Source organism: Anarhichas minor, unplaced genomic scaffold (assembly GCF_050575085.1).
Source record: "Anarhichas minor isolate MPS153535 unplaced genomic scaffold, ASM5057508v1 ptg000055l, whole genome shotgun sequence".
Lineage (NCBI taxonomy): Eukaryota > Metazoa > Chordata > Actinopteri > Perciformes > Anarhichadidae > Anarhichas > Anarhichas minor.
The window spans coordinates 4,623,432-4,767,610 of record NW_027466501.1 but is presented as its reverse complement, the minus strand read 5'-3'; the positions used below and the strand labels follow the sequence as shown (position 1 = coordinate 4,767,610).

Genomic DNA, 144,179 nt, shown 5'->3' with positions numbered 1-144,179 from the left:
CTGCGTATTGTTTGATATTTTAGGCAGTTTTGGCAAAGTAATGGGGAGTTTAAGGCACATTGCTTTTGTTGCATGTGTTTGTTCATGAAACTGTGTCTGCATGCAGCCACAGAGGGAGGCAGGTCGGTCATTGTGGATGCTAGCTGGTGGGCAAAAAAATGAAGCACAAACATATTATTCTGTATCAGTGTACACCCCCCCACCCCCACCATTTCCATACCTCCTCCTCACTCGTCTATGTATGCGCTAGGTCCCACCCTTAATTAAGTCTGCTGGGGTTTAAAGTGTTGAATCTTGTTTAAAGCCCATATCAGCACATTTAAAAGGACTGAGAGTGTGCATGGTAATCAGGACATCCATAGCTGTTTGGGTAGCAGCAATGGCCACTGAGAGCTTGATTTCAGACTTGATTCCTTCACAGTTTTCCTTTCTTTTTCTTTTTTTTCCTCTGCATATGTTCTTGGGAGGCAAGGAGAGGGTGTGATTATTCCCAACAGTCATCCAGTATTTTGTAGTGACTCAAGGCTCCTACTGCTCACAATTACCACAAGTTAATCTTATCACAGTAAAATTCAATTACTTTTATCAAGGTTATTTCATAGGCTACAGACGTAGCCTGGGTGGACCCTATTCTGCCGGCCATTGTGTGCTTTTACGTGTTTCTCTGCCAATAATTGAGCTCCGCTTTTACCCGCAGAATGCCGTGTCCCAAGCAGCAACAATGCAACATGTAACAGCTCTATGAGAAACCAATAATGGGGGCATTACTGCAGTTCACCTCGGGCCGAGCACCTGTTACTGCGCCTCCATTCTGTGCTCACACTGACATTTAAAATGGGCATTTTCACCATTGATAACAGGTTAGTGGCAGGGCTGCAAGCCAGGAGTCTGATGAAGGCTATTTAAATGCTTGCAAAGTGGCGAGATTAAAATCGAATAAGTGCAGCTTTTTCCCTCCCTTTTTCTGCTTGACTTATCTGGATTCGTTCCCCCAGACCCTCGCCGCGGTGGATTGTGGGTGACTCCCCCCCCCCACCCAACACACCAATTACCCCTGGATGGATTTTTTTTGAGTGAAGCGGGATAATTGTGTAATTATCTGGGTGAAATGGGAAGTCTAATGTGTTAAAGTGGGATTTTATTTTTAAGCTGCTGTGAAAAGTGAAGACGGCAGGGTGGAATTGTGACGCTAGTGACGTTGCAGCGCCTCCTGCTAACAAAACAGATAAATAAATTGATCTGGCCAGAAAGGTATCAAGTCAGATGGCTGACCTGGGAGACCTGTAGGCCGAGAGCGCCGGCTCCAGCAAATCCACTGAGCCTCTGGGTGCTCAGTGAGGGGCATCTGAGAGGACAGGTGGAGCTTTGATGCGTTGGTGAAAATACACATATTGAAATTGTCAAGATTGTTTATCACAATTTTATATCTACCATAAGGAACAACATTTTTGTTTTTGTACCTAACCAAAGTGAAATTACCCATTTCTAACTGTATGGAAAAGGATAAGTTTGATAAACAGCATGAAACATGGCAGACATGAACGAACCATTGAAATTTGCCCAATTGAATCAAATTCCTGAAGTCTATTTTTCTCTCGTAGATGGGTTAGATGGCCAAAGCACCTTGTTTTGTTTTCAGTTTGCAAACCTCTATTGCTTCTGTCAGGGCCAGCGAAGCCTTCTCTGCTGGCGTAAACAGAATCACAAAGTTATAGATATTTTATAATTTAATAATTTTTCATAAATACACATGTATTGTAATTATTTTTCCCATTATCTTATTTTCTCATTGCACAGCTACTGTCTTCCTCAGTTGCTCTGCTTCCAGTGCAGCTTGTTTTAAGTAGAGCTTTTATCCAATCAGATCTCACCTCTGTGTCTCTAGGTAAGAAGAGAGGCCCGAGGCCCTCTAGGTAGACTTTGCAGATTAAAGTAAATGGGGACGATATTGTTGATTGTCATAGTCTTCAACCAATCAGATCTTTAGTTTGACCTGTTAGGCGTATTCTTTGACGTGTCAGAGCTACCGAGGTAGTCTACAAGTACGTCAGCATTAACGTGCGGCTCAGCATTAACGTATGCCGTGATTGGTCAGTGGGCTAGCGTGACTGTTGTGAAGCTGAAGCTAGCTAGCAGATCTTAGTATTAGTGGTGAGAGTTCAATTTGAAAGATATGTAAGAAGTTATGACATTTTTAGCGTTTTGCTTGGTGTAGATTCTTTTTTTTTTTTACCTAGCTTTGTTTTTTTAACACTCAATGGCTGAAGGAGGAGAAACGGATTTCTCAAGGACATTTCTAGAAAAACTGGACATCGTAAGAAAGGGTCGGCCAACCCCACAGCAGCCCTGACCCAGCCAGGAAAAGGATTTGTACAAACGGTATTTCTGGCTGACAGTGTCGGGGAAGCGTTGCACATGTTATGGCTAAGAATGCGTTTTATTTGCAACTGAGTGTCTTGGTGTTTGGAGCTACGCTACGCTAACCTGAGGTGGCTAACGAAGGCAGCAAGACGACACCATAGCACGGCAGGACACTTACAAGCTACGGTGCTTTTGAAAACTTTTGGAGAGACCCGAGTGGATCTACAACTCAACGAACACGTTCGCAGGAGTACCTCTGGCTGGAACTGACCCGCACCGATGTTCTGTACAACTGCGTCATTGAACTCTTTGTAATCAAAGAAAGGAGGATGGACTTTGTCTTTAAGTGAACAGCAGCTTTGGTAAGTGAAGTGCTTTAGTTTTTTTTACATCTGCAGCAGCGTTACTACTGTGTTCATTTGTCTATGGTGTCGTTTTTATGATGTGGTTAATATTGTTCCCTCTGATGTGAATAATATTTGAATGGTGCTCTTCAGTGTGCAGATGAATACTGTTTTAGCGCTGCAGTGTTGCTGGATTGATTTGTTGCTTTGTTGTCATATAAATATATGTGACTGGTTCTTGTGAGTTTGTTCTTGTCATTGTGTTAATTACATTGATTTTGAGTATATGCATTGTCCGTTAATGATGAAGCATCCTGTCATTTGATTCTCTGTTTGGGGTTTTGTTTATTTTTACAAAGCAGGAATGATGGTCTGGAGAAATGGGGATTGTGTGGTGATTGCTTTAGCCCTGTTTGAATCAGTAGGAACAGCTAAACGCTGCGGGAGAGTTTGTAGCGTGTTGGTTTTCCTGCTAAGCTAGTTTAGCATAGCCTCCCAGAACACACGCACCTCACCAGGGTACGATGTTTTGTCTGTGACGTGGTGTGTTGCCATGTTGAGTGCTTAACATGCTTACAATTCACTTGACCAATTCAATGAAAGCACGGTTGCTAAAGCCATATGTCAAATTTTTTAGATAGTACATTTTCTTGCCACAGTGACTTTTTTTGGTATTACCAGAAGGAGGAGGCACAAAGTTTAGAAATATGTAAATTCTGCACAAAGATGCTTCAACAGGGACTACATGTTTCCAGAGGCCTTTATTCATGATCAACCATCAGCCTTATTTTGATGAACATAAATGTACTTTTCTCTCCTTCACAACCAATCTCCAGAAAACACTGTAAAAGCTACAGAACAGATGAAACATAAATTAGCTCTTACGAGTATAAACCTTCAATAAATAACATTGAACTAAACATGTGGGCATTAATCAAAACATTTTCTCGCATATATGCTTTTTAAGAAGCACATGTAAAGGCTGAAATCTAGCATCACCATAACATTACAGCATATCAATTTAGCCATTTCCTTTAACATTAGCATCTTGTTACAACAATAATACATCTGACCACCCTTTTACAGGTTAATTAAGATAAAATGTCACTAAACATCACCAGCTAGGTGCTTAACTGTCCATAAAGTAACCCTTATATTGCAGAGCAATATCTTTCTAACACTTTTTCCTTCAGTACACACCGTCAATTATCGTACTTTTTTTCACGCGGGATTTGCATCTACTTCCGGTATTGCCTGAAGGGCTTCAAAATAAGGACCCGAAACATAAAAAGGCCCTCATCAAATAAAACCTTGCAGGAAATTGTTGTCTTTGGTAACTAGCAAAATAAAGGTTTGTAGGAAATAGTCACCTTATTAACAGAACATTTTGAGAGCCATTTACAGGTAGAAGCTGTAAATGGTGTTCTGTCGAACACCACTGAAATTGTTGAGAGTTGTTTTGTGTCAACTTGTTTTACATTTTTTTTCAAATAGGATTTGTAAGAAATGCAGTTATCTGGATACATTCTCTGGCTTACAGACGACACCAGTCCAGGGAGTACTGCATTTCTGTACTGCACATATATTATTGGTCTTTGGAGATGGTCGGTTGGATGGTGGAAGTACAAGATACAGGACTTTTACACTGAAGACCTGGATTTGCTTTATGACTCTTACAAGATCAGGGTCAGTTCACTGCAATACTTTGATTGAGGTTCATGACGCTTTGGTTTGATATTGAAAAAGTCAACTTTTTTTTTTCATTTTTAACCATGTCCATATCATAACATTTAGTTGCCTTAACAGAATCATAAACAACTAAATACTTTTGTCACCTCAACCATATAGTGTAAGGAAACTAGTAAATCTGTTGACAATAAATATATGTTCAGTTTTGACATTTTCCAACTTTGCAGATTTTCAAAGCCTATCTATGTATTCCCTCCACACAGCTCTAAACATGGCAACGACTGAGCCAGCAGGTAGCAGCTGATGGTGCTAAAAGTGCAAACAATGGCAACAGTACTGATAGAGCTAACAGTGTGAACCTGATGAGGAACCACATGATGGGCGCTACGTTTCTGTGATGGCGCTGTTAGTCGGGACAGTGTTATCACCTGTAACCGCCGTATAAGAGCAGTGCAGAGCGGCGGCCATAAGGTAGCCAGTGCAATTAAGCAAAGGTGTTCTGTAAGATTGTGTCGTTTTATCGTTCAAAAGTTACATCCTTTAAACTGACAGAAGACTACATTCACTTCTACATTGCGCTTCATATGCATGTACAAAACATTAAATATACAAACCTCAAATTCAAAGTAAGACTTTCTTGATGTAAAACCAATATGTCATCTTAAATAATAATACAACAAAAGCATGCAACAAAAAGAATACAAAATGCTTTTATGCTGTATGTTCTTGCACATACTGTATATAAAAAGGCCAAATTGCAACATAGCATTATGTAGAAGCTTAACACTGTCAGCATTACAGGCCATTCCATTTTTGCAAAGACTACGTTCTAGCTCTGTAGTCCTAATTGATATTAAAAAAAGAGGGGGGGGGGGGGGAGGGGAATCAATGGAAAGCCATGAAGGTATTTTTCACCAAAATAACATTGCATTGACCCTAATCCAAATCCACTCAGAAACCAGGCAATTTCTCACTGCCAGTCTCCAGACCCCAGCTCTAGTCGTGGCTTCAAGCGGGCGGTAAACACTCACTTGTGGAGTGGGGAGGGGCATAAATGAAAATTCAAGGAAAGGGAACATAAGATATGTTGTCTGCTTTCAGCGGTTGTTAGAAAATAAATTGCTTTTGAAAGTAGAAATGTTTACCTCAATTGAGAACCGTTTTATGCCCTTGACAGGAAATTATTTCACAGCTTCTCAAGCAGCCGCTCTTTCCAATGGTTATGTTTCCTTAACCCCACCAAATAACATTGGCCTTCACATTCAGCTAAAGTATAAATAGCCTACTTTGCCCATGTTTGGAGGACTTTCTCAGTTGGTTCCTCAACTAATTTCTCTCCTCTATGGTGCAGCTGAAGGAACAGAATAGAAGGAAAATGGCACATTGGTGTTCCTGTAGCTCCAGTATCTGGAGTGACTTTGTAGGAAAACAATGAGAAGATTGGATATGAAATAACACAGCAAACACTGAGCAAACATTGGTGTAACAGCAAATGGAAAACCAACAAAGTTGCCAAATACATCGAAAAGGTTATTGTACGTTTACGTTTTCCCCTGAAAACAAACTTGCTGTGGTTGTGTGACTGTTTAGGCGTAAAAATTGTTTGACTTTCACAGTGGAGGACTTGCATCATGTCTCCTGCCAACAGTCAAAGTTGATCGTTTTCCACCATGATCACAATCTTCAACTTACCTTGCTTGACCACAGTTGCCTTGCAGACCGATCCTTAGTCACGCAGCCCCTTAGTTACTGTTGCTAGATCGGACAAGCTTGACAAATATAAAATTTGTTTTCAAATAGAAAGCATTTTGCCAGGTGCCCCAGTGTGTATTATGGGACTCTGGTGCTCAGAAACACGACTGTTTTGTTCAGAAGGACCACCAAAATCAACACAAAATGTTGAATGTTCATTCTGTCTGTAATAAAACGCACTTGTACTACCAGTAACCATGGATGTCACTAAATCAACCACGAGAGAATTGTTAAGGCTTATAACTTTAACCAAGCAGTTTTTGTTGCCTAAACCTAACCAAACTTAAATGTAATCAAACCTTAAACAGAGAACTGCTAGATCGTCCTTTTGTAATGATGTTGTTCCTGATGCGCTAGTCTCAGCAAATGGGAGTTAGTACTCAGAAGACGACCTGATCTGTCTTCAAAGATCAGTGGTTCAATCCCCAGATCCACTAGTCTAAGGCCATGTCCACACTACGTTTTCGTTTTAAAATGAAAACAATCTCCGTCCACACGGCGTTTCAGCATAGTTTTCGAAATGATCTCCGTCCAGACTAAAACGCCTGAAAACGAATATCAAGTGACTCTTCACATACACTGGGCATGCGCATGGGTGCCGATGTAAACAGGAAGTAGATTGGTTGCTTAGTTTAAAAAAATACTAGTAATAAAGTAGTCTTTAATAATGAAAGGTCGTGTTTGATACTTAAGATCTTCTCTAAAATCTTCCTCTATGAACTCAAACAGACACATTTCGTGGAAGGTTTTATAAATTTAATTTTTCAGACTTAGTTACAGCGCTGCAGGTCTTTCTCTATCTCTCTCTCATCAAATTTACTTTAAAATCAACACTTACACATAAATGTTTATTAGATTATGTGTCAATAAATGTGGTCAGCACACATCTCTCACTCGTTTGTTCGGTTTCGTTGTTGTCTGTTCTCACTCGTAGCTCTGCTGGTGGCTTAACTATCTGTCCTACTGGAGAGCAATTACTGTTTTGTTCCTTTACATTTTATCTGCAGACTTCACAATAGTTGTGCAGAACAAAATAAGCTTTAATAAGGACAGGAAAGTCCTCCGTTTTGTGTCCATCACCCTCCCTAAAGCCGCTAACCGCGACGTCAGACTCCATAGGTCTGATAACGCTGCTGGTCACGTCGCTCGCTGATCGCTCCAATAACAGCTGCTTCCTGCAGACTTTAACTGGACAACAACTGCTAGTAAAGACAACAACGTCAGCATTGCCTGTAATCAGTTGTCCATGTTGAATTAACCTGGTAGTCGATCGGTAATCAATGTTAGGGGAGTGACAAATCAGGGAAGGACACGTCATGACTGCTGAGAACCAATCAAGTAGCGAAAGCGGGTGTGGGCGTCATCGTTTCCAAATGTATTCGTTTTTGACCGTCCACACGAATACGCAACCTGGAGTTTTCAAACTTATCCGTCCTCTGGAGCGTCTTCAAACTCCTCCGTTTTCGGTGCTCAAAAACGCCGGCGTAGTGTGGATGCTCAGTGTAAATGTAGCAAAACATATGCGTTTTCAAATGGAAACGGAGTAGTGTGGACGTGGGCTAAGACAGGTGGCATCTTGCAAGGTAGCCCCTGCCATCAGTGTGTGAAATGGTGAATGACCTCTCATATGGAGATGGAGAGTAAAGTTGTGGCTCTTGCCCTTAGTTGCTGCTGAGCCTCCTATCAGCCTGTGCTCCTGCAAGGACAGTCTTGGAAGAAACTACTAGGGTGGATCAATTCCCTTAAAGTCAACTCTGCTAAATAACCCTAGGCAATCATATGGCTCATCTAACCCTGTCAGAGAATGTTGATACTGGGTGATTCTGCAAAACCCAGAAATACATTCAATGACAATGTTTTTTAAAATTCTTGTTGTTTTCAATATCTGCATATGGCAGCTATGTTATGACTGGTAAACCACAGGGAATAAACAAGAGTCAATTGCACGACCAGGACACAGGATAAGGTGTAGGTAAAACAGTCTTTACTCAACGGCAGAGGTTTGGTACATGGGTAGGAAGTCAGAACTGACAAACAAATCAGGCAGGGATCAGGCAACAACGTGGTAGATAAAAAACATTTAGATATCACAAAAACCTAGACCATGACACTAGGATATCACTGGACTAAGACTAACTGGCACAGAGACAGGGGAACACAGGGTTTAAATACACTGGGGAGGTGTAGGTGATTAGACACAGGTGGGATCAATCAGGGGCGGGGCAGAAAAACACAGTGGTGGGAAAACACACAAAGGCAGGAAGTGAAGTGATCTGAAACGAGAGGAGGTAAGAAAAACACAATATAAAACAGGAAAAGAATGATAGCTGATAAGATAAGGAAAACATAACTTAGGAGACAGGATGAGACATGACACACTATAACAAGATTTCTCCTTGTCTCCTACAAGGTCTCCTACAAGCAACACTGGCTCCCCCTGGTGGCTTGGAGGGTCTCCTACTACTCTCTCCCTAGTCTCCACCGTAACTTCCACTCCACGACCCATGAACATTCCCATCAGAATCACAGACTCGCACTCGTGCCCTGCACGAGTGATCCGTCCTATTGCACATACCCCCAAAGCTTCCTGTGCTGATGACGACACGGTGTCTTCCCCCATTACAATGTTATTAATTAATGCACTCTCTGTAGCAAACAAGGCTCACATTTTAAATGACTTGTTCACAAGTCATAATTTGGCTTTTTTATTTTTGACTTAAACCTGGCAACGGAATATGGAATGCATCCGTTTAAATGAACTACGCCCTGTGGATTGTTCTTACATTGGGACTCCGCGTTTGACAGGCCGCGGTGGAGGCCGCGGTGGAGGTCTCGCCGTGGTCTGGAAGAATCAGTTTTCCTGCCAACTGGGGAGCACAGAACATTATACTACTTTTGAACTACAGCTGACTAAAGTGGGTCGGCTAAAGCCATTTTACTGTGTTTTAATTTACCAACCTCCGGGTCCAGCAGGTCAGTTCTTATCAGAGTTCACAGACTTTCTGACCTCTATTATCAAGCTAGATAAAGTGCTTATGGTTGGTGATTTTAATCTGCATATTGCCACTGAGTTTCTCAATATTACTGGATCTTTAAATTTTCACGCAACATGTCTCTGAATACTCACAGGGGTGGTCACACCCTGGACCTTGTGTTCTCTCTGGGTCTTGATATTGATCATACCCGTTGTGAGGACCGACTGGTCAGTGATCATAAATGTATTTTCTATGATCTTTCTGTAAATGCTGACCCTGTGTCTGAAACGAACATTCCACTCCCGCAGTATTACTCAGAGTACAGCTGATCAACTCTCAATGCACTTTTGCTGTGATATTAATACAAATGACAATGATGTTGAATTTTTAGTACAGTCATTTAATGAGCACTACACCTCATTGCTGGACAAAGTGGCACCTCTTAAGGGAAGGGCTAGGGCTGCCTACAACACTTCTCCGTGAATGACAGACGCTGTCTGCAGCCTGAGACGGAAGTGTCATAGGACAGAGCGGCTATGGAAAGCCACTGAGCTAGAAGTGCATCGCACTTATCTCAAAGACCTCAGACTTTCTTTTAATGCTGTAGTAAAGGAAGCTAGAACTGCTTATTTTGCCAACTTAATTTCTTCTTCAAAGAGAAATCCCAAGATGTTGTTTGACACAATTAATACAATTGTTTCACCATCTGTCTCTACATTACCATGCTCTTCTGTTGACGATTGTAACAAGTTCCTTACCATTTTATTGATAAGGTAATAGCTATTAGGTCCGGTATTCAGCCTGGGATTTGTTCATCCACCTATAGCTCCTCCTATTCACCTACTGTTTCTGTATGGGTGTGGTAAGGACCCAGAAGCAGTACGACAGACACCGAATAGTTGGAATCGAAACTTTATTCTCAACTGAACACACAACAGGTAACAGTCTAGGATATGCACAGGTGTAGCATCCCACACGGTGGAACGCCAAGCCGTCAAGGGAGAAGGCAGCCAGAACTCCGAGGAAACAGAGACAGGATCTCGTGGTCGGGGACAGAAGGCTGCAGGGTCTGAGGGTCTTGTCCTTCTTCACCACGAAGAAAAATCCAGCCCCTGCGGGAGACTGGCAGCCAGGGAGTTGTTAATGTAATTTTGTCCATCGCCTCTCTTTCAGGAGCAGACATGGAATAGAGGCGCCCCTTAGGTGGGAACGTACCAGGATGGAGGTCGATGGCACAATCATAAGGACGGTGGGGAGGCAGAGACATGGCCTTGGACTTGTTGAACACCTCATTAAAGTCCAAGTATTCAGCGGGAGACCCCGTGGTGCGGCGGCTTGTTTCAGGCAGACTAGATGACAGGACTGGCTCCAACCCCGATAAGCCCCAGTAGTCTAGTCGATGTGAAGATTGTGTCGACACAGCCAGGGGCATCCCAGAATGAGGGGGATACGAGGGGTTTGCAGAATGTGGAAGCTGATGGTCTCGTGGTGGTTGCCGGACAACAGCATGTGGACCGGAACGGTTTGGTATGTCACCATCCCCAGAAGATGACTGTCAAGGGCGCTGGCTGGAACAGACTGGGGAAGAGGTATCCGGTCGATCCCCAACTGTGTAGCAAGTTCCTTGTCCATAATGGACTCGTCTGCTCCTGAATCCAGGAAGGTGGAAATAGTATGGGAGTCCCCGGGTAGCAGTAGCTTGGTGTGGAATAGTGGTCGTTGGCAGGCGGAGGGTCGGGAAACTGCTCGGCTCACCAGTACTTCCTTGTTTACTGGTGAGCCCGGGCTTTTAACGGGCAGATGGGTCGGCGTATACTCCGGGGCTGTTGAACGAGGAGGGCGAGAAGGTGGCCCCTGGCTTGGCTGTTCCCAGCGCTTCGCCAGCCGCCTGGCCTGGATGCAACGATCCAATCTGGTGGTTATCTCGATTAGCCCGTCCAGGGATGTGGGTAGCTCGAATGCGATTAGTTCGTCTTTGACGTAATCTGCTAGACCAAGCAAATATGCATCACACTGGTCGGCCATGTTCCATGAACTTAATCGTGCCTTGGTCCGGAAATCAATGGCATAGTCCGTGACAGGTTGGTGACCCTGCTGAAGCCACATTAGCCGAGACCGACGTTGAACATGCTGGTTCGACCCCAGAGTGGACCAAAGCAGGTGACGGCAACCGCGCCGCCTTGGTCTGAGTTGTGGCTGCCGCAAGTTGCTGTACCTAGTCAATCAAGGTGGTCAGAATCTGGTTCTGATTCGCCAGCACGTGGTGAACCTTGGCGTGTTGGTCTCGTGTCGCTGTATCACCTCTTCGATCAACACGAACCGGGCCTGTGATGCGGTGTCATATAATGGGTCCATGCTCTGGCCAGATTGTACTGTAACGGGTGTGGTAAGGACCCAGAAGCAGTACGATAGACGCACCGAATAGTTGGAATCAAAGCTTTATTCTCAACTGAACACACAACAGGTAACAGTCCAGGATATGCACAGGTGTAGAATCCCACACGGTGGAACATCAAGCCGTCAAGGGAGAAGGCAGACAGAACTCCGAGGAAACAGAGGCAAGGCGGAGAAGTCCAAACTAGACTATTGGTTTTTGAACTGCTGGCCGGCCTGTGGTCGTTACCAGACGGCGCGGCTTGTTTTTTGTTCTGTTTTTGACATCGGTGCTGGAAATGATTTCATACACCGCCCCGCAGCTTAAGGCGTTTGCGCAGCTTCATGGTTCCTGTCAGTTTGCAGCAGATTTCCTGAGTGTGCTTGAGTGTCTTGGCCTGCAGCAGCATGTTGAGGTTCCTACTCACACCAAGGGGCACATTCTGGATCTGGTTATCACTGACTCTGCTTCCATCAGTAACCTACAGGTTTATGATCTCGGTGTGTCCGACCACAAGGTGGTCTCAATGGCCTTGACTTTTGTGCTGCCTACTGTTAGACCTAAACGTCAAATGTCTTTCCGGAACTGGAAAAGCATTGACTCAGCCACAATGACCATGGATCTCCAGCTCATCACCTGCACAGGCTCTGCATCAATGGATGAATTAGTGGAACTCTATAATACATCCCTGAGCAGTGTTTTTGATCTCCATGCCCCTGTCAAGTCACGTGAGGTCAATTTCTCACGCTCCGCTCCCTGGTTCACATATGAGCTGCGGAAAATAAAAACAGCTGGGCGTGTTCTGGAATGACGCTGCAGACACTCTGGGCTCACTGTCCATAAACAGGCTTTCCGTGAGCACCAAAGGGCCTACTCCAACTCCCTTAAAGATGCTCGCTCACAGTACTATTCCAGCTTAATTAATAAAAACCCTGGCAACTCTAAACAGCTTTTTTCAACCATAAACCATCTCCTGAAGCCACAACCATCCTCTTCAACTGAGGCTACAGAGGAGCAATGCAACAGCTTCATTGACTTTTTCAGATCCAAGGTCAACAACATTCGCTCTCTGATGTCCAGCTCTCCATCTATGCTTCGCTCTGACACCAACACCTTATCTGTGAGTGTGCTGTCTCCTCTACATCTTGCTGAGGTTCAGGAGAGCCATGTTGAAGAAATCCTCAGGAAAATGAAATCCTGTACCCTGGACCCCATTCCTACTGCTCTGCTCAAATCATATATCCCCACTCTCAGTCCTTTGATCACCAAAGTTGTTAACCTTTCCCTTCAGTCTGGCTGTGTCCCACCTGCTCTCAAGGTTGCTGTCATCCGTCCCCTTCTCAAGAAGCCCACCCTGGACCCGGTGGTTCTAGCCAACTACAGGCCTATCTCCAACCTCGCCTTCCTGTCCAAAGTGTTAGAGAAGGTAGTTGCTTCTCAACTTCAGGACCACCTCAAACACAACTTGTTTGAAAAATTTCAGTCAGGATTTCGTTCAGCCCACAGCACTGAAACAGCTTTGCTCAGGGTGATGAATGACCTGCTGATGACAGCCGATGCAGGATCACCCTCACTCCTCATCCTCCTGGACCTGACTGCTGCATTTGACACAGTGGATCACACTATCCTCCTAGAGCGCCTCCACACCACCATTGGACTATCAGACTCTGCACTCAAGTGGTTTCAGTCCTACCTTTCAGGCAGAACTGAATATGTCTCACTGGGAAGATGCAAGTCCAGACTGCTCCCTGTCTCCCGTGGTGTTCCGCAAGGGTCGGTCCTCGGCCCCATCCTCTTCATTATTTACATGCTCCCCCTCGGTTGTGTCATCGGCAGACATAGGATGTCTTTCCACTGTTATGCCGATGATACACAGCTCTACATCAAAGCTGCCCCAAGCCCCTCTGCAGCCCTGTCATGTCTCACCGCCTGTCTTGGGGAGATAAAGGCGTGGATGAGCAACAACTTTCTCCAGTTAAACAGTAGCAAAACCGAAGCCCTCCTTGTTGGCACTCCACACCAGGTTCAGTCATCCTCCATAACTCATCTCACCTTCGACGGTCATCCCCCTCTCCTCCACAGTCACTAATCTGGGAGTTAGGTTTGACCCACACATGACCTTTAATGACCATATAAAACACCTGTGCAAAACCTCGTTTTATCATCTCAAAAACATCTCCAAACTCCGCCCCACTTTAACCCTGTCAGATGCAGAGAAGCTTGTCCACGCCTTTATCTCCTCCAGACTGGACTACTGTAACTCACTCTTCACTGGGATCACTGCCAAGAACATCCAGAAGCTGCAATACATTCAAAACAGCGCTGCCAGGATCCTGATGAGAGTCCGGAAGTATGAGCACATAACACCCATTCTACACTCACTACACTGGCTCCCTGTCTCATTCCGGATTGACTACAAAGTCCTACTACTCACACATAAATGCATAAATGGACATGCACCTCCCTACCTACAAGAACTCATTACTCCCCAAATCTCCACCCGCACCCTCAGATCTTCAAACAGCTCACTCCTCCGGGTCCCCAACACCAAGCTCCGCACCATGGGCGACCGGGCCTTTGGCTCGGCAGCGCCGCGCCTATGAAACAGTCTCCCTGACCACCTAAGGGCAACACAGACACTGGTCTCTTTAAGACCAGCCTAAAACCTTTTTATTCAGGAAGGCGTTTCTGACCTAAATCACTGTCAGTTATTTCTTTTGTGTTTCTGTTCATTCAGTGTTTTTTTTATTATGCTTATGCTTACTAGTTATTTTATTATAGTTTGTTTTAACTATGTTTTTACTATCTTTTTTACTATGTACTGGATCTGTGGCACTCTGAGATTTTTTTAATGAAAAGTGCATTACAAATAAAATGCATTATTAGTATTATTATTAGGATAGCAGTGGCAGAGCTGTGACAGTTTTGGACTCTTTCCAACCTATCAGCCTTCAAGACCTGATGGACTTAATCATGAAAACAAAGCCATCATCTTGCCCCCTGGATGTTATACCATCCTCTCTATTTCAGAAAGTTCTGCCAATTATTGGCCCTGCTGTAACATCTATCGTTAATTCCTCATTGTCGACTCTTCAGGAATTGTCCCCTCCTATTTTAAGCATGTCACTATCCAGCCTATATTAAAGAAACCAAACTTAGATCCGGCATTGCCCATGAACTGTAGGCCCATATCAAAACTGCCTTTCCTTTCAAAAATCTTAGACAAGGTGGTGGAAAACCAACTTACTGCTGCACTGAAGAGGCACAATATGTATGAAAAATTCCAGTCTGGGTTCCTTAAAAAATACTCTGAAAACCGCTCTCCTGAGGGTTTCAAATGATATTCTCATGTCTTCTGATACAGGTGACTGCTTTGTTTTGGTACTTCTCAACCTCAGTTATGCGTTCGACACTGTAGACCAGGGGTCCCTATTAGGCGGACCGCAGTCCGGATCCGGACCCAGGACCTAAAACCGATAGATAATTGAGAATTATTAAATTTTGACGGAGCGCTTCAATTTTAACCGGCGCAGCTTTTTTAGCCTTTACGGCACTTGTTCAGCGGTGCAAATCATCAAATATGGGTATTCTGACAAGTTTCCTGATTCAAGTGAGATGTAGTGTGGAAACGAAAGACAAAGAAAGACAAGATGCACCAGTTCTGAGGAATGAACATCACCATTAAGAACAGATTCCCCCTCCCACTCATTTTCTCTGCATTAAAGGCAATTTTGAGAGCAAGACAGTCATTAACATATGTCATGCCATTTGGCTGTCCTCCAGGATCTTGTCAGTGACATCGTTTGGGTCATGTTGGACCGCTTTGTCTTTGTCTAGCATTTTCTGATCTTCTCCAAGAATGAGCAGGAATATATGCAGAGCATGCATCAGGTGTTGCGACAGCTCCTGGAGATTCAACCAGTAGTTGGCTGAAAGGTGCACAAGTTCCATAACTTGACAATCACCTTCCTGGGCATCATTGATTCTGCTGGCAGCATCCGGTTGGACCACATTAAGGTCAGTGCTGTCACTGAATGGCCTACTCCACGAACCGCAGCTGTAGAGGTTCCTGGTGTTTGCCGATTTCGGTAGATGATTTATCTACAGTGCTGTTGCTGCCTCTTATCTCAAGCATCGCTTTACCTCAGCTCCCATTCTGATTCTACCAGATACATTCTTCTCCCTCAGCTGCTGGCGGCATTGAAATCCTGCCTGCACCTGCATTGCCGCCATTTCTTTGGAATTCAAGAAAAAGCTAAAGGAGGCCTTAAATTATACCCTGCCGCCAATGGCTGCCCACATAGACATTTTTTTGTCACAGTCTCAATCCATTACAAGGAAATATAGTAAGGTCACTTCTCCTTTCTCCCCTGTCATCCAGGCATCCGGCATATTCTGAGGTTTCTGAAGCAGCGATTGTGGCGGTCCACCATGAAGTTCAACATTGGGGAGTTCATCACTGGCAGTACACTGCATGCCCAGAACAAGGTCCCTCGACACGTATCAGTAGACCTCCTCCAACCTCTCCCAGTTGCTCATCACCCATCTGTCTGGATTGTAACAGGATGTAACTGTCCTGCTTTTGACTCCACATGCAGAACTGTTTCAATAGTATGGTTAGGCTTAGTGAAAGATCATTGATACAGTTTATCCATTAATTGCAGTTCAGTAACCCACACAATTTTTTTATGTAGATCAGGATGGAGGCAAGAACAAGTCATTTTACTTCTACATCTACCTGTGAGCTCATTCACAGATCAAAACACAAATGACAAAATAGCCTGGCATTAGATCACATTTAGCTGCCCCTTGTGCAAATCAGATGAACTGTGGCTGGATTAATTTACATGAATAGTCTTAGTAAATATGGTGCTGATTTGAAAAACTGTGGCACTTTGTGGTAGGCTCATCCCCTCTGGAGTTAAGAGTATTTTGTTAATCTACCTTAATACTAACATTTATAGATGAAGCAACATATCAAAGATCTGCTCTGGTATTAGTTAGCATTTGCTTGACATTTTGATGAACACCTACTGGTACACCAAGAAGAACAAAAACAAGAAAACCAATAAGGCATTTTTCCAGGAAGTATGTCATGAATTGAATCATGACATACTGAAGAGATCACAAGGTTTTACTTTAAAAAATATTTGGTACTGTTAAGAAGCAATAGATAACTAGATGAACGTCCTCCCTCTTTTCACAGTGGCTTTAACAGTGATGCTGGACTCTTTTGTCACTGCTTTTACTTAGTTGGAGTTTGACTGCTGAGAGTTTGGAGCACCTCTCCAGTCACACAGACAAAACAAACACACAATGGTAGCTTTCAAAGCAGAGAGCTTCCAGACTGCAAACCTCTTTCAGCCCTCACCAGTACTGCTGGTGGAGGAGAAATAACAAACACAAATATGATGGTGGAACAGAGATGTCAGGGCCAATTAAATCGAATGATTTTATTGCAGCACTTATCTCCAACAAGATGCCTGTAGCTAAATGCCATACACGTATACTAGGGTGCCTCACTCTGTGTGGATAAAGGCCTATGATCTTCAGTTGAACAAATTGTCAACAGGACACTGAAACAGAGCTGCAAGCAACAAATCATACTAAGTTCATACTAGATACGGAAGCGTGGCAAAGCACTGTGAATTCCAAACTGCCCGCATCCTTTGGGCTTGTTGACCAATTGGGCTGTTCACACACACCAGCCAGGCAGAGAGACAGACAGAGATTAGCTCTATAGAAAACAGCATAGGAGCAGAGAAATGTGCTTCCAGTGTGAACAGCCAGGCTACTGCTCCCGCAAAGAGAGAAGACAGATCTTAACTTAATATCTGGCAGCATTCAATCTACAAAGTCCCCTACAGCACAGGTAAAGCAGAGTGCTGAGCAGCCATTGACTTATTCTAATATTTTGATTATATTTAAGATTTAATCGAAGGGCGACAGTGGCATGAGAATATTCAAAGTGAGTTTACTCAGGGATTAAACCATTGTTACAAATGACATATCCCCAATTGTATACATCATAGTGTGTCAGCGTGGGTTGGAGCGGAAGACTACAAGCTTGAAAATGAAAAAAACAGGGATGTGAAGTTGAAAGGGCAGACATACATTAATCCTATTTATGTCTATTCAACCTCATCAGTTTATCTCAGAGGAACCACCTCAACACCATAATTGCATCACAGGAGATGTAAAAAAGACTTTTGATAAAGTCAACTGGACATCTCTAGTCATTGTCCTTGGGAAATTTGGTTTTGGCGAGACATTCATCGAGCTAACCAATAATAACACTCCTCAACACTTCACACTGCAGTGGGACACTAGACGAGGTAGTCCACTCTATCCATTAGATTGAGCGTCTTGCAGCGGCCATTCGAGAAAACATATGTATTATAGGGGTGGGGGGAAAAATCGATACGGCATAGTATCGCGATATTTTGCGTGCCGATATTGTATCGATACACGGACGCCAAGTATCGATCTTTTATTATATAAACTATTTAAAAAAATTATAATAAAAAAAAAAAGAATTACTAGAAAAATCCAATCAATTGCTTTTTCAGTCCACTAGATGGTGCTGAGTTGTTTTCTGGTGAGGTCAGCAGAGGTGCCGGGTCAGCGTGATTGGTAGGAAGTTGGTCAAAACAAAGATAGAGACATCGGAGAAAGAAATCAGAAATGCGCCGTCCGCGTTTAAATCAGACGTCTGGACTTATTTTGAATTTTTTAACAAGGAAGGGAAGAAGGACATGAATATGACACATGGATATGACACATGGATATGACTCCGTCGCGGCGTTTTTTCACCGACACAGCCGTGCCCAAGCCCTACAGAGAAGTGAAGCTTAAAGTTGAGGAGTCTTTGAGTACAGCAGAAAGAGTTGCATTAACTTGCGATGCGTGGACGTCAAGCGCAGTGGATTGCTCTGTGACTATAACAGCACAATATCTCAGGGGACTGGCGACTGCTGTCTCTCGTTCTCCAAACTAGAGCAGTACACGTAAGTCACACCGGGGCAAACATTACAGACCTCCTGCTAAATGCAGCACAAGATTGCTGACAAAAACCTGGTGGTTGTAACAACGCTTCTAACGTGGGCGTTGCCGTTTAGTTAGCGGGATTCCTGCATGTGAAGTGTTTCGCTCACACGCTCAATCTGGCCTCACAACGGGGTTAAATCTGCCAACAGTAGCCAGGCTCATGGGGAGAGTGCAGCGCATAACTGGCTCTCTGCCCTTGACGTCCACGCATCGCAAGTTATACTGAGTTATATAACTCTTATATCCTACTTATATATGTTATAGTTCATATACTGAGTCCACAAGTTTGCATTTAGTTACGTTGGACTATGTTGTAATACAAACAGTTCAGTTTGTCAGGTTCATGCAACATTTATGACATTGTTGGTCAGTCTGTCTGCTTGATAATCCTATTTTCCTGCAATAAAAATGATTGAAGTGAGATGAACAGACTGAAAACTTTATCTTATTAGATAAAACATGTTGACACAGTTTTCCTTTGGGGACATAATTTGAAGTTGAAAAAAGTAATAAATCGCAATATAGGCCTATGTTATCGCAATACTCAGAATATCGCAGTATCGTGATAATATCGCAGTATCGTGATAATATCGTATCGTGACCTAAGTATCGTGATAATATCGTATCGTGACCTAAGTATCGTGATAATATCGTATCGTGACCTAAGTATAGTGATAATATCTTTTCGTGACCTAAGTATCGTGATAATATCGTATCGCGGGACCTCTGGTGATTCCCACCCCTAATGTATTACAGGTTAAAACAATTTCACCAAAAGATTTGTCTATGCAAAAGACATCCTGCTATACCTAACGATACCTCAGTAGCTCGTCTTGAGTCTTATATTCATATTCTCAAAATACATCATATTACTCCATAAATTGGTCTAAATCTGGAATTTAGCTCAGCAGAGGATGGACTTCCTGAGGCAGCTGAAGAAATTCAACCTGCCAAAGACAATGATGGTGCACTTCTACACAGCCATCATTGAGTCCATCCTCTGCTCCTCCATCACGGTCTGGTACGCTGCAGCCACAGCCAAGGACAAGGGCAGACTGCAGCGCATCATTCGCTCTGCTGAGAGGGTGATTGGCTGCAATCTGCCGTCCCTCCAGGACTTATTCGCTTCCAGGACCTTGAAGCGAGCAAGAAAGATTGTAGCCGACCCCTCTCACCCTGGACACAAACTGTTTGAGCCCCTTCCATCTGGCAGGAGGCTGCGGTCCATCAGGACCTAGACCTCAAGCCACATCAACAGTTTCTTCCCGTCAGCAGTCAGGCTCATCAACAAAGCCCGGGACCCCCACTGACTCTGTCATCCCCAGGACAATTTCCTACCGGTCAAGTGAATTTAAATACACTTGACACCATTACATTACACTTGTTTAAAGTACTGTTATGTTTGTCTGAGCACTTTATTTTATATTATTTTATATTCTATTGTAAATTTTAATATGTTTCTATTTTTTTGCACTGTGTTGATTGTTGTTGATTGTTTAATGTTATGCACCACCCGCCATGACAAATTCCTTGTAAGTGAAACATACATTGGCAATGAACGGTTCTGATTCTGATTAATTTGATGTGGATATGACTGGAACGATTTCAACCACAGATGGTCTTCCTTAGGAAAAGTTAAAGAAGTTATCTCACAATGAAATAAATTAGATAATCTGCCACATACTGTATATACCAGACAATTTTCCCAGACTATATTTCTCAAGTGTGATCACAAAATATTACATTAATAGTATAGTATATTAGGAAAAAACAAGTAAATACAATTTAAAATTACAATATTTACATTTTCATTTGGCAAATACATCAGCAAAACGTGCATCTGCATAAAATGTGAATATAAAGAGTGCCAACCTACACGTTACAGCGTATTTAAACTTGGATCATTTGAGTATAGAAGTTCTTAGTTTTAGTTCACATCACAGACAGCCACGGATCACATCCAGGTCTCTCTAATCACATGAGGACTAAAATTAGAGAAGTGGCTAAATCAGTCTCTTATCTTTCAGCAGATATCTCATGCCTGAATCATTCAGGCTAATTAGGAGATAATGCTGTGGTGTTACCTATTAAAAACAGGTGTGTTTACTTTGACAGGTAAAAGACCATCTGTGGTTCAAGCATTAAATCAGTCGTGTCCACATGAAAGTCCCGTCTATCCTCAGCTCATTTTCCATAGTCAGTGTAGCATTACCATACTAGCACAAGCCTTTTCTCTTTTTCCTGTGGCCTTTTTTTGGTGAATCGGTGTTAATGACTGATTATCTGGCAATAGCTGTGACAAGAGTGTGTGGATGAAGCATTTAGTTGTCCAAATGTACTCATTTAGTCAGCTTGGTGGCTTGATAATTCCACCATGCTTTCATGCTACAGGTACAGAACATAAAACGCACTGGATGAACTCCTGGGCTTGGTCTACGTTACCTAAACATTTAGTTGAACTTTACTGTTTTAACTCACCACTGATGATGGCCGTTACCCTTTCAATTATCCTGATGCTAATTACCCATAACTTTAACCCTACCCACAGATGTCCACACTGTTATCCAATTTCCAAACAAAACCAAACTACATACTCATTCCACAAAAACTAAATATAAGAAAATAATTAAACTAAACTAATTGAAACACTATCCAAAAGCAACAATACATCCTATTAACAGTAAAACAACAATTAAATGCTAGCAACAAATAAAAAGCTCCTGCAATTTCTTTCTTTATTTCTTTCTTTCTGATGAAATGGATTCACGACATGGCACATGATATTTTAGCCATGCATGTTATAGCTCCATTAACACAAACATGACTTTGCAAACATGAATTAGTTCGGTAATATGTGTAATTTAGTAAATTGTTGTGACAGCAACAATTATATACAATATGCAGATTTTTCCTTGACACTGGTGACTCTTTACAGCCATCTGAAGACAGCAGGTACCTGTTCCATCTGCAGTCTCTAACTGGAGTGATGTCGCACTGATTGTCAAGCCACAAGTTTACATTTTGTGCAACCAGCATCAGACTGTTGTAAAATAACAACAGAGCCCTCTGTGCTTCTGTGCACATCAAACGTGTCATTTTGATGAATTATTCTACGCAGTTTCTTTCTCAACAGGCAAGTTGGGGACTGACACATTGAAAACAGTTTACACAGCTCTACGAAAAAATCAAACAAACATGAATCACTTAAAACTTCTCAGGGAGCCTGGATACGAAATTACCAAAAAATGCATTTGGCATGCTTCTGACGCACTGGAAAAGGGGCGGGACGCACCTGGCTGAGATCTGGCCGAGCCGCTGGGTGTATGACAGCAGAACCTGTCCTCTTGTTTGGGCAGAGCAGCAACTAACTATCGACTTGTGGAAGTAAAAAGATAAAACAAACGCTCTGTGCAGAGAAAGTAGGCGACTGACAGCAGCTGATTCTGACGACATCTGCAACATGTTGAATAAAACACCACAAAGTAGGAGGTGATCAGCCGGTGTACTACTTGTCTGTTTAGGATTTCAGGAGGAGATTTTATCTTTAAGTCTATGCATTTGTTTATTCTGTGCGAGAAAACAGACATGGCACGTGAGTGCTGTGAAAAGTGTCATTTACAGTCTCAACGACAATGCGTGAGAGTTGGCAGCCCTGTTAGAACATTAGTGAGTTTGAGTTGATGTAAGACCTGGAATCGGGAATGCTAACATCCTGATGTTGAATCAGAAATGGAGAGAAAAACATTGTAGCCTTCTGTGGGCACCCAGAGCTCTATAATACCTCATATGGTGCAAACAATAACATTGCTGCCTATTAATGCATATATGACGTCATTTTGAGCAGTGGCAGGCCGTCAGGGCCAGCAAGGCCTTCTCTGCTGGCCTGAACAGAATCACAAAGTTATAGCTATTTTATAATTTAATATTTTTTCTTAAATACACTACATGTATTATAATTTATAAAAATATTTTCCCATTATCTTATTTTATCATTGCACAGCTACTGTCTTCCTCAGTTGCTCTGCTTCCAGTGCAGCTTGTTTTAAGTAGAGCTTTTATCCAAAATGTTTGAGTGTAGATGGAGCAGCTACAATGTTAGCATAGCCTATCACCAGTCGATTCAAACTCCATCCAGAAAACCAACAATTTCAAAGTTGTTTGCTTGTTTACTTCCAGACAGACCTAACAAAGCTTGAACTTAGAGTTTTGACATATCTGCATAATTATTTTGTCATTTCAGCATCCTTTTAATTTGTTTATTTCAGTTAAATCTAATCAAAATCAATTTATTTTTGGTGTATGTGGGACTGCCACTACATGTACAAAGCAGCGATACCTCTCCGTCTACAGCGAGTTAAACAAATAAACACAAATAATCCCACGGTCAAACTTGAGCAAGTAAAAGTTTGGTGTGAAGGCAGGATACTAAAGCTGGCTCCATATATGTCACCTGGCTCCAGATCAGCTAATAGCAAAATTCAATTGCAATAGCCACGTTTCAACCAATAGGGGTCTGTCGCTATACATATTTATAACACAATATGCAGAATTCAAAAGCTTCGCACTAAAACATCAAGACTTGAACAACAACAACCTCCCATTCTTACCCCATCAATACAAAACACACAACTGTTCAAAGCAGTGACTGACAGCTTGGTGGAAATACAACCAAACCACTGAACACCACACATCCTCAAATAGATTTCGATCTCAGTTTGTAAATGTAAACGATGAAACCTCGATGCACACCAACGTTAGTCATGGAGTTCCACAAGGTTCTGTGTTTGGACCAATTTTATTCACCTTATATATGCTTCCTTTAGGCAATATTATCAGAAAACACTCCATAAACTTTCATTGTTATGCAGATGACACTCAACTATATCCAGTGGCGGGCCGTGCATTTTATACCTGGGCCTTCACTGCTGTCCTGCATCCACAGCTACCGTTATTTGTTTCGTGTAAAAATGAAGCTCAACACCTATAAATACACTAACTGCAAAACTGCAAATACATGAATACATGCACGGGATGCTGCATCATTAACGGACAATGCCTCTTGCACACGACGCCCCCAAATTTGGGGGCTCTCGGGCTTAGGGGGGGTTGCAAATATCGTCCAAAAAATGGTCATATTGATAGCGAATATTGTACATGTGTACATTTTATATACCGGATTAAACAGCAACGTATGGGCAACACTATCATATAAGTCACTTTTTACACACTCCAAACACAACTATACACTACTAATATAAGCAACTAGAAAATGTGGCATAAACCCACGTATTCCTGGCCACAAATCGGTGTTTTATTTACTGCGCTTCGATATTGGAACACCAAGCTAACGGCTATACGGCTAATCCATACATCGCCTAGCTTTAGCATTCGACGCAGAATCCATAAATGCCTTCGATTTTTCTCTCCGTTAAACCAGTACAAAGCTGTGAGCCAACAACGGCAACACAACAGTTCCCTTCACCTGAAAAAATCGTTGGTATCTGCTTACCTTTTATGAAGAATCATAAAAATAACGGCGAAAATTATCCGGTTCAAAGCTAGAATCATTGTTGGCAATTACATCCTGTCTGTTTCTCATCTGTTTCCTGTAGAAGGGGGGTCAATCTAACTTGCTGGACCTGTGGGTGGGTGGTCAGACTTTTGGCGAATGGAATTTTACACTCGGGGATGCGCGGCACTTCTTGCATCTTTACTCGCTGAAAGTTCTGTCAATCAACACCCGGCTTCGACGACAGCCTTCCTGAGACTCTGACACGTCGAAGGCGGGCTCATTGACTGAAATCGACCGATGATAGGCTGAGCTACACTCCCATACACACACAGCAACTGGAATTCAGACGAGAAAATCCCATGGATGAGAGTCAGAAACAGGCTCTGAGAGGACCCTGGCTCTCTAAATTATGCCAAACGGCTGTATTTGGATGTATTGAATAATATGAGTGATAGAAAAAGTGAAATATATAGTTATATAGTATATAAAAGTACAATGTAAGAGCTGCAACAGCTGGTTCCAAAATGACGACCTCGCGTGACCTCTCTGTACTAAAAGCTTCTTATTCTTCACTTTATCCCAGCCAAACTTTATTCTAGGACTACTGATCGGTTGTGCTATGATTTGGGAGAGTTTTTAGGCTCTCAGCTGCATTATTTCAAAAACATAATATCAATAAAAGTGCTTTTTTTTCAGGCGAACCTGAATATTTTCAATTTGAGCTGTGTAATATCTTCATGTACTATATTAACCAGCAACATATACACAATATTACCCATCTGAACAATCTCACAAGTGTTATCTGATTATAGCATCAACAATTATTAAAATAGACCTTGTAGTTACAGAATTGAAGTCTCTTTAGTATGGCTATGCCATTTTCGAGCAGAGGCCTAAAAATAGGGCTAGTGTTTAATAGGAACTGCGGAGCTAAAACACGTATTCTACCGCACACTGAAGAGCACGGGCCATTCAAATATTATTCACATCAGAGGGAACAATATACACAATAGACACATGAACACAGTAGTAACACTACAATCACTCCCTCCAGGAAATACACACATATACATATACTGAGCTCTTGTTAGTGACGGATTTATTCGTCAACACAAAGAGGGAAAATGAGTCCACTTGAAAACACATGAATCTTCAAAGTAGATCACTTAAACACTTTAACTCAAACATAACTTGAACACTTTGCGCGGAGTATATAGACTTCTGCCGCTTCACGTGTCTTCTTGTTGCTGTGCACCGACTAAATGTGTCCCCAGAGCAACATTGGACGTAACAATAGTTCCTATCATATATAAAACCAAACAAAAATCCATCTTCATAAAAACAAGTTGTACAAATAATAATATACAAACAAGCATATTAAAGATACTGCAGATGTAAAAACTAACGCATTTAACTTACCAGAGCTGCTGTTCACTATTTAAAGACAAAGTCCATCCTTCTTTCTTTGTTAATAAAGAGTTTAATCTCACGGTTGTTCAGTACATCCGTGCGTTTTAGTTCCAGTAAGAAGTCCTTCTCGATTCATGGACGCCAGTGAAGACAGTCGAGCCTCCCCAGTTGTATTTCTTGAATACGTTTTAATGTGTTTGAGGGCTGAAAATGTCCGCTCAGAGGCAGCAGATATTGGGATTGTCACCGCCCAACATGTCACGCTAGCTCACTGACCAATCACGTATGGCTAGGCCAGCTAGCAGGCTCTGACACGTCAAAGAATACGCCCAACATGTCAAACTAAAGATCTGATTGGTTGAGCACTATGACAATCAACAATATCGTCCCCATTCACTTAAAGTGCAAAGGGATTCACTTGTGAGTCTGCAGGCCTCGGGCCTCTGTTCTTACCTAGAGACACAGAGGTGAAATCTGATTGGATAAAAGCTCTACTTAAATCAAGCTGCACTGGAAGCAGAGCAACTGAGGAAGACAGTAATGAGAAAATAAGATAATGGGGGAAAAAAATGTTCTGTACTTAGCAGGAGAGCGACTGTTGCCATCTTCACCACATGGGAGCGCTTAAAAAACGCATATATTGTTGTCTGCTTTTCAGGTGGTTGACGCAACTTGTTTTCCGACGCACGCTCTCTGTCCGCTGGTGGGGGTGTTCTCACCTGTGTGTGTGTGCGCATCAGGACAGAACACCGCCGTGCAGAGAATAGAGGAGAATTGTAAACGTGCGACCATGTAGAGACAGAAATGACAACTAAACAAGGCTGTTTAATTTGTTTAATAAAAGAACAAGGTGTAGACCTGTTCTATAGGAAACGTAACCTTAAATGACTTCTGTTGTGATCTGGCGCTATATAGAAAATAAAATTAAACAAAATTAACTTGACCTTCAAGGGGGGGGCGGGGCGCCCCCCTAATATAATGGTAGGGGAAACACTGTTAAGGACATAAAAAGTTAAACTCAGACAAAACTGAAGTTATTCTATTAGGCCCAGAACACCTCCGAAGTCAATTATAATGATATAGTTTCTCTAGATGGCATTGCGCTGACACCCACTGCTACTATCATTATTAGTAGTAGTCACATTGCTATTGCCTATATCATTACTGCTTTTGTTATCATTGTTATTCTACTATATCCACTTTTGCTGTTATTACTAGTGGTCGTAATGTTTCCATCATTATTCTGCTTACTACTCAAATTATAGGAATCATTTCTGTCATATGCATTGAATGTGTAGTAACTGTTATGTTGTTCATTCTGTACACATGACATCTATCACACTTCTGTTCATCCTGATAGAGGATCCTCCTCTGTTGCTCTCTCTAAGGTCTCTTCCTCTTTTCTCCCCTTCCTGTTCTGATGTGAGGGTCCTGGGACAGAGGATGTCACATGAGTACAGATTGTAAAGCCCTCTGAGGCAAATTTGTGATTTTGGGCTATACAAAATAAATTGGATTGAATTGAATTGAATTAAAAGCTTCTTGCAATATTCCCAACTGAAACACTTTCTAAAAGGAAACATTTTTTCACATGACCATATGTTGTAGCATTCCACTCTCCAATCTGTGTGTGTGCTAGTCGACCTTTCTTCAGTTAACTCGCCATTGAAATGAACAAGTCATACTGGTTGCCTTGACAATCGTGCAATAAGACAATCTTACTGACTTGGAAAGAGAAATAAGCTCTCATTGCAAATGTGTCAGGTGTGGCTGGTTTTCTCTGAGTCATTCTTCTTTATGAGTGGCTATATAAATACACCTGACAAGACTTCATTTGATTAGGCTATACATTCTGATTTAAAATTTCACTGGGTAGTTTTGTCAGGCATATTACTACTTGGTGGTTTCAGCCGCCTCAGAAAAGCAGCAATAATCATGATTGAATAGTGATGACGACTGTCATAAAGCTATGGTTGTCTGATCAAGTTCGTTCACCAAGACTAACGACTGCAGCAACAGAGAAGAATTGACGATGATTAATTAGCAAATCCATAATGTTTCCCTCCTCTTAAGCATCTCCCTTGAGGCTGTTTTGAATCATTATGCAAATGGTGTTGTCAAATGTCAATTAACGTGAGCAGAAATCCTGTGATTTATTATTTTGAAGAGTTGTGTGCAGGTGGAAACTTTCTTCTCCAAGTCATTAAAACTGTGTGGGAGACAAGGGAGGGAACCGTGGGAAAAGCTAACTAGTACTTAGCTGCACAGAGAAAACAAACAGGCTGCAATACCGAGCCAGCTTCCATGTAATGATCATGGAAACACATGCAATTACCATTAGAAGTGGAGGAAAGTGTGTTACAAATCAACTAAGACAACTGTAGATGTAGAAGACACAACTACAATTAGTGGAGAAATTAAAGAAAGAAGTATGAAATTGAAAACGGGTGGTGGTAAAGCGTGGCGTTGGGAAGTTGTGAAGGGCCCCAGTGTACGCTAGTTAATAGTTGTGAAGCACACACACACCAATATTGAATTGATTATATTGCAATTTGATTATGTTGTTCATTTTTTACTCATGGGTGGGGCTTCAGGGCTCTGCGGACTGAGTTGAGTATATGTTCTTTACAGGATCGTTCACTGCAGTTTGCTTTTGCTGTTGGATGCTGGGTATACTGATGCTACATGGATGCTGGGTATACTGATGCTACATGGATGCTGGGTATACTGATGCTATATGGATGCTGGGTATAATGATGCTACATGGATGCTGGGTATAATGATGCTACATGGATGCTGGGTATACTGATGCTACATGGATGCTGGGTATACTGATGCTACATGGATGCTACATGGATGCTGGGTATACTGATGCTACATGGATGCTGGGTATAATGATGCTACATGGATGCTGGGTATACTGATGCTATATGGATGCTGGGTATAATGATGCTACATGGATGCTGGGTATAATGATGCTACATGGATGCTGGGTATACTGATGCTACATGGATGCTGGGTATAATGATGCTACATGGATGCTGGGTATACTGATGCTACATGGATGCTGGGTATACTGATGCTACATGGATGCTACATGGATGCTGGGTATACTGATGCTACATGGATGCTGGGTATAATGATGCTACATGGATGCTGGGTATAATGATGCTACATGGATGCTGGTTATTCAGAAATGTTCTTCCATTCCCTGGATTCAACAAGTACAAGCGGATAGCCTACAGCAACAGTTCTGCTATTACAAATCAAAATGTGGACGTTTTTCTCCATGCTAACTCCAAACTTTACTGCCGGCAAAATACCTCCACTAAATAAATCCATGCTCTACTTTATAAGCATGATTGTTATGTCAAACCAACAGGCTTATTTTGAGAATGTATACCTCCGCTAAGTGTATTTCAGCTGTGTTTCTGACCATGAGTAGCCAGACTTCGGTGTGTTTTTTTCCCATGAACCAGACGCTATTTAACTGTGTTTCTGAGTTGTCAGGATTATGGTGTGTGACTTAATGGCAGGTATTATTTCTGGACGTCTTCATTTGCTTTCACTGCCAACAATGCTGGCTTACCTGTATGCTTATTATGTGCAAACAATGTAATGTTGAAAGACACTTCCAGAACAAGCACACAGCATGTGCTGAAAAGTATCACGCTGGAGATGAGCGACAAAGAGCGATTTCTCAACTGCTGCAGCAAACTCTCCTCTTCATAAGAGTTTGATATTGTTCGAACAGTAAAAATAGCAATAAAATGTCAAGAATTGTCTTTATTCTTGTTCTATATTTTCATAAATACAACAAACTATAGTTTTTGTATAAATAATATAACTATATATACAACTTTATAAGCTGTGATATCAAATAGATTTTGCGGCTCCAGACAAATTTTATTTGGTGGAAAATAGGACAAAATGGCTCTTTGGATAGTAAAGGTTGGCGACCCCTGGACTAGTATAACCAAAAACATGTCTGGAAAATTGGCCAGCTACACACAGCCTACATAAATCCCCTTAAATGATTATAGTACTGCACAACAAACAGCCTTATTTCTGGCATATATCCTAAATATAAAAATGTTATATTGCATTAATGACATCTATTGATATAGCCTGCCAGTCTGTAGGAACTAGAATTTTGATGCAGGCTGTCTTTGGTCGCTAAAGCTTTAAATTCTAGGATCACTGCTGACATAGATTTCAACATTTTTCACATGATTGTCGATGTTGGACATCTCAAAATAACAATAAATAGCCAACTTAAGTAAGGTCAAAACCAATGAAAGACCAAATCCATTGAAGAAGCTCTCAAACCTAACCAGTTTGATCTGGTGTAGATGGGTGGTGCAGACCAACCAACCACTATGAAACCACTTGGAAAGTAAGGTCTCAGTTTACTTCCAGACAAACACGAAGTTGCTTTTCCCTCTGTGTGTGTGCTATTCAAGCTTCTCCTTGCTTTGTTGACCGGCGGCTTGTGCTTTTAGTGCATGTTAGTGCATTTGAGCGAGGGTCCAAGGACAGAGGATGTTGTATGCTGTATGCATGGTAAAAGACCTCTGAGGCAAATTTGTGATATTGGGCTATACAAAATAAATTGAATTGCAATTGAAATATCGTGGTTACAGCTGATGACCCTGTCCCGACCCACAGCATCATCGCGGGATCGTAGCACACACCCTCCGGTTCCCAATCAGGTAAGTTAGCTCTGTCGCCACTGTTAGCACCGTTAGCTTTGAGCCGGCGTACTCGCCATTGGCGTGTTGCAAACATTTGATAGGCAATCAGAATGCTTCCAATCTCGGATCTTGCACTTTTAATAAAGATAAAATATTCATTTGAATGCATTCATTCAGCATCCCACTATATAGGCTATGAAAACTTAATACTATGGTGTAGAAATGTCACTGACCAATACTGGAAACAGCAATCAATATTCAATCAGTTTCCACTGGCTGAACTGGTAAATACCGAACTCTGAAAAGAGTCGATTAAAAAGATTTGTTCAGAGTTTGAGCCCATGTGTTGCAGGGCCCTCGTGACTTTGTATTTTCAATGGTGCTTCATGGATTCAGGAATTACCAAACAATGACTGGAGAGCTGGGAGAGTAGACCAAAGCACTCATTGTTCATGTAAAAAACACTTACAGCAATCAACAGCTGCAATCAAAAATTTGATGAAACTTTTGTTCTCTCTTTTGTTGTGGACTCGTCAAGTACCCGGTGAACGAAACGAGAGCGGCCTTTCAATAGCAAGGGTGAAGTGGCTTTTTTAGAGGCAGCAAAATTACCCAATAAATCAACCTATAAAAGACAACACAGGGTGTCAATTAGCTTGTGTAATTGAATAATTACTGGCCAGAGAGCTCGGGCACAGTCACAGCAGAAGCTGTTCTCTAAATGTCAAAAAGCAATTGAAATAAATTACGCATCTCTCAGATCACCCCAGCGATTAGGACGGCCATAACAGTTCACTCCATTTACCTGCAGTAGTTCCCTCCCATCAGTATACACACGCACGCACACACACACACACACACAGTAAACTCTTCCAGCTGGTTTTCTCTGTGTTCTCAGGCCTCTGCTCTCTTTACAAGAATCTCGCTGTGATCATTTATTTTTGTTTATCTGACACCATGTGTACAAATGTGTGCATTTCTTCCTAATTCAAAATTGATAGTTACTTCTTGGCATGAACACATTCAGATAGAGCCTTGCCCTGCATGAATACTGAAATATACTTGGAATATATTGAGAAAAAAGTGAATTGATGGGGTAAAAAGGAATACAAATCTGTGGCCTGGTGGTGGCATAAAGAGAGATAAACTGTCCAGCTACAACATCCTTTGATTTCATCAGTACAATCTGTACCTTCTCATTATCTGAACAAAGACTGGATGTTTGTGAATTTGGGGAAGACAGGTTTGAATTTTCCCTCCTCCTATTGGAGCCACACTTTCCTGTACCTCTTCATCTCTTTACCCAGAGAAATATGATTTAAACCTTGGAAATGTACTTTCAACGAGCAAAACGGTATTGGTCACAGTCACCCAATCCCAATGACCGTTGTGATGGAATTTGATATTTATGGTGCTGTCTGCAGTTCAGAAGTAGAGCAGAGAAGATCGATAAACCGAACACGCAACTTAGTTTGGTTTCATAGCGTGCTTTCTTTTTGTGGCGATTATTTTATAGGAAAAACATTTTTAACAGCTCAATCAGAGATATTTCCAGTCCTCTCACTTTCACCTTAACCTCCAAATAAAGTGGATGAGATCATCTGGATAAACTATTAGTACGCTCCCAACCTGTCTGATCGTCTGTCTGCTCAGGTTTTAAAATTCAGTTTGTTTTGCTTCTTGTGATTTTTATGGTTTTCATTCCATGTATTTCTCAAATTCACAAAGACATGTGACTGTGAGATGCTTGTGTGAACGGTGCTGGAATTTCCCCCTCACATAACCTAATTAGAGATCACATCAGGGTTGTTAGGTGAATGGTTTATTCATCATCCAGAGGTACATTTAATGGGCCAAACTCATTTAGATGCTCATTATCAGACTTGGCAACAGATCATATTATCCAGGCGTTTTGATCTTTCTGAAGGACGGTAGCGTAAAGAAAGGCAGAGGGAAGCGAGTGCAGTGAAAACTAACAACGTGCCAGATCGGCACTTTGATTAAATATTGTCCACCATATCCCCCACCATTGTCCAGCAGACACTGCAGCCACGCCCCCTAGCAGGGGTTACCCTCACCTTATTGGCTGGACCAACCTTTGATGGTTTTCCTGGTACAAACAGTGAAGAGGTTTATGTGGAATTTTCACTCTTTCTTCAGTCGAATGCCTAATGAGCAAACATGGGTGGGGACTGGCTTTTGATTGGCAGGCTAAACTAAATATGGAGTATCAAGGTCGTCCTTAATAAGATGCTGTTGATTCATGTTTGTCAGGGATCCACTGGGTCTGCACAGATGATGTCCCAAGATAGTGTGCGCTCATATTTTGAAGAAAATGGGATAAAAAAAGGATATGAATAAAACAAGGAGTGGTAGGCACAAAGTGTTGCTTCATGGGTAATTTAGATATTTTTTTCCTTGTTCCATTTGTTTGATATGCATAATCATGTCACAATGATTGGCTAACCCTAGAGAAAGAAACGAGTGACAGACTTGAAAAGTGGGAAATGAAAAGAATGGAAGTTGGCTCGCAAATATTAGAGTGAATTTGTCAGAAAGATGTGAAGCGCAGTGTTTAAAATGAAGATCCAGGATGGATGGAAACGGCATGGGAACATTCCAATTCCATTCTTACTAGATGTAGGACTGACGTAACAATAAATCTGTCATTCTATATTTTCTATTTCATAAAACGACTAACACAATGTAGGTTTTACATTGTGTTAGTTCGTCTCTCAATATGACTCCCCTACCCCTCCCATTCCCAATCCCATTGGTTCCTCGTGAAGATGTAAATCCTAATTTACTAATTCATTATTTTTTCACCTCTCACCTCACCTGCAAAATATTAAGCAAAGTATTGGTGCTGAGTAGGTCGTGTTTATCTGAGCACAGTCGCTGAAAATATATGCCTGCTGCTTTAAACTAGAGTCTCAGATCCCATCGGCTAACGGTCTGACCACGATTTAGTCTCATGGAGCAACAACCAATACTCCGATGGTTCAGATGTATCCAGCAGATATCCAGACCAAGACTTACTTCTCTATGCTGGTCATTGTTTATGGTCGGAGAGAGTTGGAGCTCAGAGACTACGACTTGGTTGTTTATCTGCATTCACATGAAGATATCTGTTTATAGAGATTAATAGAATAGCAACATTTTTAACAGACGATTGGTTACGATACTGCATTTCAGTCAATGCGTTCCATCTCTTCTCTACATGGACTGTTCATATGCAGGCAGGTCGAATGTGATTGCTCTACACTACTCAGACGCAGTGGCGGGCCGTGTATGTTATACCTGGGCCTTGACTGCTGTCCTGCAGCTGAAACACAGCTACGGTTATTATTTGTTTCGTGTCAAAATGAAGCCAACACCTATAGATAGAGTTCGTCTCCTCTCTGGTCTGACTGCAGCTGGGACCGTGCGCCTGTGAGTGCTTTGGGGCGGCGGAGGTGCTCACGGCAGCTCCCGCTGCTCATTCACGACAGTGCAGAACGTACGTGCTTTCACGAGTCAAAACACCAGAAAAGTCTCCAACAACACCAGAACAAGTCGCTAGATTTGTGACTAGTAGCTTTTGACAAAAAAAGTCACCATGAGGGTTTGGAAAGTCTGGCACCGATTAAATATGTCCCCAGAGCAACATTGGACGCAACAATAGTTCCTATCACATATAAAACCAAACAAAAATCTTCATAAAAACAAGTTGTACAAATAATAATATATAAACAAGCATATTAAAGCTACTGCAGATCTAAAAACAAACACATTTAACTTACCAGAGCTGCTGTTCACTATTTAAAGACAAAGTCCTCCTTTCTTTGTTAATAAAGAGTTTAATCTCACGGTTGTTCAGTACATCCGTGCGTTTTAGTTCCAGTAAGAAGTCCTTCTGGATTCATGAAGACAGTCGAGCCTCCCCAGTTGTATTTCTTGAATACGTTTTAATGTGTTTGAGGGCTGAAAATGTCTGCTCCACAGAGGCAGCAGATATTGGGATTGTCACCGCCCAACATGTCACGCTAGCCCACTGACCAATCACGTATGGCTAGGCCAGCTAGAAGGCTCTGACATGTCAAAGAATACGCCCAACATGTCAAACTAAATGACTCTGATTGGTTGAACACTATGACAATCAACAATATCGTCCCCATTCACTTAAAGTGCAAAGGGATTCACTTGTGAGTCTGCAGGCCTCGGGCCTCTGTTCTTACCTAGAGACACAGAGGTGAAATCTGATTGGATAAAAGCTCTACTTAAAACAAGCTGCACTGGAAGCAGAGCAACTGAGGAAGACAGGAGCTGTGCAATGAGAACATAAGATAATGGGAACAATATTTGTATTAGTGCTGGGCAACGATTAAAATATTTAATCGCATGGATTTTTTGCGATTAATCGCGATTAATCGCATTGTTATGGCAAAGTTCAATAATGAATTCAAAAGTAGTGTATTGCGCACTTTTATTTTAAAAGTACTGCTATATGAACAAAAGGGCAATAACATTTGGTTCTCGAGATGCAGGTAGCATGTTTTATACTTAATGTGAATATAATTCATACTTTGTTGGCACCTTATTCTGAAAACCGGATGTTCGTCTGAAGGAACCGGATGTTGTCTCACGTTAACCTTTCCGCTAACTTTCAAAGTCCTTCGCTCGCTCCCGATCTGTGCCGTTTAAATGCGTTTACCGTGAATTTCAGCATATAGGTGCACTAACATGTAAGTGTCTGCTGAGTTGACCACGGAGATCTGAGTGTCTGTTGACTTTACCGCAGCGACGTCCAGTAGTCTCCAGGGAGAGCAACAGCTGGTGCAGCTTCTCTCTTTATTTCTGCCCTAGCTATAACTTTGTGATTCTGTTTAGGCCAGCAGAGAAGGCCTTGCTGGCCCTGACGGCCCACCACTGGTCAGACGCAAATAGAAACCAGAACGCCTCCGATACCAAAATCCTAAATCTTGCCTACAGATTCTACATTTGTATGCAGGTATCTGTTTATAGAGATTGAATACTGTGTATCCAAAAACGAATACATTATTCTACAAATAATTCACCTGAACCATTTTGACACAACAACCATTTTCCAGAAAAGTTCAGACGTGTAGGGTAAGATACAGTGATTGATTGTTTCTTCATGGGAATTGTTGACAGTATAAAAAATGTAGAATATGATCAGACTCAAACCTCTAAACACGTCTTGATGCAGTGATCTCTGCATTTTTTAAATAAAGTTTGTTTAGTGGGTCATCTGCCTGCATCAGGCCTTGAGGTATGTGGAATCAATCAGCATGTAGACGATAAAAAAACAGCTTTAGATCCTGGCTGAGTCCTATCGTCTTTAATTTCCCATCAAAACGTCGGGAAGATCACTCATTTCCCAAATTAAACATCTTTCACTGCTAACTTATTCAAGAGATTCCAATTAGCCAAAAAGTGGTGCTTCATGATTGTGTTCCCCCACCCCCTCCCCTTTCCCATTCAAATACTTTAAAGAAAGCCTTAAAGGAGAACGCCCCCCCCCCCCCCCATCCTTCTTGATCCGGTGCGTGTGTGCTGCTGCTACCGAGCTCTATCAGTTGGTATAAATCTTTAATTTTGGAGATCAGCATTAATGGCCGAAACAGCCTCAGATCTGGGCTCCGCTCCTTACTTTCATCTTTCATCCTCTCGGCTGGAGGAATTCTGGGGGGGGGGGGGGGGGGGGTATTCGAGATCGTTTGCTCCCATAAGTACACAAAATTAGCTGCTTATCAGTTGATCTCCGTACATGATCCCTCAGAAATCGTTTTCTGTGCGTCCAAGGCCGCTGCCTTCGCCGGAGCTGCATATCTCTGCTGGCTCCGAGTGATGGAGGAAGGAGGTGGAGGGGGCTCTAATTACATCACTTTTCAAAGACAATAAGGCCAGAGCTTCCTCCTCTTCCTGAACTTCCCCTGTCGCCGACAGACACTAAGCTTCAGCCTTTTACCTCGCGGCTCCGCGGCGTGAAGATTGAATTGCCATTAATCTGTTTTAGCCTCCTGTGTTGCAATGTTTATTTTATCAAAATTCAGCAAAGCAAAATAAACAGGGATGGAGAAAGAAAGAGATGTAGGGAGAAATTCTGGGTGTAGAGTGAGGCACCGCAAGGCTGCTTTTGTTTTGATGCATCCCCTCGTTTGTTAACTCGACTTTCTCCTAATCAATCAAGCACCAAATGCTTCATCCTGCTGTTGTATTTTGACTTATTTTGCCGGGTGCGAAGATCAGTTATTCCCCAGGCGGTTTCATAATGTTGCTGCTGCCCCGTATTTCTCCACATTAATGAGTGCAGGCTGTGGAATTAGGCCGGGCGCTGGCTGTTAATGGGGCCTGTGAAAGCTGAAGAGTGACTGCAGCTCTCGTTAGCCGAGCCGGCGGCTATTGATTGCGGCGGGCCACTGGGGGCTCCCTACCTGCAGTTGACTTTGTACTTCTGCAGGAGTTGTAAGGGTCGGCTGAACAACAGGGACCACGCACATCTCAAACAAGGTCTATGAAAAGCCTATCAATTAGGCTTTGAAGGTCAAGCAAACTCTCCCTCCCCGCGCTCTCCGTCTCTGTCTCCCCACTCTTGCTCGGTCTTGAGAAGGCGGCATCTCCTCTGCTCCCTCCAAAATACATCTGAAGACTCCATTCAATTAAATATCTCTCAGCTCCAGCTGCTCCCTAAGTGAAAGGTCAACTAAGTCCAGGAGGCTAAAAGAGAAAGGCTTGGCTTCTTCACCACCCCTCCCCACAACAAAGCCTCCCCCAAGCAGGCGCTCTTGCTCTTAATGATACCCACTGGTCAATCCCTAACTAGCAGTGACAGTTACCCCCAGAAGCACCACTGCAGACCAGAGCCAATCGATCAGGTGAAAAAAAAAATACATATAATGATAACCCGCAGACATAATGTCAAGCCCTTGCACTGTCCCAATTGGTTGACATTCAGGTAGATAGTGGGGAGAAAGAGCTGGCCAGACATCAAAAGCGAGGTGCAGCAGTGAGCTGTCTTGCTCTCTTGCGCCCACTGAGGTGGGTTAACCCTCTCACATGAACCCTAATTACCCACACTGTGGCCTCGGGGAGTCCCGGAGGAATGGCCAGCAAGACAAACGACACACACACACACACACACACTCAATAACCATCAACACGAACACTACCTAATTGAGTCAAATTGGGTCTCATTACTTAAGCTTTAGTGCAGCCATGTTGAAAGTGAAGCTAACTGGGTGTGTGGACCCAGGGATGCCGCGATAGTCCAGTTTCTAGGGCAGTGATAGAAAAAGTGAAAACGTTTTTTTGCATTACATTATGGACACACACATTCCAAATCCTACTATGACATTTATTAAATATGGCTTATCTACTGTACCTTCAAGACAACCATTGTTTTCCATTTATTTCAATTTCCACTGGTTTCTATTAATTTCACTGAGCATGAAAATTTGTCACGATACTAAAATAACAATGCAGACGACCGGTGCAGACTACTGCCAAGGGTGCGGGACACACGGCAAAAGCTGGGGCCACCGACCCTCAAAAACGTAGGACTCCCGTTATTTTCAGGAGGTTTTACCAACTCAGCCACTGAGGAGCTACTGTTAGACTTGTTACTGTTACTTGTTCGGAACAGGAAACAGTTTTTCCTGTTCTGATGTGAGGGTCCCGGGACAGAGGATGACGCATGTGTATAGATTGTAAAGCCCTCTGAGGCAAATTTGTGATTTGTGATTTTGGGCTATATAAAATAAATTGAATTGAATTGAATTAATAGAGCCCCAGATCACGAGGAATGCATTTCTATTGTGTTTAGCCACACTACCATTATAGCTCTAGGGATGGTAATGGTTGTCAGCCGGTCAGTCCACTTTGATCCAGACTGAAATATCTCAACAACTATTAAATGGATTGACAATACGCTTTTTGCAGACACTAATGGTCCCCAGAGGATGAATGAAACAGACTTCTGGTGATCTCCTGACAAAATTATGTTCACATGCAACTTAACCGCAATTCCAATTACATTTCGAGGGAAACAAAACAAAAGCACAACAAAACTATGTCAAGCCAACAAACCTACTTAGTTAGGTTTAGATAATGCTTTGGCTTAGAGAGGTATGTTTTTAATGTAAATTAAGTTACATATGTAACCTTTAAAGTAAAAAAATAAGTCAACGGTGACTTTTTGTTTCACACGAACAACAGTGTCCTGGGTGAAGGTCCTGTGTTTGTTCTACCCATCGATCTACACCAACCTCCTCCCTACGTGGACTTTGATCAGAAAGGTTTTTGTGATATGTCAAAAACAAACGTAATCAAGTAGAACATATGTTTTCCTCGAAACGTAATTGACAATGCAGTTTCCTTGTATGGGAACCTAATTTTTAGGAGACCACGCAAGCAGCAGATGCCAAACCTTTGCCCACACAAACACAACGTCATTCGTGAAGGTGGTGCATTGGCCAATCACATACATGCAAGCACACATTCATGGATTCATTTGTCACTTGAACTGCATATTTACCTTGTGACTGTTGTGAAAAATTATACAATTATTGCTGCTATGCTAACTTTGTTGTAAAATGTGAGGTGTAAAATCCAGGTCTGTATGTTTTATTGTTGTGCAGTGTTTTGGCATCTGATAAGCCTTTAAACATGAATCTTTTACTCTTACTGGACTTATATATTGTATTTCATTGTCGTAAATGGGATAATTGTGTTTGGTCAAATACCAATATGTTCCTTTAAGCTAGAGTTGGTAATCTTGAGAAAACAACAAGAGTACGCTGAAAATTCTCCAACCGAAAAATCCAGCACAGTGTTGCCAACTAAGGTAGCTAGCAGCACAAGATCAAAAAGTTGCTAAATTTAGCATGAAAGTCGCCACACTGACCTCCATGGCCACTCTCCCAAAATCCTTATGATGAATGTAAACAACCAACATGGCTATTGTTAGTACTCACATGTTTGTTAAGAAGATAACCAGCCCTAGCTTTAACAGCAAGCAGACAAGTGGAACCTTACATTAGTCCCAATACCACTGAGCCCATATGTGAGTGTCATTGATCTGTCTGGTTTAAAACCTGGTTCCACTTTCCAAGTCTTCACTTTATGTAATATAGTGTAATCAATTAGTTGATATGATACGCAAAGTAAGGCCTTTGCCCCGGTCCCCATCTCGGATTCAAGAGTTTCCCATTTTTGGATGTGAACCGGACAGACGGCCTGACTCCAGATGACAAAGTGCTGGTCTGGGCCGCCCTGAACTCCCATCAATAGGCTGTGGAGTGGCAGCCAAGCAGCAGTTAGACAGGATGGCTGTCGCTGCTTCACTGATTACAACAGCAGACTGCAGGAGGATACAGCAAGATGCTAAGAGACCGGCAGGATCCCTTACACCCCCACCCCCCCAGTCTTACCTCTGATTTCTCTATCTCCCTCGCCCTCTCTTCCCCAAATGAAAAAGTGCAGACTAAAGGCGATCACATTTCCCATATTATCAATACTATCTGCTCTGTCGACCATGGCCTTGTAACCTTGTTCAACAGTCTCTGTCCTTCTCCGTTGCTTCACTGCTCTTACTGGAAACACTGGTGACACTCTGCTACAGGGCAACTTCTGATGATCCAGCACAATGTCATCTCAGTGTTAGCAAAGACAATGTTTATTATACCATCGCCATAGAGGATATTTTACTTAAAAAGGTTTACATAAAATATGATGTAATATTACTAGACAACTGTATTTAGATAGATAAGCAGGATAGTATAGTAAGTTCAACAGGAAAGCACAATATTTAATCGATTATTACATTATATTGTGGTTCTCAAAAGCTGCCTTTCAACTGTAAATACTTGTGATTGACCTACCATTAAACATTTTGTGTTATTAGGCAATTAATTAAAAAAAGAAAATCTGCCGTTTTAGAGCAATAATGTGCTTTGAAAAAAGAGCCAAAGTCAAGAATAAACTTCCACAATTATTTGACTAGTTTGTGATCAAAACCAATGTAATTCATACATTAATCAATATACTATTAGTAGTTTATATTTGAATGCTGTAAAAACAGATTTAAATATTTTTTGGCCTGCATGGTCAAAGCTCACGAACAAAGACTCTTTTGGATTTGTATTGATTTGAAGATCATTCTGCTCTCCATTTCAAAGAAAACAAATGCTGTTGAACACTTTGATTTTTCATTATATTCAAGTCTCCACATTCCTCCAGCAGACCCTCCGGTCAATAAGCGTGTCACAATGTCTTTCCCCGTACAATGATTACCTTTGACCCCTCCCCTTATGGGAATGCTTTATATGACAGAGGGTATGGTCACATATTCAAATATCCTGTCAGCATCTCATTTCAATAAACACTAAATCCATAGCTGGATTTGGATTTCTTCTGCTCTGGGGAAACTGAGAACCCCAGAAGATGTCTCATATGACACTTTAATGCTGTAGTAGGCTTTTTCTGGACAGACTTGGTAAATGCTCTTATTGTGTGTCAGCAGTGCTGACCAATTTTCTGGAACTATGAACACTTTCTCATTGATTAAAACAGTTGTGCAACTTTTGGATTTGGACTCATTTGGATGCGTTCATAGATCACTTTAAGACCAGAAAGGATTTATAAAGAAGTGGTTCCACCAAAATCTAACATTTCAGCTGTCAAGTTTGGTTTCATTTTCTCGATGCAAAGTCTTCTATTGAACTTGAGCCAAACTGTTCCATGACTAGAGCCCTAAAGTGAGCCGGCCTGATTAAATTCCCTCTCCTCTGTGAGCATTTCACCCAGGTTCAAATGCCTCCCGAGTGCCTGAAATGGTTCATTTGTTGAAGCTGTCCCCTGCATCCGTTTCTACAGGTGCCGCACTCAAAGTCGTTCATTTCCTTTTGCTCCTTATTTCTCCCTTTATTCTCAAAGTACTACTTGCTTCATTTGATTGAACTCAATGGGATTACAACAGAGTTAATTGCTCTCGGGTTTGTCCACTTATTACCATGTGCACCCCCCCCCCTCACCAACTGGCTCCCATTGTTTCCAGGGCTTCCATAAAGATTACCTGCTCTTGCTGCAGAATTGCTCTATTGTCTCCTTTAGAGCATGGGCTCCAAATGGAAGGTGAATAGCATACAGTACAATAGGGAGCGCCGTTGTGGCAAAGGGTGGCTGTATATGCACTAATGAAAGTAAAGGTGCAGCCTTTTAAAAATAGGACTTCTGGCAGCTCCTGGATGGATGATTGGATGTTCTACTTTATTTACCAGCAGGTGAGAAGAAAACACATGAAAAGGCAGCATGGCTCTGGGGATGGCAATGGTGGCCCCTTTGGCTCAGACTAGAATATCTCAACAACTTTTGGATAGATTGCCATTACATTTGGAACACATACTCATATTGAGGATGAATCTCACGGACCTCTGTGATCCCCTGACATTTCCTTTAGCAGCAACAGCATGTCATGTTTTCTTACTTACAAGAGCGTGTTGCCGTTCGGAACCGGACGATTGCTTGGCTCCAAGTTTTGCGGCTTGCAGCGTTGTTAGTGGACGTGCCCGGAGGATGTGGCCGTTGGGTGCGGGTTGATTGCTTTCCTCCACAGACGTCCTGGGTTCTCCATAACTTGCCATACATTTAGATTTTGTAAAATATCTCACTTCAGTGATCCAATAACTTTTCGTCAGGCACCAGGATGAAGTCAAAATGTTGTGCACACAGGACACGCCTGAATCGCAATTTTTCAGCAACAGCTGAGGTGTCTGATCACTTGCCGTGAGCAAATCTAGCAAGAGAAAACACACTGAAAATCTATTAAACCTTCATGGTAGATTATCAGTATCATATAAATGGCATGTTATGTATAATATAAATGATCCCATTCTGATAAATGATAAAACATGCACCTCACGCTTTTGACTCTCCTCTCCTCTCTCCCTACCGCTCTCGAAGTTTCAAATCCTCCGACCCCCCCCCCCCCCCCATCTCAAAATCCATCCACTATAGTTATTAGTAAGAGCCTAGTGTGACTACTGTTTGTGATTGTAGCTTTCAAATTACGTACTTATTCCAGGTATTTCTTAATGGTGTCTAAACAGAGAGCGAATGCAGACACACACATACACACACACACACACACACACACACACACACACACACACACACCAGAGTCACGTACAAGCAGACAGAAGAAAACACAAGAGGAGCAGACCTGCTTGTTGACCGGTGTGGAGAAATGTGCTTCTGGTGTGAACAGAATTGACTTAGCACAGCGCTTTAGGTGCTGCTGTGTCCAATGTAAACCTAGTGTTGTGCTTAAATGTTCAGTTTTTACTACCTTGTGTGTCTGCATAGGCAGTACAGTCCACACAGTAATACATTATGGGCTGCAGGTGGAAGGTCCATGCAGTCATGAACATGGGCAGATGATAAGATGTATGTCACACGGATCACAGCATGGCTGTAGACTCTTAATCTCATTGTTTCTGTAAACCACTGTTGTCCTGCAGCTGAAATACCACCTTATAACCACATGATGGTGCCACAGATATTATCAGTTTCTAAGGCTGTAACTATGTACGTATTAAATGTACGTAACGTTCGGTACGAGACTTACAATACGTTTGAATAGTACTAGAGCATCTGGAAAATGCAGAAGCTTATATTCAGGAATACATAATGTTTTCTGCGCTCATGGAGGACAGTGGTTCTCAGCTGGTCTGGCTGTGGGACCCACCATCACTCCTTAATGACAAGTCGCGGCCCAAAGAGATCGTCTTATGATTTTACATACGCCCAACATGTCAAACTAAAGATCTGATTGGTTGAAGAATATGACAATCAACAATATCGTCCCCGTTCACTTAAACTGCACATGGATGCAGGCCTCCGTCTGCAGGCCTCTGTTCTTACCTAGAGACACAGAGGTGAGATCTGATTGGATAAAAGCTCTACTTAAAACAAGCTGCACTGGAAGCAGAGCAACTGAGGAAGACAGTAGCTGTGCAATGAGAAAATAAGATAATGGGGAAAATATTTTTATAAATTATAATACATGTAGTGTATTTAAGAAAGATTATTAAATTATAAAATAGATATAGCTTTGTGATTCTGTTTAGGCCAGCAGAGAAGGCCTTGCAGGCCCTGACGGCCCACCACTGATATAAACACTGATGTGACTGATGTGAAATCCCCATACACTGAGGAAGTACTGGTACCAAAAGAGGGTTGAGTTAAGTCGAGCCGAACCATACAGTGGAAATGAGGCACAACATACAGTATGTACCTCTGTTCTCAGTCTGAACGCCCACTACTGCAAGGGGGGGGGGCATTGTTCCCAGGTGGGCGGTATGAACATCTCAAACCCAGTTGCCTACTGGTTGCAGGTGATGAGACATGGATTTACCACCCACAGTCCTGCAGGGTGCTTTGCGAACATCTACAGCATTTCACACGTAGACTTTTGAGAAGGTCAGGCAGCTATTGTTGGTAATTAACCCCCAGTGTCGACGCAAGAAAACATTGCCAACAAAGCCCCACCTCAGAGGGCCATTCACTCTTAAACTTGTACTTATCACCCACAGCCAACAATCACCAACTCACACACACACACACACACATATCTGAGCAGATGAGAAAAGGTCAGACGTAGCACTTCCCCAAACCTTTTGTGGTGTTTTGCTTTGCCACTGGGAGAGTGGCGTGTTGAGGGACTGTCAGAACTATGAGGGCTCTGCCAACAGAGAGGTGTGCAACCTTTAGTGTCCTGGTCTTGAGGAGCACCGCCGCTCTCACCTTAACATTGTTTTAAAGGCCACGTGTACTATTTACACTTTACATTTACCCTTTAGTTTGCTGTCTCCTCAGCTGGAGGTGTGACCAGCATATTTATAAGCAGGCACACAGTCCATACATAACAGCTGAGGGAATCTTGAAGTCCAAATAACAAAGGACTCTAGATCAACACTTAATTTAATTTAAAAGTTGAATTCTAGTACACTACCATAGTGCACAAGGCAACATTTCGTCTCACTCACACAGCTTGATCAGTGCTTTTGGTTGACATCTCTCTGATCCTCTTATTTTCAGAGGTGGATTTGGTTGAAAGGCCTTCTGGGAAACAAGGGAAATCTTTAACAGTCCGGGATGAGACAAGGCATTTATATTGCCTCTCAACGGCTCTCAACATAGCGAAGGCTGTGTCAGTGACTTGCAGCTAACGGTGCTAACAGCGCTAACACTGCAAACAGTGGCAAAAGTGCTGGCGGAACTAACAGTGTTATCCTGAGGGGGAACCAGAGGGTGGGTGCTACTCTTCCGGTGCTACTCTTCCGCCGGTCTGGACCATGCGGCAACCTCTGGGTCGGAAAAGTGAAGCCAATGTGGAAATATCTTAAACCTGCATTCTTTCTAATAGTCAGCAGGGGGCGACAGAAAAAATAACCCTACTTCTCACTTGATTTATTATCTCAGTAAACATTGTAAATATGAGTTTATGGTCTCAATCTCTAGTTTCATGTCTTCTTCAATACAGCATGATGTTCATTTAATAAATTATGGTCCATTTAGAGTCAAATAGACCATAACCCCTAACATTTTTGGTCACCTTAAAATGTCTTATTCAGTGTTTGGTTGTGCTAAGCTCCACCCTCTTTTGTCACTTCTGGTTGCAAAAAACCAAGATGGCGTCCGCCAAAATGCCAAACTCGAGTCATTGAAACGGCAGTTTTGTTTAGGCAAGGGATGGAGCGTGCAGGAGGCGGGAAATGGCGTGGATGACGGCGTGATCATGTAGCCGTTTCATAATTTGGTAATAAATAACTGAGTCTCCTGCTGTTCCTTGAATTTGTCTGACGATCTCAGCATTGACCCTTACCCACAGACGTTCCCATATCCCGTCATACCTCCAATTAGACATTTTGTTGGCATCTTTGTGTCAATGACCCTTCTGCTTCACATGTTTGAATTCTTCCAGTTTTGCACAAGTTGCATGGAAGCGTCATCAACACGGCCTCTTGCCCGCTGTGAATTGTCCAGATAATTAGTTGCTCTATTTACACGTGGGATCAATCGCTCATTACATAGACTTTCGACTCAGGAACTGGCAGTGTAAAGTCCTTTTAATGTCAGGTCCAACTGATTTGGACATTTACGTTGTCACATACAGCTCCTCCGTGTAATGTCTAGATAAATTCAGTGTTGCAGTGTATGTGTGAAAGGAACGTTTATCTTCTGGTAACCCTGTCTCCTATAATTACCTCCATGTAAGTCTAATGGTTTTCCAAATACAGTTTCAGGAAGCACAATTGCTATACAGAGCAGATATGCAGATTTGTTCATTAAGAATGCTGCCTTATTATGCAGATAAAACATGTAATCTGGGTTGCGTTACGTTTCTTCTTCAAAGTGCACACATTTGTAGTATGTAGACATCATTTTTAGCAGACAGGGTTGCTTCTGGGTTTGTGTTGTTTGATCTTTAATGAATAGTGATGCATGTTTCATTACAGCTTTTACAGACTGACACCTCTGAGGCAGTTAGGTGAGGTCATGTCCTCGTGTCCACTATCATATCAGTTCCGGTGGGCCACACTGACTGGCCGCTACGTGAGTTTTATTGAAAGGCCAATATCAGCACAGTGATAAATGGCTCCAACACTGGTTTAGATGGCCTGGCTGGCGGCTCGTTTGGAAGAAGGGCTGCATACAAAGTTCAATCCCATCTGTCTCCAGCAGAGTTAAGAGTCAATGCTGGTGCCACAAACACTCTTCCATGACATTTGCAGTCGGCTCTGAGACACAAATCATCCTGTGGGGAGTCTTATAATTAGGAGTGTTTTGCATGATTTAATCGATCAACAGAGGGAAGAAAAAGAGAGAAATATCCGCACGGTATTAATTACTGGTCTCCACAATTTTCTGTTGCCATAACCACAATTCACTCAAGTGGGACACATTTACACTCATAGTCTCTCCCTCCACAATGAAACATGAATGAGCATCCAGGGTGGTCCCGACTTCTAACTATGCCCTGAGCCAGTGCCATAGGCAAGGCGTTCCTCTGGCTCCTCTCTATACAACATCCCTCCAGCCAAGAACCAATGCCTTTTCAAGTGTGTTACACAAAGTGGAAATGTTGAATATGAGGAGGAAGGAGGACTGCACAAACACAGATACATGAATCAAAGGCCTGTCGGCGCCAGGGGAGGGGAATACACACACCTTAATCAAGACAAGCTTGTATATTTTATTTATTGGCTATTTATTATTGAGCATATATCACTGTTAAATAATTCACCAACTTCTTCTTTCTTACCCGTAAGTTAGGTCTCGGTGCACAATACCTAGAGGGTACATTTTCACATTCATTTTTTTTCTTCCAAAGTATCACTGTTAACATTAGATCTCAACTTTCTTTTACTCCCCTCGGGGGATTTTTGATTCGTAATTCAATCATTAATTCCTCCAAGGTGACGGAAGACTTCCACCAGTCTGGGTTTTGCTTTGATAATGTAATTAGCCATTAAACAGACACTGAGACATTTTAAAGGTGAGATAATCCATCTGTGTCAAACTTCATCACATCCACCCTTAAGGCTCACAATCAAATGGAGGATGTGTCCAAATCAAATTGTTCAGATTACCAGTGTAATCACAGGCGGCGCGGTGGCGACGATGCTGTCAATCAGAGGCTTTAGCAAAGGGTGTCATCAGGTGGACGCGTCGGTCCTGAGTTGCTCTTGGAGCACGTGAGGAGTGAATAAACAGGATGGCTGGCCAAGCAGGCTGCCAGAGACGGTTTAATTAATACTGTGACATTGTATCATAAAAACCAGAAACCTAATCGTGATGGAATAAGTATAATGTAATTATCAGCCAGGTTATAAATAGCTTTAATTTCATGCTTTGCGGAAAATGAAATGGAAATGGCGTGGAGAGGAGGTGCATGAATGTGTGTGTGTGTGTGTGTCACGGGGTAGTTTACCAAGCTTGTAGCCACCCTCTCTGCCAGCGCCAGGAGACAGGAGCCAAATCCAATTTCTCCTCTCAGGTCACACGTCTGTCCACTCAGCCATCCTTCAAACTTCTCTTGATCTGTCACCCTCATCATCATCATTCCCACTGCAACATTATCCAATGTGACTTGGAGGGAATCCGGAATGGCCAGGAGGCCACCTGGCAGGCCAAAGAGTCCTGACAGTTTGTCCCCTTCCCTTCCAGATGCTTGATTAATCCCAAGCACATCGAGACCCTCACATTCTAACTCCCTGATTGACCAAAAGGAATGCAGGGAGATGAGGCTCTACTAAGTGGCCAGTACAGAGGCATCATAGTCTATTTCCTTCATGCTATAGTGGTTGAAGACGACTATTCAAATTTATATTTAAGAATGAGCCACAATATTTGTAATTCAATGGTGCCAACGATATATTGCATGACAGTATTCAACTGTGATTCAACTTACTGCACGCAAAATCTGCTTCATTAGCATGTTACCCTGAAATATATTTTAGCTTGAAGCACACTATTTTACACTACACGTAGTTCCATTCACCTTCATTATATTGTGGTGGATGCAGAAACCTCGGACAGATACAAAAAACAACAGAAAATCCTGATTGGAATGCACTTACTTTGATCAGTTTACATTGAATCTTTTGAAATTGTCCTTAGGCTCTCAGATGTCCAGCCAATTTTAAGAGACGGAGAGGGATTGACCTCCGGACCACCTAGGACGTGCCGTCTTCCAATTGTAAGATTGGAGGTTCGATCCCCGGCTCCTACAGTCTTCATGTCAAAGTGTCCTTGGGCAAGACACGGAACCCCAAATTGCTTCCAAATGCTGTGCCATTGGTATATGAATGTGGATTAGTTGAAGGTCCTGATGGGCAGGTGGCACCTTGCATGGTAGCCTCTGCCATCATTGTATGAATGGGTGTGAATGGGTGAATGATGACATGTAGCGAACAGTGCTGTGAGTGGTGGGAAGGCTAGAAAGGCGCTGTACAAAAGTCTATTTACCAAGTGCAAAATATGTTTGTGTGTGTACTGTTAGGTTCAGGAACCTCTCGGAACTGTGGGAGAGCCGCACGTCTTCCAGCCGTGCCAAAAACTCAGCCGGTTCAAATTATGATCAAAAGTATTTAATCTTACAGAAGCTAAAACAATTGCAAAGTGAATTACACTATTTACACTATCGATAGAAATATGATGCGCGGAAAAGAGCTCACACACATTCCAACCAGGAAGCCTGATACCTGCAGGATGAAATGTGATGAACTGCACGAGTTCTTCCTTTGAATCTCCTTTCATAGTCCACAAAATGTCTGTCTCGATTACAATTGGCTTAAATCCAGCTGCTCCTCCTGGCTTCAGTCAGCTGACCGCCCTCGCGTGACCTATTGGCTTTGGTCTGTCGCTCCTTCTGCGCGTCACTCTGCTTCCGTTAGGCCCAGCTTCTACTTCCTCCTCTTGTCATGGTGGTCTCTGAAATGCCTGTCTGTCCCTTGGCTATTCTTCACAGTTTAATACATTCAATGATTGTCTTTTATGGCTCAACACTTCTATGGTAAACATACTGTAAACATATTATACCTTTGATAAGTATTCTTGTGACGTTCCAAATACTTTGACATTTTTTACAAGTATAAGGTGGCATACCACATACTTCCTAACATTTTACTATCCACCTCTAGGGGTGCTATAAATCCTACTAACAATGCTTTTAAACCTAAATTCTTCACAGTATACAGTGGAAGGCGATTGATAGCCTCCTAGCCAATGCTAGCTCCATTGGATTGTGATTTTCCATACTTGCCTATTAACTGATCCTGACTGCCCGACTTGTCCCGACTGGTCAAAGTGCACCATTGTAGAAGAGCAGATAATAAAAGCACTATAGAGAGAAACTCTAAATTAACATTACGTTGATACAGATTCTTTGCCATAGCACATGACCCACGTGACGTCTTACTGTTGTAAATTGTTGGGTACGCTTTTTTGATGGATGGAGAGAAAAAAATAAAGAAGCTAAGGAGGATGTTTTTCATTTTCTGGATTGAATCAGTTTAAGGAAAAATACCACAAAGCAAACTTTATGGAGAGCTGAATGCACCCCATGCAAACTACAAAAAAGTGCAAATCTTTGAAAATATTTATTTGATTAAATTTGCTTATACTTCAAAGTAGGTTGACTTAGTTATGCAATACAAGTACTTGGTTAGGTTTAGATTGTGGTTTGAGTTAAAATAAGTAAATGTGTTACATTCAATTATTACGCTTGTTACGTAACTTATGTACGCGGCATAGTTAAGTATATGTAAGTTACCTATCAAGAGTAAGCTAACATGAGTCAACGTTGACTTGGTTTCACACGGAACACAAACAGCGGTCTCCTGGGTTAAAGTCTGTTTGTTTGACCCATCCATCCACCCTGACCACCACCAAGAAGACTTTCTCGCTCTTTATTTTCCATCAGTTGTTCTGAGCGAAGCCATGGTGCGTCGGTATCAGATGCCGAAGGGCCACTGAAGAAGCGCCGGTGTTTTGACGAGCTGGGAGTTAGAGCGGGTCAGTTCAGTCGTCAGACAAATGAGCAGCAACCAACAGCTAGAGGAAAGGCTGAGATGAAAGAAGCACAAACAGCATTGCTGATTTTCTTGTGGGAAGGTGGAATTTATGAAGATGGTTCACAGGTGTGAGAGGTGAAAACCCAACCGCCTGAGAGCCTAATGATCTGAGGGGGCCTTGAAGTAGTCCTTAGGGAACCAAAATAAAGGCGAGCGGGAGAGGACCACACCAAAATAAGACACGGTGGTCACACTGAGCCAAGAAGAGTTTTCCTTTCAATAATGCAAGAGCTGATGAGGTTTGATCATTGGAAAGGAAGCCGAGAATGCTCCGAGTCTGCAGACACGCTCAGTATTATAAGTTTCATAGTTTCTTACCTCACTTTACTCTGGTTGCCATGACTCACTGCCTATAGTTTGATTAGCAGAATGATTGCAGTGATTAAACTTGGACAAATGCTCCAAGTGTAAGTGCTTGGCTAAATGTCTAATTTGCCTCATTGCATCGAAGTTCTGTTTATGAAAATGTGGGGAACTATTCAGAACGTGTCAAAGTGTAATTAAAAACCAAAACCCAGGTCAGAGCTACTCATTTTGTGACTGCTTTTAAGAGAGGCATTTGAAAGACCGCTCAGTTAAAGTGAAGGTCTAAGCATCAGTATCAGCGTTTAATAGAAATGCTTCCAAAGAAAAGCAGAGAGCAGAGAAGGCTGTGCTTAGGGAGTGATAAACAGTGCTGGGGAATACTACTGGGCTTTTTCATCCTTCCACTATTAAGACCCAATGAAAGCTGAGTCTTAATTATACCTACAGTAATGTCCTACATATGAGCTTGGACCACACCTCATTTTGAAGGACTAAGACTTTTTTATTTTTTTGCGCGGTGTAATCATTAAATTCCCAATGTCTATCAAAATGAAGCAGCCTATTATGTCCCAATTGGAAAAAGCTTGCTGATGATGAGAATGTCTCTAAAATGACTATTCCCTGTTTATGTTTATTTCAGCACAAACCCTTAAGTCTCGCTTTACTTTTATTTCCTCTTCTTTGCCAGCCTGCATTTTGCATTTTATTGTGTCGTAGTGATTTCCCCCGAAGTGACATTCTGATAAGAGCAGAACAGATGGGAATCTAGGATTGTCGTGGCAAAATTCATCATGAAAAATGCATCAGACACCTGTGTAATTTGCTTAATCATCTTTTCCTAATAAGTTCCCTCCATTAATTATGCACGACTTCAACAATGCAATCAAGATAAAAGTAAATCTGATAACTTAATACCCTTCAAAATAATTACCCCCCACCTCCATCCCACCCCCATCTCTGGGACAGCTTTCCTTTTGATATGTTCCTCCCCTCCTCCTGGATTTTAATTGGGATTAGAGAACAGGAAATGCCAAACATGGCCTCTCTCTGTACGGCTGACTTGGAGCCCCGGCTTCCTTTAGTAACCACAAACATGTCCTTGCATTTTCGTATTATGCTCTTTGTTCATTTAAAATGTGTCATTATCTTATTGCGTGGTAAGTATCCAATGTAATGACATTCTAATGGTGGGGGTATTTTTAGTGACTTTGTTCATTTAAAAGTTGCTTCTTTTACATTTACTTTTTTATTCCGATTTTCAAGTAACAATGATTCCATTTCTGAGTGGGTTTATTAATGTGTTTCAAATGAATTATACATGTAGCCTAGTTGCATGATGGTGTCATTTTTAACTTTTTTCAGCATCAGTCGTTTAAAGGATCAACATATCTTCATACAACGATTTGTAATATTTAAATGGTTATGATATCTGACAAAAAGTTATTTCTCTTTTTTTGTGCATTTTGACACCCCAGTGCTACCACTACGATCCTCTCTCCTTCTGTCTGTCAGTCTAAGAATACGTAGATCTACACAGAACAGAATGAGGCACAAACAAACATTTATAGAATAGAATATTTTCTACAAAGTTTTAAGATGAGTGAACAGTGGCGGCTGGCCAATAGAGGGCCATGTGGCGTGGCCCCACCTTGAGCGCCCCTCCTTGAGCCACAAAAAAAAAAAAAGATAATAATAATAATAAATTATACAAATTGTCAATATTTGTGTTTTTTAATGGAATGTACCCAGTAATCTTTGTAAAATATGATATCTGCGCAAAATACTGTATATGCTTTTCCTGCTCGTCCTCTCTGCCTGTCTGCATGTCTCAGCAGCGCTGGGGCCATGGAGAAATGGCCCACAAGAGGCGGGTCTATGAAGCAGTTTAGCCAATTGCTGATTAAAGATATAAATGAGTGACATACAATTTAGCCAATCAGCGCCCTCAAATAGATTCAGCTCGGGGCCAAAGTCGGTTGGCCCCGAGCTTGCGGGTCCTCGTCAGGAGAAGTACAGGCGAGCGCGAGCACTACTCCTCCAAGACCCATTTGAGAGGAGAACTTTGGCGGAGATTCTGCAGGCCAAAGAGCTGATCCCAGATCAGCCTGACCTCACAATCAGACAGCAGACCGGCGGGAAAGGGAAGCAGTACATGCGAAGCTTCTCTACTAGCTGAACACCAGACAGGTTTGGCTAGCTGGATGACATCATGCTAATAACTTATTTAGCTTTTTAAAACAACGGGGACAGATGCAGCACGGACAGTTAGGGAGTGAGGGATGAGGAGGTAAGGAAACATGAGAACACCAGGGTAGGGAGTGAGGGATGAGGAGGTAAGGAAACATGAGAACACCAGGACACACATGGAGAACTCTGTCAAGCTACATATTAGGCAAAGTGAACATCTTTTCTTCTACATAGTTGTCCTCAGTCTCGTCTGCTTAACTTGGTCATGGAGACATCAACATGTAACTGAGATGTTAAATTACCAGTGAAAACTTATCACAGCTTAATTTAACATCAGTATTCATAATTACACTCCATGGCAGAGAAGATTTGGCAAATATTTCATGGGCGTAACCCACATACTCAGCTGTGCTGCTCATCCCACAAATGTATGATCCTTACAATTGGGGCACCGTTTGAAAGGTGAATGAACAGGCTTTCCAACGGTATAAGATTTATTGCCAAGAAGCATTGTTACAACAGAGAAATAATCTACCAAACACTAATTTCTGAACTTTTTGTTCGATGTTTATATACGGTATATATGTATGTGTGTGTTTTATATTATACAGAATATTATTATATGATATATATATATACTGTATATATATATATATTATACTGAATTCCCTGTGAGGGTGACAAATAAGATGTCCTGACGTGTTTATCAAAGTGTTATTTACTGCTTTTTTTCGTGTTGGAATAAATGTTAAATATTTAACTGCAAAGTAGTAATGCGTGTTTGATACTTTAATTCTTTTGCATTAAATCATACTGGGATGTTTGCTGAAATTGATTGGATGACCCTACCTAGAACATTCCACCAGCCGCCACTGTGAGTGAATATTAGCATTAACAATAAATATTAATTAATTAATATAAATTATAATATGTAACACTGTGCCTTGTCTCTGCTGGATGTGGATGAGCTCAGATCTTGGGGGCCCTCTGGTTGACATGTGGCCCAAAGCAGCCACTAGTTCACTTATGCCTTGAGTCAGCTCTGGTTTGGGTTAAAATGTGTTGTTATGTAAATAAGTATGTTTGTTAATTAACTTATGTACAAGAAAAAGCATTGTAAAATAAGTCAAAGTTGACTATTGGTGTCATACGGGAACAGTGGTCTTGTGTCCTGTGTTTGGTATTCTGTTTGTGGATGTGTTTTCTGTAATGTATGAGCTCTCAGGGTCGATCACGTCCAACTCAGATCATCTTTTCAAATGACAAAAACAACAGGTGTGTTTCACAGTGGTGGGCTGTCAGGGCCAGCAAGGCCTTCTCTGCTGGCCTAAACAGAATCACAAAGTTATAGCTATTTTATAATTCTATAATTTTTCATAAATACACTACATGTATTATAATATTTTTCCCCATTAGCTTATTTTCTCATTGCACAGCTCCTGTCTTCCTCAGTTGCTCTGCTTCCAGTGCAGCTTGTTTTAAGTAGAGCTTTTATCCAATCAGATTTCACCTCTGTGTCTCTAGGTAAGAAGAGAGGCCCGAGGCCTGCAGACTCACAAGTGAATCCATGTGCAGTTTAAGTGAATGGGGACGATATTGTTGATTGTCATAGTCTTCAACCAATCAGATCTTTAGTTTGACTTGTTGGGTGTATTCTTTGACGTGCCAGAGCCTGCTAGCTGGCCTAGCCATACGTGATTGGTCAGTGGGCTAGCGTGACATGTTGGGCGGTGACAATCACTGGCGTCCATGAATCGAGAAGGACTTCTTACTGGAACTAAAACGCACGGATGTACTGAACAACGGTGAGATTAAACTCTTCATTAACAAAGAAAGGAGGATGGACTTTGTCTTTAAACAGTGAACAGCAGCTCTGGTAAGTTAAATGCGTTTGTTTTTACATCTGCAGTAGCTTTAATATGCTTGTTTATATATTATTATTTGTACAACTTGTTTTTATGAAGATGGATTTTTGTTTGGTTTTATATGTGATAGGAACTATTGTTACGTCCAATGTTGCTCTGGGGACACATTTAGTTGGTGCCAGTGTTGCCAACTTGGCGACTTGCTCGCTAAATCTGGCGACTTTCCAAACCCTCATGGCGACTTTTTTTGTCAAAAGCTACTAGTGACAAATCTAGCGACTTTTTCTGGTGTTGTTGGAGACTTTTCTGGTGTTTAGACTGACGTGAAAGCACGTACCGTTCTGCACTGTGGTGTCGCCCCAAAAGCACTCACAGGCGGCTACTCTCACAGCAGCCTCGCGCAGCAGTCCCAGCTGCAGTCAGAGCAGAGAGGAGACACACTCTCGGCGTATTCATGTATCTGCACTCTGCAGTTAGTGTATTTATAGGTGTTGAGCTTCATTTTCACATGAAACAAATAATAACCGTAGCTGTGTTTCAGCTGTAGGACAGCAGTGAAGGCCCAGGTATAAAATGCACGGCCGCCACTGGTGTTTCGTTACAAGGACCTCTTGTGGCCATTTGAATTATGCCTCCTGTCTGGTAGAACTAAAGGAGAAAGAAGCGTGAAGTTGATATAGAGCAGGGGTCATTAATAGGCTGTATCTGGACCCTGGACCTACAACCGATAGATAATTGAGAATTATTCAATTTTGACAGAGCACTTCTATTTTAAACGGAGCAGCTTTTCCAGCCTTTACGGTACTCGTTCAGCAGTCCAAGAAACACACCGACCAATTAGATGCGTTGTAAAACACATCACATGATGCTGCTCAGCCAATCAAATATGTGTATTCTGATAAACTTCCCGACTCGAGTGAGATTCAGGCCCAATCCCAGTGTCCCCGCAAAAGCCTCAAACCCTGAACCCTCAAGGACTTACTGATGTCACCTGGTGAGCGGTTGAGTGTGAGAGACTGTGAGGGCTAGAAATGGTGTAAATAGGAATGGGACAGCACTTTGCTGCAACATATCACGTTACTATGACAACATCAAAAAATATGATGTACAATTGTGTGTATTCATTTTACATTTTGTACTCCCTGATTTGAAAGTCTTCCAGGCTCTTTCCTCACAAGATGAGAGGCAACTTCAGATAATATATTTACTCATTTTTGTTAAAACTGCTTCAATGACAAAGTAAAATGTTAATGAATAAATAAATAAATATCCTCTGATTTCATGTGTTTTTATGTTCCATCTTTAACCCTTAATGTTTCTGAGTAAATTTAATAAGACAGGCTGAACACACGTGAGCCGTCCTCTTTGTTTACCTTTTTTCTACGTCTCCAAAAACTGGTTACCCCGTTTTGAACGTCGCATTGCAATGAATTGTGGGTAATTCCCTTGGGCAAAGCCTGCATCTAATGCTGACTTACGGAAAGTGTTCATAAAGGGCTCAAAATGTCTGCCAGAGAGCCTCAAACACTCATTTTGACAGTGGGACAGAACTAAACCCTCACGGACTTTATGCGAGCACATCTCAAAGTCTGTGAGTCCGTAAGGGTGGAGATTGGGATTGGGCCTCACACAAACAGGAGAGAGACCGAACAGGAGACGTATGTGAGTCAGAGAAGTTATTACACATGGCGTTCTCCAAAAAGAGGTGCTCTTGAAAACGTTTGGAGGGACCCGAGTGGATCTCCAGATCAACAAACAAGTTCGCAGGGAAACGGAGCTCCACAATGAAAAAGTTAAGAAGAATAGAGAACTACTGAAAAGGACCTCTTGCTGGAACTGAAACGCACGGATGCACTGCACAGCCGCGTTATTGGACTCTTTGTAAACAAAGACAGGAGGATGGACTTTGTATTTAAATAGAACAGCATTTGGTAAGTGAAACTGCTTTTGTTTTCTTTACATCTGCAGTGTGTTAATTTTGCCTATCGTGTCGTTTATGGATATTGTTCCCTGATGTAAATAATATTTGAATGGCCCTTGCTCTTTAGTGTGAGCGTTGCTGGATTGTTTTGTCATGCTTTGTTGTGAATATATGTGACGGTTCTTGTGAGTTCACTCTTGTCATTGTGTTAATTACATCGATTTTGACCATATGCATTGTCCGTTAATTACGAAGCATACCGTCCTGCGTGGGTTTAGGGTCCGGATAATTGAATCTGTTTGGGCTGTTTTCTTTTACAAACAAGAACGATGGTCTGGAGAAATGGGGATTGTGTGGCGATTGCTTAGCCCTGTTTGAATCAGTAGGGAACAGCTGCCTAAACGCTGCGGGGAGAATGTAGCGCGAAACTAAACAGACAGACAGACCGGTGTCTCCAACGAAAACTTTACATTTACCACAATTTAAGCTTCTGCATTTTCCAAATGCACTAGTATTATTGTTCGGTTCGTAAGCCTCGTACCGAACGGTTTAATACGAATGCGTGATGTTACACACCTAGAAACAAATAACCGTAGCTGTGGCGCCATCATGAGGTTATTAGGTGGTAAGACGTCAGTGAAGGCCCAGGTATATGAAATGATAAACTTCCTGAAAATGTTCTGTGACATTCATTCACATGCGTGGCATTCGTTTGTCTTCAGACTGTTATCAATAAAGTTGAGAGAGAGAAAATATTCCCGCGTTATGTATGGTCTTCTTTTGACGTGCTGTTAACAGTAGTGTTGTCAGCTTGTGTGAGTGTGAGCATGCGAGTCATGGCGCTGGTCAACGTGAATGGATTGCAGCCGTCATTTATTTTACTAATTGCAGCTGTGCATTTCCTGCTCTCACCAGTCAAAATGTCTGCCGTGAAATGGGTCCATTTGAAGGTGGAAAAACGCGAGGCTCGCCGCACTGCCTTCTTGTTTCCCGATCAGACAGAGAGGGCTTTTTTCATTGTTACTTGGCAACCACCAAATGAGTGATAACTTTAGCACAAACCATGAACCACACACTACCTAATAATTAATAGATAAAATCAATGAAAACAACATACCCGAAGTACAGCACAAATCTTCCTCCAGACCTTTAAGGCGGGAGCATCTATGGAAATATTGACTGACAGAGAGACAGAAGTGTATCTGTTTGACATGGAGAACCATGCTGCCATGTGAAGGGAGCAGCAAATCTGCACAACACAAGTGTTGCACTGCTGTTAATGGGGACTTTTACTTTGTTAATTTGGTGACAGCTGAAGTGTTAATCAATGCTGTTGCTGTGGCGACCGAGCAAACAGCAAAGCAGAGTCCCTGTTCATTGCGCTTCAGTGTTTCTCACACATGCAAAGAGAGAGACAGAGAGAGACAGAGAGAGAGACAGACAGAGAGACAGACAGAGAGAGAGACAGAGAGAGACAGACAGGGAGAGGTTTAAAGGTATCTTTATTTCTTGTTAAATTCCGTTTACAGCTACAACAAAACTAATTCATGCAAAAAAAAAAAAAAAATATATATATATATATATATATATAAATACTAAAGAAAACACATTAGTTCAGAACCAGAGCATTGTCTCTGACTGAAACCAGAATGTCTTTCAGACTCCACATGTTCACAGAGTTCAGTGTTCTTTGTCAGTCTGTGTCCGTTACTCCACAGGGGGATATACAGGGACCACCAACAGCCCCTTGGGGAGGATCCCCTGCCAAACAACTCGGTCCACCTCGACACCCGCACTCCTTCATCGCCCCATTGGTCAGATTGTGTACGGTCTCTTCCCTCTGGCAGGGAGGCACAGACCTCCTCCACCAGCCTGAGCAGCAGCCTGCTGGACCGGATGTTGATCAGTGGTGTCGTCACAGCTCTCTGAGGGAATGTAAAGACCTGCCACGCCTGTAAGACGGACTGGTGGAACGGTGTCAGACCAGTTAGAACCACTGACTGGGGCTGAAGTAGGAACAGGTGTTTGTCACAACCTAAGCATCCAGCCCTCCTCAGCAGCACACAGGCAGTATCAGTCCATGGCAGGCCGAAGCTGTACAGCAGTCTCTGAGCTGTCTGCAGTCTGAAGGCTGTGATGCGTGATGCGATGTCCACCAGGCCCCGTCCTCCCTCCTGGACCGGCAGGTACAGCACCGCAGATCTCAGCCAGTGAGGCGCTGACCAGAAGAAGTCCACAACTGCCCTCTGGATTTCTTTAATCAGGCCCTGTGGTGGAGGTAGGACTACCAGTCTGTGCCAAAGGGTCGAGGCAACCAAGTTATTGACAGTTAGGACCCTCCCCCTGTAGGAGAGCTGAGGTAGCAGCCATTCCCATCCAATAGACATTCCTGTCACCTCATCAATATTAAAAAAACAACCCTCACCTTGTCCACTGAGAAAAGAAACAGAGCGGTGATGTAGACAGCTAGAAGAACCAGTAACAGAAAGATTAAGTGAAACACATCCATCATAGAGTCACTTGGAGGTTCTTAACCATTTGGAACCTTTCCCTTCATTCCTCTTCATTAGCTTCCTGAGACTCGTCATGTGCTTCTTTAGACGTTTATTTTCATCTAATGTTTCCATACCGACCACTCTCTGTAATGCCGAAACACTTTTAATTAACTTGTCTGCGTCTGGAAAATACTCTAAAACGTCTACAGATTTTCCAAACGTTTCATCCAGGAAGTTATTAATTCCTTTCCTCTACTACTTTCCTTCCCTCTGCTACTTCCCTTTCCTCCTGTAATCCACTTGTCCCCTCTTCCCTCACCTCCTGGGCCCCACTTGTCTCCTCTTCCCTCACCTCCTGGGCCCCACTTATCTCCTCTTCCCTCACCTCCTGGACCCCACATGTCTCCTCCTCCCTCCCTTTTTGGACCCCACCTGTCCCCTCCTGTCCGTCCTGCTTGTCCCCTCTGCCCTCCTCAGTACCTCTCTGGTTCTGGTCTTTATGAGAACCGTTTTTCTCAGGACAAGCTCTACTCTGATGTTTTTCTTTTCCACAACTGAAACATTTAAAATCATCAGTCTTTGCAAAAATGACATAGTCAAAGTCCTCTACTGTGATTTTAAACAGGAGGTTGACCTCCCTGCTCCTGTCGTTTGGGATCATGAGGACATGTCTCCTGTGAGACACCACCTGCTTTAACAGAGGAGATTTAAACCCAGAATACACTCTCTTAACCGGAGACACTACCTTCCCGTGTTTAGACAGCTCTCTGATTATTGCATCATTTCTAATAAACGGTGGCACGTTGGACACAGTGACTTTCACTGCGGTGAGCTGAGAGGACAAACAAGTAGGAAGTTATCGCCCACCTCGATCCCGCCCTCCAACATCACTTCCGCAGTTTCTATGCTATCTAAAAAAACGACCACAGCATTATTCATCCACGCTGCGGACTTCACGCGACTGTGGCCGATAAGCTCCCCCACTGCCAGGCTGCATTCTTCCACTGAACACCCGAAAAGCGGCGGGATCTTCACGCCGTGCTTCCTGGTTAATTCGGTCAGGCCCATGGTGTCGTTTAGCACGGCGACCAGCACGCGCTGATCGACTGCAAACACCCACAACCAAAGACCCTAAAACCTAAATGTACACACAAACCCCATGAACCCTACACACTACACTACACTATCATATACACCATTACCCAGTGAAGAGAAAGATCGAAAAATCGCTATTTATCGGTCTCAAACATGCTCCGTCAACTCCGCACTCCTTCCACTCAGAGAGAGAGAGAGAGAGAGAGAGACAGAGACACAGACAGAGAGACAGAGAGACACAGAGAGAGAGAGAGTTTAGGACTGGATGTCTCTGCTCACCTCACTTTCACATTAATGTGTTATAAATGTGTCAGTCATGCAGATTCACACAGTTTCATTAATTGTTGGTTGGTGACAATAACTGCTCATTGCTCTGATATTTTGTAGGCACTGTTTTACTGCCAGAGACCAGGCTAGCCCTAACCCTAACCCTAGCCCTGCAGCCCGACACCTCCTGTTGACCTGAAAGCACCTGCTTCACTGTTTAGTTGGGTTGTGGTTATCTGGAGCTGGAGTGCTTATCCTAGCTTAGCATAAAGACTGGAAGCAGGCGGAAACAGCTAGCGTGGCCCTTAATAGAGATCGCCGAAGAGAGCCCCCTGACAGGCGGCTAGGGAGCAGCACGGAGAGGGATTACCCGGCCCTGCAGAGGGTGGTGAGGTCAGCTGGACGCACCATCCGATGGGAACTTTCAGCCCCACAAGACATTCACACCAGGAGGTGCAGGACGAGAGCTGAGAGGATCATCAAAGACCCCCGTCACCCCGCCAACAGACTCTTCTCTCTGCTGCAGTCAGGGAGGTGCTATCACTGCCTCAAGGCCAAAACTGAGAGGAGGAGGAGTTTGTGAACCAGTGACTTTGACCATCCATAGCTCATAATCCATCAATATAATTCATCCAACTGCCATAAATTGCGTATACTGTAACGTAATGTATGGGTGTATTCTTTATATTTTCTGAAACTCATCATTGCTCATTTCTCTAAAGTTTTACTGTATCCTTTTAAAAATATGTTATACTTTTTTTTTTACTATTCTATAGTATTATATACATATATATAATGTCACTGCTCGTCGTACTATGGTTGATTGTGTATGTGACAAAAGTACTTTTTTGGATTTTCATTTTCATTCGATTTGAAAACCAACCTCCTACCAACGAGTGACGCTGATCTTGTTTGTCTAATCAATACACAAACACAGAAATAAAAATATCTCCAACTATTTCTTGACAGACAACAGTTTACCTTGTTAAGATGTGGGAGGTCCAGAACCAGGCTCGGCAGCACCTTTTCCAACCAGCGTCTAAATGTACACCAGTGTCATTCTTCACAAACCTCAGCTCAGAATCTTAAACCTATTCATTACGTTTTATTTATGTATTATTTAGTCATCAAAATGTTAAAGTCCCGTAACTAATTTAATGTACTTTGATTTGCTAAAGCCTCTCACTCCGACGATGTGTGTGTAATACGAAGAATGCCACAAAGCTATACAGAAAATGTAGAGGTTGTATGTAAAAGAAATCAATAGAAAGATTTAATGGGTTTTACGTGGGTAATGATAGAGGAGGTTAAGAGGCTAGGGCGCAGGTTAATGGCACTATCAGGACATAGACCAAGTTAAGTGCAAAGGAAAGGTCTACCACCAGAGGTTAATTAACCTTTCTAAACCCAAGGTGTCTGAACGCACATACATTTTGAATGGAAGCTGCCACAAAAAGCCTGTAGGTCACGGCTAATACATTCCGCAAGTTACAATTAAAACATCATCAGACTAACACCTGATCTCCATTTAACAGCCATTTATGGAGCTGCAATTCAGGAGGCAATTTATTACTGTCAAAAGCCGTCTGAATGGAGGGCAGTTAGGTTAGCAGATATGTAATTTCAGTCAACGCAAAAGCAGTGATTGGGAAGGAAAGGCCACTAAAGCAAGCGGTGAAGCATTTACTGCATTTACTGCATCTAGAGCGGTGAGAGAACATGGAGATAAGTTAGATGACACAAACACAAAAGCTGTTTAGCGCTGCACTGTCAATGCACGTTTTGCTTGTGTTATAACGGGGCAAGCATTATGTAGAGATATGCTTGTTCTACCTGTAAATAATCAGTATGTCCACAGTTAGCTTTCCACTGAAAAAATCCAATCAGGGTGATTGGAGCGAGACGCCTCCTGGAGAAATATATATATATTAATATATTAATATATATATTAATGTGCAGGACAAATACTTATACAAATACAAATACTAAAATATTGCTGTGACAGCAGAACAGACAGATTAAAGGAAGGAAATGCATTCTGGTATTCAATAGTGTAATCCAATTGCCCCTTCAGCCCCGTCAAGATGTCAGAACTATCATGGAGCCCACACTGTCTCTAACTGCACTCCCTGAAAAGATATTATTATATTCATTTTTGGAAAAACTAAAAAGTGATTCCAGAGAGAAGCAGACAGAAGGTTCAACAATAGTTTGAAGTATGAATCCAGGATGTCAAACTGATTCAGCAACTAAAACAGGTTAAAATGATGAAAACAGAAGGTAAAGCTTACAGATGACAGTGTGGACCACCTCATCACCTGGCTATCAAGAAAGAAGTTGAAATTAACATAAGAACTGCAGGGGGCTGTATACCTAAAACTGCCAATGGGTAAAATGTATTACAATGCAAGATTAATTCATTCAACGTATCCTCACACAACGCTTCTTCTTATGATATCTTACAAAAAATTATTCATTTTTGTGCATGAGTTAATGATGTCCTAACGTACTCTGCTAATGTTAGCTCCAGGTTTATATTTAGAAACATAACGCTTTAAACTTATATCTCCTTCCAACCTCTCTGGGTAACAAGTATCCTTAATACACCACGTTTAACCAAATCCATGAATGAGTCTATGGAGCAGAGCTTTGGAGTGTTGAACACTGGTCTGAGCTGGCCAATGCTAAGCTATGATTGGACAGTCTGCGTTCCGGGGGCGGGACTTCTTCTGGAGATTTCAATTATCTCACCTGATCTTCATCCAACACGTTCTCACTCCCAACTCATCAAATACCGCCGCTTGGTCAGTGCCCCTTGGCATCGGAGATCGACGCACTAGGTACCTCTAGCGTTAGTTTTCAACGTGTTCTGTTAGTGGGTAGTACACATTAGAGAGTGGCCCTATATTAAGTGTTCAGATATATCCAAACCTATCATGTAATGTTGTAATGAGGCTTACTACGGTATACAGAACCTCAAATATCATAACATAGACTCAGAGTTTTGAAATTATTGAGTTTTAAAATGGGAGCTACAAAATCGAGAATGTTTCATCAGTCCACTGGTAGTCAACACAATTAATAGGTTGCAGCCATAGAGGCCTCCGGTGTTTCGGTTTAACGTGTGACTGTGTTAACTGGTGACTCAACGCGTCGTGGCTTAGTGAACACAGACAGAACATGTAGGTGTCCTCCTAAGAGCTTTCAATCAATTTCTAAATACAAACTCATCTGAATTTTGTATCTACGCCAACCATTCACGCAAGTTGCTAACTCTTCTGGATCACTGGGGCAAACCGGCACTTCCATTGCCAACATGCTCACACATAGTTTGATGACGTCGGCTGTAAAAAGGTCTATGCAGATGACAATACATCAATATTTAACGCCCTGGAAATGAGAGCGGGCTGGCTTTTTCCAGAGCTGATTGATATAATTACATGTAGCAGTAGGTCTACCTGCAGTTAGTCACAGCCAGGCTCCATGCTGCTGTATTCAGTGGCCCTCAAGCTATGGAGGAAGTCAAAATGAGATGCACAGACACACACACACACACACACACACACAAAGTAACATTATCAAACACAGCTTTTTCTTTCAACCAGCCAGTACAGCGAGTTCTGCCATTCCCTCAGCGACTGGTATCCCTGTCAACGCCTCCATGTTGGGGAGTTCCCCACGGGCAAACACCTCCAAAGGGGAAGACACGTCGGAAAGCAGTTTTTGTGCTGTTCCTGTCTCTTGGAAGCTTCCTTGAAAAGGTGTGATGACGAATTGAGGATAGGTGGGATGGGGGTTCGGGTCTGTAATACAGAAAACTTCCCAGTGAGCACTTCCTCTGACTTACACACACATACACACACACACACACACACAGCCACAAACACCCAATCAAACCCCCCCTCTCCCTCCCATGAGTCTGTCGATCTACACCCTAAACAAAGACAACAAAGCAATCCCCACTGGAGAGCGGCCATCTCTGACTGCCTGCAGACTTTCTCCTGCTTCCTTCTCACACACACACACACACACACACACACACACACACACACACAACTTCCATTCTCCATGATGTAATGAACCTGCAAGGCTTTCCCTTTTTTCTCTCCTCACACCAGGACCGTTTTTTTTCAGCAGTTCTTTTGATTTACTTTCAGAGAGGAAGTTTTTAGAGTGCGCCCCACCCCTCTCCTTAAAACATGTCTCCCCACCCACTCCCCACCCTCCACCCTGCTTGTATTTAAAGAAGTTTGAGTACACGCTGCACCTCCTCCCTGGATGAGGCCTATTCCCCCGGCTCACTCTTTCCAAGTAATTGCTCTGTTTTTTCTTCAGCGAGTGCAGATCCCTGCGCCACACCAGTGCGGTGCTTTAATTTGTGGGTAAATAGGTTTTCTGCTGAGTTTAAAGGCACTGTGCCCGATGGGGGATTCAGCTTTGGGGAGATACTCTGAGGCTAGGAGAAATCATTAGGCAGACAGGGGTGCACCTCGTGATGCAAACAAGCAGTCAGCGGTGACCGGACAGGATTCCCCGACAAAGACTCGCACTTAGGATTTATTTTCCTCTGATGTGGCATGCTGCCTGTTCAGTGACTGTGCAAAGTGTGGTCGAATTTACTGCATATGAATAAAAGAACCTTTTGCTGAAACTCTACAAAATGATAGTCACTTTGACTTTGGGCTGGCAAACCCGACACAAATACCAAACATTAGCCTCAGCTTATAACAGAGAGAAGCCCAATGTGGTATCTGGTGTGGGGAAAGGGAGAAAGGTATATTTTAAAGACTGGAAGGGAAAAAAGGAGCCCTTCGTCATAATATATGAGAATAAACAAGAATACAATATTGTTTTGCTTATGATCCATGTCCAGTTCTACAGATGAATTTAAATGATTTGCTGTTACAAGCTTCAGTATTTAATTTTGATCACATAGCTTGCTATTTATCTTTCGCACAAAAAAGTTGAATTGTTATACTGTGTTTACAAAGATCTCTTTAATGTCATTTCATTCCTGATTTTCACTTGTGTTTCCTGTGACCCCCAGGTCAGACAAGATGACCACACCTTGAGATTCTGCCTTGTTATCCACATGTGTTTACCAGCTCCCCTCATGTCTACCAAGGGTCGTCCTCTGAAACCAGCACATGCAGCAGGAGATAACACGGCTGTAATTGCCTTTTAAATTGACAACCTCTGCGTGAAGTGAATTCTTCAATTTAAAGGGGCGACTCTATTACTGTCATCTGTGGCCCCCTTAGTACTACCAAATAATGTGCCTGATGTGTAATTATAAACATGTGGAGACAAACACGTAATCGGTCATGACATTGTTTCAACATGGGACTTCAGTTGTCAGCTCAGAAACAAGCACAAATGAGACAATTTCACAATCAATTGCTGATCACTAATGACAATGTTCTGTGATTATGTCCTTAATCATTTCAGCTGAGGTTGACATGCCAAAACTAAAGAATCTTGCTCAGTCCAAACTCAGAGAAAATGTATCAACCCTAGAATGAAGTCACTCTGCTGTTTTTGTTCATACCGTTAGCCTCAAAAATATTCATTTCTGATTTGTTTTTGAATCGTATATCAGGACACACCCACCATTGTTTCTGTGAGCAGCTTCTAGCCCCTTTCCCATTGGACAAAAAGCCCACTGACACCCATTAACAGAGGACTTTGCCTTCAGTGGGATAGGTTACAAACCGCATTCATTCCCAAGACAAAAGACTCTGCAGTGGTCACAGGTATTTATCGGCTCTAGCTTCCTGTGCTAACTTCCAGCCAGTTTTTGACTCATTCAGGAACATTTCCTGAATGAGTCAAGTTCTCCACCTCAAGACCTCGTAACATTTCAGGAACAATGCCGTTAAGTCTGTGTTGTGATTGAAAGCAGTCACATCGCAGGAACAAGAACGTTAAAGGTTACGTCCATCTGAAGGACTCTTTCTCGTGGAGCGAGTTGACCAATCACAAAACTCCGCTGATGACGTATTTGAATCAGCGACTTGTTTAGCATTTACACCAATGATTTCACAGCTGATTTGATAACTCTGATTTGAAGCAGCTCTTCGCCCACCATGTTCCTGAAAATAATACAAGATGTCTTCCGCCGATTACATCAAGCATTACCCCCCCCCCCCCCCCCCCCACCACCATCTCATTCTTCTTCTGTTGAGTTTCATGGTGGTTGGCATCCATAAGCATTACTGCCATCTGCTGGACTGACCCTTGCGGTGCTTGGAAAGGTCATCCTAGTGTTAAAGAGGATCTAGAAAATACCTAGTTCGTAAAACATATGGTCTGACCATGTCCTGCAGAAGGGTTGTGTGCACAATGAATCCTCTGCACAGCAAGCCAATCAGGCTGTGGGTGCAACAGTTTTTTATAAAGCAAAAAAAAAAAGCTGTTGTATACTGTATGTCAGTATAAAATGTGAGATAATGTTCATGTCCATTGTTGGATTAATTTGAAGACAGCTGAATCATGGAAACCACGATACATCTGGAATAATACTACTAATGTGTGGAGGAAATAAGCAATAACAGAAAACTCAGGCTCCCTTTGTAAAGAATGAAATAAAAAAAGGATTGGATTTGAAAATAAAGCAAAGTGTACCTCAGGAGAGTAATGAGATCAAAGAGTACTAAAACTAAGGTTTGTTCACTCTCAGTATTGATGGACTATGTGGAGTACGGTAGATCATTCAAGGTCCATGTAACAAGAGTGAACCTCCACAATCCAATGTTCCCTCTGTCATCTCATTTCGTCTTTTGACACAAATGTATATTAGTTTTGCCACATTTGAGTCATTTGATTATTTTTAGTCCACTTTCACTCAGTGTGAGGTTTTTAATTTGCATGACTTTTAAGCATTCTGAGGGTAAAGCTGTCACAGCTTTGATGTGTATGATTACATGGTTTGAGCAGGTATGGTTCCTCTAACCGCAGGTTCACTGTGTGGTGATTAGTGTGTGCTAAGTTGATAAACTGATTAATATAAAGTGAAATAGACAGGGCCTTAGGGCGACTGCTGCTTCTCTTTATACCGAGGGAAGGGGTGGGGGCTTAATTGAGGCTTTCTTTTCTTCTGCTACACACAATGTTGATTCATATTTCAGAATTATTTCTAAACTTTGATATTTTCGTTTTTCCTCTTTGGGTCTCAAACGGTTATTGACATGAAACCATGTGAGACTTATTGGTGCAAGTGCTTGTACACATGTGAAACATGGAATGTTTGGAAACGAAATAGGGTCAAACGTTTTGGAGCTGAAAATTCTTTCAAATGGCAAACTGTACTGCATGAACCGTCTGTCCATCAAACTCTCGGCGAAGCGAGTCGGGAGAAAAGCAAAAACATCTTCTCCATGGAGAGAAGCCTGCAGTGTTGTTCTTTGCTCTTCTTCAATGAAGAATACTCCTCATTTCTGACAGAAGTGATGCTAGTGCAGCATGCTAACCTCTTCAGGAGCCGCCCTTGTTGTTTAGAACCATTAGTCGCCTCTCTTAACTTTATGTTTAAAGGTTTGGTAGCAGGGGCAGACTTTACAGCAAGGTGTGCAGCCTGGACCTGGGCGCCCCAACTAAAAGGACCCCAAACAACTGTAGATGTATTATGATGTCTAGATATGAAATCATTGTGAAATAACTTACAACTTACAAAAGGCCCCCAAAGCATTTCAATAATATGCAACTGATGTTATTATTAGTTTTATAACTAATAGTTTTAGTTCATAACTATATTGTGAGTTTATTAATATTGAACTTGTTTTATGTATTGAGTCTCTTTTACTTATTTCAATACAATGCGTTTATAGCTGGCCTCATCCTCTGGTTGTGAAAAGTGGAGCAATGTGGAAGTTCCTTTAACTTGTTTTTCTAATAAGGGGCGATTAGAAAATGACCCTCTACTTCTCACTTGATTTATTACCTCAGTAAAGATCGTCTTCAATACAGTATGAAGTTTATGTTGTAAATGATGGTCCCATTTACAGTCAAATAGACCATAAAGCAGGGTATGCTTTAGGGCGGGGCTACCTTGTGATTGACAGGTTGCTACCAAGATGTTGTCAAGTCTGGGGGTTTTCATTTGTGCCCTTTAACCCTTTCAGTGTTTTCCATTCATGAAAGTAAATTGTAAAAATGTTCAGCTCCAACCTCTCGTGTCACTTCTGGTTGCAAAAAAACAAGCTAGTAAAAGCCAAGAAGTCAAGGCTTCAAAACTGTAGACCACAAACCAATGGCTGAGTCAACAGGTCCCCTGCATACAGTCAATGATATGACAGTCGGGAGTTGTAGCTATGTAACATTATCAGTATCTTTTGACGATGTTAGGATGGAAATGCCCCTTTTTTGAGCTCACCCTCTACCACATCTCTCAGCTTGGTGTGGCTATGTGATGCTCATTTATAGGAGCAGAGCACAAACAGGGCCTTGGACCTCATCTGTCCAACAATTCAATACACTCTCATTTTGCAGTTTGATGCTTGAGCAACAGCTTTTGAGCAAGTTTAGTGTCCCTGACCATCAATTAGCAGCAGACCTCATTGACACTCTTCAGAAAGCCCTGGCATCCAGTGCTTTCAGTAATTGGCATGACAGTTTATCATTATCCATGAAAACCGCTGGGTTTTGCGAACACGCAGCTGTTTTGATGTTCCTCCACCACTCCAGTGTCACTTAGTTTTGTACAGCTGTTTGTTTCCAAGTGATCATTTTTTTCTTTCCCAAGGCCAAACGGTCATTTCACTTTAATGAGCTCACCGTTCTACTAAACACAAAGCAGCAGGTGTGGAGTGCAAGGTTCCAAAGGCTGACTGAGAGTTTCAACCAAGGCTACCAAAGATAATAGACATTGCTGCTATTTGCTTTTTAACGACTCTAAAAAAACATTATTATTATGATAAAATAAAAACATGTATTTTATGTTCGTATGTTTTTACATTTTGGGAATTTTTTCATTTATTGTCAATGCTAATGCCTTTATCTAAATATTTACATTTACTATACTATTTTACTACTTTGTCTATTTGCGTCTGTAGATTTAGCATTACATTATGCCTCAATTGCACAATTACAATTTTAGAAAACTTGTAATACAAAAAATGTATTGTCTTAATAAAAGTAATCGACAGGGGAAGTTTCATGGTGATATCTAGTGACATCTCTCACCCTTTCTCCTGGGGCGTCTCCCCTTAAGTTTAACTGATACAATTATGTACTTGACAGCCGCCCAGAAGCATGACTCAAGTGTCAACACTTGAGTCATGATTACCATTTGACAAAAACATTGTTAATCACAACTCAGAAGTTAGTGAAGAGCCAGTGCTGAAGCATTACAACATAAATGAAGCCTTTGCCCCCTTCAGCAGAGGTAGATAATAGATTCCACATCAATAAACACTTAAGAGATTTTTTCACATTAAGTGCCAGCATCCTGTGTAAAAAAGTGCAATTTGACAGTAATATTTGCAGGATTTCTGTCCAACAGTGCTCCTATTTATTTTAATGTGACTTTTATTTGTTGTTGTGGATTTTATTTTGTATTTTCTTTATTTCTTTTAGAGCCAAATCATTTGATATCTGGTCTTGCAACCTTGTTTCATATAACATCTTCCAGCAGCTAGCCTTGCCTCCTATTTGTTGAATAATTCACGAGTTGCAATTCAATACAATTGGATTTGGGAGAGGGGGATTCAAAAGTTGAATTACAAAACATCACATTCTTTCATCTCATGAAGTTTTTTTTACAAAGTGCAGAGGTCAATTATGAGTCCTCTGGCAATAGCTGGTATGAATAAAACACCGAAGGGCTGCGGAACCTTGGGAGAGCTCCTCCACTTGTGTAGATTATTGACGCTTTTACTTTTTTATTTTCCTATCCTCAGGTAAAAGAAAAAGAAGGACCCTTTGTCTCTGGTCTCCTGTACCGTTCATGTCTCCATAGCCTCGAGGCAAAAGAGGACTAATTTGCACCGGTCTGTTTTGGGGCCAATTATTATAATACCAAATGTACTGGAAACACAATACAATTGAAAACAATAAAGAGAGGGCCCACCAATATCATGCATTTTAATAATCCTCTCATTAAAAATTCATTTTATATGTTCAGCAATTTGCAGAGTTTTGCCTCACTCTCCTTCGACTCTGTCACGTTACCTGCAGAACATGGACGTCGTGCAGAGAGCTGCTGGGAGGAGGCCATCACTACTTCTGCTTCACTTTAAGTCAGATACAGAAAATGCACATGTGGAAAATCACCTGAGAAAAACAGCAAATGGGGAGGGATTGATTTTCACGAAAGCCATATGTAATTAATTGACAAATGAAATGAAATCACATACAATTTTAATTACCCAGTGACTTAAAATAGTCACCGCAGTCCTCCTGAAGGATGACGAAAGGCAGATCATATTGCATTTTTACATTAGAGATTTTACTCATATGTGATGACATCCTGAATCTTCAAAAGTAGGGAAATATGAGCATTAAAATATACTTGAAGTGCCTCTTATTATGAGAAATGTGCCCCATGAGAATTATATATATTATGTAATTTCATTACAATTATAATGCATTCATGTGTTCATCACTTTAATGTTGCAGTAAATGAAGGTGGAGCTCAATTTAACTACTTTTATACTGTTGGATTGCTTAATCTATAGTGAAACATCATAATTCATTTGTTCATTTTATATTGTTTTCATAATCAGAATTTGTAAAGTTGTGAAATAAACGTTGTGAAATAAGTGGTACAATATTTCCCACTGAATGGTAGTGGTTTAGTACAGTAAAGAGAGGTGTAGCGCTGCAGAACAGAGAAACTCTCAAGGACAGTACATATACCTCAGAATTGTATTCATGTATTTGCATAGTACCTCTCATACTTTTTTAAAGGACAATCACTGTCATAGACCTTTAAAAATATGCACTTGACATGATATTTGCAGCTAACGGTGCTAACAGTCCTAACAGTGCCAACAACGGGCAACACATGCAGACAGAGGTAACAGTGTTTACCTTGGGGGGGGGGGGGGGGGGGGGACATTGGTATACTGCCTGTATATTATGAAATAATATTACTGATAAAAATGGTAATCAAATAAGTATTTTGTGAAAGACAGGAATACTTACTGCATCTATGTCTGCATCTATGTTCATTTAACTGTAATGTTTATCACTGCTGCATGTCATGCGTACAACTGGTTTGACACGAAACAACTTGGCACCACTGAGATACCGAGATATCCAGTACTACAGCCGAGATGCTGACTCTCCAACCCCCCCAACCCAACTTGGCCTCTATCAGCACTAGATGTCAGTGTTCTCGCTGCTCTGTGGAGCTGCAGGCAATAGTGAACTACAGCCTGATGTCCTCGAGGAAGATGCATCCTATTTATATATAAATCCTATTTTCATCTTTCTTTCACTTGAAAGTTCTCAGTCCTTATGGATTTCATGCTATAGCCTCCTGCGTCATGGCCTGATTACTGAGGGCATCACTTTTATCTCATAATGAGAACCAAACTGCTGAGCTGTGCTTTCTTCATATCAGCCAGTGCACTCTCTCTCACCACTTGTTGCCAGTTCAGTTGTATCTTTAAGTACAAAGATACAACTTCACAGTAACATCGACTGAAGCTTTGAAAATGAGTTAAAGGAGGTTTCGAGAAGGAAAAAGAAAGAAAACAAGACTACCAAAAGTTCACTCAACCGTTTTAAGCTACAAATAGCATTGACATTACGTGGTGTTCCTGTCAGCAGCATATTCGAGCCTCAGTAAAAAGATAAGCTGGATTACCAGATCTCCGTGGCCCCTAGAGACGGCAGCTCGCTAACGGGTTTACTCTTTCTAATTGTATAGTTTGTTAGGTATATCCACCACTAAAGCGCAACATCAACTCACATGATAAGGCATTTTGATGGTAAAATAACATTTAGATCGGTCGCTATACCCAGAATGATCAGCAACTGAATTGTGGGACTGAATACTTTGACCCCAACATCACATCAAATATATTACAACAGTAGTTGTACTTGTAGTGTACTTTTGACTGAAGCTCTGCATATCAACCCGAAATAAACATGTTTCACTGTTTGGAACATAGTTGCTAACAGGGTAAATATGATGTAACATATTTTATAATTATTCTAAATGTTATAATGAAGATGAATTTGTGTACTGTTACACACATTACATACTTCTACACACTCCAATATTTCTGTCAGTTCATACTGGGGGAAAAAGGAAATGTAACATGGTTTATTTCAAATATCAGTTTTTCCATTGAGTGGAAGCATGTCACGTGAGGTTCAGGGTGGAGGTGGTACAGCGCCAGTCCAGCTGTGCGCACAGAGCGGGAGGTACTTCCTGTTGTCTCGGTGCGGACCAGCCAATCGGCGTGCGCGTCAACATCACATACCGGAAGTAGGAAGCTCAAACCGAAAAGAGCGCCTTGAATCAAAAGTGGAAACGTTACCTGAAGGTAAGCCTCTTCGTACTTCTGCATACGGTGTATAAGCCACGTAAGTTAGACATGTTATGTTGATATGGCGGGTTGTTTCGCACACGAAGCAGCGTTAGATTACTGCAACAAATAATGTTAGCTTGTTGTTGAAAATGTTACATATCGCATCCTCTTAGTAAGCGATATTCTCCTTTCGACAACAAGTGGTGTCGACGTTAGATAAAATCACGTTTGATCCTTTTATGTCTCAGCTGTAGTATGAAAGGGCTGAGTTTGACAAATAACATAAATATTTCAGCAAACTGTAGTAACTTGAAACTTTGGCTCAGTTACGTAGCCCTGCGTTTTATGCGACTATTTTATATCTCGGGACATACCATAACTCATGTCAGGAACATGTGTTAACACGTCACCACACACCCGGATGTACTCGTTATAAACTTGATGAGCCCTTGATCGATCTTCTCACCTGGATTTCAACTGTTGCTTTTCCATCTTATTAAGAAGTTCAGCCTCTGACTGAGACATTTAAAGCTGTTTTTATGAATATATGTGGACCTGACCATTCATTTGAGAGTGGAAAACAAGTTGTAATTTTGGTGGTAGGGACATTGCAACTGGGTCATAATTAGCGCTGTTAAATCACATATTACTTCATCAATTTAAAATAAATATCAATCAAAATAGGATCTGAAGTTGCTAATTCATGCTTAGCTTTATAGCTACAGTGGTTAACACCGTCGCACCGTCGCAGCGTTTGCAGCGTTTGCAGCGTCGTCGTGAAATTGTAAATGTGGACATTTCTATTTTTCTGAGCTCTTTTAGTTTCAGTTTCAACAGCTATTAACAGACGATCGGTCCAGTTACTACACATCTGACTGCGTCGATTCTTAGTAGATGTTTCTTGTAGTGGAGCCAAGTTTGCAAAATGTATTTTAGCTGTGTCAGCTTAAAACACACTGCGTGTTGACACCAGATGGCCCTACATCAGCCTCCCATGAACTGTGTCACTTTAAACTCTGTCTTATCTAACCACGCTATAACATTGAAACAAGTTGAACAAAAGCTGGCTAGTTGCATTGAGGTGCACACAGAGGTGTTGGAGCAGGCTTCATGATAAACTGCAGAGGTGCATTGTTGGATGGTGCTGTAGTTGAGCTCATCATCCAGTCACAGTGAGGCTCACCATGTGAGGCTCCCTGTGTGGGAGAGCTGTACCCTGGTTAGCATTGATCAGGCCCTCTTGTTTACAGCGCTGGGCTCCTTGGGGACAGTACTCGGGTTAATTGCTGCTGAAGCGCTGCTCTCTGCCCACTGCTCGCTCTGCTAATACAAAGCAGATGACACTAATGAGGGAGTGCAGGGGGGACACTGCTTTCCATGGCTGGAGGTCAGCTGGTTAAGGGACAGACCAGTGTTTGAGAGAGATTGACATTTATTTTGCAGCAATAGGGACCAGCCAGTAACATTGTTTGTGACTATAATGTTATGTACGTGAATGTTACCAGATCTTTAAATTGCTATCCAATAGTCCAAACATTTGGATGTATTCAATCATTTAGTAAATTCTCACATTTGAGGAGCTGCAGCCTGCCAGTAGTTAATATTAGATTAATAACTCATGTGATTAATTATTTCAATTTGACCAGTTTTCAGACCAATTCTTTCACTTCTAATCAAGTCATCAGTTTTCCTTTACTTTGTTAGTTCACCTTAAAGTAAAAAGAGGGTAACAGGCAGGTAATAATTGTCTCTGATTGGCTCGGTCAGCTAGTGTTCAGTGCCCTGCAGGGGCAACATTAGCAACAAAATGACTTTATAAGTGATATGTTCATATCTCCGAGTTACTGGCTAATTAGGAGGCGGTTCTCATTTAGTTATTAACAACGGATAAACAGATTGTATATCTGACACGTAGTGGATTGTAGTGGTTTCACAGAATAGTCAACTTGGCAGCTATCAAAATCCCTCGTTGTAATTGAAACTGAACCTCTGTGGTTTGGAGTTTTAGATATCACACCTCCGGTTTACTGATTGCTTTCCTGCTCTAGTTGAGCTGTGTTAAGGTGCTGTTGATGCACACTCAACATTTCCTTCTGCTGCTTCAAATGAGAAGCTTTCTAATATCTAACCTTTTATTGTGAAGCAGTATGATAGCTACTTCACACAAACTACTGAGATAGTATAGGATACTGTACATTTCATACAGTAACCTCTTATCAAATAGCAATAAAGACAAAGATATAGGCTACTCATTTGCATGAAAACTTTATAACAGTAAATATCACACGACTGTTTGTGTTGCTTTGTTTGTAAGCTTCGGGCTTGGAGAGTGCATCCATTGGTATATGGCATAGTGTTCTGTTTATCTGTCTGTGAACCTGGCCAGCTCTGATTTGTTGCTTGTGTCTCTGCAGTGTAGTCCTGCTCACCAGGACCATGAGTTTCTCCCCTGGTCCGTCCGGGCCCCTCGGGGGCACCAGTATCCAGGAGCAGAGGGACCGCTGGGAGAGGAAACGTAGCCGAACAGCCAGAGAGTTGGTGCTGACAGAACAACGCTACTGCCAACAGCTGGAGCTGGTCACCACTGTATGTACCAGACACGTACCACTCTCCATAACTATGAAGGGATATAGTTGAGAACTCCAAATATACCATTTGAAGTATAGTACAACCAATGCTTGAACCCTGGTATTTCATACCAGGTTGGGTCCCATCCAGACTTCCTGTATTTGGAAGTTGTATTTGTTATTTTCTCCCGTCTTTCTCTCCTCACCTGTACACTTCCCTCTCCTGGCCTCCTCCCTCCTCTCTCCTCATCTGTGCCTCCCTGAGCTCTCCTGTCCTCTTCAATCCCAATGTTCCATTCATGGCCCCTCTCTGTCTATCAAGGTAAACAATCACGTTGATTTAGGATTCATTATTGTATCTGTCTACGTATTATTCAAATAGGCACAGGGGCATGATGTCATAATAATGCTGCCTATCATTCATCAATTTAGCATTTGTGTGAATGGCTAGGATCATTTATAGGACAGCAATTAACAACGTTTGAGACTGATTTTAGAACATTTGAGCATACTTAGTAGTAGCAGCAAGCCGATTGGCTGTAGCAGAGCGTAGTGGGCGGGCTCGTGTGTACGGTTGGACCATTACTATATGTTGTGGAGAATGAATCTGCAGAAGCAGCTATTGCAGAGATGTTGGCAGCGAAGGACAGCTGTCTAGTTCAGAAATATTTAAAGTAAATGAATAGCAGTGAGTCTCTGGGTTATTAAGTTAACAGGGACACTGTTTCAGAAAGAGAGTGGAAACAGCTGGAAGTGATCACAGTTACAGTCATCAACTGCATATATGGACATTTCTGTAGAACTACGGTGATTCTGTTATCTGACTTTACTCCCATGATACTTTGCCTCGCCACAAGCCGACTACTAAAGCCGCGATTGAAACAGCTGTACTGTAATTAGAAACTCTCAATAAAATCCAGTAAATAGCAACGCTGTTTCTTTCATTACTTTATATTAATACATGTACAAATGTCAATTAGATGGTAATCTGCATAATAAATTAAGACAGAAAAAATGTTCATAATAATTGTTTGCTTATCGTGATCTATTCGACACGACAGACATGATAAGACAGATTTTCACTGTGAAAAATAAATTGCATTGTGTTGGGGGGGAGGCATACATCTCAGATGGATCTCAAAACCAGAACACAAAACCAAAACTATCTGCCTTGCTACATACCAACACAGGGAAGAAAATATAAATGTCCTCATAGATTTGGTGTATAATACTGTACATAAAATATGCAGTGAAAAAAGACAGTCTCCATGTCAAACATTCTCAGAAGCAACATTTCTAACATGGAGACAACACTGTAGAGTATGTTCCACTGCTCCTCTAAAGCATGGTACTGTGGCGTACATATGAACAGACTCAAGGTAGCATTCATGGTGCTCCTCCTCCCCGCGGAGAGAACACACTTCTTCACCCACCACTGCAGCCTCATTTCTACGCAATTACTTACCCTCCACCCGTTCACTCCAATTAGGAGTCATTTTAGGCCTAATGCACATTCAATTTGCTAATCCCATTTTGACTTCAAATGACTTGAGACCGGCACAGCTGTCGCTTTATTGTGAGTGCCTCTATACTTGTCCTTGGTGTGAGCCATGCAGATATACAGCACCATGTTATGTTAACAGTCCGTCTGGACTGTAGGGAAAGAGACTGCTAACCTCTAAGTTTCTGTATATTGGTGTGACATTTGCTCTCTCTCATCAGTGAAAGCATGTCCTTATCATAAAGTATTTCATCATAAGCATATCCAATCAGAGACAAGCTCACTTCTAGCTTATTAATACACATGCTGAGAAATACCATGGTTGTGTCTCCCTCTGCTCTCTTGTTTGTCACAGTACTTTGTGGAGATCTTAAAGGCCAAAGGAACGCTGAAGCAGGACATTAGAGAAGGCATCTTCAGTTCAATTAAAGCCATTCATTCAGTAAACCAGTAAGTATCCTCTGAATAATTTACAGAATATCTACGGGGTATTGGGATGAGGATTGGTGGTCTGTCTCTTGCTTAACAATACGGTCTAGATAAACTCTACCAAAGCATAGCCCTTATCTTCACCATTAACAGGAGTCAATGATGTTGTGTTGGTGGATACAATAATGCATATTGGCTTTAATTACTCCCAGCGATATCACAAGTGAAGGGCATTATTGTGACCATAAAAAGTCCTGACTGCTTGTTGCCTAGCTGAGCTGCTGCTGAAGGTCTCAGAGGGCAGCGTGGCCAGATGGAGGTCAGAGATGGTGGGAGCTGATCTCACCACCGTGGCTGGCCCCACATTGATCTTACTGTCACGGCACTGTGAAACTAAAATCTCCAAGCTCTACTTGAAAGACTTCAAAAAGTTTGCCGATATACATAATTGCTAGCTGTTTGAAGTTGGTACATGTGTAAACGCTAAGGCACTGGACTCCGCTACGGTAACCTGTAGAAAAACAAGGCTCATGATGGATTTTTGAAAGTTGATATCAAAACTGATATTTTTTGTTTCATGGTGGTAAGATTGAAGCATTGATCCTTTCTCAGATAAGATTCAGTATCTTCACTGGATTTGAGTGTTGCTCATTCAGAAACAGCCTCTGAAGTGTTTCTACCAACGCTTAAGGGGCTGTTGCATTTATTCACCTACAAATGAACTGTGCACACTGCACTGCTATGTTTACAGCTACAGTATAAAGCTACTTCAAACTCACTGTCACACACAAACACTAAATACCACAAAACATTAGTAGTTATATAATTAATGTCAAATGTATGACATGTGTATATACAGCAACGTATCCTCACACAACGGTTTGTATGATATCCTCCGAAAAGTTACTCCATTTTTCTCATAAGAAAGACAGCAACACGTGTTGATATCCGCTCGTTACATGAATACAATCTTTATCAAAATAAATTTCCATCTTCACAGGAAACTCAGTTAGGGTTAGACAACAAAACTACTCAATTAGGTTCAGGACAAGGTCGTCGTTTGGGTTCAAATAACCACAGAAGTGCCCTCACTGAAGTACGCAAGTTATGTGACAAAAGCATCAACGTTCAAACAAACCTCGCTGTTTGGTGAACCCGTCCACCGCTACTCCCGCCTGCCCTGTGTGTTATTAAGCGGTCTTTATAGGTCCTCATTCTAGATTACATACTAAACATTTTGTAGGATATCTACAAACTACGGTACATCATTTTTCGTAGATATAGCTACGAGAATTGGTCGAGACCAGCCTGACATGTGTTACCCGCATCTTTGCTTGTCTCCTTCAAAATGTCCCAACCCCCTGATGGTGTGTGATTCTTTAAATTAGGACTCACAGCGAACATCTTATCTATTTGGTGCTTTTGACTGGAAACACCCTGTACATTGGCATTTGAAATTATTATTTTAAAAGCACTAATTACAGAACATAAAACAAATATATGAAGTTAATAGGCCAAAATCGATTGACAAAGTCAAGAAAAATTCAATTGACGGAATAAATCTCCTTTGAGATATGACAAAAAGTATAGCTCCCTCACTAACAAAAGAAAACAATAGTATACCTCTGGGTCTGCAGGGACCGCACCTGGTAGGATGAGAAGAGTTTGCTGCACTTGCAGGGCCCATAACTTAAATCTAAACTATACCACATTTTAGTTCTAAAAACATCATCCCAGATACTTTGTCCCGACGGGTGGTCAACTTAAACCCTGTTACATCATCTCCGTATCTGTATGATAGAAAGAGGAACGTCTGTTCTGACAGTATTGACCATCATACCTTCGGTATTTCTAAATACCGTTGTATACCATAATGCCACGATGCCGCCCAAGCCTCCTGCACAGCTTGACAGAGTGCGTAGTTTGATCGGGAGTTCCATTTCCTCACTAAATAATGAGTGGTGTGGCTTCTCCTCAGGCTCTCATCCTCCGCACACTGTTGAGAGTGCTACAATGAAGATTGAAGTATGAATTACACAGTCTGATGTATTGAATAAATGGTTCCGCAGTTCCCATACATCTTCATTATGAGCCCCTTATTGAATCAATGGTTGAAACATAATGGAAAGCCCTCCGTTTAAGAAATGTTCCTTGGAGAGACGGTGTGTTAGTGCTAGACTGATCCACCACTGCTCCGTGATTGATTATAGATTTCCCCATATTCTTTTTGCTTTTTTTCACTCTGACATTTGGTATACAGTGAATGTGTGTGTGATAGTGCCAAGGCTAACTGATAATAACAGTGAGGATGATTCGCTGTCATTGATGGATGTGTGGGTGACTTTCTCCATCTGACACACATGAAACATCAAGTACTACATACTGTAAGTCTGAAAGCATTAAACAGGCAAGCTATAACCAAGGGGCATGTTGTAAAGGCCTTGCTGCTGCGTCTATCAGCAAGTGCACTGTCTCGGTCAAAATGAGGTCTGGGTACCAAACCTACCAAAAGACATTCTTCTAGTAGTGGCCCAGATGTGTCCATAACAGTATCAAATATCTGGTCAGATTCACAGATGTCACACATGTTTTGATTAAATAGTTGCCAATTTTAGCCTTTTTTATTCAGGCCAAGTTCGTGTAAGCCTGCTTGTGCTTAGACAACATTTAACATTTGAGAACTTTGGCATCTTTTCTTGAATATGAATCATACTGTCACTGGTACCCAGCCCTGAACCCACGAAACAAGATATATCACACGGGAGTGTTTTTGATAGAGCTAGGTTTGCAGCTTCCCACATTACTTAAAGCTATGGACGGTAGTCTTCTTGGTGGAAACTTATTTTTTATATTTGATGAGATTCTCATTACATCCCATCAGCAATCAATTAATCAAACGCTCTTAAAAAAAACATGTTAGGACTATTATAAGATTGAAATGATTGGATGGGCTAACTGCCTGTTGACCTACCTGTTATGCCGTGTTCACACCAAACGCGGCGCGAATTGATCACGCCGGTCTCGCCGGGGACCATTTGTGTTCATTCGCGTGAATCGCGCTGGACGCGCGGCTTATCGCCCTGAAAGCCGTTCAACTGTCCACCATCAACTATGGAAAAAATAACCTCTATATCTGCTTAGTACGTGTTGTGGAAGTCACAGATATCACGGGAAACTAAACGCCGTCATGTCTGGTTCATAATATTGTTCAGAGGAGCTCCGTGGTTTTCATCGAGCTGTATTCACTGTGTCTAGTGAGCCACACGTCGCTGTTTACTACAGCTGTATGAGCACAAAATAAACTGATCTGGCTGTGATTTAACGGCAATAAACCGACAAAAAGGGACTCGGAAATAACTACGTAATGATGCAGATTCGTCTGAATTCATATTTTGTTTGTTCTCTCCGCAAGACGACAAGCAAATAACTTTTAAAATACTTGTTTTCTCAATGGAGCTCGGATCGATCGGTGCTAGGCTATGCTAACATTGTAGCAGCTCCATCAACACTAAAAATAACATCATCTAGACATAAATACAGCAGCGTCTTTTTCATTGTTTGTACCATATGGTTTACACACACATTTATACACATAGTTTGGTCCGGTCTTTATTGATATGAGGTATCGTAGAGCTCTGGGTGAACACAGACGGCTACAGGATTTATTTCCTGATTCAACAACGGCAGGAAGTCAGTGATGACAGGGGAAGCATCTCAACGCTGATAGGCTATCACTCCGCAGCGTCACGCCATTTTTTCGCAGAAGTTGAACAATTTCAACTCACACGTTTTGCCGTTTGGTGCAACTTCGCCTGACTTTGCCTGAATTTGCGCCGCGCCAAACGCGCCGTGCCATCGCAAATTCGCGTCACTCCAGTCTCATCGCGTCTGTGCATACGCTTTGTATGTAATCTACTCGCGCGAATAATTCGCGCCGCATTTGGTGTGAACGCACCATTAGCCTGCCTAGTTGTGCGCACTCTGCCCGTGCACTCATTGCACATCACCGGGGTCTTCCACAAGCTGCTAGCTCGGCAAGTATGAGTACTAACAGTAGCCATGTTTGTCATTTACGTCTAGATTTAGCGTCTTTTGGAGCTAGCGCTGCTAGCTACTTTCATTGGAAAAGAGTTGGCAACACTGGGCTGGGATTTTCAGTTGGGTCATTTTTAAAATCTAACATTCACACACAGGAGCAATTTGGGTTTAAGTTTCGTGCCCAAGGACACATCAACATGTTACTAGCGGAGCCGGGGATCGAACCGCCGATCTTTTGATTGAAGGAAGACCCGTTCTACACGAGCCACATGCGCCCCTTGTAGTAGTAATTGACTCGAGTAGCGTTAGAGATCACAATTTAAGATTCATTAGCTACATTACCCAGTTACTAATCCCACTAATGCTCAGTTACTTTATACTACTTTGGCCTCCATGTTCACTTTCTTGAAGGTCAAGTTAATTTTGTGTAATTTTATTTTCTATATAGCGCCAGATCACAACAGAAGTCATTGTCGTGTTCTTTTATTAAACAAACTAAACAGTCTTATGTTATTTATCTTATTTACACGATGGCATGTCATTTCTGTCTCTACATGGTCGCGCGTTTACAATTCTCCTCTGCTCTCTGTATCGCGCACGGCGGAGTTCCGCCCCAATGTGCACACAGACACGTTTAGTTCAATGTACAGTTCAAATAATTGTTCAGTTGTTATATTGACTGCTGTCATCAAAAGAAACGCATGAACACCATCATTCCTTTAAGTGTTTGTGTCCATTGAAGTGAACGGAGACGGCGCAACACTCATTATATGACTCATGTTAGCCATATAATGGAAAGGGAGGAGCATAGACTATAAAAGAAGTGGACGTAGTCATCGTGACGTCACCCATTAGTTCGTGGACTGCAGTTATGAGTTCGCCGTCGCCATGTTGTTTTTCTTGCATCCAATGAACAGAAGTTATCATATTTGGAATGAGAAGGAGTGACGTAGAGACGCCGTATACGGCTCCGGTATCTACCTGTCAATCACTGTGTAGCCCCGCCCTAAAGCATCCCCTGCTTTATGGTCTGTTTGACTCTAAATGGACCATAATGTACTAAATGAACATCATGCTGTATTGAAGAAGACTTGAAACTAGAGACTGAGACCATAAACTCATGTTTACAATGTTTACTGAGGTAATAAATCAAGAGAGAAGTAGAGTCATTTTCTCATAGACTTCTATACAACCAGAGGAGTCACCCCCTGGTGGACACTAGAGAGAATGCAGCTTTAAGACACTTCCTCATTGGCATCACTCAGCAGAACTTGAGGTTGCCGCCTGGAGCGAGGGCTATTCAGTTGATTGCAATCTGCAACCTCACCGCTAGATGTCACTAAATCCTACACCATGTCAACATTCCTGGACTTGGACATAGAATGACATCCTCAGTTGAACTACATTTAAGGGAAAAAATCTTCTATGATCTATTACATCATAGAAATGTGTTTATAAAGTCACATATACTGTTCTGCTAATTGTCAGCTAATCAGCTGCTCGCTGTTGTAAAGCAAATCAAAACACTAAGATATAGAAAGGAGTCGATATGAAACAGCACACGTATAGAAAGCAAAAGCTCACATTTGATTCCAGTTGGATGCTGGATGTTGTGTAGATCTGAAGAATCCCAGCCTTGCTAGTGAATCTGCATCCTCATCAGAGGAACACTAAGAGAAATATATTCATAAGAAGATTTTTTTTACAGCTGGGCACTGATTCCTTAGATGAGTTGTTGATCCTCACAATGCAGCAAGAAAGCACTTGAATGGCAGAAAGCTTCGGCGTCAGATCTGTGTGGCCTAATGGCTCTCTGATAATAAATACAAGTGTCAGTGTGTGCAGAGCGGAGGTATATCCATCGTTATTTACTTAACTCCAGAGTACAGCGGGAATAGAGCTGTAGCAACCAGTTCTGCCTTCATTAAGCTTTGTCGAGTTACATAAGGAAAAGGAGATGTGAATATATTGATGCGCCATGCCAGTCATTCTGCTTCTGACTGTTTATGGAGAACAGGGAGCAGGCAGCAGGAGGAGCAACCCAATTATCCCTCAGCTGCTAACATGACAAACAGGAACCGGTGGATCCAGTGTGGAGCAAACAGTCGCTGGATTTGAAAGTGTGTGTGTGTGTGGGGGGGGGGTCACGATGAGAGTAGATGTAGTGTGAGAGGTACACCAGACATGGAGTGTCGCGAGTCATCACAGTGTGAGTCGCGTCTCACAGTTCACGTAGAGCGACAAAATGATACGTTATAGCTTTGTTGTCTCATCAGGGATTCGCGGTTATGTTTATTTATTTCATTAAGCAGTCATTTATGTTTTGCGGATGCTCACACTGTCCAAACAATTAGTATTCCTCTGTTGAAGACCCCCCCACCCCTCCCTCAAATGAAGGCGCCTTGGCCCGAATTGTTTGGTCGAGGTTGTATCCGCCCCAGATGTCGCCACTGCTCGGAATTAATGTGGATTAACGTGAAACGCACAGAATGCTAATGTTATCTCCGTCTTGCTGCTGATGGCCAGACAATTTAATTGCTGTGGAGAAAAAAAAGAAAGTATAAAAATGTAATTTCATATTTATCATAATAGCCTGTGGCAGTGAGAAGGGGGGAGAGAAAAAAAACGGAAACACAATTTTTCCCGCCCTTTGCCCTCGTTAGAACTCTCTCGGCTGCTCCTGCATCTCCTGATTATGAACAGAGGCTACCTTGGTGCACAACTTCATTAAAATCTATTTAAATCAACTTCAACCGCGAACTGCTCCTTCTTGCAGCATGTACGAACAGAAGTCTCTGGGAACATCATTAGAGCGTAGGATTGTGTGTGTGTGTGTGTGTGTGTGTGTGTGTGTGTAGTACTTCCTCTAAGTTTGGATAACAAGCTCCTTCACAAGTGTCAACACCCCCAACCAATTGCATCCGTGTTACTGTAATGTGCCTGACAGGCTGAACGACTGCTTTGCCTCTGCCTTGATCCAGTTGTTTTCCTCCCCGAGTTGGGCTGGTGTGTTCGCACTACAAAGTGGCCCTGGTTGCCCTGAAGGTAGACCCACCGTCTTGGTCCCGGTAAATATGTCACCCACGGGGAGAGGCCTTCAGATGACGCCACAGAACCTCACCCCGCTAAAACCCCCCCCCCCCCCCCCATTAACGGGGAAGCGATCCTCTGAACTTTGCTCAGCCGCCGCACTTCCCTCTAAACGTGTGTCTTTGCCGAGAAATGATGCCTCAGATGTGATGCCGCCTTATTTGAGCTCCTTCTCTCCACTGATGCAGAGCAGCGGTGCAGTGTCAGGCAGTAATGCGCTCTAACTCAAAGTCCAATGTGGTTTGACTGGAGGCTAAAAGCTCACTGGGGGGGCACTTTGAAATGAATGTGTCAGAGATCTGTCATGCACAACAAATATGCCACACATATTGAAGTAGTTCCTTCTGCAATGTCCTGTGTGGGAGTTAAGGATGTTGTTGTGAATTGGTAATGAGTGCCTGCTTGTTTGCATGCTCTAAAAATGGTCGACAGCGACTTATAGTGGCGAGGTCAGTGTGTCATACACACGTGTGGTGTATTTGATAATAACTGACTAATCTATTTGACAATTTATAGTTGAAGCTATTTTTCATTTAAAATTGGCAGCCTCTCAAATATTGAGATTTCCTTCTTTTCTCTGTTGTTTATCATATTAAACCGAATATCTTTGGGACTTGTACTGACAAAACAAGACATTTGTCCCTTGCGCCTCACTAGAGACATTTTGGCTGTTTTAATTTTCCAATCATTTTGGCTGTGTTGATGCAAATGGCGTAGATTTCATTGATGTTGGATCGCAGGGCCATTACAGTACAACATCCTGCATTCTATTGCTCAAAACGATACTTTTTACTTTTATTTTCCACCACATTGAGCTATTCTCCTGGTTTCCTGAACAAAAAAACATAAAAAATCAATGTTGTTGCTAATCACAAACATATCTCAGACTGTGGAAAAAATGAAATAAAATCCTTAGCATTAAATATACAGGAAATATTTTTTTAATCTTCCTCATAAAAAAAAAGTATGTAAACTAACCGTCATTTAAAGGGTTAAAATTCTGAAAATGAATATTTGGTAGCGATGATCCAAACTTGATTGGTAAAAGATTTAACCTCCTGAAAGTGGAAAAGTATATTGATAATTTAATGGCAGTTTTTTTGATGCAGACATTTTTATCCTAGGACATCAGAGCAACTTTTAAAAGGAAGCATTTTATGGACCAAACTATTAATGATTTATCTAGAAAATAATTGGCAGATTAATCAATAATATAAATTATAGTTGCAGCCCTAATTACAATTGAGTTATTTTTGGTAAATTAAACTTCAGGACTATGGCTTCCTTGATGAACTACATGCTGAGTTCAGCCGGCTAAAACCTTTCATCTCCGACAGCTTGTTAAAATAAGTCCATTTGCATGGCCATCTCCAGATTTGCACTCTTTCAAATAGCAATTTTTGATTAAAAATGTTAAGTCTTTTTGTAATTGATTATATCTAACGTGGTGCTGTTTTTGCAGATCTCTGCTGGTCCATCTGGAGAATGGCTACTTCGGCCGAGGCTTTGACCAGATGTGTCCACATCTGCACCACTACAACACGTATATGGACAACATCTACAATGGCAGCAGAGTGCTCGGGGTAGGAACACAGTATTTCCACGTGGTTATCACACCTCTGCATCAAACTCTCGTGTAGCACTGATGAGCCCTTCACAAGATGTGATTAAGCCATACTTAATACACAGACATGAGATTGACCTCAATATCAGAAGAAATCAAATTAGCCTGTCCCCCAAATTGTTGGACTATACATTTTCTTTAAATATTGTAAAATGACACCCTCGCATGAATCCCATCCTGATACTGTCGACTTATCTGATCAGTGACAATGATGCCGGTGGAGCGGTACAGAGTACAGAATACTGTTTATTGGAGCGACCAGCAGCAATGTCCTGTTGCTAGCTTTGCACCACAGCGGCAAAAATAACAATGTCTTAATTAAGAAGAAGGAGGTTTCTGCAAAACATTGACTAATTGCATTGATTACGGACCAAGCCCTGCGAGTTTGCATTGATCCTCCTGCAGATTGACATCCATTATAATTGAGTGAACAGGGAAGCGTGTTGTGGTGACAGGTGTGCTGGTTTACTCAGGTAACTGGTGATCAGTCTTCTAATGAGAGTAACCTTTGACCCACATTAGCCTGATTATGTTTCCCAATCAGATTACATATCAAACATTATGTCTGCAAGATGTACTGAAGACATATTCTGAAAATATTAGTGACCATCATGCAATGTCATATGCAAATATAGGGCTGTGTAATAATTCAGTTTTATTATGAATGGACTTTCACTGGAGTCGCACTGCGATGATATGATCTTATCATGCAATTATAAACTAACAATACTTCTGTTTTTTGTTTTACATCCATGAAGAGTTTGGTCTCACGTAGTGTAACAGCGGAGCACAGTTTATTGCATTGCAATGTGTGTCTCTTACATCCGATTGTACACAGCACAACTTAGTGAAATGCAGCCTCTGCATTGAGGAGCAGTGGGCTGGGAAGTGCCTGGAGAGCAACCTGGGATTCAGTGTCTCGCTCAGGGACATACAGACAGGAGGAGCCGAGGATCAAATTGCCGACCTTGTCATTAAAGTAGTGGTGTTAATAAACGTTAACTGACAATAAGAATTTTGACTGATTAATTCTATCAGTTAAAGAAATATTAATAACAAAGCTGAGCTGAAGTCGGAGGAGCAGTTTGTCACTAAAATGAGAATAGGTCCATCTTAAAGGGAAGACCCAACCCCTTTTATGTGGATGTCCAATCAGTGCTCATGGGAAATGTAGTCCAAAGAAGAAATTAATTCTCAATGTGTGATCTATTGGCCGAGAAAGACGATCTCTCCTGCTATGGAGCCGTGCCGGCTGTGGCTACTTATACCAGGATGCATTGCGGTCAAGCTGCTATTTCGCTACGGCTGATGACTAAACAAAATCAACTCACGAAACAAAAATATTTGTACACCTAAACCGAACCTTTTCAACTTAAGTTTCTCTTTTCCACAGAACTTAGACGGGGTTAATGGCCTTGTTCCTCATCGTAAGACGCACTTTATTCAAACTAGACAGAAACAAAATAAAACTAAACCAAACCCATCTTGGTTAGTCTGCACATGTACGAACTAGTCCAGGGGTCGGCAACCTCTACTATCCAAAGAGCCATTTTGCCCTATTTTTCACCAAATAAAATTTGCCTGGAGCCGCAAAAGCTATTTGATACCACAGCTTATAAAGTTTTATATATAGTCATATTATATATACAAATACTATAGTTTGTTGTATTTATGATATTATAGAACGAGAATAAAGACAATTCTGCAGGTTTCACGATCTTTAATTAAACACACTTTACTAACACAAAACAACAGAAAATCTAGCTCAGTCCAGAGCTCCATCACAAAACTACACAAACTAAAGTATTTCAGCTGGGCCGCTAGACAACGTACCGGTCTTAACTCTCTCCCCCTGGAGATGTTAGGGAGGAGCCAGCATGCTCTCCACATGTTCTCCTTGATCAGCTGTCCTGCTTCATCTTTATTCATCTCCCTGATGAGCAGATCAGCTTCAGGCATGTCTCCTCCCACACCTGATCCCAATGCTCTCCTGAAGGAGTGGGTGGAGCCCTCTGGCTGCAATGTACACGCCTCCAATTAACCTATCATTTAGTGTGTGCTGCTTACACATTATTTAATTTAGTTTTGGCGCAACTTGAATAAATCCACTTGTTTGTAGGAGATTTGTTCACAGCAATATAAAATGGATATTAAGAGGGAATTATGAGCTGGTAAACTTTTCTTGTTTTCAACTCACCGGTATCTAATATTGCATGTTCAAGTGCAGCAATACCTTTGTAAGAGCAAGAGTCTACATGTCCAGTAGCTGTGCGGTTCAATACTAATCAGAGATATCATGGCGACTGTATCACGTGCTGTCTTTCGGGGTTACCAATGTACAAAATGCAGCGCCGTAACATTTGAGTTTCTACTCACAGTTAGCAACCTTCAACTCTAAATCTAAACCGTCAGCTCTCTCAAGTGTCTGATTTACACCCCACTCTGTCACTACTACACCGCTTCAACCTGATAAGTGATTCCTCTCACATTGTCCCCATCATTCTACTTACTGCCACCTGTCTGCTAACCATGTCCAACTCTAGCTGCCACAGGCATAATGACCAGCTAAACAACTGTATGTGAGCAACACACACACACACACACACACACACACACACACACACACACGCACACAGCTGGCATGTAAAGTCAGGTGGCATCCACTGATGTTTTTAAAGCCATGAAAACGGGTAGAGCTCTCCTCGGGTCTGTTTAAACACAGCAGCAGATGTTTATTTTGATGATTTATGGGAATGATGAGATAAGTCTTTTTGACATCCGAATGTTGACATATACTCACGCCGACATGATGTGCAAATGCATATTTAATAACATCTACATCTCTCCCCTTCCCCCCTCCTTAATATGCTGGCAAATCCAGCATATTGAATGATTTGGGGGTCTTGTCAGGTACAGTGTGCATCGAGAAAGTGACAGGAGATTCAGGGGTCGTAGCTTGGGACATGTGCACCACTGGTTGACAAGCTGCATGCAGAAAGCACATAATAGATAGCTCACAGTGAATGAGCTCCTGAGCACGAGACACATGTACTCAGTTCATTAGCATGTTATGTTCTTGTTGATTAGTCAGAGTGTCATAAAACAAGGTGTAGTAGGTGATGTGTAGTCTGGACTGAGTAGTGTGGACAGGACATTTGTATTGCCCAGCATTGGGCTGTACACAATATATTGAATTGAAAAGGGGAAAATGCTATCTAAAGCTGTGTTTGGATGTCAGAAAATGTCACTTTGCCAAGCACAAAGCTGCGTCTTGTAAATGTGGTTTTATGGACCTGAGAATAACTTCACAACCATTTGTGTGTTGTCTTAGATCCAGCTAAAGAAAAACAAGCCCTTCAGACGCTTTAAGAAGCTACAGGAAGCCCGACCAGAGTTCCACAACCAGAAGCTGGAGGATTTACTCCAACTTCCCGTTCAGCGGATCGATCAGTAAGATTCCTGTTTAAATGAAAAGGCCAGATGTTACATCAGAATCAGAACCATTTATTGCCACGGTATGTTGCACATACAAGGAATTTGACATGACGGGTGGTGCATAACATTAAACAATCAACAGTCAACACAGTGCAAAAGGTACAAACATATTAAAATGTACAGTAAAATATAAAATAAAGTGAAATATACAATATTATGAAACGAAACTTAAAGTAGCCATCAGAGGCTTAGTTGGAGTAGTGAGAGTTCAAATTGAAAGATATGGAAGAAATTATGACATTTTTAGCATTTTGCTTGGTGTAGATTCTTTTTTTTTTTTAACTAGCTTTGTTTTTTTAACACTCAATGGCTGAAGGAGGAGAAATGGATTTGTGAGTTGGGATTTAACCGTGTGATTAAACTCTTAGTCAACAAAGAAAGGAGGATGGAGTTTGTCTTTAAGTCAACTGCGTTTCTTTTACATCTAATATCTGAATGGCCCTCGAGTGTGTAGCTGAATGTGTGTTGCTGCAGTGTTGCTGGATTGATTTGTTGCTCTGTTGTCATATGAATATATGTGACTGGTTCTTGTGAGTTTGTTGTTGTCATTGTGCTAATTATATAGATTTGGACTAAATGCATTGTCCGTTAATTACGAAGCATACCGTCATGTGCGGAGTTATTGTTTGTTAAGCTAGTTTAGCCGAGCTTCTCAGAAGTGCGCGGCATCAGCTGTTTTTTTTTTGTTTTTTTCCTGGGTTCAGAGGTCACAGCCTGTTGTCAACTACGTGAGCACAGTCCACCGAAAACATTATATTTCCCACAATTTAAGCTTCTGCATTTTCCAAATGTACTAGTATTATTCAAACGTAGTGTTCGGTTCGTAAGCCTCGTACTGAACGGTTTAATACGAATACGTGTATTATTAAACTCCTAGAAACAAATAACCGTAGCTGTGGCGCCATCATGAGGTTATTAGGTGGTATTTCAGCTGCAAGACAGCACTGAAGGCCCGGGTATAAAATGCACGGCCCGTCACTGCATTGGAGAAACCAGCAAGTAAATCCGTAACAGTGCTGTTAATGCAAACAGGAAGAGATCAGGAAACTATAAACCCTTTCTAGTTGCAGCATTATGAAAAATGTGGGAAGGAAGCCAGTAGGGACGAATGATATCGTGCCTCAGAGGATATGATACATCAATAAAACTCTATACCATCACTGTTATTTCTATAAAGCTCATAAAACCTCAGAGGAACAACTGGGCTCACACATGTTTCCAGCATTTGTCACAAAGCGAGTGTTTGTGGAGGTTCTACGGTGGTGCTGTTCCACCATCAAGAGGACTGCTGGAGATGGGTCACAGATTTCACACTTGACTCCTGTTTTTGCTGTTTCGTTGTTTTCTTCTCACAAGTCACCAGCTGCACAATGTATAGTCTCTGTGACAGATGTAATTATTATTATTTGATGTAGCTCCCATTTAAGTACTCGGACTGTCCAGAAACTGTCAGTCTCTTTTGTTAAGCACGAGTTTTTGTTGGCTGTAATTTCATGCGGTCTTGATCTCGCTTGTTAATTAGCGGAATGAAGAGAAATGGGCTGAAACGTGCTTTCCAATGCGGCAGATATCTGACAGTGGTTTATCAAGCGGCTTGGTTTCTATCTTAATTAGGCCCCTCTCATGTTCTCATCCCTCCAGATGTACAGCTGAGCACCCTAAATGTTCCGTCCATCCATCGGGGTAGAAAGAAGTTGTCTCTGAGATGAACTGACCCGTCACCTTAACATCTGAGACACTTTGCTGTATATCTCATGTATGTTTACTTTCTCCTCTATAACAAAGGACCGCCTCCCTTTAGTGTCTCACTGTACCTTCGCTTCACAGATAACGGGGAACTCCGAAATGCAGTATTCCAAGCTTTGTAAAATGATTGGGACGCACCAATTCAACCTTTTCTAGCCCGACACAATTCATCATGTAAGGTAGTGATGTCACAAGAACCGATACTTTAAGACCAAGTTAATGTTAAATTTCTGAAAACGTGATAGTACTTGTTTTTCTACAGCACCTCTGATACCATAAGTACAGGGGCAGGACTCCAGACTAACAGTGTCTAGAATCCGTAAGAACACAGTAAACTCACCATCAACGCTTCCAGTTGTCGCACCCAATTTTCCCTCTAAAAATGCTAAATTCTGAACAATCGCAAGAGGAAACCTAGGTAACATTAGCTGTCAGCAGCTGGTGGGCAACACAGTCTTCCTGTCAGTATAGCTTATGAATAATATCACGATATTTTTAAGCTTTGCCCGAACAAACGTTTGTATATACAGTATATGTATTTATATATACATATACTGTATATGTTTAGTGAAAATAATATTGCACATGAAATTGAAATGTACTATTGCACGATGCTGACAAAAGTAATATATTGTCTCTAAAGTAACATCACTGTTTGATTTAACCCATTGATGTTCATGAGCAGTGAGTACATTTGATATGTTACTCACCCTCTCTGGGTCATTGAAAATGTCTTGGAAATATTTTGGACAAGAGTGGGAGGCCTGTTTACTTTTGATGCAACCAATAGGGGAAATGAGAGTACCCTCGTTGTCTCACATGAGCATGCTGACCACCGCCGTATCCGTGTCTGACACATAGTCAGTGGGCCTCATTCTCTCAGCTCAGCCCTCTCTGGCTCCGTCTCTCTCTTCACACTTCCCATCATCATCATTGATTCGTCTGTCGTTTTCGGTAAAACTCGGGAGACTCGAGGGATGTGTCTTAATTGTATGATGATTTTAAGTGGCACGGCCAGATAATCATCCGCGGCTGGTGCCTTACCTTGCTCCGGCTCTGTGGCTGGGAATAGCGGGGGAAACTGTTGTCACTTATCGCCATTCAAGGATGATGGATGGCGAGCAGGGCCCTGAGTGTGTATACTTATGTTGCTGCTGGGGGAGGAATAAAATCATTGCCTTTATTAAGTGGCATTCACTGGAGCAGGCTGGAGCGCTCGTCGGCGTCCTCCCCACTGAGATCACCATTATGACAGTGATGGGGTCTCCAGTTGATTGTGGCAGTGAATAGCAGCCCTTTCTGCCTGTATTGGCCGTGTTTGTGTCGATAATAGAGATGACGCTCTCATAGAGATGGCGGCGCTCGGAGGCCTTGGGATATATTCGCTCTAAGCTGAGCACCATTAAGTATAACAAGGGAATAGCCCAGTGGTCGGCCCACTGTAGAGACTGAGCATGCTCCATGTAAAGGCCGTACAGCTCCAAAGGTCTTGGGGGTCATTGTCATACTTGCTAAGCATTGAGAAGTGTGTAGCTGCACTGGCCATGTTTGATTTAGTCTTTCAATTGTCAAGGTGGGATTTCAAATTGACTGCTTTATGTGCTCAGGTAGTTCCATCATCTCCAGCAGCTGAACACAGGGAGGTTCTCCAACACAAGGTCACAGCATTGATTCATTTCTTTTGAAATAATTCAGAAAATCCGAGCCTTACATCGCGCTCTTCTCTGCGGTCTGAGTGCCGAGCGCGCTCACTCTTTGTATTTCCGTTCATAATTTGCGTCGCATTGTCTGCGTGTCAATTGACCCTGTGGTTCACTGCCGAGTTTGAAGTGAGGCTCGCAATGAAACAAAGTGCCTCGATTATGGTGTGAGACGGGGTTTGTTGTGAATCATTAGTTGATTCTTTTGATCCTGAACACTTCATAGCTGAGAAGTTCAAGATTTGGATGACTGAATATGAGCTCCTCATAACCAACTAACCCAGACAAACTTTGACGATTCCTATTTGTAACTAAATCGGTGTAAATAAGTCGGTTTTAATTATGAGCTAAAGCTTTTTACAGATTTTTTAAATCGTCACACGTCATGTGTCTCATGTTGTACCTTGTAAGTGTGTGCGCCTTTGATTATCACCTGTAATGTGAAAGCGTCAGATTTGAACAAAAAAATAGGAGAACTCAACAGCGCGCTCACTCTTTGTTTTATTGACCGAGACATGAGAACTTCTAGTTCTAGAACTACCAGTGTCAGAAGGATGACACTGACCCAGGAACTGAGGTTAATCCTCCTTTAGGGACTGGTTCAAAAGTTACTCAAGACTCACTACTGTTATTTGTTTGGCAGAAGACATCATTTGAAAAAAGCCAGAGTTTTATCATGGAAAAGGTAACTTCGGCTAAGTCAAACAAATTGTAGCTTTACAAACGCATGTGTGTGGTTTCCGTGTGATCATTCTTGATGAAGACGTGTGAGAGGAAGCGTTCCACACCCCAACAGTTCCAGTGTCTTCAATAGCAGGGAGATGTTGGCGGCTGTGACTCAGAGGGTGGAGCAGGGGTTCGATCTCTAGCCGCTCCTTCCACATGTCAAAGTGTCTTTAGGCAAGACACCTTGAACGGTAGCTCACTGCCATCGGTGTGTTGGGGAATGTGTGAATGAGAAGTAAATTGTAAAGCGATTTCTCCGACTGAGGTTGGTTTTTAAAAGGTTTATCACCTGGCATCCTGTATTCCTGGGCTGTTCTGTGAACCACAAGTCAGAGGCCTGTCGACTGATGATTGCAGTCATTAAGGTGTGTGAGGCAGACCAAATAACTAAAAACTCTGACTCTCACACGGATTTAAGTCGACTCTTTGCAGCAGCACACAGTAAAAAAGCAGCTGCAGTCACTCTGGCAGTTTGACTGAAAAGTGTTTCCTAATGTCTACATTTACACAGAGTTCCTTTCTCTTTGAGTAAATCCTCGTTAGTCACCCTTTCAGAGAAAGATAAGACGCTCTTCACAATCACTGAATATTACATTTAATTGCTCAAGTTTGGACAGCGAACTATCTCTAGTCCTCTGTTTTTACCACGGATGTGCATTCCTTTCCCTTTTAAGCTATTAAAGTTGAGTAATTACCCACAAGCCCATGCCATGTTCACTAACCCGTGCAGAAGCCTGCCAGTACATCTTGTCTCTTAATTACAAATTAGAATTCTTAATGCATGTATGGGAAGCAAAATAATTAGACGGATTTCCTCCGTCTCTCTTCTTTACTGACGTCTGTGCAAATGCTCAAATGACCTGACATGTCTGCCAGGAGAGAGTGAGGGAAAAGCCTGCATATCATCTGCATATTGTAAAGGAATTAGCAGCTCCTGCTGCAGCGGCAGGCGGGCCACCCCTCCACCAGCGCATGCTTTCCAAAGCTGCGTTCTTCATTAGAATATCTGAGCTGTCGTAAATATGGTTGAGATTACGTGATTCTCTCATTATCTTTTCTTTGCCTTGCTGCTAATGAGCGGGACAGGGCAGCTAAACGAGAGAGTTCCGTTTACATTATTTCACGTGTGCCGCAATGATACTCATTAGAGCGTTGCTTTTTGTTACACAGTTGCTTTAATTAGATTTTCGTCTCCACGCCTTAATAAGAATGAGGGCATCCATTGCTAATAATGCCTGTAATGTGTTTGTTATTACAAGACAAGAAGCAAAAGAAGTGGAATTATTTCTCTTTTTAAGCGTCTCTTAATTGAAGGAGGCTTAATTGGGTCTTGTTAGGCTTCCGTTTCATTTCCAATGAGTAATGGACTACAAGAACAAGGCCCTCCTCCTCCTCCACCCACAGACCACCGCACACCAACCTGCTGCTGTGAACTCCAGCTCCTGTAATTCATGGTAATGTAGCTCACCCACACGCACACAGCTTAGTTTCAGGCCAAGCTTTCAAAGTAACCTCATGGCCTTCTTCAGCGGATGGAGTGGCTCAGTTACCATGGTGATAGGTTGTGAACGTCCTCCCCGATCTCTCTTCGGCCGCCCCCTGATTTCTGCTTGGTGACCTTTGACCTCTTCCCAGAGTGCTTTCGGTCTGGTGTTCACAGACAGCTGATGTTGTCAACAGCTGTCGCATGTGATGTCACGACGATGTCACACATCACTCCAGTCAGGTGGGGGAGTCCGGCAGAGATCTTAAGGTGTTGAATGGTTTGTGGTCAGTGCAGACTCTGAAAGCTGTGGCTCGATGTTTTTTTGAGTCGTGGTGGGACCAGCCACTTCTTGTGGCACATATCACTTGGCAAAAAGACTGCAACAACCGAACTTCCTGTTTCTTCACAATAAGAGTTCTAGACAGTTATTTGCAGAACTGAATTCACGGATCATTCATTGTCATTATGCGACACAGTGATGCAACACAAAATGCATTTTTTGCCATTTACAACACAAGAAAAACGTCTTAAAATATAAAACTCGGCAGTCCACCTCCCCTCGTCCAACCTCTGCTTGGTTCGCCTGTCAAGTGCAGTTTTATCCGGGATGCCACAACGCGACGTCACTGACCTCCCGTCTCTGGGTTTGACTGAAGAATTATTCATCCATCTTATTTCTCTGCAGCAGAACATCAGACAGCTAGTAGCAGGCTGTGCAGTGGAGAAGCCTCAGGTCCTAGCTGGGTTAGCTTAGCTTCCATTTGGGCTCTCCTCCTGGGGCAGTTTGGTGGCGTCTGGTCTGGCAGGTCTGGCTGGTACGGCGGCCGTGGACGGTGATCATCTCAAAGTCTGCTGCACTTAATCCCCACGCTTCCTTTTCAGATTTTCAAATTAGTGATAAACACGAAAAAGAAAAAAAAATCAACGCAAAAGAATGTAGCGAAATTCATAGACGCTATGGACCGCAGCCTGTATATGCTCCGCCGTTGCCATAGATATATACACTCACCAGCCACTTTATTAGGCACACCTGTTCAATTGCTTGTTAACACAAATAGCTAATCAGCCAATCACATGGCATTATCTCAATGCATTTAGGCATCTAGACATGGTGAAGAGGACTTCTGAAGTTCAAAGCGAGCATCAGAATGAGGAATGGGACTTAAGTGACTTTGAACGTGGCATGGTTGTTGGTGCCAGACTTTTTCAAAAACTGCTGATTTCACGCACAAGCATCTCTCGAGAATGGTCCGAAAAAGAGAAGATATCCAGTGAGCAGCAGTTGTTTGCACCAAGATGCCTTGTTGATGTCAGAGGAGAATGGGCAGAGTGGATGGAGATGATAGAGAGGCCACAGTAACTCAAATAACCACTCGTTACTACCAAGGTATGCAGAACACATCTCTGAACGCACAACACGTGGAACAAGAAACTGAGGCTATAATTCACACAGGCTCACCAACATGTGACAATAGAAGATTGAAAAACGTTGCCTGGTCTGATGAGTCTCCATTTCAGCTGCGACATTCAGCTGGTAGGGTCACAATGTGTCGTAAACATGAAAGCATGGATCCATCCTGCCTTGTATCAACGGTTCAGGCTGCTGGTGGTGGTGTAATGGTGGGGGGGATATTTTCTTGGCACACTTTGGGCCCCTTAGTACCAACTGAGCATGGTTTAAACGCCACGGCCTACCTGAGTATTGTTGCTGACCATGTCCATCTCTTTATGACCACAGTGGACCCATCTTCCGATGCTACGTCCAGCAGGATAGTGCACCATGTCACAAAGCTCAAATCATCTCAAACTGGTTTATTGAACATGACAATGAGTTCACTGTACTCCAATGGCCTCCACAGTCACCACATCTCAATCCAACAGAGCACCTTTGGGATGTGGTGGAACGGGAGATTAGCATCACGGATGTGCAGCCGACAAATCTGCAGCAACTGCGTGATGCTATCATGTCAATGTGGAGCAAAATCTGTGAGGAATGTTTCCAACACCTTGTTGAATCTCTGCTACGAACAATTAAAGCAGTTCTGAAGGCAAAAGGGGTCCAACCTGGTACTAGCAAGGTGTACCTAATAAAGTGGCCAGTGTGTGTATATACAGTTGTGTGAAAAAGTGTTTGCCCCCTTCCTGATTTCTTATTTTTTTGCATGTTTGTCACACTTAAATGTTTCAGATCATCAAACAAATTTAAATATTAGACAAAGATAACACAAGTAAACACAAAATGCAGTTTTTAAATGAAGGTTTTTATTATTAAGGGGGGAAAAAAATCCAAACCTACATGGCCCTGTGTGAAAAAGTGATTGCCCCCTAAACCTAATAACTGGTTGGGCCACCCTTAGCAGCAACAACTGCAATCAAGCGTTTGCGATAACTGGCAATGAGTCTTTTACAGCGCTGTAGAGGAATTTTGGCCCACTCATCTTTGCAGAATTGTTGTAATTCAGCCACATTGGAGGGTTTTCGAGCATGAACCGCCTTTTTAAGGTCATGCCACAGCATCTCAATCGGATTCAGGTCGGGACTTTGACTAGGCCACTCCAAAGTCTTCATTTTGTTTTTCTTAAGCCATTCAGAGGTGGACTTGCTGGTGTGTTTTGGATCATTGTCCTGCTGCAGAACCCAAGTGCGCTTCAGCTTGAGGTCACGAACAGATGGCCGGACATTCTCCTTCAGGATTTTTTGGTAGACAGCAGAATTCATGGTTCCATTTACCACAGCAAGTCTTCCAGGTCCTGAAGCAGCAAAACAGCCCCAGACCATCACACTACCACCACCATATTTTACTGTTGGTATGATGTTCCTTTTCTGAAATGCCGTGTTACTTTTACGCCAGATGTAATGGGACATACACCTTCCAAAAAGTTCAACTTTTGTCTCGTCAGTCCACAGAGTATTTTCCCAAAAGTCTTGGGGATCATCAAGATGTTTTCTGGCAAAACTGAGACGAGCCTTTATGTTCTTTTTGCTCAGCAGTGGTTTTCGTCTTGGAACTCTGCCATGCAGGCCATTTTTGCCCAGTCTCTTTCTTATGGTGGAGTCATGAACACTGACCTTAATTGAGGCAAGTGAGGCCTGCAGTTCTTTTGATGTTGTTCTGGGGTCTTTTGTGACCTCTTGGATGAGTCGTCGCTGCGCTCTTGGGGTAATTTTGGTCGGCCGGCCACTCCTGGGAAGGTTCACCACTGTTCCATGTTTTCGCCATTTGTGGATAATGGCTCTCACTGTGGTTCGCTGGAGTCCCAAAGCTTTAGAAATGGCTTTGTAACCTTTTCCAGACTGATAGATCTCAATTACTTTGTTTCTCATTTGTTCCTGAATTTCTTTGGATTGCAGCATGATGTCTAGCTTTTGAGGATCTTTTGGTCTACCTCACTTTGTCAGGCAGGTCCTATTTAAGTGATTTCTTGATTGAGAACAGGTGTGGCAGTAATCAGGCCTGGGTGTGGCTAGAGAAATTGAACTCAGCTTTCCAAAGATGTGATAAACTACAGTTAATTTATGTTTTAACAGGGGGGGGGCAATCACTTTTTCACACAGGGCCATGTAGGTTTGGATTTTTTTTTTCTTAATAATAAAAAGCTTCATTTAAAAACTGCATTTTGTGTGTACTTGTGTTATCTTTGTCTAATATTTAAATTTGTTTGATGATCTGAAACATTTAAGTGTGACAAACATGCAAAAAAATAAGAAATCAGGAAGGGGGCAAACACTTTTTCACACAACTGTATATGTATTAGTGCTGGGCAAGTTAACGAGTTATTATCACGTTAACACATTAATTAATTAATGCCGACAATTATTTTATCACACGTTAACGCCGTTTTCTTTTTTATTATTAAGCGGACATTTTTAACACAAGAACCGGCCGGCAGCGATCGGTGAACAGCTGTTTGTGTGGCGTCTCTTCCTGTTTCCTTCACCTACATTCCCCTGGGTCCTAAGTCCCTCCAAGTACAGCTTCTTATCACCCTCCATGTACATTTATAACAAATACCACACATATTATGGTAATCAGCGTTGCATATGTGTCTGACCACAATACCAAAAAAAGCAAAAAAGAAATGATTCATTTAAATTATTTTTTTACAGTTTTTAAAGTGTTTTTGTTTGGAATATGTAAAATAAGCATCATTTAGTTATCACTACTGAGAATTTAACAAAACAAAAAAAACACCGGCTGAATATCTATCAGAATCATTATAACTGTGTTATAACTACTGTGTAAAGGGAATACTGCTGTTAAAAATAACCTGATTTGTTTAAAGTGTTTGCAAACCAAATGTTATTGCACTTTTGTTCATATAGCAGTACTTTTAAAATAAAAGTGCGCAATACACTACTTTTGAATTCATTATTGAACTTTGCGAATAAAAATGAGATTAATTGCAAAAAAATCATGCGATTAATCGCAATCGTTGCCCAGCACTAATATATATATGTGTATATATATATACATATATACATATATATGTGTATATATATATATACATATATATGTGTATATATATATACATATATATACATACATATATATACATATATATGTTATTCATAATGCAACCTGTATGAAAATATTCATAATATCGTGTAATGATACTGGAACTTAACAGACTTAAACCATAGATCTACCCAAACATTTCAAGACCAAAAGAGTTCTGACCGCAAGTAAATAGATCACATTACAGAATTACTTGTTGATGAAGTCTTCACAATTTAGTCGAGCAAGCAAGTTTTCAGGTGCAGCTTGAAAGACCCACCATTGTGTTCTGTTCTCTACACGCAGCCTATACACACACACACACAGTCGCACTACACTGTTGTCACTCAAACACATGTCCCATCCCACTCATGCCACCACATGGCCCAGCAGCAGGTCTTCTAGTGTCACTAATAGCCCCTCTCACTGGCACCACTATGTCTCTACAACCAGCCCAGACTGCACAGAGAGGGCAAAGGCAGACAGTGGAAATCAATTGTCAATGCACTTCGCTTCAATGCAAGGTCACTTCATCCTAGTAAGAAGGATAAAGATTTCTGAGGAAGCTGACACGCTTCACAACTGTTACTTTAGATGGAAACTGAAATTGGGACGACAAGTTACCTAATTTCATCATAAACAGTTTACTAAATAGATAGATTTTTTTTGTTTTTTGTAGGCCTATTATTATTATTATTAAGGGAATAGATAATTGTCTATTGTCATATTGCAAGCAAAATGTGACCTTGCCAATTTGAATATTTTGGTTTTAACCAAACTCTCAAACCACCAACCTACGCGTACATCTCTGTGGCCGCTGCCCTGCTGGGGCCAATCAGCTAGAACCAAGAGGTGCTGGGCTTAGCAAGGATCAATGTCGGTTATCTATCGGCAGAGCATTGGCAAGAAGCACCAAGTACAACCGAAGCAGTGAAAGACGGGCTCAGTGCACACCAGCTGTCTCCAAGTATATTGCGAATGAGATTTTTCAGAACAAGTACTAACATTTGAGTACTTGCCGAGGAGAATAGCGCTGGTCCACCTTAAAGGTCAGCCTACCTTAAGTGCCCCGGAGCAGGCTAATCCCCGAACACGCAAAGACTATTGTGAAGTTTTTGCTTCAGAAGAGGCTAATTGTGGAATAAACATAATTTTTTTGGATTTCTGATACAATATATTGAAGCTAAACGCTGTCACACGATGACTCTGCAGTGACGCTGACAGAGCAGATGTGGAAGAACCGAAATACTGACCATTCAGGGCAGACTGGGCTTTTACAAACTAGAACAGAGTTTTCACACAGAGGGTCAATATGGCTGTATGCAGGCTGACAGAATGAAAACATTGAAGTATGTAAAAATGTTCTTATAGTACCGTATTTTCCGCACTATAAAGCGCACCGGATTATAAGGCGCACCTTCAATGAATGGCCTATTTTAGAACTGTTTTTATATATAGGGCGCACCGGATTATAAGGCGCATAGAATAGAATAGCGTCGTAAGCGTGTCTCTTGAAAGGTGCCATTTTGGGGTCTTTATACACACAAGTGGTGTTGGACTAGGAGTAAGCACAGTACCGGTGTTTACCGCGGTGCGGCTTTGTAGTTTACCAGTCGTACTGAAACATTTTGACAGAGCGCCGTGTACAACCAGTATGGATCAACCAATTAACCAATTGATCCATATATAAGGCGCTCCGGATTACAAGGCGCACTGTCGTTTTTTGAGAAAATTAAAGGCTTTTAAGTGCGCCTTATAGTGCGGAAAATACGGTAACCAAAAACTGTCCCATTTAAATTTGACACAATAGCTCTTCAATGCGCTCAGCATTTATAAATGCTGGATGGAGTAATACTCAGTGTTTCAATTGTTTTCTGCCAAGCAATGTGTCTGAAGAGGGCTCAAGTAAAACCAGTTCACATCTCGTCATGTTGCAGCTGTATCTGTCAGAGGTCGTCTCATCAACATTACTTCAAAGCACGACCTGCTCTCTCCATCGGCATCAATCAGGAGCTTAAGTCACTGTACATTTTCTGGTTTGATAACCTGACTCACCAGGTGGTTCGTTACGGCCATCTGAGAGGCAGTCATTGGAAAGCGTTTTAAATAAGGGCAGGAACTGTCCAAAATATACTTGGCAGGTGATTGGATGAAACGTATGTCAATCAAACTGTTGCTGATGCCAGTCAGGAGAAAAGTGCTGTTCTCTGCTCTTCTTTCAAAGACGTCAAATTCCGATATCACTGATGCTGTTGCAGCATCTACGTTCACCTCTTCAGGAGCCGCCATTGTTGTGAGAACGAACAGTTGCCTGAAGCCTGACGAGATGGATTTTTGTGCGATGCGTGATCCCACGATTCTCGCATGATCACATGACATCGTGAGAGTCCAGTTAATTTAAGTATGGCACCACTCACTGTTGTCCTGCATGCAGTCTGCGATGACAGGACAGAGAATGAACCGTTCAACAGTGGCTGTGATTCTGATGGTGGTTGTTGGGCGACACGTGTAACGTCGGGTGGACATGAAAAGTGTTTGTTGTTCCAGTTAATACTTTTTCCATTGATATTTGTAGATGGTGAGCGCACCGTGACCTTGTTTATTTTCTGTTTTCTCACAGGTATAAACATTTCCTACAGGACCTGACTGCCAACACGAGTCCAGACAACCCGGAGTTTCATCAGCTTTCAAGTACGTGTCTTTTCTCATTGTGCCGCTGTCTCAATAATCATTTTCCTGCATTTCAATCTGTAGGTTAACCCCTGAGTGCTTTTAAAGTGGAGCAATGCGTCTGGAGCCGCACGCTCAAATTTGCACACGTGTGAAGCTGGGGTTTGTTGTTGTTGTCGTCACCTCCTCTTCCAATCTGTCAGGAAATGTTGGGGTTTGTCAGCGAAGGCAACCTAACAGCAAGTGATGAGCGCATGGCGATGTGCTCCGCATCACTAGTCACAAAGACTTTTGGCTCACTCGCCGTGGAACTCGTCCTATCTGCGACAAGCAGTTTGGACCACAGGATAGTTAAGTAAAGCTGTACAATTATAGAATGTAAGGCCAGTCCTCCGACAGCAGGGAAACAAACAAACACAACCTGTGAAGACTTTCATCTCAGCAGTCAGACTCCGTCGTAGTGAAAGACAGCCCTCATTATCTTCATTTGAGGAACAAAGGGAAGTGCTCGCTTTCCCTTTCATTCCTCATTTGTTGTTTTTGTCACCACAGCGCTTGGCTAGCGGAGAAAACCAACGCGAGGCAAAGCTCAATATGCGTGTAAGTTCTAGTTTGATGTGGATTTTGACATAATTAATTGGGAGCGGATCAGAGGATATTAAGCGGGAGCTATATTAATAAATAATATCTTCCAGCATCAACACGAATCACGATAATGACTCATTTCAATCGTCAAATAAACAGCGGATCTGACTCGAGTGCGAATGTACACAAGGAATTATTTATGTGTATCAATTAAAATCTTATTGCTGGTGTGCTGCCTTTGCTTACAAATTAAAACAGCCCCTGACTCTAAGATGAAGGTACATATCTAAATGTGCTCCACCAGCCCCTCTTCCTCTTCTCATTAGGAGATCCTTTTTTAAACTCTGTGTGTGTGTGTGTGTGTGTGTGTGTGTGTGTGTGTGTGTGTGTGTGTGTGTGTGTGTGTGTGTGTGTGTGTGTGTGTGTGTGTGTGTGTGTGTGTGTGTGTGTGTGTGTGTGTGTGTGTGTGTGTGTGTGTGTGTGTGTGTGTGTGTGTGTGTGTGAGAGAAAACGGCCTGGTTGTATTGTAAAGGGAATTATTTAAAAAAGAAATTCTATACAAATCACATTGTATATGATTAAGCAAACTAGCAGATAGAATCACAAGAGGCTTTGTTGTTGTTTTCTCTTGTTGTGCTGCTCTGTGTCAGTTAGCTCCCCCCCCCCCCCCCCCCCCCCCCTTTTTTGCCTGGCAGTGCATTCAGGCCAGACTTACTTAATTGTTGTAATTGCAGTGCTTCAGGAGTTTTCATCAGCCCTGCGTTAACACAACCCTCTACCGCCTGACTCCGCTGTAGGAGCCCTAACCAAGTCTGACCTGATGCAACTCTCCGACTCTGTCAGAGGTTGAACAATGAAAGTTAACAGTTATCCCGCCATCAAGTCAAGCACTGTCTAAATAGTGAATAAATGGAATAAAGAGCTGCGGAAGACTTATTCAGAATGTCGAATGGGCCGGATGTATTATTAATGCCTCGGCCAGAACTCAGCCCAACAATACTGTAATTAGGAGTTGTTGTTTTTCTAAAGCAGGCAATGGAAAGTATTCCAAACACGTACAACAAAGGGAAAAAAGTCTACACGGATGCCTTGTTTGGTTTACATTGTAATTGTTGTGAAGTTAAGCGAGCCAATTAGACCCTGATTATTTTAGTGTAGACAAGTCGCCCTGAGGATCAAGTTCATTCCAGTGCTCGGAACAAAAGCGGGGAAAGCTGAGCTTGAAATTAGAATTCGTCTGTTTGTTGTTATTTTGGACAAACGATTAATGATGTAGTTCTAAATGTTTACAGCAATTATTATGGCTGGAACACAGTAATTGGATGCGACTGTCTATTTTGATGATTTGCCTATTTGTTGTGATTGTAAAGCTTTGTATAAAAAAGTTTGTGAAAGACTTCTTGACATGCAGATACTGTACGTGTGGCAGAATACGGTTAGTGTATTAACAGAGTGGTTTACATTGAAAAGTGTTTGGTTGTGATATTGTGTAGAGTAGAGCAGGGTGTTATTCTTCAGGATGGAATACTGGCTTAACTGTGTCCATAGGGACAGAAAACTGTCACGTCCTGAAAGTTGGTACCGACGTGGTCAGATTTGTCTTCTGTGTATTGTTGGATCAGATATTTCTGAATCAACACTGTCGTTTTGTTCATTGTGTTAGGGTAACATTGAAACCAGGTGCATTGTTTGAAGGCTATTTCAATGTTTCAGATACACACGTAATCAACATTTAACATCATTAATAAAAATAATGTAAATTAAATAAATATAAAGTACAAATTTCTGATTATTTCCAAATTTCCGTGAATATATATATATATATATATATATATATATATGTATATATACTACTGCTCAAAAGTCTGGGGTCACCAGTTATGTTACACTGATGTTTCCTTCAATAACGATTTAAACTGAGACAGAAAGAGCACCAAAGGGTGATTCAAACGTCCCCACAGTGTTGCATGCCAGGGGAGAATTCAGTGTTTGTCCAGATAAAAATCTTTTATTATGAAATTATAAAAGACAGTTCAAAAAAATAGAGAGCCGTCCTCTCAGACGTCTGAATCCAGCTTTTGTGGCAAGCGACACCAAACCTTTTCACCTCTGCTCCTAACTGGGTTTATTTAACTAAATGAGCTGCGCTTATTGGGGGCATGCTGCTGTTTGCATCTAATTACAGACTGACTGCACGGCCAGTGGATTATGGGCTACAAGGGCCGCTATGTGGTGGAGACCAGCATCCCTTTCATTAATAAATAAGACGGTGTTAAGGCGTCCTAACACACACATTGAAACACAGCCGACCCATTAAGCAGACCATCGGGTCCAATTAGGACTGTTTGGATATTTTAATTTGCACAAGTTAGTTCTTAGAGCTTAGAGCTCGCTAATGAAATCAAGCAAAATAAGGCTGCAAACTACTACACAGGTCTGTGTACCTGTGTAGCATTTAGTAGGATGCAATACCACATTTGGTTGCAGTTTCTTAGAATGTAAAAATGTGAATATAGGCCGACATGTCATAATTAGATCTTATTGAACTTTCAAATATTGATTAGCACCCAGTATAGATCATCTGTAGTCCACACAGTTTATTTAGAGAGGTATTGTCACCAAAGAGCATCAAGGGGGGGGGGGGGGGGGGGGGGGGCTCAGAAAAGGGTGTATGTAGAAGGGGTGAAATTCAGCCAATCCCTGGTGTCTGCCAGTAGAAGGCACATGACAGTTTGTGCCCCTTTAGAATCAGAGTTACCATAGATTCTCACATAACAGCCAGTATTCAAATAATGGCTCAAATATTAGCTGGGGGCATGGCCATCAACATGGTAATATCAATAAATATTGTAATATAGGAAGACATCTTTAGAAGTAATGTAATCAGACATGAATATCTGTTTTAAATACCAAGTGACATGATCCATTATTCACAATTAAATACCCGACAGATCTGGGTACTTCATTGATGCAGGATTGTCAGTTATTAGATGTCTAATATACCCAGAGACATTATAGTACAACTCAGAAAGGAAGCATGTCCTCATATGCAGGGTCAAACAAATGTGTGTGTGTGTGTTTCCTTCAGGGGCGGTGGCCGCGGTGAACGAGGTGTCCAAGCGTATCCAGAACAATACCCGGCGCCATGAGAACCACCTACAGCTATGCCGGGTGCAGAAACTGCTGAAAGGGCGAAAGACGAAGGTGTCGGCTGCAGGTTAGAGCCTCTGATCCAATATTCCTTTCATCCCCCCCGTTCCATCTCTTCTCTACCTCTCTGTGCATCTATTGCTGCGTGTCCTTTGGGACACATGGGGAGAGGAGAAGAGATAAACTGAAGGGAAATGAAGTTAAGTATTGAGACATTCTGACTGGATTGCTTTTAATCAATGGAATTCATTGGACTTTCTGCAGGAAACTTAAGTATTTCGCACACTGAGCCCACTTCATTAATGGAGCATTACTGCTAACTGTTAGTGAGCGAGTGTGCTTCTCCCCTTCATCCTGCCCTCCCCTCCTTTATTTCCCTTTTCCATTGTGGTTCCCTCTCTACTTGTGGAGCGGCGGCTCTTTTTTTTTTTTTTTTTTGCCACTACCCCTCCTGTTGTTTGTCTGGCCTCCTCTTTGCTCCGCTCACCCTGCCAATCTCCCCCAGGACCAATTAGAGCCCAGCCTCATCTTGTGGACCAGCTAATAAAAAGTGTGTGTGTGTGTGTGTGTGTGTGTGTGTGTGTGTGTGTGTGTGTGTGTGTGTGTGTGTGTGTGTGTGTGTGTGTGTGTGTGTGTGTGTGTGTGTGTGTGTGTGTGTGTGTGTGTGTGTGTGTGTGTGTGTGTGTGTGTGTGTGTGTGTGTGTATTTTCCGTTTTTTTACATTTATTTTTATGTGTGTGTTTGCGGATGTGTTGGTGCAGGCTGGGAGCGAGCACTGAATAGCAGCTCATCTCTCTAATGCCGATGTGGGAAGTTTCAAAAGCTTCCTCTCATCCGAGTTCTCAGGCCCTCGCAGCTCCGCTGGCTTCCTATCCAGCTAATAGAGCTCCGGTCCCACCAGGCAGACTTCAGAGCGCCAGCGCGCCCGCAACCCCGCGCCGACCCATTCTCCTTCCTCCCCACCAACACCGCCTCTAATGTGGGTAAAAGAAAAGTGCTCTGCCTTGTACAGATGAGAAGCGCCGGAGCCCCTCAAACATATTAAGTAGCTCTGTAGGAGATGAGGGGTGGGGGTGGGGGTGCGATTGTGAGACACAAAGCCTGAATCAATGGGACATCGATACAGCAGACAGTCGGCCCGTTTCCCTGGGAGGCTGCAGATTTGTGTCTGCCTGCCTGTTCCTTCAATTTGAAACAAAGATGTCTCACATTTTCTATCCTGTTTCACATTGATTCTTTCCAGTTGATGTCCTTTATGTTCCTGACTGTGGCACCTGATTGTGTTCGGACTTTTTGTTGGGGTTTTTCTCAGGTGTCTTGAGGTCAATCAGACAACGTCATTAGATAAAGCTTTAATGTACATTAAAAAAACTTAGCGAGAAACAGAAATGATGAAATGTTTCATAAGTAAGTGCTCTTCCTACACAGACCCATCGGGTCTTTTTTCTCCTTTTTAGCGCTGAAACATTTAGAAGATTTATTAGTTTCACAGAAAAATAACTAATTTTGCCCAGTTAATCATTTAAATGTTGCAGAAATGAATGTTGACATGTTTTATATGTCAGGTAATGACTTGGAATAAAGTTGACTAAGGAGTTGAAACACAGAGGTGGGTGATGCTTTATAAACAGTCAAACCAGGTGGGGTCATTTTTGACCCCAGAGGACAACAGGTGTATGGCAGTCGGGAGGACAACACAAGGGCTAAGTCATTCATCAAGCAAACTCAGCAGCTGTTCTCTGGTGTCAGCTCGACTGTTTGCATCATCTTGGCCTTTAGGTTATGCAATGAGTCTGATCATATCTAAGGGTGTTTATCTCTCTCTTTCACGTCTGATCTTCGATTCACACTCCGCAATTTGATACAAAAACCATAAAGATACTTTTTATCAATATGACATAGTGTTGTTTGATTCAGCAGTGATTTGATATTGATTCAGCACAGGTTTTATTTTTAATTTAAAAAAAATAGTGTGGATGTAGCCTTAGAGAACTTCTTAAAGTAGGTACCATGTTAAAAAATAGCTATGTGATTTGGGAATGTAGCTAGCTAGCTGGAGAGGGACAGGTCTCTCTCTCACACACACACACACACACACACACACACAGTGTGTATACAGAGAGTTACAGAGAAGGGTTTCTGACAGATAATTCAATTTTTTTTCAAATGTATCTCTGACTGCTTAGGTTTTTCTCCGATATGCATCGGTTCATCTTCACACCCTACAATAGACTAATAGATTTATAGATAGTGAAAATATTCAGTTGCAGTCTGATTTGTTCCTCTACAGCCCTACTCCTGAGTTCACCTGGTTTCATCATCCATATCTTAAAGCTCCTACAGCGAGTTCTGAACTGGTTATTAAACAGTCTCACTTTAAACTGTCACCTCTATTTGACCTACATAAGTAAACAAGACCATCATTGAGAATATTGGCTATTTCTATTTAGTCATTCTTAATGCTTGTCATTGAATCCAATTCGCCGCTCTATCAGACGAAACAATGTACCGGAGGGACCGGAATAGCCTACGCTTACATTTTCACAGGTAACGTTTGGTAGTGAGTACGTTAGCCTGTTAAAAGAAAGCAGGTGGGGATTTTGCTTTTAGAGAATTTTATTTTTGTGTTTATGGCTGAAGAGAAAGAAAAGAACTGTCCCAATGAACCAAAGTAAAAAGCTCAAAAAGAAAGTGTGGCGAAAACAAGAGTCAGCCATTCAACAGATGGAAAGAATTGCAATACTTGACTGGATTGACAAACCTGTTCTGAATTGACCCTCTTCTTCCGAGACTGCTGTGTAATATGTCTGTTTTATTTTTTTAAATGCATTGCAAGATGTGGTTTTACATCAATATATGAATTTATGATGGTGGCTAGAACTAGCTGGCTAACGCTTTGAACAAAGCTTACGTTAGCTTCATTTGTCGAGCAAAGCTTTCTATGATGATTACCAACATGCACCAGGCAATCAACAGTAGTTTGTATACAGTTGAGAGTGACCAAACCTATTTATGATGTCCATGAGGTGCTAGCACTCATGGGAAATGCAGTCTTCATTCCGGGAAAACTACTACTGCTTTTGACCACAGGGGCCGCCTAAATAATGATTCTAATCTCCACTGGACTTCATCCCTGACCGACAATAAAATACCTCCAGTATTGTTCGGTCATAAACAAAGTAAAAGAAGTCTGTTGACTCAGCGATGCCAAACTCGGCCTTCATTCTGCCACAGCAGCTGCCCTCTGCCTCCGTTATTCAGACACATCAGGGAGAACGGGTCCCTTTGTAGATCAATCTTTATTTCCCCCCACCCCCCAGCTGGTCCGGCCCAAAAGACTTTGTAGTAGAGCAGAGGTGCTCTTTGACAAGGGAAGCTGAAAGGCCCGGACACGGAGAGGAGTGCTTGGCACTTCCTGCTCTTTGAACCTGCTGCTGCCTCAAAGCACCGTGGCTGGTCAGATGTGAGCAGGGGGTCTGAAGAGCACGGGGCCCACAAAGAGACTGCTCCTCACACAGAGCGCATCCAACCTCTGGCTCTGTCAACTTTGTCCATCAGGGGGTCTGATAGGGGGTATCTGATACAACTTTAATGGTTAGGGAAACTATAGTTTTCTTTCCATAGTGGCACTGGATTTAGTTTGAATTCTTTCTTAAAAACAAAAGTACCTGAAGTCATTGTTTTTATTTAGTTTCAAGAGACAGGAGTCAAACATTGAGAGACTTGGTTATTGTCCATCTTATTTGCCCCAGAGTACAAACCTCACCCCCAAAACTGAAAACCACAGGACGGCCGTGTAGGTGAAGACCTTTAGCGCACACTTCCTGGTCAGACGCTGAAAAGTGGAGAAAGCAGAGGGAGATCCCAGCATGTCTGTCTAATCACCACACTGAAACACATCAGTTTCAGCACACTGGACACTGGCCGCATTCTGATACTTGAGCAAACATGCAACACATTACTGCCCACGCATTCATCTAATGTGATAACATAGTCTGTTGTCATGATTTGTTTAGGTCAGACTTTAACCACATTTGCTTTCCTGCTACTTATCTAACTTACACTCTTACAGATTGCACCGCTAATGTCAGTTTGCATGCTAGATAGCTAACTGCTCAGCTGCAGCATTCAAACGCACCTGAATACATCACTTGTCACTCAGAACAACGCAGTCATCCAATCAAAGTCCTTTCCTGGCCCTCGTACCTCTTCTAAAGATCTTAAAGCATCACATTCAATTTAATGAAACGTGTGTTTATTGCATGTTTTGAGGCAAGAAAACGCATTTGTACCAGAGAATAGCCCTGTCCAGTGAAATATGTCAGTTACCACAAGGATAAAAGCCCGGGGTCTGTCAGTTAATCGGGAAAGAGCTGAGGGTGCAAGGGGTCTGTTTCAGGGGGGCATTTCCCACTACAGTTCTCTTTTATTCAGAATGTCCTGAACTGAGTGGTGATTGTAACAACACATTCAAAATGACTACTTGCTCCATGTCTTTAAAGGGTTGTATAAGGCTCAAGCAGGGTTTTATTTAAATAATATTCATTAGAAGGATCACAACCAACGTTCCAATCTCCACACAACACCTGAGAGAGTCACGGCGTGTTTCCTGACTGTTCGGTTTGAGACCCATGGCATTTTAAAAGCAATTTGACCCCCGCCTGGCCCCAGCCACTTAATCTCAGTGGGCTTGTCTGTACCTGGAAATGTTCTCTCTGAGCCCCAGAGGCACAGCTCCGGCCACTCAGGCCTAGCTGCAATCACAGGCTACTGGCTGGGGCAATTACAAAAACACCCCGGACCCAGGCAGAATTTTTCATCTTATCTATCCAAATGTCAGCCTCTTGCTTATTAGCTATCATCACGCTGCTGCCAATCATGGGGAAAGAGATGAGAGCTTTCCTCACAGTCTGCTTACCTCCTACTGAGTCTGTCTTAGATTCTTTCGTCCTCATTTATCTGTTCAATTCAGCATGGCTCAGTTACTCTCATTATTATCTGGATTCTCTGCAGTTCTGCAATTTGATGCTGAGGACACTATGAGTAAAACCATTTTCACTCTGACATAGTGATGCTGGTTGAACCTGCATCGGTGGTCCAAATGAATGCGAGTCATCTTTGTTTGCGGTTCAGTGGCATTTGATTAATCCGAATTCAGTATTGAATCCAAATCCTTTTCAATCCTTTAACAAAATGTGCAAGTACCTTAAGTCAAAATGAACTAAAACTCAAAGATCTCTAATGTTGACAAACTGGCTTAAAACCTAAATTGAGTGAGCAGCATCAAGGCATAAAATGTAGATTGCAATATAAGTGTGCAAAATTCAGGACCTCCATTTTTTCTAGATATGCTAGATTAAAAAAAAATCCAACTGCCAACCCTTCTCCAATGAAAGATGCTCGCAGCACTCGCTCTAAAAGTTGCTAAATCTAGCAAGAAAGTCAACAAGTCAGCAACATTTACAGCACGTGAATTCAGGCTTCCCTCCAAAGCCCCTCCCCCAAAATGATCCTCATGAACAATGAACATGGCTATTGTTAGTACTCATAGTTGTAAAGCTAGCTGCTTAGGAGAGACTCCATGAGTACACAGGCAGAGTGCAGGCAGGCTGTCCGATCATGTCATTCAGCCCTCAGAGCATTTTAGTTATTGATTGCTGGTGGGATGTAAAGAGAATTTCACCAAATATAACAAAAAGGTTTTGTTCTAGCTTTATTATATTAACTAATCCAAGCAAGATCAAGTCTAAAAGGGGGCCGTCTCTGAAACTAACCTGAGCTGTATCCAACCCAACGTTCTGACCCTGATCTGGATCGGGCATGGATCAGCAGAACAGGAGTTGGTATTTGGGATGGTCTGGAATTTAAATACGATTTCACTAACAAACTACACAAGAGACACCATGTAAGAGAACTGCAACTGAAACGTCTTCATTTGGAACTCAAGGTAATGCAGTTCAGTACAGTTCTGTTATTCAGTGGGTTAAACAGTGTTGTGTAAGGAACTCCAGCTGTAGCCTCCAGTATGTGAGAGGTGATGAGCAGGGATTAACTTGTGACAACTATGAATGGGTCGAATGAGGCTGTTCAGTGTGTTCAATGGAGCTTGTCACACACGGGTTTCCAGTGTGACAGTGGTATTATAGGATGACTATTGTATCACAATGCCCTTTGCACTCAACTAAAGGCAGAGGGGCTTTCAGCTTTGAGGCCATGATTGTGTTGAACCAGTGATTCTACATCCAACACTTATTGTTTAAAGGAACTATTAGTTCATTTCACACCAATGACATGCACCAATGTCTGTCTTTACTAGGAATGCTAGTGATATGTAAATATGTCACCATGAAACATCTGTAGCAACGTCCAATCATAGACTGTATAGTGTAAGTAGTGTAAGCCACCACAACGTAAGACAATTCAGTTCATTGTATTTAAAAACTGCTAATATCCCCCTTCGTCTGCCTTTGTCCGTTCCAAACACATCTACCGGCTTCTAAACAGGAAGTAGTGGTAAAGTAGTAAAGCCCGCCTCTTGCTCGATTTGATTGGCTGCCTGGGCCAAGTGTGACTTTGACAAGCGATGAGACTCCGCGCCTGGCGCTGAAAAGTTTAGTGTATTTCAACTTTTATGCATGTCTAAAAAATCCACTAGAAAAACACAACGCGTGGTGCAGGGGAGGAGCACACGCCATGTTTTTTGCAGGTGTTGTCGGGACCTCAGTTTGTGGGGTGGCACCCTGTATTGCAGCCTCTGCCATCAGTGTATGAATGTTGACATGAATTGTACGTGTAGGGATTTGAGTGGTTAGAAAACACGATAAATACAATTCCATTTACCAATAACCTCCTCTTTCCTAAGTAGTGGCTGGGTTCATCAGTCAGTCATGGACATCCTGATCGACTGGATTGGCCAGCAGTACACTGAAACTAGCTAGCTTGCCAGCAAGCACATATGCAAATGACTAGAGCTAGTGATCTAGCGTGCTATGAATCAACGAAGCGGGCTAACACCAGCTAACTCAATGATTCAATGGATCAAACTTGTGGGATAAGTGGTGCCAAAACCACGACTCATCTGATACCACAGTCCCTGCTGGCGTTTCATCAGATATTACACCACACACCGGTTTTGTGAAGCGCATTCCTAGCTGGGCAACTGGAGCGGAGACTGGGGTCATATTGGTTTCAGTGGCATTTAAAATATGATTTGACTCGTGAAGAATGGGATTAGTGATTTCTCATTTAATACACGCAGTGTTTTTCCTGACGGTCACGTATAGATTAAATTGTGCTTCATTTTGACTGACTTACTTTTAGTTTAGTCGACTAGTCAGAGATTAAACCTGTGTTTAAATGTCAGGGAAATTAGTCGTTAGGAACATCTGTGGTTCCCATTCTACACATGGTAAGGTTTAAGGCTTCAGAAACACTTTGGTTAAGGTTCGGGAAAGATAGTGGTTTTGGTTGAAGTTGAGGAACTTTTAACTGGTTATGAAACAGTCTCAATGTAATACTGATGCCTCTATATGACCGACGGTACCTACCGAGTAAATGAGACTATCAGCAAGAAGATTTTCTATTTCTATTTAGTTCTTCTTAATGATCGTCATCGGTGCCACCGGGTCTGATTCTGATAAGAGCAGATGCAATCATGCAGGTTTACCAGAAACTACCTCCAGTAGAGACCGGTCCACCGTGGACAGACCCAGATCCTCCAGCAGAGACCGGTCCACCGTGGACGGACCCAGATCCTCCAGCAGAGACCGGTCCACCGTGGACAGACCAGGTTCAGGCTTTGCTGCCAACTTCCAACCTGCAGTCGGAGCTCCGGAGGGAGGAAGAGAACTCGGCACCCTGCAGAAGTGTCTCCTCCTCCTCCTCCAGGAGCAGAGCTTCTCCTCTCTGGGAGCCAACACCACGCTGCTGGACACCCAGGACGTATTGGTGGACCCCCTGGAGGTCAGGGAGGCACAGGAGAACCAGGACTGAGTGGGGCAGACTGTCAGTCGCCTGCTGCAGTAAAAATGTTGTTTTCTAAAGGGTCTCTGGTGCTCGAAAACACTACCACTTTCGTCCACAGGGGCCGCCAAAGTCAACAAAAAATGAAAGTTCCTTGAAGCAGCTTTCGACATAAAAAAATGTCAACACGTCCAACAATCCTTCCCAAACTTTTGAAATGCTTTGACTTACACTGTGTCTACACAGAAGGTTTGGCATGAGAAGCAAGTTAGCAGAGCAACAGCAGCTTTAGAGGTCCGTCTGTGTCTACTCATGATGCAGGCACAGCATTGAGTGAAGCTCAACCTTGGCGTGTTGTGCATGGCCACACTTGAAGGCAGGGAGACAAGCCTGCTGTCACAGAGAGGGATGGGGATAACAGTCTCTCCTCATAGGCACTGATGGTGTTGCATTTGGTTGTTCACATGGAAAGTGACGGACGTAGTTGTGTGAAGAATTAATAGAAAAGAGATGGAGACCTGATCAATCACTGACAGTTGCCAAAATAGGACTTAATAGCCAGCTGTAGGGAGGTGATCTGACAGCCAATTCCATTTTGGATCCGGTTCCAAGGTCCCTTAGCAAATGTTTCATTTACAACCTCTCTTTAGCCTCTTTCTGTCACGATAGGCATCTGCAAAAAAACTGGTTATTGTTACAAATGTGCTAACAGTCGTTAGCAAGACTGACACGGCAGACTGTATGTATAGACTTTCACTTCAAAGTCAACCAAAGTGCAAAATGTGCAGAGGGGTTTAGTCCCTGTTTAGATATTTATCTAAACCCTACATTCATGTCTTCACATCTCTCGATATGCTTTACCTTAAACCTCTTTCAGACAATAACTCTGTACATTAAAAAGTCTTGTATTTAATACTGTGAACATTTGCATATTTCTACAAAAAAAACTACCACTTCTAAAAAAACTCTTTCATTTTCATTGACATATAATGTACCTTTTTCATATTTTCATTGTCATTCTCTCCTTCACATCTTTCATTTTAAGTCAGATATAATCTACATTTGTTCCATCTTTTTTTCCATATTTTGGACTATTTTATATTTGCTTCCTAATTTTTCTAATTACTTGTAGTTTCCTTTTCTCTTACGATGGTTATGTTTTGCACTAACGAACCAAATCAAATTCCTTGTACCCGGAAACCTACTTGGCATCAGGCTGGATGCTGACTGTAGCGTCCATGTTAAAGTAATGAATGGAGTTATTTGTTACCTTGAGACGGACAGCGCTGGGCGTCCGTGTTACTGGGACCAGTGCAACAACTGTCTGTCCTGTTCACTCCGCAGGTGTGTGTGTGTGTTACGGCGGCTTGAGCTGCCTTGTTTATTTATCGTTAAACACACTGCAGTTGACAGCAACAAAATTAAACTCACCAAAAACCATCTTGTTTAGTTATTGCACTGTTCCAACAAAACTAATTTAAAATAAAGCCTTCATTCACTAAGTTAGAGGTTCCCCACCGTCACTCTCTGACAGCCGAGCAGCAGCTGGACGGCTGTCGTTCTTTCGAGGCAGACTATTAAATTCGCTAAATAAAATCGGCAATTTATCTTAATATTAGCTGGATGGTAGTATAGAATTAATATACAGCTGCAGCACATCTCGCCGGTAAAGAGCATCTCTGTGGTTTCACTTTGATACTGAGTGAAATGAAAACAATACACATTTTTTAACAAAGATGGTTCATCTTACAAACCACCTAAAATGATTTGATGAGCAGATTCAAAACTGATTCCGATTTGACGTAATGCTATCGAGCCCCATCATCTACAGTCGAGTGCTTTGGTAACTTCAAATGGCCATGAAGGGACTCTTTGTGTCCGTTATATGTGAGATCTGTCCCCGTTGTCTCAGATAATGATTGTCTCTGTTTCCTATCACAGGGAGGTGGTACATCCGCGAGGGCTGGCTCAAGGTGGTTCCTCCTAAAGGGGCGGACGCTACGCCCAAGATGTTCTTCCTGTTCTCTGACATGCTGCTGCAGGCCAAGCACTGCAGCCCGCTGCAATTCACCAACAGAGACAAGTTTGCCGGCCAGCACGCCTTCCCGCTGCAGGACTGCACTGTGGAGAAGGTGTTTGGCCACACCAGGAGCCAGGGAGGCCTGCTCAGCGTGAGTGTCAGACTACGTGACAAAGTAGCGGGTCGTGGGGTTTCAGGAATATTGTTTAAGATGGAGTTCAGCTCAGTCGGAGGGGAAAACAGCAAGGAGCAAACTGGCTTACAGGAAAAGCAGGAGGAAAGCTTTCATTCTATATCCATAATATATCTTCCAGAATGAGGACAGGATAGGTTTACATTCAAATCTATCTAAATACAAGAGATAAAGGTCTTGTTTTGTGCAAAGATGTATTCCAATACTGAATTTAAGAATGCAATAGAATGAGGACCGTGTATTTTGTCCAGCCTCTCTTTCTGTTTCAGTCACCAATAACTCCTTCAATGTGCACATGCTATGTACATATTGTATTGAAATAGACTTGGAAAATCAATGCAGCGTATACTTCAGAATATTATTTAATTTTTGTCCCACCAGGGCAGGAAGTGAGTCTTTGACTGCGTCCAGGATTCCAGACTGACTTGATGTTTATTACGCTAAAACAGAATGTGAGATTTGTTTTGTATGTTGGAAACCTAAATATGAAACGCATAGTATTGTCATTTAAAAAAAAAAATTAGTTCAGACTTTATGATTCTCACACATCATCATCATCATCATCATCATCATCATCATCACACAAGGTTGGAACGGGTTACCATGGTTACGTATCTCTTTCAGGAAGTGGCGGGGTTATTACAGTTCAGCACATCCCAAAAGATTCATACGACAGCTTAGTCACACCACAGTATGTGGAATGATGCATCTTGGGTATGTAGTGCACAGTATGCGATTTGTGTCTCTCCAATATTAAACATAACTCAATAAAAAGAGTCTGCACTGAGACCTCTACCATGAGGAGATGTTTTATCATAGCAGATGTATCAAGCCATGTCTGTTGTTCTGCACATATCATACATTATGATACATCATGCAGACACCGGATTATTCATCTTTCATGTGTAAGTGTTAAAAAGCTTTGGGACAAGTTGAAGATGCTGCGAGTGTTTGTTGGGCAGCAGGTGGGGAGACATCTGTTCATTGATTTGAATACACACATGAGTGAGTCCTTAGCAGAGGCATTATTTCATTTCCACTTCCGATGCATGTTGCCCGGATTTGTCTTACTTATGTCCGTGCCGCTTGCTGTTGTATAATGTGCCACACAGAGGTTCCCTGAATTAAAATGTCATTTAGTGGTGATTGTCAGAGAGGAGTCGTGCTCCCTCTGCTCTCCTCCTCCCTCATCCCTTCACACCCTTGTCGAAGTCGCCCAGAAGTTGAACTTGTAACGCGTCTCTGCTCTCGGTCTGATCCGTCTCCCAGGTCTCGGTACAGCTGCCGGCTGACAAATTGTGTCTAAATGATGTAGCTGCTGTCATGAAACATTCAAAGGAATGAGTTGCGCGTCATTGAGTGAGTAACGGAAGTGTTTATGCAGCGAGTGTTTAGTGCCACTGCAGCATGGTATCAATATTCATTTGGGCAGAAGGAGCTCTTTATGTTGTGCAGCTAATGTGCTTCCCGTGATGCACGGTGGCGGTGCGGAGGTTTGATTCCTCACACTGCTGCCTGTCCACAACGTTATGACATCAGAGCACCAGCACTGTACGCTACTGAGACGCTGAGTGACCTAATAAAGAAATGAAACCATTATAATTCAACAGCTGATTTTTCATCTGTTATTATTATTTATAACTTTAACACATCAAAGATATCAAAGTGAGACGTGTAGCACATTTAAGAAGCTGGAACATGTGTTTTAGCTGTTGGTCAAATGAAGACTCACTTTAATACCATACTTTGATACCAAATTATTAAAAACAGTAATAAGTAGATGGAACAGATAATGAAAAAAAATCTATAGTTGCAGCTTTGAAATTGTGTTTTGGAAAATAAAAAAGGTTCAATTCATCTCAAATCACCTTCTATATTTCAGTTAACACTGACTCAGTCTCACAACTATATATAAATATACTTTTCTCAAATGAATTTCACAAAAGAAGGCAAAGTTCCATCATTGTAGTAAATGCTGTCTAAACATAAGCAGCCATACTTGAGATTAGGCTGCAACTAACAATTGTTTTTAATAAATGAATAGATTGATCCATCTTTTATTTTTGCTATTAATAATGAATCCTTCAGCTGTAAAATCTTGCATTACATTTTTCCAGAGCTCAGGATGACATCGTTACATTTATTTATTTTCTTGTTGGACCAACTTTGTATGTTTTGTTTCATATTTGTTTATGATATTCAGTTCATGACTCGGACATGAATGTAAGTTTGACTGAAGACTTTTTCTGATTTCCTGTTGATTGACTAATAATGAAAGAGTTTAACCTCAGTTTTTGAGACTTGACAGCATTCAGCACACACACACACACGTTGGTCAGCACCATGAAATGTATTGTAATTTGATTTCTAATATAAGAGATCTGATAACTGGTTGGTGTCAATGTAGCTGCTTTACCTGCCTAATAATCAGCCAATAGGCTCCTCTGCCATTCAGTAGAGTCTAGAGAACTAAAGGACTGAGGACCTGGTGACGTGTCGTCATGACCAGGTCTGTGTGACTCCATCTGTTGAAGGCAGTGTGAATTAAAGGCATCCTTCAAGGGACTAATGAAAAGGCTGCAGACGGGGAGATTATTCCAAGGTGTGTGTGTGTGTGTGTGTGTGTGTGTGTGTGTGTGTGTGTGTGTGTGTGTGTGTGATGGCTGCCTGCCTGCTGTAACAGAATCTCTCAGTTGCTGGATCAGATTAGGCTGCAGATCCATCTCTTCCGGCCCTCCAGTAAATACATCTTCCTCAAGCCTGTCGCCGAGCCCGCCGCGCGTTATCTAACGGCAGAAATGGCATTTCATTAGCCTCTTATCCCGCCGAGGCCCAAATGCATACTCAATAGCATTACACGTAATTTCTCATAAGGACACATTATTGATCCCGGGCCCCTACCTGAGCTCAAGGAAAAGGGCTGTCAGCACTCCAGGGCCCTCCTCGTCCAGGGCCATGAAGAATTAAAGGCAAATTAAATTTGACAGCTGTAAATGCCATGGCAATCTATATGCAAAGTTTGAAGGGGGGGAGGGGGGGGATACCTTTTATTAAAATTTCCCGTGTTTTTTTTTCTTTTTCTTTTTCTTGGTCACACGTTTGTAGAGAGCTAGCTTTTAGTTGTGGCTCACCCCACATTTTTCATCTTCTGTCTTCTCTCCCTCCATCTGTCGACCTTCCTTATTTCCTCCCTCCCTCCGTCTGCAGTCTTCCTCCCGCTAATATCCCCCTTGCCGCTTGAATATTTTCTCACATCCCTGACAGATTCCCTTTGATGTATAAATAATCAAGCTAAATTATGTGCGGCGATGATGCTCCGTGCTCCGCCGTCTCTTATTATACAAAGTAATTTCTACCTAAGAGGGTCAGATTTCCTGACAAATCCCTAATTACCGCGTTGCAATAGAAGTGGAATCTATTTGTGCATAAATCACCCGCCGTCCCCCAAGTGGCGAGTGCTTACTATCGTGCGGCACTCAGTTCGGCCCTACCCGCTGAACTCTGTAATTAGATAATACTTTTGATGATGGTACGTGTGACATCTTAATCTATTTAAAGTATAATTAGTAGAAACATCATTGTGTTTGATGAGCTATACTCTCCTCTGTACCAGTGTTAAGTTCTGTCCAAATACGCATGGAAATAATCGATATGTCACCTCTCAACAAGCTAGCTTCCTGTGTAGAGGCTGCAGCCGCAGGTAAATGTGAAGGGTCATTTAATATGCTGCAGGCCTAATTCTGATCCCCTGTAATAGCTTTCCTAGTGTAATTATGCCGCCGTAAAAGCCCCTTTTGTTTGGGCTCGCACAACTCCTTTTGGTTTGTTTGACAAGTACAATCTGAGGCTGGCTTCATGAGAGAGTTGGTAATTACTGTTTACTCAAAGGAAGAGGACCCTGTCACTCTGTAAAGGAGTCCCGAGAACACGTCCGTGGTGTTTCTCCTGTAAATGTGACAGATTCTGTTGCTTTGCTAGACATTTCCCTGTTTTCTTTACCTTCACATTTCAGTGTTTGAGGGCGTTGGAGGCCTGTGAGGAGCAGCGGGGGGTTTCTGTATGAAGAGCTGGTAGAGACGAGAGCTTTCTGCTTGCTTTGGCCTGCCCTCTACTGTTTTTACAATGTTACTGCGGTCTAGAGAGGACTGTGATCACTGACTGACAGTTAGGATACTAACATACAACCAAATGCTAATAAATTGACAGTTTTCTATTGTGAAAGCAAATCATGGTGCAGCTTCTGAAGAATGTCCTGGAGAACTTCGATTTCTCCTGGCAAAGTTCTTTAAAGGGGCGATGTGTAAGATCAGGCCAGACTTCTTGTCAACAATTTAACTAACATGATCAACTGAATGTGAGGATGTCAAAGACATCTCTGTATTGCGTTGCAGAGATATCTAACCAGCAACCGTCCTGTCTTATAACACCACTTGTGCCTCGAGAGGAGATCGAGTCACTGTAGCTTCCAGTCTGTCCTCAGTCCAACATGAGGGGACAAAGAAGTAGAGCGGCCCGAGGGCTTCTGTGTACGTCTAGATTCTACATAAACAACGTCCTCCCTGCTACCAAACTACTTCTCCGGGATCAGAGTGTGCGGCGGCTCTGGAGACGGACCGTCAGTTAGCAGAGCACAGCACAGGTCTGACCTGTGTAACGGCAGCAACACAAAGTCTGCTGATCTGGAGGGGGGGGGGGGGGGGCTCTCCCAGGTTAGCTGTTGGTTTTTTTTCAAATATTTAATAACTGTAATTTTATATTGTTTGGACCCAGTAGTAGATGTGAAATGCTGCCCCCTACTTCCACATTGACTCTTAAACATAGAGAAACCCTGTCGTCTCTGGTTGTTGAAGATAACTTGCTGCATGATTTCTTCAGAGGGGAACTCTGGTGTCTGAGTAGTAGACGGTGCATGTCTTCACTCATTGCACCAAACCAAACCTGTTACTACAGGATACAGCTAGAAGTAGAAATATGAGCTAGCAATATGGCAGCACAGAGCCCTGAACAGTACAGTTAGAGGTATCACACTAAAGTCTCACTGATATGAATGATGAAGTCTTAGCTGTGCTGCTAATGTCAGTGTGACATATGTCACATATGTCACATATGTCACATATGTGCCATAACGTCATCCAAACACCCAACTAATCTGGACAATTATGGAATTTCACAATCTCATATTCCAGGCCTGAAAAGTCCTGATGTAGTTAATCAAATCTTTGAAAGTTACGGAAAAGTCATAGAACTTAGTTGTGTTTAATGACATTCATTGTGACAGTATTCTGTGGATAACCTTCTGCGTAATGTAACTTGACGCCCAATTTGTTTTCTGACGCTTTTGACAAGTGTCGCTCTGATATGTGTTGATACGAGACAATGTTCATCATGTACATTTCTCCATTGTCTCCCTTCAACAGAGCAAACAACAAAAACATGCTTATACATAAGTGGAGATGGAATCAATGAGGAGCACAATGCACAAAGTGTTAGTAGCTGCAGATCAAGTACATTTCAAAGCCAAAGAAGGGGGGGGGGGGGGGCACAGGGGGCAGATCTGATGAGCGGGTCGGTTTGTCAGACGGGCCCGCAACAGAGAAGGCACGGTGGCCCCTGAGGTTGTGTGGAGCCTGAGGGGCCCCCAGGAGTGACTGCTCAGAGGTCCTGAGTGATCTAGGTGGGGTTAGGGTTTAAATGATGTGCTTTATTGACAAATAGTAAAGTCTGAAAACATATTTCAATAAAGGACTGTGCCTGTGGTTTTAGTTTAGGACGTGAATATGCACAAAACCAACTATTACACATTGAGAAATGTTGCTGTTTAGCTGCCTAGATTAATAATAACAATCGCACACTAATATCATTTTGCACTAACGTTCTTAATAAAATGAGAAAATACTCAGCAGTTTTAATTCACACAGGCGAATACAGAAGTAGGCTTCACCATGTGGTTATTTCATACAGTCTATTTATTGAATGAGTAGAAAAGATGCCACATTGAGATGTATGTCGTAATGGAGATATTAAATTGCCTGTATCATGATAGAAGATTTTGGCCATATTGCCCAGTCCTGATTAGGGGTCCTTGAAAGGGAACCCCATCAGTCTTACCTCTCCTCTTCCTCCTCTTCCTCAGTTAACCTTCCCCAAAGCCAAACTGCTGCTGATGTCTTGCAACCAGGAGGATCTCAATGACTGGTACCAAAGCCTGAGCTCAGCTATCGGGTACGTACCTGCTGCACATATGTTTCACATGTATACTAGTGAGCGCCCTCGCCCACATACTGACATAATGCCTCTTACCCTAATCTTAACCATTACTACTCATTGCCCAACCCCAACCCAAGACTCAACCTAACGTCTTAACCCTCAACCTCCCCAGGTCTAACGCTCAAATAGGTTCCACTCTGTCTGCTGATAGCTCATTGCAGCACTTTATGTTCTGTATTAAAGGCTGATTCTGAGTGATGTATTCAAACCCAACATGTATTTTATGTCTGCTCCATTTCGTCTAACTGACATCATTTACCCTGAAATCCAGCCTGATATATAGTTAGAGTTCTTTTAGTTTTAAAACATTTAACAGATATCTAGTTTGGACTTTAAAAGTGTAACACGGCATGGATTCTGCGAAAATCTCTTATCAGTGTAGACTTTTTGAGACCTCCAGCACGACTGTGACTGAGTGATAGAGCAGAGTCGAGCTTCAATCAGAGGATCGGCGGTTCGATACCCGGCTCCACTAGTCCATGTGTCCTTGGGCAAGACACTTAACCCCAAGTTGCTCCCGCAGCTGTGCCTACGGGGTGTGAATGTTAGATAGTTCTGATGGACAGGTGGCACCTTGCATGGTAGCTCCTGTCATCAGTGTGTGAATGGAAATAGATTATTTCTCTGTTGTAACAATGCTTCTTGGCAATAAATCTTATACCGTTGGAAAGCCTGTTTATTTCCCTTTTAAATGGAGCCACATTTGTAAGGAACATGCATTTGTGGGATGAGCAGCACATCTGAGTATGTGGGTTAGCCCATGAAGAATTTGCCAAATCTTCTCTGCCAATGCCAAACAGCAAATGTGCAGACATGGAAGAAAGAAAAAAAACCTGAACAGATTTGTAACCCATACTTTCAGATTCAATTATGGCTAATTGAATAATGATAATGACATCAAAGTTGTGTTCTGATATAGAAGTGTGTGTGGATAGGGCAGCCTGGCTTTGGCTCAGAGGAAGAGCGTTACGTCTTCCAATGAGAACGACGATTGGATCCCCGGCTCCTCCGCTCACTGCTTGGGCAGAAACTAGACTAGAGTCCATGTACCACTCGATGAAGGCACTTGACCCTCAGCATTTCAAGTGTTAATTGTAAATAAATGTTATTACTAGTTACTCCTCATTTTTGTGTGTTTTCCTACAAAAGTCCAGCAGTACGTGTCAATTTCCGCTCATTACATGCTGTGATGTCTTGAGAGGTCGGGATCAGCTTGTGAGGCGTGGGTGCACAAATGAAGACAACAAGCGGTTGTGTTCTAACTCAAAATCATATATTTAGATTCTTTAAACAAAAGGTAAACTTCCGGCCAGCCGAAAGCCGCTACAAAAACCAAACATAAGTATCTTCCGTTTTCTTCGGGTCCGTTGTCTTTAACATAAAACTCTCTTCCTCTTTGTGCGCTCCTGTCCTCCTCTCTCCAAACATTTCCTTCTTTGTCCCCACACCAACCTCTCCCGGGTAATCATCACCCATCTACTTCCTCGTTCAGGATTATGTGGAAAACATACAAAATCATTTTTTGGGATATCTACAAATTACGGCGCAATATTTTTCGTAGGTATAGCTACAAATACTGGATGAGACCAGCCTGACCCGGTAGCAGGTTGTGGATGTTTTTGAATGGATCGTGAGAGCACGTGCACAGTTTCTGTGTTATTAGTTGAACCGTGCGACCCAGAGGGGCTAAAGAGAAAAGACTAAAGAAGTATCCTTTATGTTTTAGTATCCTAACATGCTTTTGATTTCATTATGACACAGAGATGCATCCACAAAAAGTAAATACACGAGTGTGTGTTGTATTTCACACTTCCTAGATATGTTCCTGTTTCTCATTATCTTATTGAAAGCGGTAAACTGTGTGTGTCATCGATAGGAAGAATAGATTGTGGGCTCGGTGTGTGGAGGAGTTTCATTGTCCTAACTCTCAGTGGGTAAAGAATGACTCTCACACAGGCTGATACTGTACCTCAGGCCTGTCTGTCTCTCAGACAGCGCCTCATCATTGATCAGCCAGACCTCAGTAGGCCTGGCAGGAGGGTCCGGGTCAGCTCCGCTGTGCTGAGGGGCCAGCTCCGCTGAAGGCCCCGACCCCGGCGTGCCCGGCCAGGCTAATTAGTTAATCACTTTGTCAGAGAGGAGGGGGGGGCTGTCAAAGAGCTCGGACCACCCAGCAGAATGGGGGGGGGGGGGGGGGTGCTGCAGGCTGATGGCTCTAAACTCCAGGGAGTGTAATTAGCTGTGGTGGAGGACTGAGGAGAGGACAGGCTGAGAGGACCAGGGGTCAGCAGCACTCACACGTGTGTGTGTGTGTGTGTGTGTGTGTGTGTGTGTGTGTGTGTGTGTGTGTGTGTGTGTGTGTGTGTGTGTGTGTGTGTGTGTGTGTGTGTGTGTGTGTGTGTGTGTGTGTGTGCAACCTAAATTATTGATTTAACAGAGATACACACTGCCTGGACTGACATCTCTGAATCTATCGAATGTTCTTAATGATTATAAAAAATTTATTATTTTGTGTGGTAAAGTCATATCAGATTGGTAGCCATTGTTTCCAAGCAAAATACTCCCTTTAAACACACACACACACACTCATCTTCACATAACCACCAGCTCCCTTCTGTCTGTGACTGCAGAGAACTTCAAGAAAGTTTCTACTGTTTCCCTCTTGATTGAAGTTTTTTTTTTCCATCCTTTTGTTAAAAAAATCGTATCGATACCGACACACACACACACACACACACACACACACACACGTACGTCCTAGCCAAGGGACTTAATTAGTGTGCAGATCGATGCCTGGTGACAGTAAGTGAACAGTGAGGTTGACCAGCAGGGATGTAGTGACGGCTAAAGACAGTTTAACTCTTCGTCCTCTCTCTATGTGACCTCTGACCCCCCCACCTTCTCCGGTGACATACATTTATAATATATGTCATGTGCAGGACTCGAGGTCATTTCCATATTTTGGAAATGTCTCATCGTATGAAATCATGTTCATTTTGTACAGATTGTTGTGGTCCATAACTAAGTCTGTGTAGTTTATGAAGTACTCTGGTTGTATCTGTCCACATGTGTCCTCAGGTCACATGTGGACATTCTTCTGATTTTCTTTGAACACAAAATACAGTTAAGCAGCTTTAAAGCAAACTGTTCTGGTTTCTGTAATGTACTAATGTACTTACTGTTATGGAACACAGATCATAGCACTGAATATGAGTTTATGTTAAAGGTCATTTCACCAACATTTTCTACATCAGGTAAAAGAAAAAAATACAGAGCTAGAATAGGAGGGTAATATTCTGACCGATGAATATATTGAGAAAAAAGAGATTAAATTGTTCATTTACAAGAAACAAAACTTGGATAATCTCTGAGATTTAAGTGGTAAATTTACAAAATAAAAATAATTGTGCAAAACCGTGGTAATGCCAGTTGCCGTCTGAATTGTGTTGCCTAAACTAAGGTAAGGATGGAAAGATGCATGTTATTTTATATCCATTAATAAATACTAATATGATATATTTGTCACTCTGTGGCCGTTGTTACAGCAGTGTGTGTGGTGGGATGAGATTGATCCTACTTTGTGGTTCCTTCATGTATAGATACAATATGTCCAAATCAGCCATTAATGTAACCATGCACTCATGATGCTGTGAATGTAAATCTTCATAACATCGGAAAAGTATGTCTATCAAAAGGAAGCAGCTAAATTTAGCCGAAAAAGTAGTTTTTGATTTTGGCGATGAGTGTTTGTTTTAGCCAACAAGCTGTGAAGATGGTCTGTAGGTGGACATCGTGTACGGACATCGTGTACGGACATCGTGTACGGACAGCGTGTACGGACAGCGTGTACGGACGCTTGTGCTGCTGCACATTTCTCTGCATTCTCTTTTCTTGTTATAGGCCCAGTGTGGAGGATTCAGGGGGATCTATAAGCAGAAATTTAATATAATCTTTGTTTTCATTCGTGTATAATCTCCTGAAACCAAGAATGGTTGTCTTCGTTCGCCTTCATATCTACACAGACTCCACCATGTCGCACCGTATGTACAGCAGCCCAGAAGGGACAAACCAAAGCCTCGCTCTAGAGCCCTTTGACTTTTTACCTGACGCTTGTTCAAATGTGAGGCGTTTAACCGTGGCAACACCAGCCGCCGTCTGACGTCCGCTACTCCTAAAGTAGTCTGACTCCCTGCATGAACACCGTGAGGATAAGGCCGCCATTGGCCGCGTATTCTCCTCCTCCTGTTATGCAAGAGCTCCGCCGCTGCATCCTGTGCTTAGCGCCGTGATTGCTTTAAAGAAATACAAAGAAGAGCGTTTCCCCTGTACCAGAGTGATGCTGTGTGGAGGTAGGTCTGGCTGTGAGAGACTCCTCGCACTTACCGGGTGTTATCATGGTCAGGATGGCCTACGATCAAGGCCAGTAGAGCACTGACACCTTCTTAAAGTGTTTTCCCCAGAGAGTCATGCTGTCTCTGGGAGTACTGCAATTGTACAGAAGAACCTGAAACATGTTGACTGACTGTGTCGCCTCCACAGGAAGCTGCAGTCTAAGCAGACCGTAGTCCATCAGAGAGATGACGAGTTGTGCCGGAGACCCCTCCGATCAGCCGCCGACAGCCACAACACGCCGAGCAGCAGCAGGAAGAGAAACATGGTGAGTTACACACACACACACACACACACACACACACACACACACCCTCAAAATGCATAAACTTCCATTTGAACTTCCTGAGTCCCGTCATTCAGGTTCATCGAGAAGGAAAAACAAATACAGCCACGATTTATTCCCCGTGTTCATGATATGATCATGTATGATAGAGTGGAATCTGTTCCCATTTGCTTCTCCACGACCTTGAAGTAATAACACGGAAAATAAAATATGAAGTACTGAATTTAAAATGTCGCTTTTAGCTCATTGTTTTGGTTTTTCTATCCATTTTTCTCAGGAGGCATGATATTCAAGTTATTAAAATCAACCCATTGTATATGCTTGACAATCTAATAGCTCTGCATTGCATTAAGTCAAAATAATGTCTGGAGGGCTGCAACAAATTCGCTACCGATTAATCTATGGACTATTTTAGGTGGCTACGTATGTAACCACGTGGATCGACGCACAATGTGGGTTGAGACAATAGACCCACGTGTCTGAGATGGTTAGCTAAATCAGTATGTGTGTCTAACTATGTGTGTGCGTGTTAGTAGGAAGAGGGAGAGAAAGAAAGGAAAGCCAAACTCTAAAGCACGGCACTTAGCACCGCCGTACGATGTAAGAACAGCTTCTCTGTCACGTAAAAACTCTGCGGTCAGAGTCACATCCAGCCAGCCACATCTCTAAATGTTTATACAGTGATAGTTACAGTTCTAAATCCTACTCACGGGGCCAATTTAAAGAAGAGAAAACAAAACCGAACAAATAAAATAATACCCAAAACAAAGCAGATCATTATCCATCCATCCATCCATTTTCCTCCGCTTATCCGGGGTCGGGTCGCGGTGGCAACAGGCCAAGCAGGCTGACCCAGACTTCCCTCTCACCGGCAACATGTTCCAGCTCATTCTGGGGGATCCCGAGGCGTTCCCAGGCCAGCTGGGAGATGTAATCCCTCCAGCGTGTTCTGGGTCTTCCCCGGGGTCTCTTCCCAGTTGGACGTGCCTGGAAAACCTCCAGTGGGAGGCGTCCAGGAGGCATCCTAATTAGATGCCCGAACCACCTCAGCTGACTCCTTTCGACGCGAAGGAGTAGCGGCTCGACTCCAAGCTCCCTCCTGATGACCGAGCTCCTTACCCTATCTCTAAGGCTGAGCCCGGCCACCCTACGGAGGAAGCTCATTTCAGCCGCTTGTAGCCGCGACCTTGTCCTTTCAGTCACGACCCAGAGTTCGTGACCATAGGTGAGGGTAGGAACGTAGACCGAGTGGTAAATTGAGAGCTTTGCCTTCCAGGCTCAGCTCCCTCTTCACCAAGACGGTCCGGTGCAGCGCCTGCTTTACTGCTGCAGCCGCACCGATCCGTCTGTCGATCTCCCGCTCCATCTTACCCTCACTCGTGAACAAGACCCCGAGATACTTGAACTCCTTCGCTTGAGGTAGACACTCCGTCCCCACCTGGAGGGAGCAATCCACCGGTTTCCGGCAGAGCACCATGGCCTCAGATTTGGAGGTGCTAACTCTCATCCCCACCGCTTCACACTCGGCTGCAAACTGCCCCAGTGAATGCTGGAGGTCACGATCCGAGGAGGCTAACAGGACCACATCATCTGCAAACAGCAGAGAGGCGATCCCGAGGCGAACCTGACGTTCTCCACCCCCCGGCTGCGCCTAGATATCCTGTCCATGAAAGTCACGAACAGGACCGGAGACAAAGGGCAGCCCTGGCGGAGGCCAACACCCACCGGGAACGTGTCTGACTTATTGCCGAGAATGCGGACACAGCTCCTACTGCAGTCGTACAGAGACCGTATCGCCCGTTGTAATGGGTCCGGCACCCCATACTCCCGCAGCACCCCCCACAAGAACCCCCGAGGGACCCGGTCGAAAGCCTTCTCCAAGTCCACAAAGCACATGTAGACTGGTTGGGCAAACTCCCAGAACCCCTCCAGTAGTCTTGCGAGGGTAAAGAGCTGGTCCACTGTTCCACGGCCGGGACGGAATCCGCATTGCTCCTCTTGAATCTGAGGTTCGACAAACGGTCGGAGCCTCCTCTCCAGCACCCTGGCATAAGCCTTCCCCTGGAGGCTGAGTAGTGTGATACACCGGTAATTCGAGCACACTCTCCAGTCCCCCTTTTTGAAAATGGGAACCACCACCCCGGTCTGCCAGTCCATGGGCACTGATCCCGACCCCCATGCGTGAAGAGGCGTGTCAGCCAGGACAGCCCAACTATGTCCAGCGCTTTCAGCATCTCAGGGCGGATCTCATCCACCCCTGGCGCCTTGCCACCGAGGAGCTTTTTGACTACCTCAGCGGCCTCTGCCAGGGATATGGGTGAGCCTCCCCCTAGATCTTCAGGCTCTGCCTCCTCTGCAGAGGACATGTTGGTCGGGTTTAGGAGTTCCTCAAAGTGCTCTTTCCACCGCCCGACGATGTCCCCTGTCCGGGTCAGCAGTTCCACCCCCCCCCCCCCCCCCCCTCTGCTGAGAACAGCCTGGGGTAAGCCCTGCTTTCCCTTCCTGAGCCGTCGGATGGTTTGCCAGAACCTCCTTGAGGCCAACCGAAAGTCCTTCTCCATGGCCTCCCCGAACTCCTCCCATGCCCGAGTTTTAGCATTCGCGACCACCGCAGCTACAGCCCTTCTGGCCTGCCGGTACCTGTCAGCTGCTTCAGGAGACCCCTGGGCCAACCAGGCCTTGAAGGTCTCCTTCTTCAGCTTGACGGCTTCCCTCACCTCCGGTGTCCACCACCGGGTTCTCGGGTTGCCGCCACGACAGGCACCGATGACCTTCCGGCCACAGCTCCTAGCGGCCGCGTCCACAATAGAGGCTTTGAACATGGTCCATTCGGATTCCATGTCCCCAACCTCCCTTGGGATGTGTGAGAAGTTCTTCCGGAGGTGGGAGTTACAGACCTCCCGGACAGGGTCTTCCGCCAGACGTTCACAGTTCACCCTCACTACACGTTTGGGCTTGCCGGGTCTTTCCAACCGGCTCCCCTGCCATCTGATCCAACTCACCACCAGGTGGTGATCAGTTGACAGCTCTGCTCCTCTCTTCACCCGAGTGTCCAAGACATACGGCCGCAAATCAAATGATACGATTACAAAGTCGATCATTGATCTCCGGCCTAAGGTGTTCTGGTACCAGGTACACTTATGAGCCACCTTATGTTCGAACATGGTGTTCGTTATGGCCAAACCATGGCACGCACAGAAGTCCAATAACAAAACACCATTCGGGTTCAGATCGGGCAAGCCGTTCCTCCCAATCACCCCCCGCCAGGTTTCTCCGTCATTGCCCACGTGAGCGTTGAAGTCCCCCAGGAGAACTATGGAGTCGGTAGGCGGCGCCCTTTCCAGGATCCCTCCCACTGACTCCAAGAAGGCCGGATACTCTGTGTGTGGAGGTGAGTCCAACTATATCTAGCTGGTACCGCTCCACCTCCTGCACCAGCTCTGGCTCTTTCCCCGCTAGCGAGGTGACGTTCCAGATCATTATCACCGCGGTGAAATACGAATATTGCTTTCTTATCTCCCCGGAACCCGGCCGGCGATTCGAGGTTCGGCCCGCCGTGGTTCTGGTAATAAAATCACAATCTCCAAATCCACAAGCAGTAACTGATCTAATGCAACACGGTTACAGCAGCAGTAAATACACAGTACAGCGGGACTCAGCCGTCCGCGATGCTTGCACAATAACACGTTCTAAACACTACAGTAACCTAAACAAAACAAGCTAAAGGAATAACACACTAAATGACCTCATTAAGCCCAGACACTAGTTAAACTCTTACTATGAGAAGGTTTCTTTTGGTCGGATCGGTCCTTCGAGTGGTGAATGCACTCAGTTGCGCGGCTCCAAGTGTGGCACAAATCAGCCTCCGTCTCTGCAGAGAGGACTCTTCGGCAAAGAAAATGGGAATTGTCGTCCTTTGGTCGGCACTTTATAGATTAATGGTGAGAGAACGGGTTGTAGAAGTTATCCGTTCTCTCACTGCAGGATCCAAAAACTCAAATATAAAAACACACTATGTTCGTCCAGCGAATTTAACTTCTGACCTAATAGGATTTCTTGAGAGGCAAACGTTTCCTTGGGGACCTCGTGGCACCAAGCGAGCTCGGACGGAAAGGGGAGATTTGAAACTTTGTTTTATCAGATGCCTGTCCTCTGGTCATAAACCCAGTGGGGAGTACCTTTTGGCCAATGAGGGGCCAGCATTTAAGTTTGGCTGGAGCTGTTGGGTGTGGTCACCTTCCTTGGAGCCTGGCCTTATCAGCACCCAGATCAGCCCCTTGTTGAAAGAAGGCCAGCATGTGCTCCTTTGTTTAAAAGCACATGTGAGGGCCCGAGTCAGCCATGAGGTCAGAGTCAGACCCCAACAATGCTCATTTAGTCACACATAACTTTTCATAGGCTTTTTAATACTAGAGCCAGTTTCCATCTCCTGATGGAGTGAAAGGTTCCTCTGCCCATCTCTTCAGGTGAGCTCTGAGACCAGTGAGCATGCTCAGAAGCCTCCAGTTGAGGGGGAGGGCAGCGCCCCCAAGAGGATGAAGCAGTGTGACGCTCCAGAGCAGAGGTGGGATCATTTTTCTTCCTTTATTGTTCTTGGCAAGCTTTCAGTCCTCTTCCATGCAAAAATGTCTTTTGCTTATTTTGACCTAACTTTGATCTTTACAGTAATACGGTTGCTTTCTTGTCCAATATGATTTGAATGTGTGTCCAGCAGTGCAGAGGCGTCCTCGTCCAGCTGTGTGATCCTCTGAGGGATGGAGATGACGGTGCATCCTGCACCATCACCTCAGACCCACTCTTGTGCTCCACTCGGTTTTGCCAAATACACACAAAAGCACTTTTTACGGTGCAAGTCAGGAGATTCTGATTATTACTAACAGCAGCTTCTGCTCATCCTGGACATGAAACTCTCTCAATCTGCTGCTTCAAAGACCAAACATGTGATGACTGTTTAACTGGAAGCGGTTTGCTGCCAAACACCCTTTTTTATGAATTCATGTTGTCTTTCCCCTGACTCTTATATTTTGTCTGTTGTCTCCTCACATTTGGGAAAAACACTATTATGAAATAAATAGACTTTTAAAAAATGTCTTATTTTGAAATAACAATAGTTATAAGGGACTATTATATTAATTATTATCTTATAATGTCTTATTTTCTGTATAATAGTGGTCAATATAATCCAGAGTCTAGGGTAGGTCATCTTGAGAAACTCGCAACAGTATGCTTGATTTAAAGAATGGTCCAACTGAACATCCAGCGTAGTGAAGTAGTGATAACGTAGTGATGATGTCTCTTTTCCAGTGAACGTATTCACAGCACGAGCTGACAGAAAGACCCCCCCCCCCTTCAGGCCTGAGCGTTTGATTTATGGATTTCTGTCGGGATATAATGATAATTTCAACAAATATAACAAAAGAAGAAGATTACTGCCCTGGCTTTAAGCTAGCTGATCCCTAATGTATTAATGATCACACTATGGATTGGAATGACAGAATCATACGTTGCAGCACACTGGATAGCTGCTCAGTGTACACTCCTTATTACAACACTGCTACATCCGGCTTCACCCCAATCCTTTCTGTTGCTGCTGTCCGGCCCATGTGACCTGGACTGGACCGGGTCACGTGACCACGGTTCCCGCCTCCTTTACTCAGCTTTACTGCCTCACACTAACATGATCATCTGTTCAAATGTACAATTCTTGGAATGTCTGATTTGATTGTTTTATGTACCAGATATACAGATACTCATAGCTTTTACATGTGAGACACACTGATGAGTTATTATTATTATCATAATGAATGGGATGAGTGCATTTAATCAGCTGCACTGTATTCTAGCAATGATTTCCGTGTTTCTGCATCCAGGCAAGAAAACCTGGTTAACAGATGTAAAGTTCTATATGTTTTTATTACATTATTTATCCTTCATTATATCTATTATTAACCAATCAACAGATATGTGCTTCTCTTCTGCATTTTATTAACTATTTTGCATTTTCAAGCGTAGTGTGTATTTTACAGATCATTTTATTATTGTGCTATTTTTGACACCATTTTGGCATCAAAAGCTTTTATAGGGTTTACAAATCATGAATGGAGATGGATATCATTTAAACGTCCCAAATAAAACTCTAAAAGAAGTGATTGTGTATTTCATCACACCCATCAACGAACAACGCACACTGTCCGACATCTTCTCCCACCAATGAAAACAGTTTGGTCCAAAGACCTTCATCAGAAAAGCATCATTTAGTCTTTAAGTTCGGTTCATGTTTTTTCAAGTCTGTCTATGAACTCGAGGCGCTCACATCAACTGAACCAGTTTCCACTTGCCCCTCACCGCTCCCCTCGTTCATACTGTCCAATAAAAGATCTCTTCCTCACAAGTGACGAGGTCAAAAGCCACAGTTCTTGTTCTGGGCCAAAATATATTCCAGAGTTTATCTGAAGTCTCCATGACGCTTCAGATTTAATTAAATCAAGTGGTTTCTGTGCAGTGACACTGTTTGTCTAAACCCGACCGAAGACCATTTGGTCGTCCATCGAGAAAGTTTAGCGTACAGAGTGTCGTATAATGCACTTTTCAGGAACGAATGTAATGAATGTTATACACATGTTATATACCTGATTAAAGAAAATAGTCTGGGCTACAAGATCGTGTAAGCCATTTTTACATGATCCAAACACAATTCTACACAACTCAAACAAACAACTATAAGAATTACCAAAATATCAGTCATATTTTGCCATGAGTGAGCCGACTCCGCACTCCGTTCGGAGCTACCGAGAGAAAGCTACATGCTAACAAGGAAACCGAGATGTCAGAAAGCAAGCCAATTCTACACAGATTCCGGAGATATCTTCAATATTTCTCTCCGTGAAACCATTCCCGAGATATGAGCCAACAAACACCAGAACCACAAACCGCTTTATCGATTATTATCAGAAACGCACCTCACCTTTCGCCATTTTCATAAAGACAAAAGCATAAAATCCCGTTTTGTTTTCTGTTCAGCGGATGTCCTGTTTGTCATAAATCTGTTTCCGTGAGTACAATGGGTGTAATCTAAACCAGAGGGTAGGATTTGACTTTTGGCGTATCGAATTGTACGCTTCACGAGAGACGGTGCGTTTTTGATTCTGACTGGCTAACAGTGCTGTCAATCTTTTCCACGTGGGGGTGGCTCAATTCTCTAGAGTCTAGACTCTGACGTGTCGAAAGAGGTGTCAATGACTTCATTCGACCAATGGGCTGCTGACTTACAGGTCCGCATAGACACAGAGGAACTGGAGTCAGCCAAACTCCATGATGCAGAGACACAGAGAGGATTCTGGCTCTCAAAATGAAGCCAAACTGCTGTATTGGGATGTATTGAACACCGTTAGTGATATACAAGTGAAATATATAGTTATATAGTATAGAAAATTAAAATTTAACAGGTCTCCAAAATGACCATTTTGGTTGACCTCGCCTGACCTCTCTGTACTAAAACCTCTGTAATTGTGTTCTGCTTCACTTTATCAAAGTCAGACTTTGCAGAGAGACTGTTCACATGTTGCGCTATGATTTGGGAGAGGTTTAAACTTTCAGCTGCATCATTCAAAAGAGATAATCATCCTGAAAGTGCTTTTCTTTTTCAGGGGAACCTGAAACTTTTTAATTTGAGCTGTGTGCCATCTTCATTTACTCTTAACCAGTAACATATACACAATATTTACACATCTGAACAAATCTCACAAGTGTTACCTTTATTATAACATAAAAATTATTAAAATACACCTTGTGGTTGCAGAAATACACACTTTTTAGTATGGGTATGCAATTTTCGAGCAGAGGCCTAAAAATAGGGCTAGGGTTCAAGAGGATAAAGATGTTCAAAGTAAAACCAAAACATGACAAAAGATCTAAAAAACAGTAAGACAAGTACCGTCTTAGAGAAGTCATTTTAGATGAAGTGCGTTTGACATGAAGACGAATGAGGGAGAAGGACATCTCCATGAGTAACAATCCTGAGTGAATAAAGAAAGACGAACCTCATGAAGGTAGAAAGATCACATCCACGTGGTTTAAGCACGTTCACATATCTGAAGGGATTTGATGTTGATTTGTATCTTTAACAGAATCACATTGTTACTCCTCCAGTAGCATTAGTATTATTCTGTCAAACTGATGGTTTCTCTTCAATCAGACAGGCTCGGTCTCTGCTTGTCTTCACACTGCAGTACTGGTCGATCGACACCAGATGGAGGCAGAGACCACATATTTCCTTGTGACTACTTATCACAACGTCTCATCTTCCACTGGACAGCACCAGTTTCTCCCTGATCACAACATCCACATGACCACAAACAGCAGAGTTATTTCACTGTTCGCTTTCTGTAGGTAAGACAGTATGTACACATGATCAATAAAAGTCATATGCATATAATAAGCTTAGAATATTGGTATAGATGTACCTTATATTAAAGAGCCCACCTGTTAAAGGGAATACATTCGGTTTGTCCTGAGGAAGAGAGCACTCCTTCAGTAGCATCACACTTGTATAAAGGTTTTCCATTTGATACTCATTTTAGCCTAACTTGTATTTATATTGTACATTTCTAGTCTTTCTCCAACTTATAATCTAAACTAGTGATCGTTTATGCACGAGCACCGATTGCAGGAGCAAGTCAACATGCGGACTGGAGGAGCCGGGGATCGAACCGCCATCATGCCGAAGAGAAGACGAGCAGCTCCATCACTGATGCTGCTCTGGAACAAATGAATCCATCTCTGAAGTTGAGCAGATAGTATGTTGAGAGAGGAGGTTCCATCCAGGGAGGTTGCTCAGTGTTGGCGTATGCAGATTGATTGAGCACCAAATGTTAATATGAATTAATAGTGTTCAGAGATAATGATATGATTGGACCATAGCCAGGACATGTGACTTGGGAAATGACCTCAGTAACTCCTTTAGTTTTTAGTTTACTTTCTTTCTGGTTTGGTCCAGATTAGTTCTGATAAAAGGAAGAACACACAATGTTCATGTCCATGCAGTCTTAACATAAATTACATCCATTGTGTGTGAGCAAGTTATGTAAATGAAATCTGACCTGGAAGAAAACATGAAAACCTGTAGTCCTGTTTAGAACACTGGGTAGTGGTGCACTTCAGCCTCTTGTGGCCAAAACGAGTATTACAACAACAAACAAATTACCCTGACAAAATAAAACGTTTTCACATGCCAACATTTTTTTTACCAACTGTTTTCACTGATGGAAAATAGAAGATTAGACTTTTTTTCACCTGTTCTTAAGTCAGAAATACAAAACAGAAAACAATTTTCAATCAATCAATCTTAGAAAATGGATAAGCAGTATGTCGTCCTCCTTTCCTCAGATGATCACGTGTCTGTGGTTTGTCAGTGTTCCTCTCTGTTAATGCACATATTCACATATTCATTGCCACTGCATCATGTAGAGCCTGTGACGCCCTGCAGAGAGACCAGAGCATACAATACATACTGCTCCCAATGTAGCCTCATTGATTAACTTGGAGAACTGAAATACGTCTGCTTTTAAAGGAGCATGCGTGGGCACAATCAGACAGAAATATGATTTAAAGTAATAACGGAAAGATTTATATGTGTCACTATGAATCCAAGCAGTCTGGCTAAATAGGATCCCTGAAAGCTGCTGTGACTGATTAAAGTATAAGATTTGTTTCTGACCTTTTCAGGAAATATGTCCTCTTTATTATTCAGAGAACCCCTGGACTCATTTATTTAGACCCAGCTCTGTGTTGGACTCTGTGGTGAGACTCTCAGTTTACCATGAGCCTGGACAAACTCAGGACAGGACTAGGGCTCAACGATGGCACTCAACCCGTTACAGCTGAGCTTACAAGGTTTTTACGAGCATCCACATTCTTTAGGGCACAGTGTCATTTATTCCAATTGTGAATAAATGACTCAAAGAAACTGAGTTGTGACGCAACATATACCTTAACTGATATGCTGAGCTAACATATGTTCAGCAATAGGAAGAGTTCCTCGACATGTGGGTGTTGACCTCTCTCCTTTCGATGACTTATTGTGATATAATCCACATCTGTGAGTAAGTCAGCTCTTACTTTGGTCAATTTCAATTGATATAACTCATATTACTACTCGTATATAGTCATACTAATAAATAGGCCTATCCTTTTATATTAATCATTTGGTAAGTTCCTGCTATAGCTATTTCCACATATGCATCATTTATGTTCCCATGTTTGTTCCTTGTATTTTGTATATATATTTTTAATCTACCTCAGCCTAACAAATTCACTTAATTTGCAAACCATAAAAAAATTGATTGTTAACTGTTTTGTTTGCATTTGTTCTAATTTTCTAAAATTCTGTACTCATCTCACATTACTGACTCACTGTAGTGAGTCTTTATACATAATTGTGCAAGCTTGAAGTTTACCAAATCTCAAACAATGGAAACATCTACGTTTATAAAAGTTATGTATTGTTAAGTTCCTGATTGCCAACTCTGTTTACAATTATTTTAGTTTCTTGCCATATAAACTAGAGCTTAATTATTCTGCCGGCAACTTTTATCTCAACCACAGCACAGGACACCAGCGGGGGGAGGAATGTCTTAGCCCTGACCTCAGTGACATTAGCAGCATGTCACGGGAGTTCACGGATAGGACCCAAACACAAGACCACAGGAGACAGAGTCCGATGTAACAGATTTTATTTTGAAGGTGTGTGAAGGTGTGGAGCCCGTGACACCGGAGGGCTGGCAGCTCGACGGTGTGATGTCCCGTGGCTCGACACCGGAGGGAAGGCAGATCGACCAGTACTCTACACCCGTGGCAGAGAGGAGAGAGATTAGTTCAGGAAGAACAACGGGGTTTCACTTACGGAACGCCGGCGGCGGCGGCTACCGAGGCAGAAGACAATACGGACAACCCAGGCCTGCAAGAGCAGGGTTGATATGCTGCCAGGTAATGAGCCAGATTGTCCGCAGCTGTGCATCCATCAGGGTGGTGGCAATGGGAGGTGTCTGGAGGCAGGCCCGAGAAAACACCAAGCAGCACATGGCATAACAAAACAAACAGGGGAATGACAGACACATGAGGAGAGGAGATTGGGGGGGAAACAGAGGTTAACACACAATGGGTCAGACAGGGATCCTGACACAGCATACATTCACACAACCACAGGACTCTAAAGGACTAAAGGACTAAACATGGCTGTGATACAGAGGGAACACAAGAGGAAAAACACAGAGAACTATTTCATGGAGCTAACTCAAACCGAGTAGACAGAAGTCCTCATATTTAACTCAAAAAGAGTACAGTCATGTCAATGGCACTCAAGACAGAGTACACCTGTGCTTTACTATTGGCATGACACAGGACTGATGCTAGCGCTCACCTTTTCTTCTCCGGACAAGCTTTTTTGCGGATGCCCCAAACAATCGGAAAGGAGATTAATCAGAAAATATGACTTGACCCCTCAGCAGTCCTATCCCTGTACCTTCTGCAGAACATCAGTCTGTCCCTGATGTTTTTCCTGGAGAGAAGTGGCTTCTCTGCTGCTCTTCTTGACAACAGGCCATCCTCCAAAAGTCTTCGCCTCACTGTGCATGCAGATGCACTCACACCTGCCTGCTGCCATTCCTGAGCAAGCTCTGCACTGGTGGTGCCCCGATCCTGCAGCTGAATCAACTTTAGGAGACGTCCTGGCGCTTGCTGGACTTGTTGGGCGCCCTGAAGCCTTCTTCACAACAATTGAAGCTCTCTCCTTGAAGTTCTTGATCATCCGATAAATGGTTGATTTAGGTGCAATCTTACTAGGAATTCATCTGATCACTCTTCAGAACATTCTTCATCTCCTTCTGTATGAATTCATGTCCCATTAATGCTCATTACTGACTTTGCTTCTTCCTCAGAGTCTTTGTGCTTTCTCTCCTCACAGGTTCCATGGATCGTGGTTATATCTGGACCCTGGTCCTTCCTCCCACCATGGCCCTGCTGACTCCCACTGCTAATATCATTTTTATTATTACTCACATTACTATTTTATATTACCGATACCATTAACGCACATTACTGACTTTGCTTCTTCACCAGAGTCTCTCTGCTTTCTCACCTCGCAGGTTTCCGTGGATCCTGGTTATACCTGGACCTGGTCTTGCCTCCTGCCGTGGTTCTGTCATATGCATTGAATGTGTTGTAACTCTGTTATGTTGTTCATTCTGTACACATGACATCTATCACACTTCTGTTCATCCTGATAGAGGATCCTCCTCTGTTGCTCTCTAAGGTCTCTCCCTCTTTTCTCCCCGTTAAAGGGTTTTTTGGGGGAGTTCTTCCTGTTCTGATGTGAGGGTTCCGGGACAGAGGATGTTGTATGTGTACAGATTGTAAAGCCCTCAGAGGCAAATTTGTGATTTGTGATTTTGGGCTATATAAAAATGAATTAAATTGAATTGAATAACATTCTGGAGTATATGCAAATTGCCATCATAAAAACTGAGGCAGCAGACTTTGTAAAAATTAATATTTGTGTCATTCTCAAAACTTTTGGCCAAGGGTGTACATGACACACATCACAGAGTAAGTCTGTCTTTGCCTGAAGAAGGAGCAACAAACTCAGAAATGTTGCAACAAAGACTTTATGTATAAGACCAAAATATTAGAGTCTCATTTTTTGAACCACTCCAATCCCGGCTGGGATGGAGTGATTATTTCGTGTGGATGGATTATCGTGTGCTTGTGATTGTGGAACTTCAAAGTCCGATAATTTGACAAGGGAAGCCCCGTTTTGGGTTAGGGTGGTGATGGGTGGTGGCTGTTTCATTCCCAGGTTCAGAGTCTCAGAGTTTTCATGGACAGTGAATAATTCAATCCTTTAACCACCTAACCGTAACCCACTCCTCATCTGCCTCTCTTGCTCATCTTTCACTCCACAAAGACTGTCCTGCACTACATCTGTCTTGACAGATTTCCTTCAAGATCAAGGGGCCGGCCTGAGAAGAAAAGAAGAAGAACCCTTCCAACTCATTCGTCGGGTCAAAGTTCATGTGGGGGGCTTTTTCGGTCAGTGCATGAAGTAAAATTGATCTGCCATTGTTCATGTTCGGAAGAATGCAGAGCAAGTCTTTTCTTTTCATGCCACTTCCTACTTCTACCCTGCTCCATTTCAGAGGGAAATATTTGCACAGAAGACATTTGAAGAGTTTGACTTTTTTGTTTGTACTTTTACTTTTAATACTTTAAGAGTTTCCTGAAAACTTTCCTGATTATACTTGTACCCAATGCAGGACTTTTACTTGTAACAGAATTTTTTAACAGTGTGATATTAGTGCTTTTTCTTACAGGATCTGAATATGAGAAGGCGAGTTTGTTCTGGAGCAATTCATTGTTCTTTAAAAGTTGTTTAATGAAACCCAGAACCTGTTTATTACCTACAGTGTATTGACCATTTTAAATTACTATATAACATGAAACATGTTGTGCTTTGAGCTTTGACACACCGTTTGTGGACAAATACTGAGGTCATAGAACCAGATCTAATATTTCTCTCATAAAGTTATTGCACACTTAATTTTGCTTTTTATGTGTGCAGTGTCTCTGCGTTGCCGACACTGAATCAATCAATGTCACAGCTCTGCCTCTTCTCTCCTGTCTCTTTATTTCTCACCCACCTCACTCACCTAACAGCTCATTCAGTGCACCTGTCAACCTCCCTCATCATCAGCCTAACTCCCTTCACCTGCCTCTATCTAGCCACTATATAAACCCCTGCATCGCAGTCACTCCTTGCGAGATCATTGCCATGTCTACCCTCCCGTTTGGCTCGTCCTGTTCCCGGTTTCCCAGTCTGCCTGCCCGCCCTGCTTCATCCTGCCGGATTTCGTCTCTTGTCTCGTATTTGGATTCCCTGTTGTGTTCCGGTAAAGATTCCTGTTTTGTTCGTGACTCATTAAAAACCTTTCTCACTGCATCTGACTGTCTGCTTTTGAGTCCTCCACCACACCCCGTGACAGAATGATCTGGCCCGAAATTTACTCAGCAGACCACCATTTGGTGCGCTTTCCCCCCGAATGGTATGCGCAATTTGCAGGAACCCGTCTGGCCTTTGGAGGGCCTCGGAGTATCCAGTGGATGGAAGGCCTTCTCAACTCTCGAAGGAAGCAGAAGAAGGGTCATGTTCCCCTCTCGGCTGGGCCGCAGCGAGCCCCGGTTCCCGGCTCCGCGGGGCCACAGATGACTCCAGCTCCCCGTGTCCGGTCAGCGGTTCGGCCGACTCCAGCTGTCGCCGCCAAGCAGCAACGACCTCCAGTTGTCTGCCGCCGCCAAGCCACAGCGACCTCCAGTTCCTGCCGCCACCGCCTCCGAGCCGCAGCGGCCTCAGTTCCTGCCGCCGCCGCCTCCGAGCCGCAGCGGGCTCAGTTCCTGACGCCACCGCCTCCGAACCGCAGCGGGCTCGGTTCCTGCCGCCGCAGCCTCCGAGCCGCAGCGACCTCCAGTTCCTGCCTCCGAGCCGCAGCGACCTCCAGTTCCTGCCTCCGAGCCGCAGCGACCTCCAGTTCCTGCCTCCGAGCCGCAGCGACCTCCAGTTCCTGCCTCCGAACCGCAGCGACCTCCAGTTCCTGCCTCCGAGCCGCAGCGACCTCCAGTTCCTGCTGCCGCCGCCCCCGAGCCGCAGCGACCTCCAGTTCTGGCCGCCGCCGCCTCCGAGCCACAGCGGTCTCCAGTTCCGGACCCTGCTGGGCCACAATCTGAATCCTGTTCCCCGGAGTCTGAATCCTGTTCCCCGGAGCCCCATCTCCGTGAGTCTGAATCCCGAGCCTCCCCAGTCGGGCTGGGCATTTACAGTCTGTATCTTCATTTCAGGAGTGAATGGGTAATATTGCTCTATAATTCACCTTAAAAAGTCTATCCAGTCTTGTTTGAAGATCCTGGACTCTGGCCATTCGTCTCCTTTTAGAGATCGTACTGTTATTTAACTTTTTCAACACACATGACGAATGTCCTGCTCTGCCATCTCTTTCCTCGTTTCTCCCCCGTGTGTCACGGTGTGTATACAGCTCACTCCAGTCAAGAAACTTGTCAGAATACCCATATTTGATTGGCTGAGCTGCATGACGTGATGTGATTTACAACGCATTGGTCGGTGTGTTTCCTGCACCGCTGAACAAGTACTGTAAATGCTGGAAAAGCTGCGCTGGTTAAAATAGAAGCGCGTCTGGGTCCGGACCGCGGTCCGCCAGTTAGAGACCCCTGGTCTAAACACTCGGCTTTCCTCCACCAGAAAATAAATAAATGGAAGTAATAGAATAAACAAAAAAATTCCCTTTGCCACACATCCTGTTAGTCGCCGCCTCTGTTACAAACCTCCATGACCACGTCACACTTGACGAAGCATGCAAAACCAAGCTAAACTACGACACCAGTTCCTCTCCTCTCGGAACGGCATCTACTTCTACGACAAACACACCGCCAAGCTGGAAGACATCCACCTTTTCACAGACACAGCACCCTCCATCAGCTTCGGCGGACTCGACGGTGACGAGCGGTTCTCAGCCGCATGGCCTCCCGAATTCCCATCCATCACTCCTTCTTCCGTGATCTACGAAATGTACCCCATAGTCATAGCAGCCATTCTTTCGGGGCATGAATGGTCCAAAAAAGACCATAGCCTACTCAGACAATAGCGGCGTCATAGACATTATTAATAAAGGACGGTCACTTCATCTAGATATAATGCTGTTCAAGTCCTCCACCATACGGGTTACATAAGTGGAAGCAACTTCTTCACAAAACCGTCCTCGGGGGCTCCGTGCCAGCCTCTACCCGCTCACACATCGCTATGCTACTCGAAGGTCTCCTTAAAGCTGAACCACGCCCTACGCCTAAATGTCTGCCCCTCACTTCGGACCTCCTCACCCGCTGCATCCGTACACTCTGCTCAGGCTATCTGTCTCCCTTCATGGACAAAGTATTAAAATCCACATTCTTGATGGCTTTCTTCGGCTTCCTACACTGCTCCGAGTTCACCCCCTCGAACTCCAACCACCATCCGTCGCAACATGCCACCGCACCCAACATCTCATCCATCCTCACCCATCACCTCCCATCACCAGCACCCCAAACACAACAAGACCAACCAATACGGTCCACTCCAGCCCATCTACCTTTCCGACTAGACTCATATCCAAGTCCGTACAAACCCATCCACGCCTACTCAAGCCCAAGCTCAAGTTCAGCCAGCCGAACGTCTCCCGCAAGATCCCCTGTTCGTCACAGGCAAAGGGCCCACGCAGTCCTGGGTTTACGACCACTTTCGCCATATCTTAGCCAGATCCGGAATACCCCCCGAGTCTACTCGGGCCATCCTTTCCGCATCGGCGCCGCCTCCACTGCTTCAAGCTAAGGAATTACGACCACATTAAGATTTTCGGCCGTTGGTCTTTCCCCACGTCCTTCTCTTACATCTGCTCCAATCTGAACGACATCAGAAATGCCCTCCGACATCGTAATCTTTTTGGGGACTCTGCACCACCAGAGGTTCCAAAGAGATGGCCCCCACTCTACAGTCTCCATTCCCCCAGTTCCCGCCAGCCATCGGTCACCAACCCTCCTCGTTTCTTCTTCCCTACACTCTTACATCCCTTCATCCCTACATCCCCCTACCCCTTCATCCTGAGAGACTGAAGAAAATCCACATGTCTCCTCTGATCCTGGTGAACTTCTACCGCTGCACCATCGACAGCATCCTTACAAGCTGCATCACAGTTTGGTATGGCAACTGCTCTGTCTCAGACCGGAAAGCACTGCAGAGGGTGGTAAAAACTGCCCAATGCATCACCGGTACTCCACTCCCTACCATCGAGACCAGGGACACCTCACACCCCGGCCATAGACTGTTTGCCCTCCTCCCCTCTGGGAGGCGCTATAGGAGTCTCTGTTTCAGGACCAGCAGGCTCAGGAACAGCTTCTTCCCCTCAGCTGTCACCTTACTAAACTCTGCACCACGGTGATAGACCCCATCCCCGGTTACCCCCCCCCCCCCTCCTCCCACACACACCAGACATCTTCCTCCAGTGACTATACATACTTACACCTTACTGTTTCTACTATATATATATATACAGTATATATCTTGCATTTCAAATCCACTGTTTAACCTGTTTATATTGTTATACTAATACTGTTATTTTTCTTTTCATTATTTATCTGTTATCTATACTGTTATTTATCTAGCGCATTGCACTGCACCTTACTGCTTCTTTTTGCACTTCTGGGCAGACGCTAAAACTGCATTTCATTGTACTAGTACTTGTACTTTGTGCAACGACAA

General features: G+C 42.8%; 1 protein-coding gene across 1 annotated transcript; it reads left to right on the top strand.

The window, feature by feature from the left end:
* The first annotated feature begins 72,390 nt into the window (after positions 1-72,390).
* Positions 72,391-132,162, top strand: arhgef39 (Rho guanine nucleotide exchange factor (GEF) 39). The gene is made up of 12 exons (XM_076076183.1): positions 72,391-72,425; positions 74,825-74,996; positions 76,834-76,928; positions 85,498-85,618; positions 88,991-89,109; positions 101,928-101,998; positions 105,651-105,779; positions 115,616-115,845; positions 122,021-122,109; positions 126,694-126,811; positions 131,296-131,393; positions 131,541-132,162. Exons 2-12 carry the CDS (start codon positions 74,847-74,849, stop codon positions 131,578-131,580), a joined length of 1,260 nt encoding a protein of 419 aa, XP_075932298.1. The 5' UTR covers positions 72,391-72,425; positions 74,825-74,846; the 3' UTR covers positions 131,581-132,162.
* Positions 132,163-144,179: the final 12,017 nt, after the last annotated feature.

Excerpts from the sequence above, each read along its gene's own strand:
- arhgef39 (XM_076076183.1), top strand. The coding sequence starts at position 74,847 with ATGAGTTTCTCCCCTGGTCCGTCCGGGCCCCTCGGGGGCACCAGTATC. Across the intron at positions 105,780-115,615 it reads GACGAAGGTGTCGGCTGCAG|GGAGGTGGTACATCCGCGAG; the intron begins GTTAGAGCCTCT and ends TTCCTATCACAG. Across the intron at positions 126,812-131,295 it reads GCAGCAGGAAGAGAAACATG|GTGAGCTCTGAGACCAGTGA; the intron begins GTGAGTTACACA and ends CCATCTCTTCAG.